The 117,572-nt window shown below is 34.7% G+C and overlaps 17 protein-coding genes across 37 annotated transcripts; 9 read left to right on the forward strand and 8 right to left on the reverse strand.

The window, feature by feature from the left end:
* Nucleotides 1-6,120: 6,120 nt before the first annotated feature.
* LOC102615478 (pentatricopeptide repeat-containing protein At1g77405) lies at nucleotides 6,121-9,548 on the reverse strand. 4 transcript variants are annotated; one of them, XM_052442859.1, is made up of 4 exons: nucleotides 7,888-9,548; nucleotides 7,151-7,313; nucleotides 6,484-6,580; nucleotides 6,121-6,380 (listed from the first exon to the last, which is right to left on the reverse strand). In XM_052442859.1, the coding sequence occupies exon 1, from the start codon at nucleotides 9,324-9,326 to the stop codon at nucleotides 7,971-7,973; it is 1,356 nt and encodes a 451-aa protein (XP_052298819.1). In that variant the 5' UTR covers nucleotides 9,327-9,548; the 3' UTR covers nucleotides 6,121-6,380; nucleotides 6,484-6,580; nucleotides 7,151-7,313; nucleotides 7,888-7,970. The 4 variants fall into 4 exon arrangements, with proteins under 4 accessions (XP_052298819.1, XP_052298818.1, XP_052298817.1 ...); XM_052442858.1 differs by having other exon boundaries at nucleotides 7,894-9,544; XM_052442857.1 differs by having other exon boundaries at nucleotides 7,151-9,547.
* A 575-nt stretch (nucleotides 9,549-10,123) lies between these two features.
* Nucleotides 10,124-11,735, reverse strand: LOC102615996 (uncharacterized). Its single transcript, XM_006472758.4, has one exon. It carries the CDS (start codon nucleotides 11,000-11,002, stop codon nucleotides 10,448-10,450), a length of 555 nt encoding a protein of 184 aa, XP_006472821.1. The 5' UTR covers nucleotides 11,003-11,735; the 3' UTR covers nucleotides 10,124-10,447.
* Nucleotides 11,736-12,161: 426 nt separating this feature from the next.
* LOC102616275 (replication factor C subunit 4) lies at nucleotides 12,162-16,211 on the reverse strand. Of its 3 annotated transcripts, none has more exons than XM_006472759.4 (12): nucleotides 16,045-16,211; nucleotides 15,864-15,942; nucleotides 15,653-15,732; nucleotides 15,168-15,290; nucleotides 15,016-15,085; nucleotides 14,857-14,930; nucleotides 14,176-14,296; nucleotides 14,003-14,065; nucleotides 13,552-13,611; nucleotides 12,957-13,082; nucleotides 12,783-12,866; nucleotides 12,162-12,467 (listed from the first exon to the last, which is right to left on the reverse strand). In XM_006472759.4, exons 1-12 carry the CDS (start codon nucleotides 16,206-16,208, stop codon nucleotides 12,363-12,365), a joined length of 1,149 nt encoding a protein of 382 aa, XP_006472822.2. In that variant the 5' UTR covers nucleotides 16,209-16,211; the 3' UTR covers nucleotides 12,162-12,362. The 3 variants fall into 3 exon arrangements, with proteins under 3 accessions (XP_006472822.2, XP_024952590.2, XP_006472823.4); XM_006472760.4 differs by having other exon boundaries at nucleotides 12,417-12,570; XM_025096822.2 differs by lacking the exon at nucleotides 12,783-12,866.
* Nucleotides 16,212-18,451: 2,240 nt separating this feature from the next.
* LOC102616765 (cyclin-A1-4-like) lies at nucleotides 18,452-23,874 on the forward strand. Of its 2 annotated transcripts, XM_006472762.4 has the most exons (11): nucleotides 18,453-19,042; nucleotides 20,025-20,439; nucleotides 20,617-20,753; nucleotides 21,290-21,391; nucleotides 21,630-21,763; nucleotides 21,889-21,964; nucleotides 22,059-22,135; nucleotides 22,222-22,255; nucleotides 22,507-22,656; nucleotides 22,757-22,891; nucleotides 23,453-23,874. In XM_006472762.4, the coding sequence occupies exons 1-11, from the start codon at nucleotides 18,836-18,838 to the stop codon at nucleotides 23,519-23,521; spliced, it is 1,536 nt and encodes a 511-aa protein (XP_006472825.2). In that variant the 5' UTR covers nucleotides 18,453-18,835; the 3' UTR covers nucleotides 23,522-23,874. The 2 variants fall into 2 exon arrangements, with proteins under 2 accessions (XP_024951519.2, XP_006472825.2); XM_025095751.2 differs by lacking the exons at nucleotides 22,507-22,656; nucleotides 22,757-22,891; nucleotides 23,453-23,874 and adding an exon at nucleotides 22,392-22,503 and having other exon boundaries at nucleotides 18,452-19,042.
* A 608-nt stretch (nucleotides 23,875-24,482) lies between these two features.
* On the forward strand, nucleotides 24,483-28,679 carry LOC102617267 (cyclin-A1-1). The gene is made up of 11 exons (XM_006472763.3): nucleotides 24,483-24,906; nucleotides 25,734-26,133; nucleotides 26,240-26,376; nucleotides 26,674-26,766; nucleotides 26,956-27,089; nucleotides 27,206-27,281; nucleotides 27,391-27,467; nucleotides 27,553-27,586; nucleotides 27,885-28,034; nucleotides 28,163-28,297; nucleotides 28,391-28,679. The coding sequence occupies exons 1-11, from the start codon at nucleotides 24,700-24,702 to the stop codon at nucleotides 28,457-28,459; spliced, it is 1,512 nt and encodes a 503-aa protein (XP_006472826.2). The 5' UTR covers nucleotides 24,483-24,699; the 3' UTR covers nucleotides 28,460-28,679.
* Nucleotides 28,680-29,122: 443 nt separating this feature from the next.
* LOC102617553 (uncharacterized) lies at nucleotides 29,123-31,665 on the reverse strand. The gene has a single exon (XM_006472764.4). The coding sequence runs from the start codon at nucleotides 31,532-31,534 to the stop codon at nucleotides 29,369-29,371; it is 2,166 nt and encodes a 721-aa protein (XP_006472827.2). The 5' UTR covers nucleotides 31,535-31,665; the 3' UTR covers nucleotides 29,123-29,368.
* A 3,947-nt stretch (nucleotides 31,666-35,612) lies between these two features.
* Nucleotides 35,613-39,654, forward strand: LOC102617840 (thylakoidal processing peptidase 1, chloroplastic-like). 2 transcript variants are annotated; one of them, XM_006472765.4, is made up of 6 exons: nucleotides 35,644-36,119; nucleotides 37,873-37,935; nucleotides 38,029-38,097; nucleotides 38,408-38,494; nucleotides 38,840-38,907; nucleotides 39,210-39,654. In XM_006472765.4, the coding sequence occupies exons 1-6, from the start codon at nucleotides 35,892-35,894 to the stop codon at nucleotides 39,277-39,279; spliced, it is 585 nt and encodes a 194-aa protein (XP_006472828.2). In that variant the 5' UTR covers nucleotides 35,644-35,891; the 3' UTR covers nucleotides 39,280-39,654. The 2 variants fall into 2 exon arrangements, with proteins under 2 accessions (XP_052296365.1, XP_006472828.2); XM_052440405.1 differs by lacking the exon at nucleotides 38,840-38,907 and having other exon boundaries at nucleotides 35,613-36,119.
* Nucleotides 39,655-46,938: 7,284 nt separating this feature from the next.
* LOC102625596 (amino acid permease 3) lies at nucleotides 46,939-50,541 on the forward strand. The gene is made up of 7 exons (XM_052442868.1): nucleotides 46,939-47,088; nucleotides 48,264-48,369; nucleotides 48,486-48,719; nucleotides 48,825-48,918; nucleotides 49,049-49,263; nucleotides 49,366-49,505; nucleotides 49,620-50,541. Exons 1-7 carry the CDS (start codon nucleotides 47,083-47,085, stop codon nucleotides 50,271-50,273), a joined length of 1,449 nt encoding a protein of 482 aa, XP_052298828.1. The 5' UTR covers nucleotides 46,939-47,082; the 3' UTR covers nucleotides 50,274-50,541.
* A 3,228-nt stretch (nucleotides 50,542-53,769) lies between these two features.
* Nucleotides 53,770-59,195, reverse strand: LOC102618123 (auxilin-related protein 1). Of its 4 annotated transcripts, none has more exons than XM_006472766.4 (9): nucleotides 58,144-59,195; nucleotides 57,363-57,592; nucleotides 57,008-57,261; nucleotides 56,796-56,931; nucleotides 56,610-56,710; nucleotides 56,102-56,167; nucleotides 55,775-55,864; nucleotides 54,728-54,898; nucleotides 53,770-54,246 (listed from the first exon to the last, which is right to left on the reverse strand). In XM_006472766.4, exons 1-9 carry the CDS (start codon nucleotides 58,719-58,721, stop codon nucleotides 54,208-54,210), a joined length of 1,665 nt encoding a protein of 554 aa, XP_006472829.2. In that variant the 5' UTR covers nucleotides 58,722-59,195; the 3' UTR covers nucleotides 53,770-54,207. The 4 variants fall into 4 exon arrangements, with proteins under 4 accessions (XP_006472829.2, XP_006472830.2, XP_006472831.2 ...); XM_006472767.4 differs by having other exon boundaries at nucleotides 56,610-56,707; nucleotides 58,144-59,194; XM_006472768.4 differs by having other exon boundaries at nucleotides 56,796-56,880; nucleotides 58,144-59,193.
* A 4,041-nt stretch (nucleotides 59,196-63,236) lies between these two features.
* LOC102618983 (probable receptor-like protein kinase At1g11050) lies at nucleotides 63,237-65,407 on the forward strand. The gene has a single exon (XM_006472770.4). It carries the CDS (start codon nucleotides 63,357-63,359, stop codon nucleotides 65,199-65,201), a length of 1,845 nt encoding a protein of 614 aa, XP_006472833.2. The 5' UTR covers nucleotides 63,237-63,356; the 3' UTR covers nucleotides 65,202-65,407.
* Nucleotides 65,408-69,140: 3,733 nt separating this feature from the next.
* On the forward strand, nucleotides 69,141-71,278 carry LOC102619288 (probable receptor-like protein kinase At1g11050). Its single transcript, XM_025095913.2, has 2 exons — nucleotides 69,141-69,261; nucleotides 69,358-71,278. Exons 1-2 carry the CDS (start codon nucleotides 69,258-69,260, stop codon nucleotides 71,106-71,108), a joined length of 1,755 nt encoding a protein of 584 aa, XP_024951681.2. The 5' UTR covers nucleotides 69,141-69,257; the 3' UTR covers nucleotides 71,109-71,278.
* A 324-nt stretch (nucleotides 71,279-71,602) lies between these two features.
* Nucleotides 71,603-75,103, forward strand: LOC102619580 (pentatricopeptide repeat-containing protein At1g77360, mitochondrial). 5 transcript variants are annotated; one of them, XR_008054937.1, is made up of 4 exons: nucleotides 71,648-71,753; nucleotides 71,905-71,957; nucleotides 72,421-73,993; nucleotides 74,665-75,103. XR_008054937.1 is itself a non-coding variant. In XM_025096799.2 (2 exons), exon 2 carries the CDS (start codon nucleotides 72,459-72,461, stop codon nucleotides 73,899-73,901), a length of 1,443 nt encoding a protein of 480 aa, XP_024952567.2. In that variant the 5' UTR covers nucleotides 71,760-71,957; nucleotides 72,421-72,458; the 3' UTR covers nucleotides 73,902-74,259. The 5 variants fall into 5 exon arrangements, 1 of the variants encoding a protein (XP_024952567.2); XR_008054936.1 differs by lacking the exon at nucleotides 71,648-71,753 and adding an exon at nucleotides 74,500-74,562 and having other exon boundaries at nucleotides 71,760-71,957; XR_008054938.1 differs by lacking the exon at nucleotides 71,905-71,957 and having other exon boundaries at nucleotides 71,603-71,753.
* A 4,164-nt stretch (nucleotides 75,104-79,267) lies between these two features.
* LOC102620431 (2-methylpropanoate--CoA ligase CCL4-like) lies at nucleotides 79,268-81,256 on the reverse strand. The gene has a single exon (XM_006472776.3). The coding sequence runs from the start codon at nucleotides 81,096-81,098 to the stop codon at nucleotides 79,443-79,445; it is 1,656 nt and encodes a 551-aa protein (XP_006472839.2). The 5' UTR covers nucleotides 81,099-81,256; the 3' UTR covers nucleotides 79,268-79,442.
* Nucleotides 81,257-82,811: 1,555 nt separating this feature from the next.
* Nucleotides 82,812-86,131, reverse strand: LOC102620704 (uncharacterized). 2 transcript variants are annotated; one of them, XM_006472777.3, is made up of 5 exons: nucleotides 85,967-86,131; nucleotides 84,840-84,998; nucleotides 83,902-83,953; nucleotides 83,589-83,655; nucleotides 82,812-83,105 (listed from the first exon to the last, which is right to left on the reverse strand). In XM_006472777.3, exons 2-5 carry the CDS (start codon nucleotides 84,993-84,995, stop codon nucleotides 83,015-83,017), a joined length of 366 nt encoding a protein of 121 aa, XP_006472840.2. In that variant the 5' UTR covers nucleotides 84,996-84,998; nucleotides 85,967-86,131; the 3' UTR covers nucleotides 82,812-83,014. The 2 variants fall into 2 exon arrangements, with proteins under 2 accessions (XP_006472840.2, XP_024952846.2); XM_025097078.2 differs by lacking the exon at nucleotides 85,967-86,131 and adding an exon at nucleotides 85,781-85,939.
* Nucleotides 86,132-87,711: 1,580 nt separating this feature from the next.
* Nucleotides 87,712-93,710, forward strand: LOC112497749 (uncharacterized). Its single transcript, XM_025097116.2, has 7 exons — nucleotides 87,712-89,402; nucleotides 90,720-90,775; nucleotides 91,487-91,756; nucleotides 91,848-92,084; nucleotides 92,564-92,683; nucleotides 92,864-92,992; nucleotides 93,319-93,710. Exons 1-7 carry the CDS (start codon nucleotides 87,770-87,772, stop codon nucleotides 93,337-93,339), a joined length of 2,466 nt encoding a protein of 821 aa, XP_024952884.2. The 5' UTR covers nucleotides 87,712-87,769; the 3' UTR covers nucleotides 93,340-93,710.
* A 2,791-nt stretch (nucleotides 93,711-96,501) lies between these two features.
* Nucleotides 96,502-112,288, forward strand: LOC102621270 (protein translocase subunit SECA2, chloroplastic). 6 transcript variants are annotated; one of them, XM_006472780.4, is made up of 32 exons: nucleotides 97,514-97,925; nucleotides 98,043-98,177; nucleotides 98,263-98,332; nucleotides 98,424-98,488; nucleotides 98,709-98,829; nucleotides 100,472-100,563; nucleotides 100,757-100,822; nucleotides 101,019-101,083; nucleotides 101,158-101,245; nucleotides 101,417-101,482; nucleotides 101,629-101,744; nucleotides 102,095-102,185; nucleotides 102,717-102,800; nucleotides 102,891-102,983; nucleotides 103,073-103,168; nucleotides 103,276-103,361; nucleotides 104,392-104,470; nucleotides 104,588-104,701; nucleotides 104,902-104,997; nucleotides 105,062-105,125; nucleotides 105,259-105,548; nucleotides 106,272-106,327; nucleotides 107,289-107,406; nucleotides 107,531-107,611; nucleotides 107,899-107,978; nucleotides 108,637-108,691; nucleotides 108,773-108,842; nucleotides 108,916-109,105; nucleotides 109,212-109,335; nucleotides 109,993-110,067; nucleotides 110,150-110,319; nucleotides 112,050-112,288. In XM_006472780.4, the coding sequence occupies exons 1-31, from the start codon at nucleotides 97,737-97,739 to the stop codon at nucleotides 110,312-110,314; spliced, it is 3,180 nt and encodes a 1,059-aa protein (XP_006472843.2). In that variant the 5' UTR covers nucleotides 97,514-97,736; the 3' UTR covers nucleotides 110,315-110,319; nucleotides 112,050-112,288. The 6 variants fall into 6 exon arrangements, 5 of the variants coding, with proteins under 5 accessions (XP_024952883.2, XP_024952882.2, XP_006472843.2 ...); XM_006472781.4 differs by having other exon boundaries at nucleotides 112,053-112,288; XM_006472779.4 differs by lacking the exon at nucleotides 112,050-112,288 and adding an exon at nucleotides 110,527-110,791 and having other exon boundaries at nucleotides 97,515-97,925.
* On the reverse strand, nucleotides 111,457-113,807 carry LOC102620992 (amino-acid permease BAT1 homolog). The gene is made up of 7 exons (XM_025097117.2): nucleotides 113,586-113,807; nucleotides 113,272-113,451; nucleotides 113,000-113,119; nucleotides 112,724-112,915; nucleotides 112,332-112,637; nucleotides 112,042-112,224; nucleotides 111,457-111,948 (listed from the first exon to the last, which is right to left on the reverse strand). The coding sequence occupies exons 1-7, from the start codon at nucleotides 113,739-113,741 to the stop codon at nucleotides 111,457-111,459; spliced, it is 1,629 nt and encodes a 542-aa protein (XP_024952885.2). The 5' UTR covers nucleotides 113,742-113,807.
* Between the last annotated feature and the right edge of the window lie 3,765 nt (nucleotides 113,808-117,572).

A 117,572-nucleotide genomic window follows, 5' to 3' on the forward strand; every position in this document is an offset into this window, starting at 1 on the left:
AAGTTAGCAATTCCTGATGGGGTAATTTTTAAAAACCTCCCCTGAGGTTTGGGCTTGTTGCAAGTAGATGGCGAGAATTAATTTATTTGTAAAAAACCCCCTACCGTCAGTTAAGTTTAACATTGACCGTTAGTTGACCGTGCAAAGACAATATTACCCTTAACAATAGTTTGTAAACGAAAATAACTAAAAAAAACCAAAATTATTGGTGCAAAAAGCACAAATCCTATTTTTTGACAATTTTATCCTTGTCAATTCTAAAAGTTTACAATATCATAGGTAAAGATTATGACTATTTCATTTTTAAATTTTTAATTTTATCTTTCTTGTAGAAATTTTAAGGAAATATCAATAATTTAAAGAGGATTTTTTAATTTTTTTAATTTTAATTTTTTATAAGAACTTTAAGAAAATATCAATAATTTAAAAAGTGTAAAATAGCTAATAATTTTGGTTTTTTTTTAGTTATTTTCGTTTATAAACTATTGTTAAGGGTAATATTGTCTTTGCACGGTCAACTAACGGTCAATGTTAAACTTAACTGACGATAGGGGATTTTTTACAAATAAATCAATTCTCGCCATCTACTTGCAACAAGCCCAAACCTCAGGGGAGGTTTTTAAAAATTACCCTTCCTGATGTTTTATTCCACATTAAGTGGTTATCATCCACGTAATCAAACCACTTCATTCATGCAGCTTGTCTTTGTTAGGTAGAAATTAAAGATAGTGTCCTATTGGTGCATAATTGCCTAAGTGGCTACAGATACTGTATGTGTAAAAGCTTTTCTGTTATATTAAAAAGTTAACTTATGATTCGCAAGATTGTCTAAATTTATATGTAATAAGTAGAGTTTGTTCGTTAAAAATTTGAAGTTTCAAATTTTATTAATTTTATACATATTTTAAATTTATTTGTTTGTTTTCTTATAATTTATGTTTGATTTTTAAACATTTAAATCTAAATAGAAAAAATAAACTTTTATGTGAATTGAAAAATATTTGAATGAAATGTAAATATTATATCTCAAAAATGTATCTATTAAATACATTTATTCCATAAATTATAAAACCTAATCCTTTAATTCATTTTGACTTATAAAGACATAAATGCCAAATAAATATATTTAAAATATTTTTTATTTAGAGCCAGTTTAGTAATATTGTATCTTTTAAAATAATTATTGTTAGTTATATTGTGGAAATAACCAGTTATGAAGAGAATAGTTAAATATTTGATAAAATTTATTAAACATTTGGATATAATAATTGATAAATAGGAGCGGTTGTAATTGCTTTTGGGAGGCTCAAAAGTGGTTTTTAAAAGTTAAAAGCTAATTTTGATATTTGGTTGAATTTTTTACAAATCACTTTTGGCAAAATCATCCCATGTTGCAATTAATTTTGAAAAGCAAAGGAGTAGTTTTTCAAATTTTGATTTTGAAAATTAGTTTTATACATAATATAATTTCATATATATCCTCATATACATTATAGGGAAATTATCCACCGTCTATCTGTTTTTTCACCGTTTTTCAAAAATATACAAATCTTTTTCTTTCCTTCTTTTTTTTTTGCAGCGCTCCACCTAAAGTTAACATTTTTTTCATTGGTCCACTTTCGTTATAACACCGTTAGAACTTTGCTGACATCATAAAGTAAAATTATCATTTCATAACGATACAGTGGTGGACAAGTGTAAAACAATATAACTTTAAGTGGAGTTCATTAAAAAAAAAAAGAATTGTGTATTTTTTACACAATACAAAAAAACAGGTGGTTGGTGGATAATTTATCTTTTACATTTGAAGGTAAAAAAGTCATTTACACAATATTCTGTTAGTTTTCTTAACGGTCTCCAAACAAAAGTGGACAAGTAAAAAAAATATAACTTCAGGTGGATTCAAGCAAAAAAAAAATTGTGTATTTTTGAAAAAGTTGAAAAAAACGGGTGGACAGTGGATATTTTCCCTACATTATAAAAATCCAAACCATCTTTATTAATTACGAAATCAAATCATTCACTTTAAAGAGATAAACATTATTAAACATTGTATTCAATTTAGTTATTTACATTTTTATAACAGTTTTATAGTAAAATTTACCAAACACATACAATTGCTTTTAAAATTTACAACACCTTTAAAACTAAATTTTACGTACAATTGATTATTTTTATAGAACAGCTAATAATAATTATTTTAAAAGTTACAACATTACCAAACTGATCCTAAATAAATATTTTTATATTATCAATTTTATTTTTGATATTGGTATCTCAATATAATTGGCCGTAATAATAATACATTTAAATTTAAAGATTTTATTTCCTAATTAACAAGGATAATTTTAGATTTTGTAATTTATGTGAGGATATATTGGAATAATATTAAATATAAAACTGGTTCTTAAAATTAAATTTTGAAAAGCTACTCGTTCTTTATTTTTTAAAATCTATTGTAAGATGGGATGATTTTACTAAATATGATTTGTAAAAAATTCAACCAAGCACGAATATTAGCTTTTAACTTTTAAAATTCACTTTTGAGTCTCTCAAATGGGCCCTTATTAAAACAAACAAGATATCACTTATATTTAAATATTAAAAAAAATTGTCATTTGGACCTTTATATTCAAACCATTCAGATTTCAGAAAAAAAAAATTACTTTAATTTATTAAGGGTGAGGCTATTTGCACTGAAAAAGATTACTAAAAATACTCATTTTCTCAAAACACCCATTATTCAAATTTTTTAAAAAAATTAATTTTTACTCTAAACACTCTAATATTTCCAATATTACCCTAATTTTAATCACGCATGTCTTTTAATTTAATTAATTATTTACGGGTAAATAAAATGTTTTCAACACCAACTTCAATCAATATTCTTCCTAAGACATGCTTGTTGATGCACTTTAGATTGATCTTTTAATATGTGTAATAGATATAAAATAATGAGTATTCATAACTGCCATTGATGGAAAAACTAAATAAAAAAGTAGTTTTATATTATTAAAAATTAGATTCTTAATTTTTATTATCATCATCTTCATTGTCTGGCAAACCGCACATAAGAAGAAAAATCAAGTCTTCTTCATTTTGTATAATATAGCTTTTAATTAGCAAAAGAAGAGCAATTATATAAAACGCTCTTGCAGTTTACGCAGGAGGTTGATAGAACTTTCACCAAACATTTATTTGGGAGATGTCATTGCTAGCCACATCCCAAGACAACAAGATTAAACGTATGATCTTAAATGTCATAACACATTCAAAAAAAGAAAAGAAAAGGAAATTGTTCCTTTTTTTTTTTAATTATGTCCATTTAAATAATTTCATTATATGTCCAAAGTAAAGTTTATAGTGCAAATAACCACACCCATTTATTAATTATCTTCACTCTTCAACATAACTTTTTATTATATATTAATCATTATTACTCTTCTCTGTATAATTATAAATAAAGTCCTACTTCAAATAGAGAGAAACATAAATAGAAAAAGAAACAGAAAAGATAATAATAACAATAATTGTTTAATTGAGCTAAGATGCGAAATCTTAATTTGACCTCCAAAACCATTATTAGTTGGTGAAGCCAAAAGCCATTGATTTGGAAAGGATGTGATGTGGTGACAATTTTCGAGCACCAATTGATATATTTTACATTTTCATGGATTAAGAAACATGAAAAGTTACGTCAATCGAGTCACGGTGTTCTCCAATGTCCATGCCATGAAAATACTCTAATTATAATAAAAACACCCACTAAAATTTTATTTTATATTAAAAGAAACGTGACAAGATCCATGCCTCTGAGCCTCTCTTAGTATTACCATATATTTTACAGTTGGATGATCCACGCCTTGGCTCTGTCACATTCTATCATTTGTCACCTTTTTTTCCCCCCTCTCTAATCTTTTAAAATCAAGCATCTCAACACTAATCAGCCGTCAAAAACTGTGGACAAATCGTGGGATAACCATCAATCAGTGCATATTATATAGTTCTATATTCCACCCCCCCCCCCCATGTCGTTAGTCCATTTGCTATCAAAATTAATTGCGCAGGGAGTGAAAAATTATAAGAAGCCCCTGAAATTTTTAACGTTTCAAATTTACTCATGGGGAAGAAAGAAAGAAGGGAGGAGCGAAAGGGGAAAAAAAATAAAATATATTATTTCATAATTAATTTGAGAACTATCAACATTTTTCTTATATGTTTTTTTAGGTTATTTTCATATTTTTGTTCACTGTGACATTTGACATATCAGAGCAAAAGTGAACTTTTAATGATCGACAACAGTCGACATGCCGTTTGAATTGGAGAACTAATCAACGGTCTGGGGGTGTAGTGTAGACTTACAATAAACTTGAATGCACGTCGAAATTTGTCAATAAATGAAGGGAATCCAATGAAATTAACCTTCCCCCCCCCCCCCCCCCCCCCTCAATCGTACCTAATTAACCATAAGTCCTTAATCAACAAATTTGACACAAATGCCCTGCATGAATTGGGAGTTTGGCACTTGTCATCATATTGCATTTTTTCTAAACGTTTTCCCTTTACATTATTATAAAAGAAATACCAGAAAATAGATAAAGAAAGAACATTCGAAGTGATTAAATAATAATAAAGGATGATAATGGACCATTAGAGTCAACTTGTCAATTTGAATCCACTGCTTGATTTCATGGAATGCTTGAATCATATTATAATTCATCTTTATTAAACTGAAATGGCAATTTATTGCCTGTCATTGGCCGGCTGTGTTAGCTAATACCCCAGGGAGGTTCTAACTTAGCTGCTACTTTCTATATATAACTGTCATGGAATTACGTATAATAATAAAAATCTTAGTTCAGACATAATTAATTATTCTTATTATTAATTTAGTTTTTTTAGTGTCCTTCAATTTTTGGAATAATTGCATGAATTTTGGCTGTAATGACTGTAAGTATGTAATAAAATATTCAGTGGAATCTCTCAGTTCACATTGTAAAGGCAGCATACAATAATAATATTTTGGGATGGGTTTCGCATCAAAACTTCAATTTTTTTTTTTTGAATACTGATCACGTATTAAATTACTATTTTACACATATATTTATAACTTTTATTACAGCAGATATTACACTCGCGACATATGACCCTCACAGACGATTATTGTATTACACAAATATTTACAACTTCTATTAGTGATATTTACAATCAGATATATAATTAGCACTTAAATTATTACATTAATTTTATGAAGTATATACTCAAACATATGACCCTCACAGACGAGAGATGTCTCTACTCCACTCACATTTCGCAAGAGAGAAAAATTTACAAATTAACTCCATATAATTTTTTGCTTAATTGAGGAAGGTTGAATCTATGTATGGAGATTCGAACCACTATCCTCATAATACTGCTTAACTTTGAGAGTAGTGGTTCACCACTGGACCAAAGCCCAAGTGGCTATCAAAACTTAAATTAATCTCCACCAAGTTGTTGTTTTGATATGTGAAGTCCTTGATCTATCAAAGATTCTCACATTCCTCGGTGCTAATTTAAGAGAAAACCAAGATGCCGATGTATTTTAGTTTCATCGAATGATTCCAATATCTCTGGAGTTTTACCTTGCCAAGGGCATGCGCTGGGCGGGCTGCAATCATGTTGTCAGATTCTGCACAAAAAGTCCACGTTCACTAACTTTCATTTTATAGACAAATGACGTTTCTGAAATCTAAAATATCCAGTGAATCATCGACTGATCATTTCATCACACCACCATAATTTGGATAAGGAATACCAAATAATGATGATAATGATTAATATTTTGTATAAGCTCATAAGTCATGGTTTGACATAAAGAGTGTGAGAGTGACTATAAATTTGAACTGAAATTTAGAAATGATTTTGTTAACAACTATTATGTAACCTGACAATGCCTGCTGAGATTTCGCAATCGCCAAGTCGCTCATTCATTGCATTCCAATCTTTTTGGTCACAATCTTTTGTTCCATGCGCAATTCACACATTCCATAGAGAGTCATAGACGTATCAAAATGCGCAGAAAACAAATGGTGATGATTTGAGATATTCCATCAGCCACTTGGAAATTTGCTTGCCATATGCAGGAAAAGAGTTGACCTCATAGTTATCGGCTATCAGGCCATCCATTAATAATGAATAGTTTAGTCTGGTAACGGAAAATCAGTCAAATCCTCCCTATGATGTACAAGGTCCGATGCCCGATTTGGGTCAAGAGAAACACTAGGACTACGATGAACATATTTCCGACCTTGGGAAGATTGTTGTGAATTAGCCATCCAACAAAGCCTGAGCAGAGATAATATGGTTCCCAGACTCAGAAGCCATCACATAACAGTTATCTGCAGTATTTAATTACCAACATTCAAGTTATTTTCTATCAGCTGTTAACAATAGTCAAAACTCAAATATGGCTTTTGGAGAGACTTGAGTTATATGACTTACATAAATTGAGTTCTCAGGGGATCACATCTTTGTGCTACTGCTGCTGAATTTGAGAAGTGGGATTAAGGCAAATGGGTAGTTCAAATGACAGTATCATCTGCAAGCAATAACTATAAAATATAGCAATTATTGATTAACAGAATCATCTTTTAATCAAAGATCTAGAGATGCATAATGGTATCTATAGATGTTTCGACACACAATTATTAGCTGCAATGACCTTTCTTTCCTAACTCTTCACTTCAGTTCATCCTCACACTTTCTCCATGCAAATACTGTCCCTAGTTTACAAGTAAGCAAGTGACCAGCTCCCAACTCAAAGCACATTGCACAACTTATTACACTGTAACTGCATTGAATTATTTTCCTGCCCTTGAAAGGCCAGAGAAATTCAAATGACAATAAAACTGTTCGTACTATTACACACAAATTTGCTAAAACGGAGCAGGCTCATAGATTTGAAAGGTTGGGCCCTGGTTTCCTTCTAATTGACAAATATATAGAAAATAATTTGTTTCGGGTTGAATTTAAAAAGACTCGGCACTCTTTTACAGCAAACACAACAAGAACTATGTTGTTAGAACTTTGAACCATTGCAAAACTATGACCAGCTTTTACAGCATACAATTAACTTATGTGGTTATCTTATAGCAACCAAAATTGATACCTGAATAGTGGCGAGATGCACTGAACAAAAATGGCCGGTGCATGTCAACAAGCTAGTGTCAGGCAGTAAGCCAGTAACAACAAGATGAGTCTGGAAGTTGGAGTTGGCTAAACTGGGCAAGTTCAAATTAAAAACCATTCTGTAACAGCTACCCAGAAAGAACCTGTCACCAGGAATATCATCCAAGTAAAATTTCATTGAACTGTTTCTTAACTCCTAATTATTATTATTTTTTGGTTGAATCAGGTAAAATGGACCACAATCATTCTAAAGGCACTAAATGATTTTAAATACCACTGGGGCTTCTGACCACAAAGAAAGTAAAAATCTACTTGGGCTGGCATAAATAATTCCTCATCTTTAATAAAACACTTCATAGATAAAAGGCTTCTTTCTTTCTTTTTAACTCTATCGGTTTCATTAACCCCTTTTGCAGATTCATAGTATGTAAATTGATAAAAAAATTCTCCTAAAATGAACAAGCAGCCTTGATATCAACAACCCATTAAATTTTTTTACTGTGACCAAAGGATTCGATCAGAATTACATAATCTTAAGCAACTAAAAACCATTGACTCTAATTAATAATTAGAAATTGAGAATCATTTTTCTTTTTTTTTTTTCTCTCTTAACGAGCAAGTATTAGGCCCTTCTGTTTAAAATAAGTGAAAAAAGTAAAATGGAAGCCCAATCCACAAGAACAGGAAAGTAAAAATAATCATCGCAGTAATAGTTACAATCACCGGCAGAGTGCCCAAATTTCCATCCTTGCAATTCCAGTGGCCTTCGGTTTTCATATGGAAGAACATCACCAGTTTCTCTAGATGTCAATTTCTCCACACTTTAGTAACTCTTTATGCTTCATAATTGGTTTTACCTTCATAACTTGCCTAAACCTATTCTCTATACCATCCCTTATTCTTTTACGCAGTCCATCATCCGGCAAACTAGGTTCCTCTGCCGCATTTAGGGCATCACAAACTAACTTGTATGTGTACTCTCTAGGTACTGAACCCCCATCAACCAACTCCGCCAGAAAATCCCTGGCCTCCAAAACCCTTCCAGCTTCACACAATGCATGTATAATTGGAGTATATGAACTCGAAGTGGGTACACTATGATTCAAATTTTGCATCTTCCTCATCATTTCAATAGCCTTATCAATCTCATTCACAACACTATAATACCTAATAAACGAGTTATAAGTAACCCGATTTGGAACACAACCCTTTTTATTCATATCATCAAAAAGTTCCAAGGCCCTCTCAATCCGATAGGTCTTGCAACAACCATCTATCAAACAGTTATACGCAACAACATCTGGAACAAAACCCTTAAACAACATTAACCGAAACAAGTGATTAGCTTCCCATATCCTCCTTCTAATGGCCTTTCTACACCCGGTTTGCATACCATACTTACAATAAGAACTAATCAATATAGTATAAGTATATACATCCGGGGGACACCTAAACCCCGGTAACTCCATCTGTTCCAACAAAAATCTTGCCTTGTTAAAGTTCCCAACTCGACAAAGAGCATTAATAACAACATTGTAAGCGTAAACATCAGGTCTGCAACGAAACTGCTTCATCCGATAAAATGTAGCCAATGCCTCGTTAACCAGCCCTTCTTCACCTAGGACTTTTATCAAACAGGTAACAGTAGAGGTAGTAACAAGCTCGCCATTTCCTCTCCTTGACATTTCCTTGAGAAAATCCCAAAGACCCTTTACGTTATTTCCTCTGGCGAATACAATACCCATTTCTTTACAAGTCACCTCATTATGAAAAAAGTGGAAAAACCTTTCGACCCAGTGATAAAACTCTGTGGCTTTGTTGATTCCTAGAGTGACCTTTTGAGGGTTTCTATAGGCGGCAGGGCCAAGAACAAGCACATTATTGGCGATATTGTCAGCTTCTTTTTTGAGGATTCGTTGTTTCAAAGGAGTGCGGTGGCGAAAACCGGTTTGGCGGCCGATGGAGCGAGGGGACTGAAAGAAGAATCTTGGGATTGATTTGAGTACGTCAGCGACTGATTCAATGGTGAATGGGTTTTGGGTTTTGGTTGTTGAAGCGGCGAGTTTGGCATCAAATGGGACGTTTTTGAGGATAAGCGGAAGTACTTGCTGCACTAGGCAAGTGTGGTTGGAGTTTAGAGGTTTCGAGACGATCATGTTCGTTGCGGTTGATAATTAATTATCCTCGCAAATGCTTCAGAAATGCCACTGCAAAACTGATTTATACTCGAAGCTAGTTCCGATTTCTCCTCACTGATATTTGCATGAATTTCTGGGCGGCTGTTATTTGTTACGTGAAGTAAAGGCCACTTTACATGTGATGAAGTTCTGCGCGCTTTTTGCCGTCTTTGAACTTTGAAGCGAGAAGAAAAGGCGTGGGCATTTGATGGACCGAGTTTTGGGCTTTCTGGCATTGGACCTACCTAATTCAATCTCCAGCATTCAACATTTTATGGGCCACATTTTCTACTCTTTTAGCTTGAAATTTTCAGCCGAATACAAGCAACGCCTCCCTCCATACTTGCATCTACTGGACTCAAATCTATGCTATAATAATGAGGGAAAAGTCCACTACACTTATCGCCTAGGCTTACTATGTTCTTATACGAAATGGAAGATCAGTGAATAATAAAATTTTAGGAATAGAGTGACAATATAATTGTCATATCAATTATGATACAAACATTAATTATTGTTTTCAATTGAACTCTTAAGGAAATAGTTTTTTTGGTTTGCCTCTTTTCATACAAGTAAGAGGAATCAATGTTCTCTCACATTAAATTTTAATTTAAGTTTGTGCATGGGAATATGGAGAAGTTGGGGTGTGTGAAATCCAAACTAAAAAAAATGCGGATTGAATATATTTTGTAAGTTACCTAAATTTTATTAAATGTAAGATCAAAACTTTGCGAAAAAAAATAAATGGGAGTTTCATATGAAATTGAGCCAGCATAGACATTGAAATCCTTTTTCAATATCATCTCAAACTTCTAAAATTACAATAATATACTTAATATAGATTGGGAAAAAGAAAAATCCTCCCTTACAATAATTATAAGACATCACATCATGAGCTTTGACGATTTTAGACGAGAAGAGCTAATCACGGGCCACCGTCTTGGGCTCGTGATCCAATTCTAAAGAGAACTCTCCTAGAAATTGTCCATTAACAAACCAAATATATATATATATATTACATTTAAAAAACATTTCGGAGGGCGCAAATAAATTTCCCTCCAGAACGAGCAGCAGCGCTTATACTATACAGTGAGATCCGTTTAAAAGAGTCCGAACCCGGCCCACTCCGCATCAACAACCGGTCGGGGCGAAGACTTATACGACGAAAAAGACGACGAAGCAGGTGAGGCAGTGAAGGGCGAAAGGGTCTTCCGGCTAGACACCGACCACCTGGCTAATGTTTCAAGGTCAGAAGAGTATCCGGGTTCGGATTCTGGTCTGGGTAGGAGTACCCTTTTTTTGCTTGCCTTTTGTCTCAGCAGTGGAGCAGGAAAACATCCGGGCGAGACACAATCGGGTCGGAGAGGTTTCTCAAACCGCCAACGCTCGGACCGGGTTCGCGGGGTGGACCGGAACGACTGGCTTCGAGGCTCCACTGGTGGAAAGAAATGAAGCGCGGCTGGTGGGGGTCTAAGCTTTTGCAGTGGAGCAGGTGAGGAACGGGTGTGATTATCAAATTCAACAGCTGGTGACAGCGGTGGCTCCGGCGTAAGTTTCTTCAGAGGTTGCTGTTGTTGGATCTTGGGCACGCCGGGTCGAATCTCCCACTTGAATGGGACGGCACCGGGTTTTCTACAAGAGTCATCGATAGTCATGTTTGTTTATAACTGAAAATAACTAATAAAAGCAGACCCCAAGTGATAGGGGTAAACGTAAAACCAAAACGGGGTTCGCTTGTGTTGCGTTGCTTTGCTTTGCTCTTATATAGTAAGAAATGGGGCGTTCCTGGCGAGATTAAAGGCATGAAGTGGGGCCAATATGGAAAATGAGATAATCTGCATGTTCCTTCTTTGACTTTTGTACTGAGAAAGAAAGAACTTTTTTTCAATCATGCTTTATGCAGTATCAAGAAAGTGGAAAGCAAAACGTTCTTGTGAAAAATTCAAACGTTAATTAGGGAAATAAGGGACTTTGTTTTTCGAATTTTAAATTGTTTGTATCAGAAAATCTAGATGCAGACAGAATTGAACTAACTATCTACGAGCGGATAATGCCACTGACTCAGCCTTTTTTCTAATTAAGCTCATTTTCCGCAAGGCCTTTGGGTCACATTCCTAATTTCTTCTGAAATAAAACTTCGGCAAAGTAAATGATAATCGGGAAACTTCATTTCAAGTTTGTTTCCGAGGAGAAGTTAAAAGTGATTACTAAATTTAACTATTTTGTTTTTTGCCACAGCCACACGGTTGCTCTAGACAATAGTACCGTAGAGAGCCTAAATTTAATAAGCCATAACTCGTATTTTATCCTATGAGTTTGAGTGAGTGTTAGGCAGTAAATTAATAATGATGCCTTTTACTGTGTTACAGCCATGATTATATGTCCTATGATGCTTTGAGTTTGACCAGGCCTGCTACAACGGTAGGATGACCGCTTATAATGGGTAACACTAATAATGTAAAACGTGAAAGAAATTTTAAATTTTCAAATAGATTGTAATCATCATTTTTGGCTATTATTATGGTGACAAAACGAGAACCAGAAACAGTCATTTGTCTGGAACTCCTATTTCAATTCCACCACTATACTATTCGCATCAGCAAGTCAATAAGACAGCAAAGTTCCTATACCTTCTAGTGGTAGCTTTTCTACAGATGAGACCAGAAAATATGAAGACAATTTTCTGAGCCTCATCATGTTCACATGCCTCCTATATCCGGCAGTCAAGAACAATATAAAATCAGAAACTATTAAGAAAAAAGAACAAATCTGGGAAACAAAAAAAAAAAAAAAAAAAAAAAAGGAAATGGACTCTGAGTCGGCTACCCACCGGTAAATCCCAAATAACAGATTAAGATGTGTTTCAGAAGATACAATTACGAGCTCACATTCATCATACCAAGCAAATGGAATCTGCTTTTTGCTAAGAAGAGAGATCTCTGTTACTGGTTAAATTTAAAACTGGAACAATTCTTTTCTACAAGATTCTGCAGTCTGCAATCCCTATCTAGATGCCTAACAATCATATTGAAACTCTTCTGGCATGTTACATACAGCTCGTATCACATTGCTGGCCACATCCAATAGCTGCAAGTACTCATCTGCACCATCAACAAGACACTGCAACCACCAAGCAAAAATATAAGAATTGTGCATAATAGAGCAGAAGATATTACCAGAGAGGAGAGAGAAAGTTGAACATGAAATCATCAATTGTCGCATGCTGGAAAAACAAAAACTTTCCAAGTAAGAAAGATGAATTTCTAAGATTATTCGACGCGTAATTGTTTTTCAGAATTGCTCGAAATAAAACATGCTCTGGAGTCTAGATTGCTCCACAAGAAAATCATCTATCATCATAAACAGCATTTCAATTTCTGTTACTAGTGCTAATCTCAGAAAATAACTTGAAGCAGTATAAAAGCAGTTAGTAACCTTATCTACTTTAGCCAAGCATTTGCATATTCGAGCCTGCTGCTCATCAGATATATCTTCTGTTTCAACAACCACATCAAATAACTGGAACAAATTTTATATCAGTAGTGAATATATTATATATAAACATTGACGAGAGTGCTGAACCATCAATACAAATAGCAAAAGAGTAACCTGAGAAAGAAGCAGAGAGGCTGGATATCCCTCTGCAATGATGTTGTTAACTTCCTTATTTGCTAAATCAAAGTCACCACTTCTGCACACCGCGAAAAGCCCCTCCACTACCTCCGGTGGGATAACCTGGTAATAAGAATATTGAAATTCAGGACGAGTCTGGATATTCCCAGACAAGATAAAACGTCACCAGAAAAAAGGAAGGGAAAACAAAAAGCCGAAACGTTGAAACTTTGTCCAGGAGCTGATTTACAACTTTTTTTCTTTTTTTAAAATATGCCAATTATGCTAACATCATCCAACATCAAGCAACACCAACCATAGGAAGAACAAATACTTGGAGATCTAAGATGCAAACTCCAATCACAACCCTAAAAAAGTGCCACTGCATTTTCTAAAAGTCTTCAGGCTTGAGTTTCAAAGCTCATCTGGACTTAAAGGTTTGGAATATGTTGAACAACCAAAGATCGAGAAGGTTGGTTAAAATTTATTACAGGCCTTAGAACTTATAACAAAAAGGACTTGCAAGACTTTCCAGCAGATACATATAGAAAGTGAACGATGTATCAAAGGATTAACACAAAACACAACTTACACCAGACACACTAATTAGGTCCTTGGAAGTTATTGATGATCCAAATAATCGAGCAGCTCCCTGCAGCATTTCACCAAATGATAGGGCATAAGCTTCATCATTAGACATTGGCTATAAAGCAAGATAGTGAGATGAAGAAAAAGAAAACATAGTGCAGAAAGTTAGAGCACTAAAGCTTCTGAATCCCTCCTATGCCCTATCGACCATGACCAAAATCAATGCAACAGCCTTTCCAAACTTAATTGAAGTAAAGATAAATTTCATAATTTGGTGTTTTATTCAATTTTTCGGTTTAAAATACCAGTATATGAACAGTAACTTTTGTATTTGAACAATAACTTTTGGTTAACTTATACTTTTTGAGAATCGAATTGTCAAAAGCAACTATAACATATACAGTCGTGAAGAAAGAATCATAGTTCATGAGGAAAAATAGCAGACCATTTCTCACCTGCAAGTATGTAATAGCCCTGCGGAGATCACCTTGTGATATAGAACTTAAGGTTGATAAAGCCTACAATGATATATCATGTGCAAGCATGTTAAAAACTAATACGTTTACAAGAATCCAACAACATGCAAACTATTGTTTATAAGACAGGCCATAAGTGAATTGATCCACACCTCTGCATCTAGATTGAGTCCTTCTTCATTACAAATGTGCAATACACGGCTACTCATAACTTCCTCAGAAAGTGGCTTGAACCTGAACTTTGCACATCTTGAAGCAAGAGGCTCTATTATCCTACCAAAAGAAAGAAAGAAGAGAGCATGTAGTTCATTAAACAAGGATTACTCTTAAAATACTTCATTATAAAGATATGATAAACCTATATTTCCTTCTGAAAGTTGATTTTATGAGAACCAACTTTCAATCAACAGATCACAGAACCACCTAGATATGAGAACATGTTGAAGCTCTCACCTAAAATCTAAAATCTTCTATTTGATCAAACCACAGATTTTGTTACGCATAAACTTCAACAAAAGGAAATTGTTACCGAAAAGTGAAAACCAATACAAGCATAAGAGATGGTCATCTAATTGGACAGTTTAAGAAGAAAACATCTAAACATAATTATAAACTAATACAATGTGCTGTAATAAATCATCTAGTTGGACTGCATCTAAATAAATTTACCAACATCTCAGATAGAATATGTAAGAGATAGTCCAAAACCTTCCAAAAATTTTAATGTTGAAGCGTATATGATCCTAATATATTCCTTGTCAAAAGAAATTTGATCCAATAAGGAAAAAAACATAAAAAACAAAAGAAAGCTAAACAGAGCAGAGAAGGTGCACCTGCTTATGTAATTGCATATAAAGAAGAATCTTGTGACTTTGGAGTAAGTTTCCATAGTACGTCTCAGAGCATTCTGTAAGTTATAATAATTATTGGGCATTCACAATAATTCCACAGGAGAAAGCTTAATAAAACCAATAGAACTGAAACAAACATGCCTGAGCATCTTCAGTCATGGAATCTGCTTCATCTAAAATAATAATCTTATATGGGGGACAAGGATAACCCCTGAAGTGTTGAAGAAAAAAAATCAGCTGACACGTAATTAGGAAACGGAACGGAAAAGAATACAAGACAGGAATATATATACCCTCGTCGCTGACCAGAGCCTACAGCCACGGCAGCAAAAGTTTTAATTTTGGTACGAACAACATTAATCCCACGGTCATCACTTGCATTCAGCTCTAGCACTCTGGACTTGTAAAGTTCAGGCCTACAACAGTGTGATTAAATTAGAGAAACAAATAGAAATAATGGCCTAAGCATTCTTTCAAATGAAATCAAATAATGAAGAGTAACACTAAATGTACAGTATCAATTATACCAACTAATTGGCACAATACAATTGGTGATGTAAAATGAAAAATATCAATGTCATTGACGATTATCAATGTCATTGCCGCATCATCTCTTCTTTTATTGATTTTACGATTGCCACATAATCTATTCTAATCTCTTTTTATTAATTTTATGACACATCAGTTTGTATAACTAGTTTGCACCCAAAGCGAAAATAACTGAAAGAGTATTTAGAATAAATAAATAGGTGAATAACAAATATTACAAGAAGAGTACCCGAAAAGCTGGTGGGCGATGGCGAGGGCAGTGGTGGTTTTTCCGGTGCCAGGTGGGCCGTAAAATAACATGTGTGGGCACTTCAGCAGAACAAAAAATTATTAAAAAAATAACATTAACAGCTAGGGTTTTTAAACTTTTTTAATTCAACATATAATCATAAGATCAATAATTAGAATGAGAAACTTGAAATTGAAAGTGGAAGTGTTACATTGGCTGTCTCGAGAGTGTTTGTGAGGACGCGCACGACCTCTTCCTGGTGAGCCACATCTTTGACTTGCTTTGGTCGACTGCAAAATTGATATACAACAGAAAACAAAAACACGAAAATTAACTTTGAAAAATGTTAAGCAGAGGTGACAGTATTGGATCGCAAGAGACTGAGATTGTACTATTTTTCAACCCATGGTTGTGAGCTCTGCAATACTGGCGCCATTTTTCTTTTTACTTCGTCCTCGCTTTTTTCTGGACTGGACTGGGTAGTGGAGAATTTCTGCGTAAAGTTAGGGCTTTTGTTTTTCCCGCTTTTGTGAATTTTTCCGAAATTCGCTCTCATTCGCAATTTTATATTGACGCGCACAGCAACAGTAAATTATTTTAACACGTGTGTGACTCCACGAATCGCAGCGTTTAGTTTAAAAAGTAGTTTTCAAATTGGCTTTCACTCTATATATAATGGATAATAATGTTAATTATTAAATTTTATTTAGATAAAAATAAAAATTAATTAATTATGTAGGAATATTTTAGAAAATATTTTTTAATGATATTATTTAAACTTTTTTAAATTAAATAAAAAATTTTAAAAATAGCCCAATAACATGATGACTTAATGATTGAAAACTTTCATTAAGTTGAAAAAATAAATAAACTTAATAACTTAACTAATTGAAATTAAGTCAATTAAGGCATTAAATCAAAAAAATAAACAGCCCCTTAGTTTGAATACTAAATAAATCTAAATATATGAATATGAAAGATATGTTTATTTTTTATTTTTTGTCTGAATCTCTGATAATTAGTATTAAGTTGTGTTTTTTTTTCAACTAAAAAAATTTGCAAACTAGTATTTTTAAATTTGTGCCCTCGCAAAATTTTAAAGTTAAATAAATAATAAACATTTCAATGAACATAAATAAGACAGTATTTTATCATAGCATATATTATGTTTAGTAAATATAAGCATTTAAAATTCTAAATTAGAACATGTTAATCAATTCATTGTAGTTTATGATGTATTATTGTATGAAAAATATTTATATAAAATTTGTAAAAAATAAATAATGCTAATTTGAAAAATATAAAAAAGCTAAAATAAATATGCTCTACTACTATGTAATCGCAAGTTTTAGAGATGAATAATAATAGTAAGTCTTATTTGGTTAAAGATGAGAATAAATTAATTAGATAGGAATATTTTAGGAAATATCCTTTAATGGTGTCGTGAAGACTTTTTATATTAAGTAAAAAGAAAAAAAAATTGGTTTAATAACTTAATGACTTAACTGAATGAAATTGAGTCGTTAAATCATTGAGGTAAAAAAACAACTTTTCTCTTACAATGTAATGGGTTATTGAATTAATTTATGTTGATTTTCCTTATTTAAAAAAAATCACATTGATAATATAATTTGCATAAACGCTTAGTAGTTATCAATTTATCATATAATTTACATTGGATTATCTTTAGAATTTGAGTATTTTTTTAATAAATAAATTCACGTAAGGCATGTTTGGTGTGGGATATAGGATAGGATAGAATAGAATTAGATAAAATATAATACTATGTTATGTTGATGTAGATTAAGATTGAAATAAATAATAATGTATTTTATTTGGTGTGCTATTTGTTAGTCGCTAATATAATTTATATATTAATTTAATTAAAATTAGTCGCTAATATAATTTATATATTAATTTAATTAAAATTATCTTACTAATATTATATATATATATTAATTTAATGAAAATAAATTTAAAATTATCTAAAATTAATTCTTATAGCACAATTTAGAAAGTAAGTTACTCCCTACAAACTCATATTTTTATAGTTGAGGCTCTAAAATTTTGCATGAGATGTTAAATGTAGCTAAAAATAAAAAATTATAAAGTAATATAACGTATAATCTAAATTAAATCAATTTATCAATAATTTTGAGCATTGGAAAATTTGACAAAACTTTTCCTTAAATTTGTTGTATTAACTTGGTCATATAACTTCTAAATAAGAGATTAAACAATAATATCATGAGCAAACATGATAAGATAATTGGTTCATGAATATAAAAATATATTATTTAATAATATAAAATATGATTTTCTTTTTACATATCTTGTATTAGGATAAATATTTTAGCTGTAGTTTTCTTATCCCAAGGTCCTGTTGGGATAAATATTTTAATTATTCACTTTAGTAATTCGTGGGTCCAGGATTGCTTATCCTAATCCAACTTTTGCCATCAAACATAGACCGGTAATCCTAACCTAACCCAAATCTAATCCCATCACATTTAACCGCCACCAAACACACACACCACGTAATGTATGATTACAGTGGTGTAAGCGGAGCTGCCCACACTGTATAACGCTCAAATGATAAAAAGTGCGAACTTAGCGTGGGCGTTAACTCACTGATCACGAGGAAGCTAACGCAACTGCCTGTCATGCACACTTGATGAACAACATATACCATTCGCCAGAAAGAAAGAAAACAAAATTTGGAATGCCAAGGCTACCCTTTTTCGTGGCGTCCTTCGACTGGTTAAAACATAAAACTTTTAGTAACCGCCTGTAAATTTAGAGAAGCACCAACATGTGGCGCCTCCGGCAATGGTCTTGCGGTTATCATTACGTGTTCAGCAATAGCGGCCCAGATTTATCCGTACAAAACCAACCGTCAGGATCTCTATTCCTTTCAAACTAACACGTTTGCGCGGCTTTTTGGCACTCTAATAAAATTCCCTCTCTCTCTCTCTCTCCTACTCTCTCATGCGCTCTCGAAAATCTAATACCCTCCAAGAATCTTGAATTTCCATAAAAGGAAAAAACCCTACATCTCAAAGTAAGAAGCAATTAACGTTGCATTATCATTTCATTTTCAGTTTTGTTTAATTTTTATACTTTCTGGAATTTTTCCCCCGATTCTTGCCGGGAATCTCGGTTCAGGCTGGGGTTTGGTCCGAAATGTCGACCAGAAATCGTCGCCCCCCGGTTTCGTCGTCATCATCAACGGTCCGGAGGCCGCCATCGGACTCTGAAAGCCACGTCAAGAAAATCGCCATAATGAAGCCGCAATTGGCCAAGAAGCGTCCGGCTCTCTCTGATATGACCAACCAGAGAGATGGGTCTCAAGCCGTTTCCCGGGTTGTCGGCACCCAGTCGAAGCCCATTGTGCGTGTTTTCTTGAATTTGCTTTGAGCACTTCTTGTTAGTTTTATTTTGTGTGTGTTTCTAATTTTGGGTTATTAACCAACGTTAATACTATTTCTTTTTTGATAGTTACTGTTTGCTTGTAATGTAACGGGTGATGTTAATGGCTGTTTCTAATATTTCTACTCTTTCTCAAGAATTGTTTGTAACAGCCTATTTGCTGAATGCGGAAATTTTTTATTTTATTTAATTTTGTCTATAAAATAAATTTTAGTTATCAAGAAACAGAGCCAAGTATGATTATGCATACATAAGTGGTGGTTTTAAATCGTTGAGAACTGTATAAATGTTTTTCCTAAGTATAAAATTAATGGTCATTACTGTTATTTTGTACATTCCATTACTTGTTTTAATATCAATTATGGCTACAGTATTCTCAAAGATCAACTGAACTATTTTCTGCATTACTAACATCTGTGTTTATAAGCCTACCTATTGATGATATGATTTATTTACTGTTAGTGGATATTAAATATTGGAAATTTAGTTTGTAGTCGTTAAATTTGATCAGGGTTAGATATTTCTCTGTTAAACATTTCGTCCGTAACTGCAAAACTTTGCATGTTTTGGCAATTTATTTACGATTTGACTGTTGTCAGGTCACTAGGACTTTGCTGTTTCATGATTGTGTCAATCTTGTATTAAACAACTGAGTTAAGTTTTTGGTGCATGTACCTAGTTTATAGGATTTGATAACAACATACATTCCTGGGATCATTACATTATGTTTGAGTTTTATAGATCGAAATGTGTTTTGGAAATGATGTCCATCCAGTTCTGGGAGGACTAGATTTCAGTCTGATGGCCAGATGCCCCTAAATAATCGTACAAAATTCAATTTGATCATTCACATATTATTGAACCAACCATAATTACTTTCAGATTTGGGTATAACTTATTCTAATCCACGAATCAAAATTGACTGTGTTTTTATATTTTAAAGGTGCCATGTTCAGCTAAAATTGCCAAGAAAAAGGAATCTTCAGCTCACTCTCATGATAAAGGACTTTCTGGGAACACTTTGCCTGCTTCCTTGAGTGTGAAAATAGGTGTTATTGCCAAGGATGCATTTTCTACTAGAAGTGATCATCCTATCATTAGAGCTATTCCTGCTCCAAGCAGCAATATCTCCAGCCTTCCTGCTTCCAGTAGTGCAATTATGGTACCCATATGCAAGAATATTTCTCTGAGCACATCAGTCAGTGGTTCCGTTTCTTTGGATGAGACAATGTCTACCTGCGACTCTCTGAAGAGTCCAGAATTTGTATATATAGATAAAGAGGATTCTTCGGCAGTTAAATCTATTGAGAGGAGGACATGCAGCTCTGTCAACATTTCAGATTGTGCACAAGGAAAAGGTTTCTCATTTTTGAGGGACATATATGCTCAATCTAATTTAATCATTCTTCTATTGTTCAATTCGTATGTCATATGTAGTTTGGCCAGTGTTGGCCATTGTTTTTTACCGTTCCATAAACTGAAGACTGCAGATCAATGAATTTCACTCTCCTGGGTTTCTGCTCCATGGATTTCAGGGAAGACTTGCAAGAGAGACATACTCGTAGAGATGGAAATGGTTGATGATTTTGTTGATATCGATGACAATATCAAGGACCCCCAGTTTTGTGCAACCATTGCCTGTGACATTTACAAGAACTTGCGCGCATCTGAGGTTTGGCATCCTTTTTTCAAATTTATATAGAACATTCCATTTGGCTTTTTCTTTGTTAACTTTCCTGCTATCTCTGATGCATACATTTAATAGAAGTATTACAATCATTGTCATGTCAATTTAACGTTCCTGGTTTGATCAATTCACTGTTTATACACAATGTTAATTAAACTTTGGAATTTCTTTCCAATACTATACCTTATTAACAAAGAATCTTCAGATGTGCGATTTTAAGTATCATATGACTTCAACCATGTGGTCCATGTCTCTATGCACTACAGTATTTCTATAGATCCTTCCATACTTGTGAAGAAGAAAGTGGTTTATTTATATATTTTTATGGCAACTCCAACATAGATAAGTATTTGTGTGGGATATATGGTTTGAGGGGTTCATTCTTTGTTAGTTTTGACTATTGCTTATCCATTGATACAACTAAACCTCCATTCTCAAGTGAGATTTGTGAGATTTATGTTCGGAAGTGTATTCGTGTAAATGTTCCTGCTTTTTCTTCATTTGATATGCCGAATCTTCAGGATTTTCAAGCTAAGAAAAGGCCTTCCTTGGACTTCATGGAGAGGGTCCAGAAAGACATTAATCCAGGCATGCGTGCAATACTCATTGATTGGCTAGTGGAGGTAAATTATGGTTCTTGATGTTATTGCCAGGGCATTTTTGTAATTCTCATCCCTGTCTACCCTACCATTTTAGGGCTGCATTTACCTTATGACAGCCAATTATTATTTGATAACTGGGGCTGTGTTGGATTTTAAAAGTTCATTCTCAATATTATCAAACATTCATCTCATTTTCTAAGAGTTCAGTTGTTGATCTTTCTTTTGGGTGATTGGTGATTTTAACTTCTTGTAACTGTAGGTTTCTGAAGAATACAGGCTTGTCCCTGAAACTCTATTTTTGGCAGTCAACTACATAGATCGTTATCTTTCTGGCAATGTGATAATCAGGCAACAGTTGCAACTGCTTGGTGTGGCTTGCATGATGATTTCAGCGTAAGAAATTTTTTACATTTGCTTCTGTCTTCTGAGCAATCTATGTGCTTTTGTGTATGCATGTGTATGAATGTGCACTAGGATAGGACTATGGATAATAAATGGAAAAGTGATTATGTTGTCAGCAAGTATGAGGAGATATGTCCGCCTCAGGTGGAAGAGCTTTGCTACATTACAGATAACACGTACAATAAAAAGGAGGTTGGGTTCTATTTTCATCTGCAATTTTGAATTCTTATTTAAATTGCTTTATTTTTCCCAAATTTCGAAGCACTGAGCAATTTAGTTTCTGCAGGTTCTCCAAATGGAATCTGCTGTATTGAATTACTTGAAGTTTGAAATGACAGCCCCAACAGCTAAATGTTTTTTGATGTAATGCTTCTCTTCTCATTGAAATACCAAGTACTTTCCTTGCATGCTCCTTTTGGTATTGACTTGCAATTTATTACAAATGTTAGGCGTTTTATTCGTGCTGCTCAAAGAAGTAACAAGGTATGTTTGTGTTGGAATGTATGATTTTTGCATTTTGCTACCTTTTGCTTTTCTTTTCATTTAATTTTGTCATGATAATATACAAAACATCATAATGATATAGTTTCAGTCGTGCTTACTACTGATCATTCCAAAGGTCAATGTTTTCTTTCTTCTGTTTAAGATGTTCAGGCACTGAACTTTGTTGTTCAAACGTTGTTGTTATTAAAACCGTCATAGCATTCAGTGGTAGCACATACTGTCTTTTGTAGGCCCCATCAATGCAGTTCGAGTACTTGGCCAACTACATTTTGGAGTTATCGCTTCTGGACTACAAAATGCTCTGTTATTCCCCATCACTTATAGCTGCTTCTGCTACTTTCTTGGCCAATTTTATACTGTACCCTTTGAAAAAACCTTGGGTATGTGAGAAAATGCCATTTTCCTTGTTGCTGAGATGTTTCCAATTTTTTTCATTATTCTTCAATGACATAGTTTAATTTTGTATTTCTTCTGATACAGAACTCTACCTTGGGGCATTATACATTCTACCAACCCTCTGATTTGTGTGACTGTGTTAAGGCACTACATCGTCTCTTCTGTGATGGCGGTCTCTCTAATTTGTCTGCAATCAGGGAGAAGTACAGTCAGCATAAGGTGAGAAGAACCTCTCTTTCGTCTGGAATAAGATGTACCTGCCCATTAGACATTTCAAAGCAATTTTAGAAGGCACAGACCTTTTGTCAGCACTCGAATACTTTGCTAGTAAATATACACCAATATTTAGAAACACATTGCATAACAAAAACATTTGTTATTATTTTACTTAGCTTTTAATGTCAGGTGATTTTCTTTTAATCATGGCAGTAGTATAAGGTAACTTAAGAAAACTGGGATAGGAAATCTTACTAATGTGCTTCGCTGGACTTGCATTGAATAATAATGTTCTATGACACAGTCCATTTTGAGTAAGTGAAACGGACTTGATTATATTTGCTCCATCTTGTCATCTCAAAATAAATATGGCGTCAGACATCCTGAAACATAGTAGGAAAATTTTATGAACAACTACTTTTATGGACTTGTTTTCAATAAGCATATTGATTTACAAAATTCCATTTGATCTCTGAGTGGAAAATTTTTGAAATTCATGTAAATTTCTGCTTAAGTGCTTATAATTCTATTGATGCCAACTGGTGTGCTTTCTATCTGCAACAGTATAAATATGTGGCAAAAAAACACTGCTCTAGTTCAATACTTCCCGAGATTTTTGAAGACCCGAGTTAGTAGGCGTGTGCATTACCATTTCATCATGCTGTTGCATATGCTCTTGTGGATCGGCTGGAAGTTATATTTCTTCTTCTTCTTCCCCCTTCCCTTCTCTAAATGATGTAGAGCTTAGAACCCCTTTCTCAACTCTCTATATTTTGTGGCAGAGTCATACTTTTATACAGTGAGTTTTGACTTTTGACCTCTGTTCTGTAACTTTTGCCTTAGCTGTTCCTTGTCAGGTGGCTTCTCAGGCCATACCACGATTTGTTAGACAAAATGAACCAAGACAGAGTAATTTTTGTACATTGCATCTTCAAATATATCGTATATAAAAATGCTAAATACACATGCTTTTTCTACATGCTGTTGCACTGGTGCCCATGGATATGAATCTCGGTATCATCTTCGTGGTTTTGTTATTATTTATTAGCAATTGTAATTACTGTTGTATATAATTATATATACAACAGTAAGTGAATATTTAATAATAAAAATAGTAAGTGATGGATGTAGAATCCCTGAATCAGCGATAGAGCTTTCGTTGAGCACTCAATATTTAATAATAATTCGGAATTTAAAATTTGTTCGTATTGCATGCAATATAAAAGAGTCAAAAACAGACCCGGTGACCGTTTGAAATTTGAATTCAAACCATCAAACGTAACCTGACAGCCTGTGACTTTCCAACCAATGACAGACCAATTTAAATTTCTCGGGACCAAACCGAAGCCACAAAATACCTATTACTGGCCCGGTTTAGTGGCACCTTTCATTCGACTTTGAGGGACCCCAAAAACCCGACTCGGAAACCCTTAAATAAATGAAAAGTACAGTGGGCCCCACAAGACGCTCCCTAACGTTTACATTCTCGAGCAGGATCAACGGTCAGGATCTCTCGAGAATTCAAATCACCTCCTTCCCCGCCTCAAAAGCGCCATTAAAATATAAATATTAAATCTCTCTCTCTTTCTCTTTCTATTTTCTCTCACCTGCAAAAATCTTTCAAAATCTTTCAAAAACTCTCAGCAAAAGACTCTCTGTCTCCCGTCTCGTTCTCTTTCTCTTTTTATCAAGTAAAATAATACACATGTTCTTCCACTAATTCACTTTCTTGTTCTTGTTAGAAGAACAAAAGACAGAGGCATTAATTCTTTCCACTAAAAACAGTGAACTGGGTTTGATCGAGAAAGAGAATGTCGACGCAGAACCGGCGTTCATCGTTTTCCTCGTCGACGACGTCGTCGTTGGCAAAGCGGCACGCGTCGTCTTCGGATAATTTCGCCAAGTACACGGCGGTTCCACCGCATTTGGCCAAGAAGCGAGCTCCACTCAGTAACGTCACCAATCAAAAGAATGTGACTCAAAGTGGCTCAAAAAGCTTGCTTTCATCGTCTGTTTTGGTGGGTAATTGTTATTTTCTTCAGTATTTTGTTTAGTTTAAGAGAAAACGAAGGGAAAGACGAGAAAATAAGATGCTTTGTTAACGACTTTTTTTTTTAAATTAATTTTTAGATAAATTATATCTGGAGTTTTTTTACTGTTCCTTTTTTAAAAAAAAATTATAAATAAATTCGTAGCACTTTGATCTGAACGTGTTTGCTTGGTGAGAAAATAGAAAGAAAAGAAAATAAATAAGAACAACGTATTTATGTACCGTGTGAGTAACGCTCAAAATGGAAAAGAAAAGATGTCTTTCCTAAACAATTTAAGCATATGATTACAGAGATCAAATCCGATCTTTTTACGAATAGTTTTGACACAGAATCATAGAGAATCAAGGGATTGTTACTTAATTTTGTAAAAATTATCCTCACCTACAGAGATTAAATCACATGATTATAGGGACAACTAGCAGGCTCATGCATTAGAGAAAAAAAAGAAAGCCTAAAGGAAAAATTTGGGAAACGAGTAATTTTCCAATGCTGCTATTCAATTATCCAAATTAGGATTTCTGGTAATTGAGGATGAAAAAGAATAGCCTGAATTAAACAGACATTCTATTTCCTGTTTTGGTAAGGAGTGCTATTATGTTAGCATTAATTTATCGTCTTTATTTCTCTGGTTGTTTAGCAATTGTTATTGTAATAGGCCTTCTTCTATCTGTTCTTGCTTCTACCATTCTTATCACACAATACATTCACTTGTCAAGAAATTTCATTTGCTGTTGAATTTGAAAGTCATTATGCTTCTCTTTGAGGCCTTCATTAACAAAATTTCATGTCTGAAGGTTCCTTGCTCGACTAAACTTGCCAAGGCCAAGAAGGCACCTGCAGCCAACAATGCTAACACAAGCATTTCTGGGAACTTCTTACCAGCATCCTCAAATGGGAAAACCAGCACAACTGTTCCTGTTCCTTGTAAGGTTACATCTTTGCCTAGAAGTGATGAAAATGTCAAAACAAGCGCCCCCAGCATTGCTGCTGCTGTTTCTGTTTCTTGCAGCATGGATGTTTCTCCTAGTAAATCGGATGCAAATTCAGTTTCTATGGATGAGTCAATGTCTGTTTGTGATTCTTTCAAGAGCCCTGAAGTTGAATATTTGGATAACAATGATGTTCCACCACTTGATTCCATTGATAGGAAAACTTTCAGAAACCTCTACATTTCAGACCATACAGAAAGAACAGGTACTTTACATTGACTCTGGCCATTAAACATTGAGTCCTTTTATCTTAATAATTTAAATTCAGGACTTCAAACATTCAAAATTACAGTTTATTTATTTTCTTGTAGAGAATGTTTGCAGCAGAGATATATTGGCAGATATGGATACAGATGATAGAGTTGTTAATGTTGATGACAACTACATGGATCCGCAGCTTTGTGCAACCTTTGCTTGTGATATCTATAAGCACTTGCGTGCATCCGAGGTTTTCCATCTTCATCCACATTCAGTTGCATACCTTTGATGGGAAATATTTGTATTTTTAACTTTCCTTCTTATTTGAGATGAAGCTACACTCCTTTGAAAAATTAAGAACAAATTATTTGATTATCCCACTATTGCAATGATTTTGTAACATCCCATAACATTGTTGTGGCAAAGTTTAACCTTTTCTTTCCGTCATTTCTTTACTAGTCTCTAAATGGTTAGTCTTTTTTATGAAATTATTGTGTTGTGAATGATTTCAAAGCCTAACTCTTTCTTCTTCTTATCTGTCCTTCAGGTGAAGAAAAGGCCTTCAACAGACTTCATGGAGATAATTCAGAAAGACATAAATGCCAGCATGCGTGCAATACTGATTGATTGGCTTGTGGAGGTAACTTATTTCCTTTTAGTGTTACAAATTTAGAATTTCCTTTGCGGGCTTTGGTAAATAGGAAATTTGACAATTACTTTCTCAGAGCTAGAAGGGAACTTATTTCCTTTTATACAAATTTTTTTTTTTAAGAATCATCATCCTTAATTTTCTAAACTTGTGAAGGCTAATTTCTATATTTCACTGTAGGTGGCTGAAGAGTACAGACTCGTACCTGATACGTTATATTTGACTGTAAACTACATTGATAGATATCTTTCAGGGAATCCCATGAGTAGGCAACGCCTGCAGCTTCTTGGTGTTGCCTGCATGATGATTGCTGCGTAAGAAAACATATGCCCTCCATTTCCTTTCCTTCTTGCTTATGATATCTTAAATTTGTTTATAAAACATTCACCTCAGTGGAAGTAGTATTGACAAGAAAATGATCAACTTACAGAAAGTACGAAGAGATTTGTGCACCTCAAGTGGAGGAATTTTGCTTCATAACCGACAACACATATTTCAAGGAGGAGGTATCGCTTCTGTCTTTCAATTTCTGATCTCTGCATTTTCTTATGGCCTCCCACTATTGTTGCTATTCTGCCTAGCCTGCATTATGATTCAGCATTCGTGATTCTCCAGGTTTTGGAGATGGAATCTTCCATCTTAAATTACTTAAAATTTGAAATGACAGCACCAACTGCTAAATGTTTCTTAAGGTGAAAAAACTGTCATTTATTTGATATTTGTTACTTATTCACTGGGCTCTGTGTTTGAAATTTGATCAAATGAAATGGCATGCAGGCGATTTGTACGTGCTGCTCAAGGGATAAATGAGGTATCTGTCTGAAGCTGATTTCTCATAATGTCGTACAATTTTTTTGATGCATAGTGTTCCCGTTTCTATAAAATTTTCCAACTAAAGTTGTCATGTAATCAATAATTCAATATTAGGATTGATAGGACATAGGAGGATGAAATAAATAGCAGACAAAAATTGGCCATAACATTGTAACTTTAATCAATAATTGTGCCACCATCTCAATTGCATAATGAAATAGGTTTTGTGCATAACTGTTTATCAGAAAGGCTACTCTCCACTTTTAAAGCCTGTTCTAACTATTTGCATTTTGCAGGTTCCATCAATGCAGTTGGAATGCTTAGCAAACTACGTCACCGAATTATCTCTTCTGGACTACAGTATGCTCTGTCATGCTCCATCACTTATAGCTGCTTCTGCAATATTCTTGGCAAAATACATACTTCTTCCTGCAAAGAGACCTTGGGTATGTATCAATCAATAATCACAAACATTAGCCAGCTTTTTTTTTTCAGCTGCTGATTATTATTAAACCATCTTTTCCTAAAATTTCAATAGTAACTTAGCTTGATCATCTAATTGTTTTGGTTACAGAATTCTACATTGCAGCATTACACACTTTACCAGCCTTCAGACTTAATGGAGTGTGTTAAAGATCTGCATCGCCTATACTGTAACAGCCAAAGTTCTACTTTACCTGCCATAAGGGAAAAGTACAGTTTGCATAAGGTAATATATAGTACTCAGTTTCATGGAAATATGTGCTAAATTCTGCTTGATATTGTGATTCGAGTTTTTGATGTTCGATTGTTTGCACCTTAGTACAAATGTGTTGCCAAGAAGTACTGCCCTCCATCAATACCTCCAGAGTTCTTCCTCAACCAGGCGTAGTAGACATATGCTGGCAATGAATGTCACCAATGTCCCGTTGGATGGATTTCAAGTCACCATCCTGCTAGCAGCCGCGATGTCCTGTCCTGTCCCAAGAGATCATAAATTTCCCTCTTTGTAATAATTTTTTCTTTTAATCTAAATGTTAACGTAGAGTATAACGTAGATTAAAAGATTTTGTCCATCATATATTTCTAATGAAAATCTGAGTGTTTTCAAATTTGTTTTCTCCTGTAGTCCGAGTTTCCCTTGATATCTTTATGCTGTGAGTCTGTGACTTTCGTCTTCTTCTTTAGATCTTCACTTTAGGCTCACAGAGTAATCGACAACCCATCCAAATCGGGGTCTTCTTCATGGTGAAAATTAAATTGATGGGATGCCCCCTCTATGTCATTTTAAGTTGCATTATTAATTGCTTGTTTGATTATATATAATAATTAAAGTTTATTTTTTTATCTCCTCCAGTATGGGTAGCCTTAAGAGGCCAACTATAATAGTTATTTATAATTTGATCTCCTCCAGTATGTTTGGGCCAAGTGTCAGTAAGTCAGTTAAAAATCTTTTCACCCTTTTTTATATTAAAAAAACACATGGTTTTCCTATCGATCAATGTCTCCCTCGCGGGTCCATATAGTTCGGGTTGTTTATGAGATATTTTATCTCTCTATTTAATCCACATTATATTAAGATTACAACTTACATATTTTCTAATAATAATAATCTACAGGTAGATCCGTCGATACAGAAAAGGCTAAAAAAATAAAAATAAAGGTCCTTAGATACGTTACATACACATATTTTACAAGCTGATGTCTAAGGCTCTAAGCATTTCATCTCCTTTATTTTTAACCATCTCTCCAGTACACCGACGAGTAACAACAGTCGCCAATGCCTTGCAACGAGTGACTACTACACACCACATTGAACCTTATCGGGCTCCAAGGCTGCACCACGATCTCGTTGGTTCGGCATTTCATTGAGCCAGTGACAATCTTCAAATGCGCATTGCTCATTCTTGACCTCCTCCACGTCTACTGGCCTTATAAACCTGGGTCCCCATGCAGGGGTCCCATCCTCAAATGAATTCTGAGTTAATCTCTTCAAATCCGAGCCGTCCAGTTTGATCTTGAATATCTCTCCATATGGCTGATATTGATGTGGGGTTGATATGGGCTCCGCCGATATGCCTCCATAGTCTGATGTAAACACTATACTCTTCCCATCCGGACTAAAATACGGGTGGTTAGCCCGCCCAGCCGACCCGCTTTGAATCAACTTCCTTAACCCGGTTCCATTCGGGTGGATCAAATACATCTCAAAGCTTCCCGAACCCGGGTTATCCCGATCCGATGCAAACGCAATCCACTCCCCATCCGGTGACCAGTTACACATTGTATCGCTCCATGGACCCTCTGTTAATCGATGCAACCCGTATCCCTCTCCTCCCTCTGCATCCATTATATATAAATTCTTATAACCCGTCCGAGTCGAACGAAATACGATCCATTTACCATCGGGTGAAACCGAAGGAAACGCATTGTTCTTGCCATTGGTGGTCAACCTTCTAACGGCGCTAACTCCGTCAACATCATCAACGTTGATAGAGATTATATCGACCTCCGAGCTTTCACTAGCAAATTCGGGTCCGCCGCTGGTATACACCACCGCTTCACGAACTGGGTCCCATACGGTTGAGAAAGCGTTTTTAAAGTAAACCTGTCTCCGGTTCGAACCGTCCGAGTTCACCACATAAACACCCGGGAACTCGACGAACGCGATTCGGTCACCATTAGGCGAGAAAGACGGAAACGAACCGTCGAATCTAAACAGTGAGATGTCGGGCAGTGGACTTTTGATATTCTCGAGTAACAGTCGGGTGTTTCCATCTTCTCTTGTACTCCCACCTCTACACTTGTGGTACCCAACTCGGGATGAGTCAGGCGAGATGAACGGGTTCAGGTGGTGAGTTTTGGGCGACACGAAACGAGTCAACTCAATAAACTTGTTTTTGACCAGGTCAAATAGCTCAATATGGCGATAACTCGAGGTGGGTCTTCGAGTCGCCACTGCTATGAATTTATTATTACCTGGTGAAGTGGCTGGAGTGAACGCGTGGAGTCCAGGTGGTGTGACTCGTTGAATCGACACTGACTCGGTCGAAACCAGTCCAGTTTTGGGCAGAATCACTTTGTACACACTGATCCAGTCATCTTCTTCGCTTTTTCTGTGGAAAAACAGTGTTGACTCGTCGACCCAACACGGCCATCCGCCGTTTTCAACTATCTTGACCCGCTGAGTCCCATCCCGAGTCAGGAAAATATAAATATCAGTACTCAGCATCTCCACTTCGCCATCCCAGCCTTTATTTCCATATGAAGCCACAGCAGTGTACTTCCCAGAAGGAGAAACCGCAGGGCTGAAATCGGCAACTCCATATGGGGTCAGCCTCCGAGTCAAACCGGTCTTTAACTCGGTCGAGTAAACAGCAGCCCAACTCGTACGTGGCGTACCCGGGTTCTCATGAGTTGACACGTAGATTAAATACTCACCGCTCAGACTCGGCTTGTCTTTCATCGAAATTACACCACCGTTAACCTCGTTTAAATCCAGCAGAGGTACCTGCACACGGGTGGAAACTTCAGCTCCGTGCTGCTCGAGGGCAGTTCTCGATCTGGTGTTTCGCCGAGTATCGTAATAAACAGCATCGTAGTATATGTTGGATGTTCCGTTTCGTTCGGTGACGTAGATGAGCTGCAGAGGAGGTGGGTCCCGTGAGTCCTGAGGTCCCGGAGATTGAATGAGGGTTTGATTGCGCAGAAGAAAGGAGAGGAAGGGGGAAGACGGTGAGGGGAAGTGACCGTTGAAATTCACTGATTCACCATCAGTGATTTTAATCTCGTTTGCGGTCGTCGGCCGGTCCGAAATTGGGAGGGTATAAATGTCGAAGGCATAATCCGATCGGCCAAGTGTTGTGAAGATGATGCTGCTTCTGCTAGAAGAATCTTCGTCCGCCGTAGCACGGAAGACGGCTGAAAGCAAATAAAGAAGCGAACAGAAAATTGTTTGGAGTTTCATCGTTTGGTTTCTTTAGTTCAGTGACTGGAGCTTGTGGCTTGTGTCTCTGAGAGAAATTTGTTGGTTCTATTTTTTATGGGGGCGATTTGTTTAAAATTTGTGTTGTAAGAGATGACGTCGTCGGATGATTTTTTGGGTCATTGCTTAATAAATTTTTATTGGGCCACACGTGGCGACACTGAAATAAGTTCGAGAGTGTTTCGAGATATGCCTGTCAATTTTTATCCAAATCCCACATTGCGTTAACCAGAGGGAGGCTTGTCCTCGTCCTTTGACTTTTAATTTTTTAGTGGTACCATTGATATCCGGATAATTTTTAAAAATCTCCTTGAGATTTGGATTTGTTGCAAGTAGATAGTGAAAATTAATTTATTTGTAAAAAATTCTCTACTATCAGTTAATTTTAACATTGACCGTTAGTTGACCATGCAAAGACAATATTACCCTTAACAATAGTTTGTAAACGAAAATAGCTAAAAAAAAAACCAAAATTATTGGTGCAAAAAGTACAAACCCTATTTTTTGACAATTTTATTCTTGTCAATTTTAAAAATTTACAATATCATAGGTAAAGATTATGACTATTTCATTTTTAAATTTTTAATTTTATCTTTCTTGTAGGAATTTTAAGGAAATATCAATAATTTAAAGAGGGTTTTTTAATTTTTTAATTTTAACTTTTTTATAGGAACTTTAAGAAAATATTAATAATTTAAAAAGGATAAAATAGCTAATAATTTTGGTTTTTTTTTAGTTATTTTTGTTTATAAACTATTGTTAAGGGTAATATTGTCTTTGCACGGTCAACTAACGGTCAATGTTAAACTTAACTGACGGTAGGGGGTTTTTTACAAATAAATCAATTCTCGCAATCTACTTGCAACAAGCCCAAACCTCAAGGGAGGTTTTTAAAAATTACCCATTGATATCCCTCTAAATATCTCTCAACACATCTTTTCTTTATTAACTTCATTAAAATATTTAAAAATATTATAAAATTCTTTTAACACCCTTTTAATGACAAAAATACTCTTAATTTAAATTTATTAGTATAGACCCCATTGTTTAATTTTTGATCCCTTTATTGTGGATAAAATTTAATTTTTGATCCCTTGTTTAATTTATTAGTATAAAATTATCTAATACTATCATTAACTAGCTAGATCAATTGTTTCTTATGTGGTAACTTCAAACACCAAATCCTTAAAAGCACTTATATTAGTTTCATATGGTGTTGCCAAGCCTTCTGCACATGGTTCATAATACTTGATCCAACCATTCGCAATAAGATGAATAGGTGAAGCTGGAAGCATGAACACCTGCAGAAAAAAGCCATAGAAAAATTAGTCCAATAATAAAGATGTTGCAGCATAATTTGAATTTCGAAAGTTTTACATATCTATGTGAAATGACTTCTATTAACAAATCTAATAGTAATGATTTTATGTGAAGAGCGTGATAATGAAACAAATCTAAGAGGAATGAATGATTTTATGTCAATGATAATAGCAATGATTCTATTAACAAATCCAATAGCAATAAGGAATTTTTAAGGGGAAAAATTATTTGATTTTGAGTGGGAGTTTAATTAGAAATTGTCTTATTATATAATTTTAATAAAGATTAAAATTGTAAAATAATTAAAGGGGTGTTAAGAGGTATTTAGAAGGGTGTCAATAGTCCCACTCTTAATTTTTAATTGGCCTCGGGGTCACCTAGACACAGGACTACAGTTTGGTTGGCTAGAACATGAAGGAGCATCCAATGACAAAATTAATATATTAATTGATGATGATAAGAAAAATATGTCATAATTTGACATAGGTGTTATTTGAGATTTGACGGTAACATAGCCAATTTTGGTTTAATATTCGAGTAACAAAAAAGTCATGATCCTGTCCTTCTAGCCTTAAACTTAGCCATCATCCGCCCATCACTTGAGTAAAATATCCTTATGCAACCATCACGGATTCATGATGATATTGTTTGGTTATTAACAAGAATGAGCGAGTAATTGTGTAAAAAGCTTAAATATTATTGATTCATTTGTGCAAATTTATACACATCTAGAGAGCAAATAAAAAGAAATAAGTAAGGTGATCCTAAATTAAAGGAATTTGATAATAGAAAATAGTAAGGCTTGATAGAGAGTTGATTGATGCTATGATGAAGATGATTGCTCTCAATCAATGATTTTAGTAGAAGTGGATGAGATTCTTTCCTAATATGCCCTCGTAAGATGGAGGTTCCACTGGAGATGCCAATCTTGGACCGCAGCATAGAGGCGTTGCTTTCTTTGATAGTGGTTTTATGAGTTCAACAAGTTGATCATAAAGTAGATGCATGGGAAATTCGAAAAGCACCCGCTTGCTATTTTATCTCAAACAAAGTGGTAGTTAAGAGCTGGGTGCTTCGTGTGTGAGTGAAAGACTGGGTTGGCACACAGATAAGTGACACCAAGGTTGTCGCACGCACTTCACCATAAGGGTTGAGGTAAGAGATGCAAAATTCAAACATCGAGTTTAAAATCCAGGCAGTTTCAACAATGGCAAAGGCAATGGCATGATACTTAGCTTCATATACAGACGGACAATGGAGCATTGCTTCCTGGAACACCAAGAGATAGGATTTGAGCCAAGCAGCATGACAAAAGCCAGGATTGAGATAAGGTCGTCTCTATTCCCAGCCCAGTCAGCATATGAGAAAACTGTAAGATAAAAAGACTGACGATATTTCGGAAAGATTTTAATTAACTTTTCTCTTGATTTTTCTCTTAATTAATAATTTAATATTAATAAATTAAACTAATATCTATGGGCTTGATTTTAATTTGCAAGCCCATCTCTTTCAATTTGAATTTAAAAATCTAGAGTGCCGTAATTTAAGTATAACTATGTATTACGGACTTGACTATAAATTAGTGGGGGTTGGAGAAAAATTTATTAGAAATTTTAAACAAACTAAATTAATTATTAATTTTTTTTTTTTTTTTACCAGTGGTGACTTAAATAATTAAGTCCCCACTGTCCTATGGTAAATCCAAATCCGCCCCTTAAGAAGACGGTTGCTCTTAATCAATGATTTGATAGAGGTGGATGAGATTCTTTCATAACAATTATCATTTGGCCACCTTTACCTCAGCTACAACATTATTGACGTCTATAGTGGAAAGATTATTGATCCCCTGATTGTTGATCAATTGATCATCGTTCAGCTTATCCTGTACCATCCGGTCGATCACAATTTCTCTGTGATTAGTGAAAATTTGTTACTATATAAGCACTTCTCTGGCCTAAGGGCATTTTCCGGTGAGTCCAAATCGTCGCCTTGAAACCCATCGGTTTCTGCACCACATGCCTCCACCTCACACTCTCTGTCCAAATTCTTTGCACGTGTGACTATGCGATACATTTGGACCGTGCCATTCTCCTAATTGGGTTCTTGATTATACTTGGATACCCATACAATCTTTCGACCTACATTCAACGTTGGATTTGATCCATCCGAAATTTTTGTCACGCCACCATACCAATTTCAGCCTCCTTTGAACATTTTATTTTTGTTTAACTTGTATCACCGATCCGCTTTCAATTTTTGGGAAACGATTGTAGAAATGAATGAATTAAATGGTAACATCATTGAGTTTGGAACTGCTGACCTCGCAATTAACTATGGAATAATGCTAATAATAACAACAACAAAGTACACTTGGTTTTATTGCACTTAAAATCTTCTTACCTTTCAGAACTATGAGAATTAGAAACCATAATTTAGCATTCAGTGAGCAGAACAATTGAGAAAAATTAAAAATTTCATTAATAGTACATCTCTCGCTTACAATATGAGCATTATTTTTATTCATATTCTGTCACTGGTTATATGGCTGATTAATAAGTACACATCCAGATAAACACACCGCTCCGCGCCGCCCCCTTCCCCCACAAGTCACTAATGACTTAATAACCATTTTCTTTACTACTCGTGTATGTGGAGGGGTTTGAATTTCCATATGCAACGACAGTCTACTCACGTAATTATGGAGATGGTAATTAATAATTTTATCAGCTTATTAATGGAGATGGGTAATTAATAATTTTATCAGCTGATTGCCTCTATAGCATTTTCTTTTTAACATTTGACAGCCAGCGGCAACTTCAAGTGGATGGGTCGTTTGCTGTGACACTAAAAACAGACACTGAATATGGAAACTTAGTGGCCAAGACAAAGACTCGGTCAATGAAAAATATATAGCCATCTGCTTCACTTGTCCCTCGTCCTCTCACTTTCTCAAAAGCAGAAAAAACAACAACACCAAGTTTTCCTAATTGCTGATCATTTCGCTAGTCTGCTTCTTGCGATGAGTTTCTTGAGACCGTCTGCATTGCATCAGTTTCTGATCACATGCCTTTCAGTTAGATGGATGCCATGCGAGAGCTGGGCCTTTCTCCGATGGCCGGGTCTCGATGGCTCCTTGAAAATACTAATTGGGTTGCTTTTGTGGTCAACGTTTTCTGAGATTCGCTTCATACCCTCTTCTTCAATGTACCCAACTCTTCGTATTGGTGATCGAATCATTGTCGAAAAGGTCAGCATTCCTCTGAATCATTTTGTTCTTTAATTCTGTTCTTTAATTATTTTAGGTGGAGTGATTTTCTGACTGTTATCTTTAAAACGCTAGTAATTGACTTCATTTCTGTTTCGGTTGGCGTTTAGTTCGACAATTTTGCTTCAAATACTGCCTAATTGGCATTAGTGTGTCCACTATTTTCTTGCAAACTTGTTATCCGATTCTTGATAACTTATAGTTTGTATGACTTCCCGATCTTTTTTGGAGAAGAAAATGTATTCTCATCCTTATGATTGTCGTGGTCCAGGAATATTTGTCAGTTGGTTTAGTCATTTTTTATCTTCCCTGAACATGTTCACATATAATAAGGATGCTGCATTTTCACTTATTTTTTCTTTTCTTTTACGCTTATAGAGTGGAGACCTCTCGATAGTTCTTCTTATAAACTTTCTGAAATTCAGAAAGGCATGCTACGAATTTTAATTTTTGACTCGCAGCTAAATCTATTCTTCTACACAGTTTGTGGTTTGCCATTCTTTGCGTAGTAGGAGCTTGTTTTGGTTGGCCTTAATAGCTAGTGACTGAGGTTTCAATTCTAGTACTCTTGATTAGAAAGATTCAACTTAGAGATGTTATACTCAGGGGTAGATTTCCTCTATAGTGCTACTTCTTGCAAGTACCCAAAGCTTCCTAGTGGATGGACTTGATAAGTAAGCATTGTTACTCGTTGCTCTCATACATCCTAAGTAGCGGTGCATGTCTGATTTGATTTTCTTTCCTAAGAGGAAATTCCAATCTAATATAGCCAATTCACCTTTTGAATCTTGGAAGTTTCCCTATCCACAAGGGGAAGCAATATCTCTCGTTCATGAGCTGTTGCTAGCAGTTCAGTTCTGCAGATAAAACGAGTCTTCCTATGGACTGCCTTTTTTATTTTATTTCATCATATCCCCAAAGAATACAAAATATATATTTCACTTTTCCATCTCTCTGAGTAGTGAGTTTGCTTTAGATGTCGTAAAATTTAATTCTTGGCACAGTTGTTGCAAGACATGGCAAAAACAGCAGTCACACTCAACTTTAGACTAGCAAAGCAAGAGCATTTTGTGTAAGCTCCTTATAATTTAGAGAGTGTGTACGGTTGTTCTATCATTAAGTGACTGGCCAGGAAGTAGTGGTTTCCCTTGAAGAGAATATAGAAAGTGGTTATGATCTTCGCATTTACATTCCTGGTTAGCGGTTTTTGACAATTAATTATCTGATCCATTGGATGTGTTTTCAAGTTTTGATGAGCATCGTGATTGTATTTCTATGTCAAAATTCGACTGCATCTGTAGGTTGAGTTCTTTCTTTTGTTTGGTGTCATATCTATTGAAACCTTTCCTGAATGCGACGAGCTTTTGTCACACAGCATTATAGTTTTTGTGAGAATAAGGGTTGCCATGGATTTCTTTTGAGGAAACCATTTGTGATTGTTTTGAGTATTCATGTCAAGTGTGCATGTCAGTAACTAAAAACAACTCTGAAGGGCCAACAACATTTGATTATCACTTGCTTCTGTTCTTCTGCAAAATGCTGAAAAGATGATCTGGTTTTATAGATGTTCAACTGCAGAGTCGATGGATTTTATTTTATTTTAGTGTTTGTTTTTTAAACAACACGGGCGTTTTCAATCTAAGATTCTGTCTAGATTTACTGTCATCGTTTCTTTTTCTGTTGGTAAAATCTTCCTTTCTAGTTTTGATTAACACAATGTTTATAACTTCTTCAGGCCTCCTATTACTTCAGAAATCCTTCTATACATGATATCGTAACATTTCGAGCTCCATTTCAGGTTTGCTGATGCAGTATAGAATTTTCCTAAATGTTCATACTTAATGGTTAGTCCGTTTACTAAAGTACTATTATCTTATTTTTCTTTTTATAGTACCCTGGGTTAGGGGAAGAAGACGTTTTCATTAAAAGAATCGTTGCAAAAGCTGGAGACTTGGTTCAGGTTACAACTATTTCTTTCACCCCTTCATTAACTGATATGGGAATAAAATTTTGAATTTCAGACATTCCATTAAGTTGATTCCTGTTTGATCAAATTGAGTTATTTTACTATCACTTAAACTTCAAAATTATTTCCTGGCTATGCACTTCAAATTTGAAAACAAACAAAGCGTGTTCCAATTACTATAGTTAACTTCATTATTATTTCCCGGCTACACACTTCAATTTGAAAACAAATAAAGCCTGTTCCAATTACTATAGTTTTCTGCCCCATCAGGTAGCTACATTCATGCTGAGGCTTTTCATTACAGGTTCGTGATGGATCGCTCTATGTCAATGGAATTGCTCAGAATGAAGATTTCATAGCAGAGCATCCAAAATACACATCTGACTTAACTGTATGTTACCCAATCTGTTATGTTCTTGTGTTTCTATTTCACTGTGCTACTTTTCAGCACTTGGCTATGCCAGCAGACCTTCTCTTGAGCTGCTTAAAGTAACTGCAAAATGGCAATAACTTGAACCTTCTCACTGCATGAGGTTAAAAAACAAAAATAGCATGAAGTAGCCCAGTGGACTCCATGCTGTTGACATCTGTGGGCTTCATGATTCCCAATTGCTAGCATTTGGGTTTATCATGTGCCTCAGATGGTATACCAATTTGCTTGGTCTGCCCATTCTTTATTTTTCTTATCTCAGAGGGCTGTGAACCATGCTTATTCTATCTTCTTTCTGATTTGCAGTATGTGCCTGTAGGCTATGTTTATGTGTTGGGGGACAACCGCAATAACAGCTTTGACTCCCATGTTTGGTAGTATTCTCTAGCTTTCCTCATTTTTTGGATTTACTTTTTACTTTTGTATTTTCTTGAGATCAATCCTTAGGAGTAACATTTTTTAGTTTACCTGTATATCTCTTTTAATTTATCAAAATTTTAAAGTAGTGTCCTTTCCTAAGGGAGTTTCGCAGAATATAACAATGTGCTTCATTTCTTTCTTTTCTCATCTTAGCTTAGAATCCGTAGGTGCTTTATACTTTCAAAATTTTCAATATATTTTCCCTCTTTCATGCCCCCTTTCTTATTTTTCAAATGTTGATTGATAATATTAATAGGGGACCTCTGCCGGTAAAAAATATTGCTGGAAGATACCTTACACGCTGCTACAGACCATCAGACAGCTGACCCCAAAAGGAACAGGATGAGATAGTGACTGATCAAATTCCTTCCCATATTGGTTATATATTCATACAGCAGGTTATCAGGATGGGATGGTGCTGCTAATTCATGGTTCTAACACGCTTCTCTGTAACGATTCATGTGCTCCTTGTTTGCTCCTTGTTTTATATGTTTACATAGAGAATGGTATTACAATTGAATGTGCTGTAAATAGATTTCCACGAACAGCTGAGATATGTCTAGTTTTGCGTCCATTTCCCCAAAAAGGACTCAACCATGAAATTTTTTTTTTCTTTTGTGATATGACAATAAGCAGCCTGTATGACTTTATCTTTAGGCATAATACTTTATGGAAATTGCTTTCAGTTAGACTTAAATTCATTGCACTTGTTCAAATTGTTGAGAGAGATTTTTCTATAAACCCAAGCCCAAAATTTGTGCATACAAGCATGAAGTATCTGCATGAACTGATAAATAGGTGAGTGGAGTGGAGGGGAGTGGAGTTGGCTTGTGGGTTTGGCATTGATTGCTGACAAATGGCAAGCTTGGCAAATGGAAATAACTCATTAAGTGTTCCAATATCTTTGAAGATTCATAGTGGTGTCATCTCAATGAATTTTCAGTTGGGTACAAAAGTTTGGCCTAAACTTTTTAGAAGGTAAGCTTGCAGTTGTATTGGATCCTACTTTTTTCCGGTAAGAAACTCCAATTGGATTTCCATTCACCCAATGGCCAGAAAGCAACCTCTCCACTTTTGGGAAATTATTTATTGAGTCAAGGTTGGCATCCCCGAATATGAAAGGCAGGAGGTGTGTGGAAGGCGCGCTTAAGGACTTAATTATAAATAAATAAAAGAGAGCAATAAACATCCTTATACATGGGTTTGATCATCATTACGCTATTGAAATTGTTTGTAAATTGTGTACGATTGTTAGGTAAGTTTTTTTTTCTGGGAAAATTATCTTAATATCTGTTTATGGTGCATTACTGTTTTAGTGTCATATGTATGGGGTGAAACAGTGTGTATCTTTTACTATCTTCAGGGCCTACCTACCACAACGAAGCATCAAGTTAGCCGGAGGCAGAGGCAGTGTTCCCATTCTTATTATTTACCCACTACAACTGAAGCCCATAGCATGTGCAAGTTCAAATAATGGTTCTTCATCTCCATTTTTTTTTGGGTGGTCGTGTTGTTGACGATGAAGAGTGACACATAAAATTTAAAATAGTTTTTAGAAAACCATTCACTTTTGAATTTCCACAGTTTTCTTCTTTATTAATTCATACTTTTGAAACTCGGTTATACCGAATAACATTCATCATTTGTCCTTTGGCAGCAGATTCAACCTGTTGCGGACTCTCGTGTGTTGTAATGTCATGACACATGTAGTTGACTTTGGAGAATGGAGATAGTAAATCCCGGGCGTGATGGCTCTCGTTAAGTCGATGAATTTGACATGAAAGCTCTCCCTCTCACCCCTCTCCTCCACTTTCATTAACGTCAATGACTCTTCCATGCAGCGAATCGCCGCGTGAACAGCAAGCGCCGTTGCTGTAACTGTAAGGGTAGTCTTGTAAATAGCCAACGTCACACGCCCATCTTGTCAACATTCCCATTCCCTTTCAACGACAGCGCAACCAACCGAATTCAACAAGTTGATATGGTAATGAATCAGTGTGAGTGAGAGGGAGAAAATAAAACTTAAAAAAAAAAAAGCAAAACTAAAATTAAATTTAAAGTTTCAAGTGATGCGGAAACAAGGGTAATAAAATATATTTGTGAAGACGGCCACAGCTGACCGCCGAATCATAAAACCCTCCAAAATTCTACAGTGGGACCTATCACGCAGTGTCGTTGATTGTCCAACAGCCGTCGACTGTGGTGTGTTGGGCTGTGATCAAGTGTGGCTGTGTCGGCTTGCATGTAATTATTGATTGTTGATTTATAAGACAACCAATAAAACGAGAGCATGTGCCGTGCCCCCACTTTCGGTTAAAAACTTCACATTCTTAATTGTGCCTTGAAGGTTTTCTTTTTCTTTTTCTTTTTTAAATTTTACCAAATATATATACACACAATCTAGTTAGGGTAAAATGAGGATGCTTATAAATAAAAAAATATATATAAATTTTAATATACTTATAAACGAAAAAATATATAATTTTCAATGAATTAAAATCTGTGTCGTTTGTTTTTTAATAACAAGATATATATATATATATATATATTGATCTATGTATGTATGTATGTATACCCTCCTTACACTGATAGAGATTAGAATTGATGTAATTCAAGTTATAATCTATGTAGGGTTTCCAAAATTATTACTATAAAATAGGCATTGAAGAATTACAGATGTATGCGCGTGTGTATATATATATATATATATATATGTGTGTGTGTGTGTGTGTGGACGATAACTAGCAACGATTGTATTGTAACCACTCTCATTATCTCATACAAATAATGAAGCTAACTAATTATTAGTTTTCTTTAAGTGACTTGTTTATTACAAATATAATATAAGATTTGGTGCATCGAAGACCTTAAGTTATATATATAGGATTTGAAATTGTTGCGCAAGCAAGCAGGTTTGTATACGGTGAACCGTGAATAATATTTTTTGTTGATTATTTTGTCTGTGTTACAACTTAAAAATTATACAACAGTTTTCTGAAAACCCTATTGTTCTTATCAATATGATGTTTCAATCAAGTCTAAGTTTTCATGATGAGATAACGAAATTTTGAACCATAATGAGATGAAATTCCACATGAACTATAATTAAGTATGAGCTACATATACTTAAATCAATGTACTTTTCAACTCAAATAATAGAGACTAGAGAGTCTCATAAAAAACGAATAAATAAATAAATAAATAACCCTAAAATAATAGAGCCATTGAGTACAATGGACCCTCATCTACAAGTACATTCTCTGTGGTCATCTTCTTATATATCCTCTCTCACTATCATTCAACGTAGACAATAATGCATGACAATTATTCGCCAAATTGTTCATTTTCTTCTTTCGAAAAACTTCGATCATATATCTAACTCATGTAAGTTTTTTGCACATGAAAAAAAATCACTTAATTCCAATTAGTACTGATCAATTATACGACAAATAATCATGAATATATATATGTTAAGAATGTTTTAAGTTCGTCAAAATCTAGCTATTGTAAGAGCATCACGTGGCCAGAGTTTTTGATATATTATTGTACACAATATGTCATACTATGTTTATATTTTTTTTGTATCAAAACAAAGAGAAACCGTAACAATTAATATAATAACTCCATCATCAGACGATAAATAATTATATATCAATTACTTTCCTTGTTAGCTTCAAAGCCTCCGACTTTTCTAGCAGGTTTGTCGGCCAACCATTAGACATATAAAATATATCTTACGATTTGCTCAATTATATAATTTCGAACACTTATTCCTTTCACACTTCCAATGCTACAAAAATCCTTTACCATGCAAATTAAATCAAATGTAGTAGTTCAACCTTGATCATCCTTTATTGCTGGTCACTAAATTAAAAGTCAAAAGAACAACAAATATATATCTTCTTTCTTTCACAAGATTATATAAACATGGTTAGTTAGTTAACTTTTTTAGTTCTCTGGAAGGATAATGACTGACAGACTTCTATGAATAAAGATTTAAGAGTAATGATACAGCCACAAACTCTTGTATAAACTTATTTTGTACAAACTGATGTGGCATGATAAGATTGGTTGAATTAAATATCACTTGGCCCACATGATTTATTTTTATTAATTTATATTTTCATTCAACCAATGAATTAATGCCACGTCAGTTTGTACAAAATAAGTTTGTACAAGAGTTTGTGGCTGTATCATTACTCAAGATTTAAATATTAGCAAATTTCATCATGTGTGATGTCTAAACGTACGCAATTTTAGGCTCATAAATTTCGTGGAGTTGATGCACTGAAATTCAAGAACCAATGAATTTGGTGGATGTGAAGGCAAGTAGCCCAAGTAGTGGATGTGGGCATTATCTTTCTTTAGATAAAGAAGAATATGTAAACATGTATGTAAATATCCTGATTTTTTTTGTGGGGTGGGGTGGGTGGGGGAGAGTCCTGAATTAATCCATGCCTGGAAATCTATGCTCTCTTATAATTTCATTAACAGATCAATAAAGTTGGATATAAATATTTGAATGGGATAAAAACTCTTTTAATCCATACAATTGGAGCAATTCATCCAATCAATCTTCATGTTTTTAAAAAAATACTTCAAAAAAAATTTCAATTCGCTACTTCTATAGTTGTATATTTAACTTTTACAACTACTTTGAGCTGCCTAAATTAATCTTTTCTTAAAATTTAATTATACGTCTATATATATATATGAAAGGTATTTTTAATATCCTAGCTCTCTTAGGCTTGCGAACGGACAAAGAGGAGCTCGACTATATAACACTTTTTACAAGCTTGAAAAATATGAGACATCAAAAAGTTCTTCTATCTATATATAATTATAATTAAAGATGTTGTTGTATACAGAACTGCTTTGAGGTAGCTATCAATATCTAGAACAATTTTTTTTGTAGGTGCTTTTTTGACAAGTGCTTTTAAGCAAGGAGATTGAGACAATCACTTATTAAAATTGTGCTTTTGTATACCCATTCAAACGATTCAGCTGGGCGTGGAATACCTTTTGACAAGTTAATTAATATATATCTTCTGTCAGGTTGGATTAGTTAATGCTTTTAACTTGATTTCCTCCTCGAAAAGAAATATCTTACCAGAATTTCATGAGCCGGCAGCCACCTACTTGTTACAATTATTATTTAATTAAACCAACTAATTAGTTTTAATCTATGGGAGTAATCTTTGTACAACAATAATTAATCATTAATCACTTAATGGACCATAAATTATTGCCATATGATTTTCATTTTATTAATTTATTTTTACGGGGGTGGGCGCCAGGCGAAATAATAAGGTTTGGCATAAAATTTAATTTCGGACCAATACATGGATTATACTTCGATTGAATCATATCCTACATGTATATTGTATACAAGCAATTGCAAAATCTTCAATCATAATACGTACATAAAATGTCTCAGGATTTTACTTATTTTTAAATATCTTAAGAATTTATTGATTTAAGATAAAACGTCACGTCTATCTTTGATCGGTCAAGATAAAACTGAATCACAGATACATCAACTCATTCTTCATGCGGATGTAATCATTTTGTAAAATACAAACTTTTAAGTAGTCAAATGTATTTCTAGAGCAAAATAACGTTATATATATATATATATATATATATAACTTTTATTATTCCATTCTAAAGCAATTTGTGTGTCGCTTTGTAACTTGGCAGGGCTGCATTGTATGCAAGCGATTTCCAAATATCAGCATTTCTTCAATTTGTTTTTAAGATAACGAGATGGAAATTTCAAAGCTAATGAAAAGATCGTTAGCAGAAGCGTGTGGGACAACAAACAAACAGCAAACACAAATTATGTTTTCAAGTTGTAAAATTGATACTACTAAATTTAATTGGCTTTTGGTTTGGATGACCACTGCCTTTTGTATACATGAAGGAAAGAATGGTATCCGATTGGATTATATATATCACCAATCCTGATGAAACGTATCTTGAAAAAATTAATTATAATAATTTTTGTAAGCCAAGGGTTTCTAGGCAATTTGGGATACTTGTTTCTATTGACAGCTTTTTGAATGATCAGACAATTATTGTGAATTATTGGCCCAAAAATAAAAATAAAAATCGCACGTGCTTTTTTGTTTTTAAATGGCTTTATGAAATAAAAGTACTTTTGGTAATATATATCCAATAGAACTAATTCGAAATAAAAAGATGATGCTATACAATACGTAATTGAATTTAATTAGTTGTAGTAGATAAGAGTAGAATTGAACCCCATTTTCTTGATGGCTTTCAATTTGGTACTTCAATCCTTATCACCTTTATCTAATAATTAAATTCCCTCCCATCTCTTAGTGAAATGGCCATAGATATATAGAACAAAAACAGACCAGAATTTTTATAGTGTTTATTTAATTCTTCCACTAATGTCGACTCTCTACAACAATATATATAGATAGCTACAAGGTGCCACTTAATTTTCTAATAGAAAGTTGCATTAAGTTACCAAGTTGAAGTAGGTTACAAATTATAGCTTTTAAGAAAAAAATGATCGAAAATGGGGTTCTCAATAATGACAAACCCCGATGCAAGCAATAACGATGGCCAACGTGTGCGTAGGGTATTTTGCCACGTATGGAGGACAAATTGAATCCACCTCCACTTTGATTAGTTATAATCTTTCTTTAGTGTTTTACAACTACCTTTAAATCCTTGTACATTGATATCTAATTGATTTTTTTAACCCAATTTGGTGAATTAATGAAGTTACTGTTGTTTTTACCAACCAGAAGTCCATGATCACTACCTGACAAATTGGGATAAACTTTAAATGTAAGACAGCAAATCTTGGTGAAGATTTATGTCATGTAAAAGTTCGAAAATAGATATTTTCAGTAATTAAAAGAAAAAAACTATAATAAGGGAAATTACAATTCACGTAGTTTTCTATTCAACATAAAATCTACAATTGTTAACATGTTTCTAAAACACCCATTTCTATTAGGAGTTAATTCTTAATTAATCATTTACCCATATTTTATGGACTAAATGATCTTTTAATTCCCTATGATTTGAGTCAAATCTCCCATTACTATCATTGCTCTTAAATCTAATTTTTCAAGAGTAAAAATGTAAATTAATATTTCTATTTGATATAACTTGAAAATCAAACAAATCTGAAATGCAACATGTAAAAAGTAGAAGATAATTAGGTATATTCTAACGAAAATTAATGAATATACAATAAAGACCTCTCGGTAATATTTTTTAAAATATAAAGACTAACTAAGAAGTTAACTTAAATTATAAGAATTAGAAACCTCATTATAAGGCAGCTTTCAATCATCATAAAAGAAAATAAATCGATATCAAATATTAAATCTATGTATATAATTTATCATAACTGTTGAATTAGCACAAAAAGAGGACCTCTAATAATATTAAGAGCATCAAAACTTGAGTGACGTGACACTTTTTGATACACAAAGAACTTCATCAAGCTGTAAAGAAAACTTTTGCTTTACACAATTTCCACAAGAGGAGAGGTGTCAAAATTTTCAGGACTTAGAAAAAGAAAGTATCGCATTCATGATGGAGAAGAAAACAACGATAAAAAAAACAATAGGGAATTCAAAGATACTGTCTGCTTAGAAGAGCTAAGTGCCTTTGATTAATAACCTTTCTTTCCTCAGTTATTGGGGACCAAAGAAAAGAATTTGATACTGCTTTTCCACTTATCTACTACCAATCAATGGCAGCACATGATCATGCACATGCTTAGTGGCTGCAGCGCCGTATGTATGTGTTATATTTTTAAGCGTACAAATAAGTTAAAAGCATTTTGACTGGTCGTATTACAATTTTAATGAATAATGAATAGGAACATATTCTCTTCAAATAACGATGGATGAGGAGCCATACACGTGAGAATTTTGATTCTGAAGTTTGTTTTATACAAGAGATTAAACATAAAAATAATAGCTTGATACAGCTATCAGTTCTACTATATAAGCAATGGAACTTGATCTAAGATGACACAAAACTCACAAGTTAATAACCCCTTCCTTGTTTCTGGATTGTTTGGGCTTCTGCTTCCTGAAGTTGCAGAGAAGCATTGAGAAAAAAGAAAGGGTGTGGGCATGAAGGTAATTACAAGAGTCTTGAGCTTGCATTTTTGCACTCTTTTTTAGCAGTATTTCATTTTAATTTACAAATCATGAACATTTTTTTTATCTTCACGCTTGGCATTCTATTAATTTTGCGTGGAAAATATATATGTAACTTGGGGTTTGTTTACATTTTAATACTAAGGAAACACTTGAAAATATTTTGTAGGGGAAAAAGCATATATATATATATATATGTATGTATGTATGTATGTATGTATGTATCTATGTATGTTTTAACATTTTTAAAACCAAAAAAAAACAAAAAAAAACCCAACTAATTAGGAAAGCAGCTCTGCTCCTTTGATTACCAAACTCTACCCGACCAACATGGAATATTTTGAAAGCTACATCTATATGTACATATACATGATGGAAAAGTGATTTCAAGTTTCAAATTTGGTTGCCCGTCTTGTACAGCCAAAGTTAATAATTTTACTGCTATATGGTTATTGTATCTTATTAAAAATAAGGCAAGACATATATTGATATATAATGGGTAAAGTAACTTTATTTAGGAAAAAAAAGGGAGAAGAAAAGAAAAAAAAAAGGGGGGGGACTCAAAGACAGTGAAAAGTTGTTTGTAGATTCAGATTGCAGCTAATTGTTTCTGTTGATAATAGTGAAAAGGAAAGAAGTGAGAAAGTGATCACGTGGGGCAGAGCTAAATGGTGGGGGTGAGCCGAGTGATGAGAGAGTGTGAGAGAAGCAGCTCTGAAGATGAGATTTTGAGTCAAGCTGGTTGTTGACATAATACGCGTACACAATGTGTCTTTTTACACCACGTGCCCTTTGGATTTTTTTCACATTGGCACCTACCTATATATATATCCCCTCGACTGCCCCCCTTCTTTGTGTATCCAGAATTCAGTTTCTTTGCATCAAGAAAAGCACTTTGCTTCACTTGGGTTTTTGAGATTCTTGGAAAGTGTGTGAATGAATCTCAGTTGTGTGTTCTGTTTACAGCAGTGACTTTTACTGAGAGCTGAACTTACAATTATAACTCAAAGAAGCAACAACCCGCATCTCTTTGTGTCTTAAAAAAGCTTGTCTTTGTTTGAGCATACTTATATAATTTGGCAATACATATATATTTATAGCTGAACAAATTCTTAAAGGCGTATTTTTGTTGGTCTCTTTCATAACAAACAAAGATGGCTGGAGTTACTGCTGCCAAGAACCAACACCAAGTTTTTGATGTTTCACTTCCTGAAAGTGGCCCCAAGTGCTTTGATGATGATGGTCGCCTCAAGAGAACTGGTAAAATTTTATGCTATCTTAAAGTACTTTTTTTTTTTTTCTTTCTCCCGAGAGCACTTTTGTTCAAGTTAAGTTTGTTACTGATGGTTCTCTTTTTATCTGCTACTATGCTGCAGGGACTTTGTGGACTGCAAGTGCGCACATAATAACAGCTGTTATAGGATCTGGGGTTCTGTCTTTGGCTTGGGCCACAGCTCAGCTTGGATGGATTGCAGGACCATCTGTTATGTTCTTGTTTTCTTTTGTCACTTACTACACTTCTACTCTTCTTGCTGCTTGTTACCGCTCTGGTGACCCTGTTACTGGCAAAAGAAACTACACTTACGTGGATGCTGTCAGATCCAACCTTGGTATAATTTCACTGCTGTAAAAAAATAAAAATAAATAATAACCGAATTTTCAACTGGGATTAACTCAGGTCACTCAATTGTTTCGTTTCCTTCTGATTTTCTCAGGTGGCTTTCAAGTAAAAATATGCGGGCTTGTTCAGTATCTGAACCTTTTCGGAGTTGCCATTGGTTACACTATAGCTTCATCCATAAGCATGATGTGAGTCCTCCCTCCTTCCCCCCCCACCCCCCCCCCCCCCCCCCCCCCCCACAATTTTATTCAATTTTGGTGATCTTTTCCTATTCTTGGTTATTTGAGATAATGAGTTTTGAGTTTTTTGGTCAATCAGGGCTATAGAAAGGTCAAATTGCTTTCACTCTAAAGGAGATAAGAATCCGTGCCATATGAATAGCAATCCATACATGATTGCTTTTGGCATTGTGGAAATTGTTCTCTCTCAAATACCTGACTTTGATCAGCTATGGTGGCTCTCAATTGTTGCCGCTGTCATGTCCTTTACTTACTCTACTATTGGTCTTGGCCTTGGTATTGCTAAAGTTGCAGGTAACTTTCACTAATGAGTTAATAATTAATTTGATTCAAATATGGTGTGAAGTGTGTTTCTAATAAGGCTAACGTGTCCTTTTTTTCTTGCTTAATTTTCAGAAACCGGCAAATTCAGGGGAAGCTTAACTGGTATTAGTATTGGCACTGTTAGTGAAACTCAAAAGATATGGAGAAGCTTCCAAGCACTTGGAGACATAGCATTTGCTTATTCTTACTCCATCATCCTCATTGAAATTCAGGTACATTTCTTAATTTTTCCAACAATTTAAATAACCGAAAGTGTTTCTTATATTGTTTGTTTGATAATTTATTTGCTGAAGTAACCCCGTCAATTAATAATTGTTATGTAACAGGACACGGTTAAATCTCCACCATCAGAATCAAAGACAATGAAGAAGGCTTCACTAATAAGTGTTGGAGTCACAACTCTTTTTTACATGCTCTGTGGCTGCTTTGGCTATGCGGCTTTTGGGGACTTGTCGCCCGGAAATTTGCTCACTGGTTTTGGCTTTTATAACCCATATTGGCTACTTGACATAGCCAATGCAGCCATTGTCATCCACCTTGTTGGTGCATACCAAGTTTTCTGCCAACCCCTCTTTGCATTCATTGAAAAACAAGCTCATCAACGATTCCCGGATAGCGAATTCATCACAAAGGATATTAAAGTCCCAATCCCTGGATTTAAGTGCTACAACCTCAACCTCTTCCGGTTGGTTTGGAGGACAATTTTTGTCATCTTAACAACTGTGATTTCAATGCTTCTCCCATTCTTTAACGACGTTGTTGGTCTCCTCGGAGCTCTAGGATTTTGGCCACTTACAGTATACTTCCCTGTTGAGATGTATATTGCGCAAAAGAAGATACCAAAGTGGAGCACAAAATGGCTTTGTCTCCAAATCCTAAGCGTAGCTTGCCTAATAATCACCATAGCTGCAGCGGCTGGCTCTATTGCAGGAGTTGTTACTGACCTTAAGTCTTATAAGCCCTTCAGCACCAGCTACTAATTCAGTCTGATTACAAATGGAAGTAGCCATTGATGATGTTCGACAAGGAAAAGGATCAATCATTAGACTTTTCAGTTCTTGTTTATGTTAATATGTCAAGTGCCTAAACTGGTCATGTTACTGCTATTTTCATTAGCTCTCCGTTGTCTCTTTGCCCTTCTCATCACAAACAAAAGCAGGACCATGTATCTGTGCATAGGAGTCCTCAAGATTTGAACAATGTAACGTTGTCCATTTTCCAAATGCAAAATAGAAAAATTTAAACCAAGTTGCTGGCTTATATATCTTTTGTTTTTGCAATGTTATATTAACTAGTCATGATTACAACAAGCACTTAATAAAAGTATGGGCCACCGAGCAACAGGCAAATAATTGGGAGGATATTGTTCATCATGCTCCTAACTGTTATTAGAATCAACCGAAGGGCAAGTTGTTATTGTTACCTTCTTAAAAACCATTGAAAGTGCCGATATCTAAGCAATTATGAGGAATATCGATAATCCTATTTGCCTGTAAAGAGTGAAAAGCACGGGCAGTTATATGGGAATATAATAAATTCGAGAAAGAGAGATAGTGGGCAAACTGCTTTAGATTTTTTTTTTCTCAAATTGAAATTGTCAGAAGAACCTAGATAATTTTAATCTGTAAGTTTTTGTATTTGAGCTCTATTTTTGCAATCCTGTTTCATAAAAGTGCTTCTCCACTTTCTTGAACATTAATAATCATAATTATAACATTGGCATTTGACAATTAGAATGATAAAGGTACTTGGCTTGGGGTCTGTGGATCTTTCAGTCACCAAACACATCTTTTGTTCCCGTGAAAATAATAATTAATAATAATAATAGTATTTTGTTAATGATTATGATAAATATGTAAGCCAAGGGTGTATTTTATAGTAACATAATGGTTTTTCTTTTCTTAAAAAAAAATTTATCATATAATTTTATGATATTACAGTTAAAAGTTTGTCGAGACCTGTCTTGACATAGTTCATCTAAATTCAACCAAAAAATCTATCAAATCCTAACTCGAAATTCTACTCCAAAGAAGAATGAAGAGGGCACTCTCGGATGTAGTGAAATAGTATTCCTATAGTTACATGAGGAGATAAAGAACCTTTGATCTCAAGAGTGAAGTAGGAAATCAAAGGTTCTTTAACTGTCCAATAGATGTATACCACCTTAATTGAGATGATAGTGGTTGGGATCTTAATTGAAACTGTGGTCTCACATCACAACAATGAAATAATCAATAAGAAAAACATTAATGAGTAACATGTCATAAAATAAAGCACTTAAATATTGGAGGACAAATGGTATATACTTGAATTGTGGCTTCATTTTTTATTTTTGGGGGAAAAAAAAAAAGAACATGTGAAAATAACGAGAAAAAAGCGTGTTCCACTAATAAAATTTATGACTTTAATTCAAGAAGAGCTTCAAAATTGAGGTTATCAAGTAGCATACTTTCTTTAATGTATAAACCAAATTGTACTTTTTCACATTTTGATAATAAGGGATGATAATGTATATATTAATGGTGATGCCTAGAGAAACGGCAGTAGACAGTAGTGGAGCGGCCACCTTAGTCGCAGTTGCCGGAGATACGTGGACGGCCATGCGTCGCAACCATCATAAGCCACTTAGGACTTTTTCTTTTATGTTCATTTGAAAGGTCTAAACAAGACAACTGGTGGGTTGGTAATCAACTTTTTATTATATAAAAAAAATAAAACGATCACGTTGTTCTCTTCGATCATAATTACTCCGTAAGAAATGGAGAATTATATATAATATAATAGAAGAATCTCCAAGGGTTGAGGGGTTTTAATGATTCTTTCTTTCACTAAAGGCAAAATTCACTTTGCAGTAAATAACATAATGATGGTTCAGTAGAATCCAAATACGACTTAGAATCAGATGTATAAATTCATTGAATGAACGAAAGACTCTACCGGACATTTGATCTCCATTTAGTGATGCAATAGTGACTAGCAACATACACTGTAATTACCAAGTTATAAAGTGATATTAAAGGTTGTTTACAGATCCTCATCGAACTTACTTTTCGAAATTTCAAAAGAATTTACGGGAAACTTCTTCTTGTAGCTTTTCTCAATTCAACAAGGACAGGACATCATGTGTTGAGTGATATTGAAAATTTATGCCTCTGCCCTAAGAAAGTTCACAGGATATTCGATGGGCCAATAAATTTTTCAAATTTTTAACTTTCAAATTTCGCAAGTCAACTGTCAATGGGCCATAACCTATTCGCACGCCCATGCCCTCAATAACTCTCAACAACCTTGAGGGTATGGATTCAAGTCCCAGCTCGCACAGCGTTAGGACTTGACTTCTCTGTATAATTGGGGTTAGTTGTCTCCGTCTCCCTATATTATGATAGAATCGATCTCCTTTTAATATTAATAGTGAGTGTGACATTCGGGTTGTACTATAATATGATTACTCAAGAAAGTTCCGATTTGATTTCTAATTATAAATATCAATAGAACTCTGATTGTAATATATTAGTCTATCAAAAAAAAAAATTAATTTCTGATTGTAAATATCGGTAAAACTCTGATTATAATATATCAATAAAAAAAAAAAATTCACAAGTCAACCGTCGGCTCGCAGACCCAAATGGCCAAATCACTCTAGTCTACAACGTGCTTATGAAATTCATTTTGTTGCACGCCCATCACCCAATTCGCAATTTAGTGCAGTGACTTACATTCTTGCCCGAGATAATTACATGAAGCATAAACATAAATATCCAAACCATCGCCCCTAAAAGTATGCATGCATACGGATGATCAAATTTGAGTGTTTAAACAAGATTCCATTTCAAAGTTTATTGTTTCCATGTCGACTATGATCAACGAATAAGACGTGTTGCCATACCCATAATTTACTTTTAAACCTCTTGAGGATGTTTGGAGCTAACGTGCTCCGGTTTTTGATGTTGCTGTCGTGCGACGAAGCAACTAATTGTCAAATAAAGTCCTTGATAGATAGTGCTATGGTAATCATTCGTTATTTTTATATTAATAATTTAAATATATTTAAAAAAAACTATTTTATCATATGCTCCGAAAATCAGTCAAGTTGGCTCATCCAGGAACCATGAATGAATTGCACACACAGCAACGAACGTGCATCTGATCTAATTATTCGAAAATGTAACCACTCACGGACTAAGGGTGCGTTTGGGATTGAGATTGGGCAACTGTAACTTAAAAGCTACAGCACTAAAGTATTTGGTAAACGATAGCTGTTGTAGCTTTTAAGCTATATTGTTATGATTTTTCACTTGTATAATATAAAATTTATTATATCTTTAATAATTTTATCAAAATTATTATTTAAATTTTATATTTATTATATATTATTAATTTTTGTTTCATAATTACAACTTTTTTTTCACAGCAGCTGTAACTTAAAAACTACAGCACTTCAATCCCAAACGCACCCTAAAACAGTTACAAAATAAATAAAAGAAATATTGAGTAAAATAAAAGAAGAAAAGAAAACAGAAATACTCACCATCCAGAATATTATGGCTACTCAAATTTTCCAGGGGACTTCTAGTGTGGATTGAGAGAATATAAAATATTCCTCTCTTCATCATTTACACCAACATACAAAAATAGAACTCTTTCTTCACCATGCATTTCGTGGAATCTGGATTGAAGTAAAAAGAGAAACAGATAAGAACTTCAAAAGCAAGTGCATATGCAGCTTTCATCCCAAATTTAGTATAACTTTCCGTGAATGATGTGACTTAAATTCATTTGTGGAATCTGGACTGAAGTACAAAAGAGAAACGAGCTTCAAAAGCAAGGGCATATGCAGCTTTCATCCCGAAGGTAGTATAACTTTCCATGAATGATGTGAGTAGATTTTCGGAAGTTTTGTCTAGTCGTAAGTTTTTAACAAGGTTCTTCCTTGCTGAACTTCTCCCAAGCTTCCTGTTTTGACACAAATCAAACGCAACATAAAATCAAACACCACTACACAAGAATTGGGGAGTTCAAACACCAGAATGAGTAGAGTTATGCATTAATCTTTGGGTTACATCATTCGAATTTCATGAAACCTTATGGATCATGAGTCTCTAATGTGTTTAAGTCTTCAAACTGAAAAGAACTAGAATAGTTCAAGCTCTAATTAAATTTTCCCTCTTCCAAAGTTTTTATTTTTTTTCAGCCTATATGGCATATTACTGAGAAAACTCCATGAATATATTTCCTACTAATTTAAACCAAACATTAGCAAAATCTTGGTTGTCAATGGTCTCTATTGTGAAATTTTATTATACATAGTTACAAAAGCATGTATGGTCATTCAATGAAGCTTATCCAAATCCAATAATAAAATCCTATATCTAGGAAAAATTTAGATCTTAGCTACACAAATATGTACACACTACACAGAATATGGGTAACATACTTGGAGAATATTAAAAACCTTCTCTGCAGTATACTTTTGTTGAATGTTAGCTCCTTGGACCTTGTCTGGATGTAGAAGCAACCTTGCCTTTCTGAAAACCTTCTTAACTGAGGATGAAGTAATCAAATCTGTCAGGGGAACTGGCTCCCAGCCACATTCAGGCCAAAGCACCTGCTCACCATTCCGCAAATAGTGGGGATTAGTTGCAATAAAAGTAAAATGCTCATTCCATCAGGCAGTAACGAGAATACAAATCCTAAAACAACTGAAAGTAGTTTCAAAATGTGAAAATAACACTATGTTTTCCCCTCAATGTAGGTAATTTTGGTGTACTCTTACCACCATTTTGCAATCTTATATATAGTTAAGGAAGCATAGAATACATGAAAAACATCATAACTGTGTTTCCTAAAATTGGAATCATAACAAGTGTTATCTTATGCTTTTCTTTCCCTTCTTTTTTGGGGTGGGTGTGGGGGTAAAAGACGTAGAACAAACATGAGTTTTAGCAAGCCATCCATTTCTACAGTTAACAGACCATATAAACAGAATTAGACATAAAAATGAATGTTGCTGGTAGTCATACATTCAACTGCAAAGCGGATACTTGTAACGCTTATCACATTCACTTCTAGCCAAATATTTTCAGTTACGATGAATAAATATATTATATATGATACCTGAATCATAGTAAATGTATATGCATGAAAAGTGCACTTCACATTTCCAATCAGACAAAATATGAACTTCAGTCAACGAGGACTACTCCCTAGGGTCAGAAAATATTAGAAGGTGGCAGAAAGGAAAAAAGAAGCAAAGAGTCAGTCAACAAGAACACTCCCTAGGGTTAGAAAATAATAAGAGGTTGCAAAAACTCCCTTTGTGTAACTTTTCATATACTCCAACCTCAAATTTTTTTCTGGGTGGACTACAATCCAATAACAAAGATGAAAACCAGCAACTAATCCAGAAATTAAATGTATTGCTGATTTTCTTCCCCTTCAAAATCCAAGAAGTATAATGCTGAAAACTAATTAAAGAACTCACATATTGCAACGAGGATAGTAATGCACGCATATTGCCTTCTTTTCCTGCAACCCAACGCTTTATCTCGACATTCAAAGAATCAGCAATCCTCTGCAAATTATGATAAAAAAAGTAATTGGATCAGTCTAGTTTAAGCAGCAATGATGAAAAGAGAAGAGGCACAACTGTGGCCACTTTGTCCCCAATTTCCAACCAAGGGAAAATAGTGAAGAAATAAAATACGTGTAAATTTAATCCCAATTTATCTGATATTTAACTTGCAGAATCAGCATAAAATAATCCTCATAAATGCATTAGAAACTCATATGGAATACAACAGCTACTTACACGCCTCTCTTCTTGTTCTTGCTGAGTTTGAAACTCCTGCTGGTTAAAATCAGCAACTGCTTTCACCTACAATACAACATCTAAACTTTAAAATTCCCATATGAAGATAGATAAAAATATTTAATTCAACAAAAGTTTAACCCCCAACTATCCACAAGGAATATAAGCCATGTACTGTAAATCTAAAACCAAAATGATGCAACTAAGGCCCAATGGCCAAGGGAATTGATCTAAGTTTTTTTCATGTATAGCTGATGCTTTGACAAGAAGATTAAGATAAAGAGGCCAAAAGCATTCAGATACAAAAGAAGAAAGGATTGCCTTTGGACTGCTGCTTGAATGGAATATTTCTATTCACTTTTTCCTCTTTCTATAATTTCCATGTTCCTATATCATTTCCTTGGAAAATTTCTTTCCACCTAATACCAATGAGCCTTCCTTTCAGAATTCATAATAGGTATAAAAAGGAAAATGCAATTTCATCTTAGAAAATCAAGAAAACACACACCATTCGGTCATGAGTCTTTTGCTGACGTTTCAATCTAGCTCGTCGTCTTTCTTCACTTTCCCCTTCATACTCCTCAAATTCTCCAACTGCTGAGGTTGCTGCTGGAAGCAAAAGCATCAGCTTGAGATTTTCCACAACAAATGATTATAGCGCTGTAAACGAAAGTGAATTTCTGAAACAAACTACCTCCCAAAACAGAAAAAAAGTCATCTTCTAAATTAGTGGTAGAGGAAGCCTTCTTTATGTGGGATGAGCCACCAGAAGTTTTTTCCTGCACCATATCAGGCCCTTTCCTGTTAATTTTTGCATCAAAGATAGGATCCTGGATAGCATACAAGAAGCAAATATTTTAATCTTCGGTGTTGCAAATGGTGTAATTTTATATCAATAACCCTTACTGAAGAGGTAGCCCTTGATTTTGGTACACTGCTTGATCGAGTACCCACGCTCGAATAGGACTCTAGATCATCTTCACTCTTTTTTGGGGTTCTTTTAGCTGCATCTTTGGCTTCTTTATACTTACTAGCTTTGGGACTATGCCACTCCCTCATTTCCTTAGGAGTACATACTGAGCTTCTATCAGGACTATCTCGCACCCTACACCTTGCAAAATCTTCAAGTTCATCTATTGAAGATACAACTGGATTTTGAACTGCAACATAAAGAATGTTAGTACTACAAAGGTTATCAGGGAATGGAGGAAAGAAAAGCTCTACCAGACCAAATCTTCACAGTAAAAGGAAGAAAAGTGACCTTCATCGACCTTCAAAACTTGAGATGGTTTAGGAGGGGGTTTCAATGTCCTAGAAGCTGTTGATGGACCATCAGGCTTTGTAGCCCCAGATTGAGTGAGCTTGCCAAGTTCATCCAGTGCGTCCGTGAATGAATCTGAGGAACCATATGCTGGGTTTGAAGCAGCTTCTAACACTATAAATGGGTCTTTTGCCGACAAGTACGTTGATTCAGTTGCCTTGGCATTTGTTCTGCACAAAAGGAATGAAACAGAAATAGATGTCAATTATCTCAACTTATCAAATTGAATTTTACATTATCCACACAAATTCTATCACACTAAATATGCATCTTCATAATAAAAGCAATGGAAGACTCTGCTAAGTAAACTCTCCGAAGGTCTTTGAAACATAATAAGATTGTGTGCACATGATGATTTGCACCTAAAAGCTTGGAAAAAACTATTGGCTAAAAAGCTTAAATTTCCGCCATACATCGTGAAAGTAAACATTGAGATCTCTGAGAAACAGAATCATCAAACTAGCACTTACAGCCATTTACTACCCAAAATTTGCTTCAAATATGATTTAATCCTATTCTGTAAAATAATAAAAAAAGTCATAATACACAATGTACCGCATTCTTTATCAAACAAATAAAACAGAGCTTCTCTAATCATTTTGGTTTGACTAATAAACAAGGAAAAAACTTGGGAATCATTCGATTGAATAAAGCATTGAAAATCATTTAATATACAAGACAAGTTAGAAAGTGAAGTAAATTTATTAAGCTAAAAAAATACCCATCGTTTGAAGAAGTGCTTGCACCAAAGCCAGGTATCAAATCATCAGAACCAGCTTCGTTTTGCTTCAGACGCTCCGAATTCGAATCAGCTCCAACACCAAAACCACCCAACAAATCATCAACTGAATCACCCTTCTCCGGTGGCGAAACAAACGACCCAGATAGGTCGTCGTTTATGTTCTTCTTCAACCCAAAAATATCATCATCGTCGTCGTCGTCATATGTATAAGCATTAGAACCCGAAATCCCCGATCCCATGAACGCAGAACCGTAATCCAAAGACGAGCCATTACTGGAATTGATCGTGGAAGTTCGAAATTGACCAAAATGGTCATCGTATCGGCCTTGAGATTCCTTGTTACCAGTGTTCGATTGAAAGAGAATATCATCGGGAAAGCCCCCACTATAAGAATTTTGATTTTGACTATGCGATGAGGGTTTTGAGTTTGAGCCGGAATTCGAAGAGAAACTACGGGCTGCGCCATTGGAGGCGGGTCGTTTTGATGCGGCCATTGGAGCTGATTTCCCTTGCTGCTTCAAACCAAAACGCTCCGTTAAGGCACTGAACTCGTCCATGATCGCAATTTGATGAATCTATTATTAACTCCAAATTGATCTAAAAAGATAAAGTTCTATGAAATCGGTATGATTGTTATGAGAAAACGAGATTAAAGATATAGCGTCAAACAAGTTACTTTTCTCTATTTTTTCAGTTACGTAATTTAATTGAGTGGAAAAAAAAGGGGATATGAAACAGGGGCGCTAGTGAAATTTTTTCCTTTTTCTGTTTTTTTTTTTTTTTGGGGGGGGGGGAAATGGAGAGAGAGAGAGAGATTGGGTTTAGATGGTGGAGACAAATTGGCGGGAAGTGGGCGATGATGAAAAAATGAGTGGCATCAAAATTCTTCCGGGAGAATTTGAAAGGAGAGAATTTTTGTGAATCAAGAAAGCACTCTCTACTGGCGCCCCTCTACCAAGCTCGGCGGTGGGTGAAAAATGGTGCCGTCCGGCACAAGCTACACTTTTTATTAATTTTTTTTTATAGAAATAAAATATCACGCAAGCAAGAGGAAGATTCAATTAATTAGTGTGGGCCAGTATTCTACTTACCATACGGCTTTTGCTTTCCAAATGTCGAATAATTTCTTTCCACCGACAATTCATTTCCATCTTTATGTAAATGATCCCCCTAAGTTACAATTTTCGTAACTTACAGCCTGTGATTTGACTAACTAACCAATAAAAATCTACCACATGGATAAAAAAGAAAGAAAGCATAACTGATTGAAACGGTTGCAGACCGGGTTGACTGAAAAAGTCAAGCCAAATGATCGACCGTTGCAGCCGGTTGCAATCGATTAAACGACTTCGTTTCACAATTGAATCCCTCACCTCTTAAAATAAAAAAAAAACATTGACGAAGAGAAGCTGAAGCTGCATCTCCTCCAACCAGCATCCTACTGAAAGTCCACCACCAAGAGAAGCCGAAGCTGCATCTCCTCCAACGACCATCCTACTCAAAATCCACCATCGAATTTTCTACAAACTAGGCTTCAATTAATGCAAATGGACTTGCAAATCAAAGTGGCGCAAGCTGTTCACTTCTTGAATGACAAGACCGAATCATGTAACCGGGTGGCAGCAAATTAGTGGCTCATTTAGTTTCGACAAACCAACGCTGCTTGGGAGGTCGCAACCTCTATCCTCTCCTCCGATCTCCAGTTGTTGCTAGCCAATTTCAAAGTCGAGTTCTTGGCTACTCAGATTCTTAAGAGAAACATAAATTTCTTGGGTTTTAATTCTAGTTTTATGATAAATTGCTCAGTATAATTTGATTTTCTTGCATTTGTTAATCAATCAATTACCGATACATGTAATTTACTGGAAATTTGCAATTCTCTGCAGGCAGCTGATCAACAACAGTAATGGCCTCTTTAATTTCTATATTCATTCTTCCTTAATTTACTCATGGTTTGGAGATCTATAGAATTGGTTAATTAGATCAAATCCCATCTCTTATTTTGTCAAACATTTACCAAATTTATATTCTCCTCCGCAATCCCTAAATCATTCCCTCTCTCCCTTTCTTAGTGATTTTTGCCTTCTCAAACGATGATGAAAGGTGAAACATTTTGGTCGGTTGCCCATCAGTTATTTCTAACCAATTCAGCCGGTTTCCCTTTTGTTATTACTGCTGCATAAATTAAACGTCAACCGTTGGATTGAAATTGAAGATATTTAATTGTTGATATTAATCAGACATTAAACGCAACTTAGGGGTTACCTTATGTAAATAAGAAATTGTCCATTAAATATTAAACCTAGTTGCGTATAATTTTTTTTTAAAATTTTCTTATCAAATAAATTGATTTTTGATATTTGTAGTGATATTTAATATATTAAATATTTAATCCAAATCCCTTCAAATGATTTTATTTTGTTTTTATTAAATACTTAATATATCACTACAAAAATCAATTTTTTTACTCGTAAATTTTTTTATAAAATAAGATATCACGCAGGTAAGAAGATTTTTTAATAATAAATCGTATATTAAATATCACTACAAAAATCAATTTTTTTTCTTTTCTATTTCAAGTTGGTGGATTTTTTGCAACAATCGTAAAACTACAACAATCTCTTACTTTGTTACTGTTTATTATTACGATTAATAATAATAATAACAATAAAAACAGGCGAGGCCCAGGCTTGTGGAGCCATGTGTTTGCCCAGCGAATGCCCACCTTTTGGGCGGATAAGTGATTACAGATCCAAATCCAATACGCCTAATTTTCATGAGATTTGATGATGGCATCATGGCAACGACTCCAGTCGTCTTGTGGTAAACACGTCAGTTTTATTTTTTTTTCTTTTTAACATTATATTAGAGCACTTATTTAGTATCTCTAGAGTAAATAGAAGAAAAAATAAGTTTTCTCTCAAAAAATTATTTAAATAGAAAAATTTATATAGTTTTAATTAAATTTTTTTCCTACTAAATTTAAGCATCTTTTTTTTAATAATATAGTAAGGATACTTTGCTCTCTTCAATAATGATAATAAATAGTATAATATTATTTGAAGCAAGTTATTATTCAATATCCAAGAGAAAGAAGAACAATTTTTTTTTTTTTTTAAGATTCCTTCGAAACCCTTTTTATTATTTGGTGATGCTCTTAGTACAAATTGTACACTATAAAAGCATGAAGAAACTCTATAAAAAAATTTACACCAAAGAAAAGAAGAAAATATACTCTCACAAATTATTGACTTTAAAGATGAGGAGATGAGGAGATAAGGAGATGACGTATCCACCACTTGACTTTCTTTTTTGAGGTTTTGATTTTCATATATATTTTTTATTTTAAATCTTGTTTTATGAAATTCTTCCTATAAAACGCTTTTTATGCTAATTTTATTGCACTTCTTCTTTTTACCCAAAAAGAGAGAGAGAGAGAGAGAGAAGGCGTTTCCCTCCTATTCTATATTCAATAAAATTTCTTTCTAGTTTCTACCTACCGTCTGAACTTAATAAAAAACTATTGACTAGTAAAGGGAAAATTATAAAAAGCCTCCACTGTTTTCGCTTTCACTTCTTCATGCAGCTGAGAGCCATTAATAACTAATTAAATCTTATAGAACTTGTTAAATTGCTATACTTTGCTGGCCGTTTTGTTCATATTTGATTATCAAAACTCTCGCGCCTCAACTCATTGTACTTTGTTTTCTAGACAGCCTGAAAATAAAGGCATTTATTAATTATTATACTAACTGTTATGACAGCCCATCCCACTTGTGACCTGCTTCAATGACTTTTTGCAAAAAAGTTATTTTTATATAAAAAGAATAAATAAAATTGGGAACACGTTAACAGAAGTGGCATATTTTAAAATACTCGAAAATGCCACTAATAATACAATATTGGCCCTCACATAATAGAGGAGTGAAGAGATGGGAAATGATGTACATTAATAATAGTACTGATAATAGAGACAAATCTTAACAGACTACTTGGAAAAAAGTTAAAATACTCCACCTTATGTTAATTAAAGAGTTTTATATACACATGGAGTTCATCGAAATTTCGTCGAAGTTCGGAAAGGGAATCTTTTGTTAATCAAAGGAGTAAACAAAAACAGCTAGTTGGGATTTTCATATTGCCTTAAGAATAAGGACATTATCAGATTTCCTCCTCCTACTTTCACAAAGCATCACTTAAAGAGAGAGAATCGTGAAATAGGTACATAGACCCCGTTAACTGTTTAAGTGTTAACAGCAGCCCCGTGAATACACTGCAATTACTTTTGTACCCTTTGAAGTCAAACTAAGTGAGTGAGAGAGAGAGAGAGAGAGAGTAATTATATGTTGACGAGGATAATCAAATGTCAAAACCGAAATCAAGAATTAATACTAAATATAAACTTACAGATGAATTTTAAGAAGAAAATGAGTTTTTTATTTTTATATGATAAATAGTCGAAGTTTACAAAGATGTTAAAAGACGCTAAAATGTGTCATGGATTGTTTATTGGACTGCGACACAAACAAGGTTGATTTTGGATTTACTAATGAACAATTCTTTGATTGTTGTTTTGGGATTATGAAATTTGACAAGCATATGTTTTTTTGAAATGTCGTCTAAGGAATTAACATTCTAAAAATACAATTGTTTATTGTTTATTACATTAGTCTTGACTAGTTATGATTTGTTCCTGAGCTGTTTGATTAAATTGTCCAAGACAAATATGTTTCATTGTTGAATCATAGTGATTTTAAGGCATTACATTCATAAAGAGATTGGACCTGTATTACTCACAGCATTAGTAGACAAGACATAATCCACATAAGCAGAAAAAGCATTTCATTGGTGGGAGTTGGGGGTACCATGTTAGTATTTTACAATGCTCTCCGTTTTACCGATAAATCACCAAACCTCACGGAAGGTATCTGAGAATACGCCTTTTAGATAATTACTTACCCACCCTCGTCTTATCTGCATCCGAAGCACACATATGACACATGTAATATAATATTAATAATCCTTATCCTAGTCTTAAACCAAAAACGTGCACGTTGACCAGCCCACCAGCAGCCGGCCAATGTTGATAATCACTGCTCAAACTTTCATAAAACAACTCTTAGTTAACGTCTCTCAAGGCTGGCTTCGGGCTTTTAGGGAGTTAGCCAATTAAACACGGAAAAGAGGTGAACATGGCCAAGTCCCTTTTGTTCTCTTTCCATCTTCTCCTCTTCTTCTCCACCGTTTCCTTCATTGATTCAGCAACCAATTCTTCATGTCCTTTAGATCTTAGCTACGTCCAGACTTACCCTTGGGACAGGTCTCAGTGCCTGGATCCTGATGGAAAACTATGCTGCCAGACTCTCACTAGCCTTGTTGGCATCGGACTTGCTCTATACCTTAGAGAGACCTCAATGTTTCAATTACCAAACGAAACTGCTTCCTCTTCTTGCTTATCTGATTTTCAACACAATCTTGCCGCCTTGTCGATAAATCCATCTTTAGTCGCCGCTTGCTTTCCCGACAAATACCAATTTGTCACAAGACCTTCAAGTTGTGCTGGAATTGTAACAACTAAAGACTGGAGAAAATTGGTTGGTCCGACAAGCGCGCTAGACTCCGATTGCAAGAACATGACTGGATTTACCCAGTGCAGTTCATGTGTTGAAGCTGGTTACAAAGTGAATTCTCAGCTGGTAAGCATACAACAAAATTCAACAAAATGCTTTTACTTTGCTATATTATACGCTGCTGGTATCCTCAATGATCCTAAGGATGAAGCCACGGCTGCTTGCATACTAGGCTTGCCTCTTTCTACCTCAGGGTCGAAGAACTCGTCCAGTAATGATAGAGTGATCAAAATAGTAGTCGCATTACTGGGTGCTCTTTTGGGTGTTCTGCTTGCTGGTGGATTGATCATTATGTACAGAAAGTGGTATAAGAAAAGGAAACGGAATGCTTTACACGAGGAATTTGTGAGAAGTTTTAAGGACAGTGTGTTACCAAACTCGGGTGCTAAATGGTTTCGTGAATCTGAGCTTGATCAAGCTACCGGTGGATTCTCTCAGAAAAATCTCATAGGCCAAGGCGCATCGGGGATTGTGTACAAAGGAACTCTTGAGGATGGAACCTTGGTTGCAGTAAAGCAAATTACTGATTTAGACACAAAAGGGGACGAAGAATTTATTAATGAAGTTGAGATCATAAGTAAAATAAGGCACAGAAATCTTCTATCTCTTAGAGGCTGCTGCGTTTCAAGCGATGACGAGAAGGGCAAAAGAAGATTTCTTGTTTGTGATTTCATGCCCAATGGCAGTCTCGGTGACCATATATCAAACGCTCTCACAAGAAAGCAATTGGCATGGCCTCAGCGGAAGAAAATAATCCTGGATGTTGCCAAAGGACTTGCATACTTGCACTACGGACTCAAACCCGCCATTTATCATCGAGACATAAAGTCCACAAACATACTGTTAGACTCAGAGATGAAAGCCAAAGTTGCAGATTTCGGATTAGCAAAGCAAAGTTTAGAAGGCCAGTCCCATCTCACAACAAGAGTGGCAGGCACATACGGTTACTTAGCTCCTGAGTACGCTCTCTACGGACAGTTAACGGAGAAGAGCGATGTTTACAGCTTTGGCATTGTGATTCTTGAACTCATGAGTGGAAGGAAAGTGCTTGAAACATCAAATTCATCGTTTCTACTGATCACGGACTGGGCTTGGATGCTAGCAAATTCTGGGAAGGTGGATGAAATCTTTGATGAGTTTATTAGAGAAGAAGGGTCAAGAGCCGTGATGGAGAGGTTTGTGCGTGTGGGAATATTGTGTGCTCATGTTATGGTGGCTCTTAGACCCACCATTGCTGATGCTCTGAAAATGCTTGAAGGTGATATTGATATACCAACATTGCCAGAGAGGCCATTGCCGCTAACCCATGAATCTTTTAAAGCTTCTCCGTCAAGGTATAGTTTTTTGATGACTAATGAAAGATCAATTGCTACCTCTGGCATGACGAGTACGATATCAAGTGTATAGCTTTAGCACCATGGAGTTTAAATTTGCTAGAATCAGATAGTTTGTGATACCAGCTAACTTAGTTCTTCAGAAGTGGCTGTGTGTGTATGCTATATATTTTTGAATTATGATAAATTTTACTGTGTAAATACATACAGGTAATGTAGTTCAACAGAGGAGTTTGATTCTCTGTTTTTAAGGAGAAAATTTGTCTGTTTATTTTTTTATTTACTAGTTTGTTACAATGTCAAACAATATTTAAACTGATCCTATGATAGGTCTGTATCAGGGATTAATCATATTCAAAATCAAATTAATCTGCTTGGAGAAATATTATTTGTAATCATATATACTTATAAAATATTATTTAAGAGGAAAGGGTACGCAATTAATGTTTAATGAAATCAATTATATCTGTCGATTGTAGACAATTAACAATGAGATTTTAGTCTAATAACCACACTTAGGTGGTGTTTGGTTGGAAGGAGAGAAAGGGGGAAAGGAAAGTAATTTAAATTTCTTTCTTATTTCCTTTGTTTGAATTACCATAATTTATAAAAATTTAATTTTCATTAGAATTTAATATACATTATAATGTGGAGTTTAGATTTCACACAAAAAAGTGATGAATTTGAATTCCTCCTCTATTGGAAGCCAAAACATCCAAAATTACCCCTTCAGTTTTTTATTAATTTGTTTGATATTATCAAATAATTATTATTAACAATTTTATTTTATCAATTTAATAATGCAGATAATTAATTTTTTATTAGTAAAAGTTAAAGTAATGATTTAAACAATTTAATAAAATCACTTTATTTATTTATTTATTTATTTATTTATTTTTTAAAAATAGAAATAAAAATTTAACGGTCGCTAGACCACCATCTCTGCCATCGCTATACGGCTCCTCTGCCACCGACAACTGCACGTGAGACGTCACCACCTGTACCGTTGGAGTTGCCGGCCGACGAGCAACATCGTTTTACTGTCACACAATTGAAAAAATAAATTTATCTTCCTCAAATTCGATCAATAGAAATTTGAAAACTTTCTAACTATTTCAAATCTAGACAAACATTAAGTATTTGGGTCAAATAAGTTGTTTCAATCTATAGATCGTCAAGTTATGATAATTTACATATAATTCTCAAGTTGAAATGACATGGTACAGTGGTGGCCTACAGCGAGACGCAACGACTTCGATGGTGGCGGCGGCAACTCTATTTTTTTATTCAAATAAAATTTTTAAATTATAATATATTAATTAAGAAATTATTTGTATTATGTCATCATTTATTTAGAAATAAATTAAATTAAACTAATTTTAAAATAAAATTATGTTAATAAACTTTTTGAACATAGTTTAATTATAAATATAATTATATTACTTAAAATAATTTTTATTATTTATTTATATAGTATATTAAATAAATTTATTGTTTAATTTTTGAATTATATTAATGATAAATATTGAAAGTTTAACACTAAAGAGTGAAATTGTCCAAATAAAAGTTAAGACATTTCCTTTCTTTGTATAATTTTGTAGCAAATCAAACATTAGAAAAGAATTTCAATATACTCTCCCCTCCTTTCTTTATTTAATTAATTTTCTTACTTTTCTTCAAACCAAACTAATATTTATGTAGCAACAACTTATTTCGTAATGTACTCTTTAAAATTCTAGAATGTAACCCCATAAACTACCCCTATTTATTTAACATTTACCAAATAAATCAACAAGCCAACAAAGGAAAGAAAACCGCCAAGGGCGAAGGCCTTTACCTACTCTTCCAGGCCAACCAATCTCGAAGGTTTCAACGAAATTGCCTTGAATCCTCAAGCCTATAAAATGTTACAATATTGACTTCCAATGGGTTCATATACTTTTACAAGATACGTTTATCCATATGTTTAAAATAAGTATATTAACCCATTGGAAGTCAATATTTGTAAGTACTAAGATGGTATCAATATTTGAAAGTTTATACTGTTAAAAGTATATTAACCCATTGGAAGTCGACACGTTTGTTATTTACACATAAGTTTGGAGAACTACTCTGTTTTCAACTTTGAAAGGTCAAAGCATGCGGTTGCTTTTCTCTGGGGCAAAAAGAAGCAAGAAGAAGCCACTTCTTGGACCTTTGCTTCCGCTGACTCCATCTACAGTCCATTCAAACAAAAAAGAAAAAAAAAACATCCGTCAACTTTCAAATGCTTGGCCTTAACCACTATATTACTTTTATGTTCACCAAATTGAAAATATTCAATCTTAACATGCAAACAATTTAAGGTGTTGTTTGGTATTAAGATATTATAACTTTTTAGTTGTAGTTTATGTGAAAACAACAGACGTAATTATGAAATAAAAATTAATAATATATAATAAAAATGACTTATAAATAATAATTTTGACACAAATAATGAGAATATTATAAAATTTTCATCATAAAAATAATTGATCAAATTAATGTAGTTTCTAAAATATAACAAGTAGTCTTTATCAAACACTTTAATACCATACCTTTTAAACTATAGTTAACCAATCTGAATACAAGGGATGACAAAATTATATGTTAAAATCCACCTATAAAGACCCGCCTACTTTAAGTAATTTTGCCGGTTACGGGTGGATTTAGTATTTCAAATTTAAGCCCACTGCTAGTTGCGGGTGAGTTAATGATATCAGTCTCCATTGATCGACATACTTTTTTTTAAAAAAAAATATTTATTTTTTGAATTTTAATCATAAAATTTACATAAAAAATGTAATCATAAAAATATATAAGCTAAAGTTATCATTAGTAACTCAATCTGCTTAAGTCATGAACCTAACTTAACTCACCAACCACTATATATATATATATATATATATATATAAAGTTCAATAATACTAATATTTTAATTTAATTTCATTTGTGTTGCTTTAGTGAATTGAACCTAATGATTACTTACTAAAGTCGGGTTCTTATTTGTTTACTTAATTGTTAACAGTAGTTTTCTACTACTTACTTATTAATATTGTTAAAATACTTATATATTGATTAAAAGATAAAGCAAGGCGTTGATCTTAGTGATGATGATCCTACAATAAAAATATTTTATGATAAATTGATATATTGATTTGTTTATTTATTTTAAAGTTGAAACTTTAATTTCTTATTTACAGTGATAAAATCTAAAATTGAGTGTTTCATGCAGATTTTTAAATTATTATTATAAATTTATAGTTTAAATTAGATAATTAAAATTTGTATGTATTATTAAAAGTATTTTATCAATATTTATAAGTTTAAGAGTAATGATACAGCCACAAACTCTTGTACAAACTTATTTTGTACAAATTGATGTGGCATGATAAGATTGGTTGAATTAAATATCACTTGGCTCATATAATTTGTTTTTATTAATTTATATTTTCATTCAACCAATAAATTAATGCCACGTCAGTTTGTACAAGAATTTATGGCTGTATCATTACTCTAACTTTAAATATGGGAGCCCGCAAAAAAAATTGTTGTAGGTTATAGATGGATTTGTAATTGTTATAACATGCGCGCGGATTTTTTAGAAAAATAAAAGCCCGGCGCTTTTTACGGGCGTGGATTTAACAATTTAAACTTTTTACGGGCGTGGGTTTAACAATCACAAAAATCCATAACTAATACTCAATACCAAACACGGCCTACAATTGGTTATACATCTCTTAGATTCAACGGAAAGTATTTGTTAATTATAAAGAAGATAAAACATACAGCTAAGCATGCACGCATGGCAGCGTTATTATATTGATTGATTTACTTGCCCTCTTGCATTAAAAAAAAGGTAGTACACGCACCTGCCATCATTTTCCGTGTCTTAAAACTTAAATCTTAAAGTGCACTGACTTTGACCAGCTAACAATACAAGACCAAATCCATATTATAATGACAATCCGTATAAAATTCCTAGAAATTGAGTACTTTGACCGGTGGCCGTCAATAATTTAACAGTGTTCCATTATACTTCATAAGACTAATGTAAATTAAGATCATGAATGCTTTTATGGTTTATGCAACCATACAGAGACTCTGAAACATGGGTAAGTCTGTTTTCTCCATTTCCATTTTCCTCTTCCTCTTCCTCTTCATCATCGTTTTCTCAATTGATTCAGTCAATTCTTCATCATGTCCTGTAGATCTCAGTTATGTCCAAACTTACCCTTGGGACAGGTCGTCATGCCTGGATCCTAATGGAAAATTCTGCTGTGCAACTCTCCTTAGCCTTATTGGCATGGGACTTGCTGCGCACCTCAGAGAAACATCATTATTTCAGTTCCCAAATGAAACCGCCTCAGCATTTTGCTTGTCTGAACTGCAGGGCAGACTCGCCACCTTGTCCATAAATCCATCTGTAGTCCCCACTTGCTTTCCCAACGCGACCCAATTTGCCAGTAATACTTCATTTTGTGCTGGGATTGTTACTATTGAAGATTGGAAAAAGCTGGTCGGCCCGACAAGTGCATTAGATCCAGCTTGCAAGAATTTTTCTGGATTTTCTCAGTGCAGTTCATGCGTTGAAGCCGGTTACAGTGTGAATGCTAAGCTGTTAAGCATTCAACCAAATTCAACCAAATGCTTTTATTTTGCTGTGTTATATGCTACTGGTATTCTTAATGATCCTAAGGATGAAGCCGCTGTTGCTTGCATATTACGCTTGCCGATTTCTAGCTCAAAGACAAAGAATCAATCCAGCAATAACAGAACAATCAAATTAGTTATCGGGTTATTGGGTGCTTTATTGGGTTTTTTGCTTGCTTCTGGGCTGATCATTCTGTACAGAAAGTGGAATAAGAAAAGGAAACAAAGTGCTTTACATGAACAATTTGTGAGCAATTTGCAGGCCAGTGTGTTACCAAATTCGGGGGCCAAATGGTTTCATGTATCTGAGCTTGAACAAGCTACAAATGGATTTTCTCAGAATAATCTCATAGGCCAAGGCGCATCAGGGATCGTGTACAAAGGAACACTACGGCATGGCAATTTGGTTGCAGTGAAACAAATTCTCGATTTGGACACAAAAGGTGACGAAGACTTCACCAACGAAGTTGAGATCATTAGCAAAATAAGGCATAGGAATCTTCTATCTCTTAGAGGCTGCTGCGTTACAAGCGATGACTCGAGCGGTAAAAGAAGATTCCTTGTCTATGATTACATGCCTAACGGCACTCTCAGCGACCACTTATCAATCAGTCACAAAAGAAAGCAATTAACATGGCCCCAGCGAAAGAAAATAATTGTGGATGTCGCCAAAGGAATCGCATACTTGCACTACGGACTCAAACCCGGCATTTATCATCGAGACATAAAGTCTACAAACATACTGTTGGACTCAGAACTGAATGCCAAAGTTGCTGATTTCGGATTAGCAAAGCAAAGCTTGGAAGGCCATTCTCATTTGACAACAAGAGTGGCAGGCACATTCGGGTACTTAGCTCCTGAATACGCTCTCTACGGACAGTTAACAGAGAAGAGCGATGTCTACAGCTTTGGGATTGTGATTCTTGAACTCATGAGTGGAAGGAAAGTACTGGACACGTCAACTTCACCGTTTCAGTTGATCACTGACTGGGCTTGGGTGCTGGCAAAATCTGGGAAGGTGGATGATATCTTTGATGAGTTTATAAGAGCGGAAGGGGCAAGAGCAGTGATGGAGAGGTTTGTGCTAGTGGGAATATTGTGTGCTCATGTCATGGTGGCTCTTAGACCCACCATTACTGATGCTTTGAAGATGCTTGAAGGTGATATTGATATACCAAAATTGCCAGACAGGCCATTGCCGCTTAGCCATGAATGTTTAAGATCTTCTCCGTCGCGATATAGTTTCTCTACAAGTACTGATAGATCAGCTACTAGCTCTAGCATGACGAGCACAATTTCATTTGTATAGTTTTTAGCTCCATGGTCCATGGAAATTAAGTTGTTATAGTTTTGTAATATTTATGCCAGTTAAATTTTGAGCATTTAATTCTGTGTAATTACATTCAACATACTGAACATTTAGTAGCTTAAAAGAGAAGTTTGATACTCACGATAATTGGCCAACAAAATTGTTAATTCTTTTCTATGTCCATGAACAGGAGTTGAACTTGCTATCTATACCAGTGAAGTGACTGTTGATACTTGGTAATAAATTCATCAGCAAAGTAACCTGAACATAAATATGTAGTCAGATGCCGAATTACAACTTGCAAGCAGCTGAAGAGCCTCTTTTACTGGTTGTATTGTAAAGACCATGAAGCATAGCTCATTTCATTTAGTCATTGAAACCAATTTCAGTGGGCGAAGTTGGTTTCAACTAGTTAATGGGCTTGACTAACAAAAGCCTTTTTCTTAATCACCCAATTGAAGGTTTAAGAGTTCTTCTGACACCCACATTCCATTCCAAAAACATCCCTGATTTACCTAAAAACTCAATTCTTCATTTAAAAAAAAAAAAAAAAAAAAAAGAGACACTGACATTTTGGTGATAGAGGACGACTCAACTCAACTGCTAAAAATAATACAAGTTCTTACTGCTCTCTGAAGCAGGAAGGTAAGGAAAAGTTTACTTCTTGTCTTTATGGCATCGGGTTTTAACTTGGTCTCTTATTGTACTTTGCAATTGCTATAAACTTTGTTGTGGGTTTATTTGGGTTTTGCCTGAATAAAAACGGCGACTGAAAAGAGAGAGTCTGCTCTTGCAGAACCGACGTCGTTTCCCAAAATTAACCATTTCTGCAGCTTGGACCGACTTACGGTGATTCTCAATCTGATTTTCATTTCAAATTTTGTTGTTAAGTGGCTGATTTAACGTTTATTTTTAAATTACAAGTGATAACTTGCTAACTGCTCCGTATCGTGCTGATTTTAGTTTTATTGCTCTATAAAAATCAGCATTTAGAACTTGATTAAAATTTATGTGCTTAGGTCTTTTATTATTTTCGTCAAAATGAACTACCCCCTTAAGCATTTTAGTGTTACCGTTGTAGAGATTCAGTGAAACTTTGTAATTATGCTTCCATGATTTTGTTAATTCAGTACGACATGTTTATGTTAGTGGTTGCTTTGCATATATGAGACATCTGTTCCTTGATATTGAAATGGCTTGGAGCCCATTGGATTGAGCAATATGAACCACCATATTGAATTATTTTTTGGGGTGATTTGATGATTTAGTTTCATCATGTTAGTTGATTTGTCTTATTTTGTTTGTGTTTCAGATAAATTTCGACACCCACATCCAGTTTGATTCAACAATATGATTAAAGTATATCACAGCCGTAACAAAATGATTTCTGGATGTATCTCGTTTTTGAGGAGGTACAATTCAAGTGAACCATCAACAGAGGCTTTAGATGCAGCAAAAAGTATAAGTAAAATTATGTTGTCTTCCCCAAAGGTGGTGCTTGATACTGCTCTTGACCAAAGTGGGATTAGGGTATCTCCAGAAATAGTTGAGGATGTCCTTGAGAAATTCAGGAATGCTGGTACATTGGCATTCTGTTTCTTCAAATGGGCCGAAAAGCAACAAAATTATGAGCACAGTGTCCGGGCTTACCATAGCATGATTGAATCTCTGGCCAAGATAAGGCAGTACCAGATTATGTGGGACCTTGTGAATGCCATGAGGACAAAGAGGATGCTAAATGTCGAGACCTTTTGCATTATTATGAGAAAGTATGCCCGGGTTCAAAAGGTGGAGGAGGCAGTTTACACATTTAATGTCATGCAGAAATATGGCGTCACCCAAAATTTAGCAGCATTCAATGGGCTACTGAGTGCTTTATGCAAGTCCAAGAATGTGAGGAAGGCTCAGGAGATATTTGACTGTATGAATGATCGGTTCATTCCTGACTCAAAAACTTATAGTATACTACTTGAGGGGTGGGGAAAGGATCCAAATTTGCCCAGGGCAAGAGAAATTTTCAGAGAAATGGTTGATACAGGCTGCAACCCTGATATAGTAACCTATGGTATAATGGTTGACGTTCTCTGTAAGGCAGGGCGGGTTGATGAAGCTCTTGGGATAGTCAAGTCGATGGATTCTACGGTTTGTCAGCCAACTTCTTTCATCTATAGCGTTTTAGTTCATACATACGGGGTAGAGAACCGGATTGAGGATGCTGTTGATACATTCTTAGAGATGGAGAAGAATGGAATTCAGGCTGATGTTGCAATGTATAATGCCTTGATTGGTGCCTTCTGTAAAGCTAATAAATTCAAAAATGTGTACAGGGTTTTAAAAGATATGAATAGCAAGGGTGTAGCACCTAACTCAAGGACTTGTAATATCATTCTAAATGGCTTAATTGGCCGTGGAGAGACAGATGAGGCTTATAGGGTATTCCGCAGGATGATAAAGTTGTGTGAGGCAGATGCAGACACATACACAATGATGATAAAAATGTTTTGTCAGGGGGGAGAACTCGAGAAGGCTTTTAAAGTCTGGAAATACATGAAGTTGAAGCGGTTTATCCCAAGTATGCACACCTTTTCAGTCCTAATAAATGGATTATGTGACAAGGGCATTGTGTCTGACTCTTGTGTCTTGTTGGAAGATATGATAGAGAAGGGAATTCGGCCTTCTGGTGAGACTTTTGGGAAGTTAAGAAAATTACTTATAAAAGAAGGTAGAGAAGATGTACTTAAATTTCTTCAGGAAAAGATGAACCTCCTAGTGAATGAGCCTTTATGTGATTGAGGAACCCTGTCTGTTGAACCAAAAGCTTCTGCTGATGTTGATTCAGAGATCCGGAGTCAAAAGACTCTGGTTTTTGTTTATAGCATCAAAGGGTAAAAGATCAATATTTGCGGGTTACTTTTCTTTCTTTTTGCTCTGGTGGCTATATTTTAGTTTGTTATTTGGAAAAGATTGCTTGCTATTTACCCCCTTAAACTTCTTGTGAATTCTCACTCCCTTTTTGAAATTACCAGTTTTAGTCTGTATCTTGTGTGGAGATACTGACGACTGCAGTGTTATATTATTCGGTGATGAAAAGTAGACAATTTTTAGTCAATGAGCATACCTGAAGAAAGGAACCAAAAAAATTTATTGATAATTGGCATATTTTTGTATTTCGTGCAAGTTTGAGAAGAAGCAAAATGAGAATTAATAGAGTGTTGTGTGATTCTCAAATTGTTTAGGTATTTTGATTGTTTGTCCGCAAGGGATTGTGCTTTCTACTTGCAGAAATTTTAATATTGTCTCAAGAGCTAAGTAGTTAGATTTGATTCATGTTCTCTTGAGCTTTGATATGTACTGGGAATTAATTGTTTAGATTGATGTGTCTCTGTTATAGGATGAAAGGTTTGTATTCAGGCTGTTGGGGTACTAAGTTCCTTTGAGGCCTTATCTTATTGATGTAACTCACAAAGCGCAAGTAACTTTTTTTTTTTTTTCTTGAAGGTGAAATTCTTTGGTTGCTTATTAGTTGTTTTCTTCAACTGTTGGCATGTTTTTGCAGGACTAGCAACTGCAATCCAGAGTAAATCAAGGAGAATGGGATCAGAAACTGTTCTATTTTCTAAACTTTTTGTCCAGTCCGAGAAAGTCCGAGCCATGTGGCCGTTGGCATCAATCACTATGATGGACAATTATAGAGCAGGCAAGGCATTATTGCTCAATCCTTGGCTGCCGGCTACTGACTCACTGATGGGAAAGGAGGAAGCGGCAATTTGACAAAAATCTTTTTACTTTGGATAATAACCAGTTGAAAGGATCCACTCCTACAGCTTCCTTAACTCGCTGTCATCTAATCATTCTTCCTTTATTTCCATTTGGACGGAATTCTGGTCGTTTTTTCTTTTAATCAAAAATTAAATAAATAAACAAATTCTGTAATACTAATGTATATAATAATAATGTGTCCCAACAAATAAGTTGTGGATAAAACCTTTTCAAGAGCCGTCATTTTCCATACAAAACATTCTTACATAATTAAAGGTACTGAGATTTAATCAAGTATGCATCACTTACGGTGCATTAATCACAAACCTAATTTCAATCACCAATATGCGTTTCTTGGCAGTTCAAATTTAAGAAGCATTTGAAACTGTAAAAGGAATGTCAGTCAATTTCTAGTGTAAGAATTCCAACATTAAAATGAGATAAAGTTGAGTATTTTTTTTTTTTTTAAAAAGGGAAAGAATATCACTTAAAATACAAAATGAGGATTAGAGATAAAGTACATTAATATAATGTTCTCGTGAGGTCTCATAAATAGGGCACTTTAAGAGTTCTTATCTAATAAAAGTATTCTTATTTTAATAAAGTAAAAATATTATCAAAATTATATATATATATATATATATACACACACATACACACACAGAGACACATTAGGACTGTGTTTATTTGTTTGCACTTTTTTGTCTATTAGTGTTGTTGTAAGAAGAAAAGTCAAATAATATAAGCATGGGACCATGAAAGCACATGAGCGTGAGACCATGAAAGTATGCAATCTCAATAGGAAGTTTAAAATGTCAATTGAGCTCAATTACATGAGAGCATAAGAGCACCTGAGCATAAGACCACACGAGTGTGGGACCATAAGAGCATGTAAGCTAAGTAGGAAGTTCAATAAATCAATTAAGCTCAGCTACTTCAGAGCATAAGAGATCAAAAGCATGTGAGTACGTGAGCACGTGAGCTTGAGACCATAAGAAGACGTGAGTATGAGACCATGAGAGCATGAGAGCACGTGAGCATGAGAACATGAGAGCACAGGATCATGGGAGCATAAGAGCGTGTAAGCTCGGTAAGAATCTTAAAATGTCAATTGAGCTTAACCAAGTGAGAGCATGTGAGTAGGCAAGTGTGAGAGCAGGCAAACAAAGGGATGTTTAAAACGTCAATTGAACTTAGCCACAGGGGAGCATGTGACCATTGAGCACGCGAGTATCAGAGAATAAGAGCATGCAAGCTTAGTAAGAAAAAGTCAATTAAGCTCAACTACACGAGAGCATGAGAGCATAAGTTAAACAAGCACAACTGCTAGAGAGTATTATGACAGCACTTGATAAGTCAAATAAATATAATTACAGGAGAGTGCAACCTAGGAGGATGACAACATGTGGGGACAATTGTGGGAGATGAGTTTAATTAAAAGAAAGACATGTTGCTGAATCCAATATCTAAGATGTGATAGTTTGAAGTGTTATTTAAGCCAAATAGTAGAATTAATATTAAAGATAAGCATTAATGTAAGATAAAACCTAAAGCCAATTAAAGAAGGAGATAATGTTGAAAATAAGTATTAATATAAGATAAAGATCAATTTTAGAAGGAGATGAATTTTAACATCAGATGAAACTCTAAATTAAGTGATAACAGCCGACCAAAGCAAGAAATCATGACCTAGACTGTAGTATAAAGAAAGAACATTTGATGCATAGAAGGACATGAGCAAATAGCTAAACAAAAAAAAAAGGTTCATTATAATTCTGATTCAATAGTGAAAAAATTGCTCTTTCTATACCCATAGACGTAGGCCAAGTGTTGAACTATGTAAATTCTCAGTGTCTCGTTTTTTATATCATCCATTTTATTTAATTTTCTAAGTTGACCAAAAAGTTAGCGTCAACAAGTGTCATCCTTACTTTATTAAAATAAAGATATCTCCATTAAAAAAAAATCCATTTATATATAGGACTTTTGGTCTACCTAATTTTTTTTTGTTGATTTACAATTGCAATATAAAAATAATAATAGTATCTTATTAAGTTGGAAGCAAGAAAAAGAAAAATAAATCTATGGTCTTGTATGTTATAAATTTATCACATAAAGGACATGTCTTAATTACATGTATATATTATGTCTATGACATATTGCTTGTGTATTCAAAACATAAGTGACATATCGTATATTGGAAGAGTATGATCTGTTGTATACTTTTATTTTTTTAGTATATTAAACTATCTAATATCCGAAGACCACATTAGGCCCTGACTAATCCAGATTATAACTGGGTAGAACTACTAGAGTGGTAAAGCTCTATTTAACGCAGCTGCATTTCTAAGTCTCGAACCAAGGACCTTAATTAAGATAGAACACTTCTATGCCAACTAATCTACATGCTTGTTGGTGATCTGTTGTATACCTTTAGCGTGTAAATAATATGTTGTGAAATTTTTACTTTGAGAACAACATTGTATGACCTATCGCTTATAATTTTATCATATAGATGACATGATAAAAATATTTATAGTACACATATAGATATCTTACTTTATCAAAAAGTTACATAGGTCATACAATGTCAGTGTCATTGTATGACCTATTAACAAAAAATTGTTAGGTCATACAATTTTATCAAAAAGTTAGCGTCAACAAGTGCATCCTTACTTTATTAAAATAAAAATATGCCCATTAGCAAAAATTCTATTTATATATAGGACTTTTCCGTCTACTTGATTTGTTTTTGTCGATTTACAATTGCAATATAAAAAAAATCATAGTATCTTATTAAGTTGGAAGCAAGAAAAAGAAAAAAAAAGAAAATAAATATGTGGTCTTATATGTTATAAATTTATCACATAAAGGACATGTTTTAATTACATGTATATATTATGTCTATCACATATTGCTTGTGTATTCAAAACATAGGTGACATATCGTATATTGGAAGTGTATGGTATGTTGTATACTTTTATTTTTTTGGTATATTAAACTATCTAGTATTCGAAGACCACATTGGACCCCGACTAATCCAGATTATTACCGGGTAGAACCACTAGAGTGACTAATCCAGTTTATAGCCGGGTAGAACCACTAGAGCGGCAAAACTCTATTTAACGCAACTGCATTCCTAAATTTCAAACCAAGGACCTTAATTAATATGAACACTTCTATGCCAACTGATCTACGTGCTTGTTGGTGATCTGTTGTATACCTTTAGAGTGTAAATAATATGTTGTAAAATTTTTACTTTGGGAACAACACTATATGACCTATCACTTATAATTTTATCATATAGATGACATGTTAAAAATATTTATAGTACACATATAACTTATTATTTATATTCTCAATATGATTCCAACCTTAGAATCCTCCGAGAATTTGTCAATTTACAACCTCAACTTAAAAAAAAAACTATTAATAATAACTATTTCTAAAAAATTAGTATTCTAAAATCGGTTTTCTAAATAATGAGAAATTATAAAATATATCAGAGGTAATACAATCGATTAATGCATGTATGACATATATATTTAAATTTTATATAACCATTAATTCATGTTAATTCTTCAAAATAAACATATATATATCACAACATCATTTGTTTGTTATACGACTGGAATGGCACTTGAGAGATATCTATAATTTCTCCCACGTAACGGCTTAATGTTAAAATATCAATTTACACAACGATAACGCGTGGACATAAATGGAAACTGACGAGATTCAAAACTTAGAATAATGTTAACGCAGCCGCGTAACCTATAAGAAAACGAATAGTTAGCTTCCATTATCAGTACACACGAAATCTCTTGATATAATATGGTAGTCGGGTGAGTAATCAACTCAAATGAAAAATGTACAAGATAAGATGACAGAGAATAGATACACAAATAGTATATTTATGTGTGTTTTATTGAAACTAGGAGGAAAGAGAGAAAAAATCTCTATCATCTGAACTTAATTGAAACAGTCATTGACATTTCAAATTTATATTGAACTTTCATGTATGCATAAGATCAATTATTCAAGTCCTACTTAAATGAGACAAGTTCAAAATTCATACGAATCGAGAAACTTTATGCAACAACCTACAAATTAAAGAGGATAAAGGAATCCTTATTATTGATTTATTACTTCTCAAATAATCAAGAAATCCATTTCAGTCTGTTATATTAATGAAATATACTTGTGTAAGAATTTAAAGAGGGTGGATGTACGAAAGCATTGTATTTTCGAATCTCAGTCTATTAAAATGGTAAGTATTAAAGTTTAATATTACTTTATATTAAAATTAATAATTATTTGCGTGCGACTGTCGAGCAACAACAATCCAGGTCCAGCCAGCACATTGAAAATTGATACAAACTCATGAACAGATGAAATCAAAAACTTGGTAATATATGTGTTTAGTTTTTTCTTTTTTTGCAATTTATTCGTTTAACAAAACATACATGCATGAACAAGACGACTTTATTATACGAAATTACATATTTGATCAGTTTAATTAATTTAATTAAAAAATTAAAAAACTTTAATTTCTTCAATGAATTGAATCATCGATCAACTCATAGACTTGGCGATTTCTCTAAGCAGATACTTCTGAATTTTCCCCGTTGAAGTCTTCGGAAGCTCTTCCGAGAAAACAACTTTTCGAGGCACCATGTACCTCGGCAGCCGAGCCCTGCAATACTCTATTATCTCCTTCTCCGTAGGCTTCTCGGTCAACCCTTGATCCCTCTTCAAACTCACAAATGCACACGGCGTCTCCCCCCAGAACTTGTCCGGCCGAGCCACCACCGCGGCCTCGTTGACCGCCGTGTTCGAATACAACACTGACTCCACCTCAGCACTGCATATATTTTCTCCTCCGCTTATTATCACGTCCTTTGAGCGATCTTTTATCTCCACATAACCATCCGCATGCATCACCGCTATATCTCCCGTGTAAAACCATCCGTTGTCGCTTATGCATCTTCTCGTGGATTCTTTGTCTTTAAAGTAGCCAACCGTCACACACCCACCTCTCAAAACGACTTCGCCAAGACTGACGCCGTCGCGTTTTACGCTCTCTCCCGTCTCAGGATTCACCACGCCAACTTCCGTTAACCCTACGGTCTTCACTCCTTGCCTTGCCTTCAGTCTTGCTCTCTCTTCAAGAGGTAGCTTATCCCATTCAGGTTTCCATGCACATGACACCACCAGTCCGGCCGTTTCCGTTAACCCGTACCCGTGACTCACTACAAAACCCATTGACTCGGTTCGGGAGAGAACCGGTGCTGGCGGTGGGGCCCCGGCCGTTAGGATTTGAACCGGGGTTTTCAGCGGTTCGAAATCCGGAGAGTTTGATATCATGTTGAGCACAACAGGGGCTCCGCACATGTGAGTCACGTTGTGTTTTTGGATCAGATCACTAATCGTTGATGCATCAAATCTACGTAGACAAATGTTGGTGGCACCAACAGCAGCCATGCCCCAAGTGTAGCCCCACCCGTTTGCATGGAACATAGGCAGGGTCCACAAATAAACCGGCTGCTTCGGAACAGCCCAATCGATCAAAGCGTTAGCGGTGAGGATGAAGATCCCTCTATGGCTGTGGACAACTCCTTTTGGAGATGATGTTGTGCCTGACGTGTAGTTCAGCACCATAGGGTCCCATTCACTTCTGGGCTGGACCCACTTGTACTTTGGATCTCCTTCTTCGACAAAACCCTCGTAAGTATCGATAAAGTCAACCGTAACCGTGGGTGATGTCGTAGTAGTACTTGACGCAGCTGCATCGTCATCAACGAGGACGAGGTGTGGCCTTTTGGTGTCACGTGGAAACAAAGAAAGAGCTTCAAGGACAAGAGAGCTATGGAGATGATCGACGAAAACGAGCTTTGATTCGCTGTGTTGCAGGAGTACGGAAAGATTGTGAGCGTCCAAGCGTGTGTTGATGTTGTTAAGAATTGCACCTGACATGGGAACTCCAAACTGAAGCTCGTACATGGAAGGAACGTTGGGGGCCACGACGGAGACGACGTGGCCCCGCTGGATGCCTACGGACGACAGAGATGAAGCCACCTGGAGGCATCGGCGGTGGGTCTCAGACCAAGTGTAGGTAGTGTTGTTGTAGAGAATGGAAGGGCAGTCAGAGTAGGCAGTAGCAGCTCTTTCCAAGAAGCCTAATGTGGTGAGAGGCGTTGAATTTGCATGATTTGGCAACAATAATTCCATTGAGCCAAAATGACACAATCGGGTTAATTTGTTGTGAATGTATAGTGTGTCCCTGTGTCCCTCCTATGCCTATATGATTTTACTTTGTAATTGTATACAGATGTTTTGTACGTATTATTTCTTGTGGACTCCTCTTGGCGTTTGTGAACGTGTTTGATAATAACGAGAAATTATATAATATATTAGAGCTATTATATCAGTCATACAATAAATATTATTATATTATAATACCTAGACACGTATATATTTATTTTAAAAAATTATCATCAGAGTTATTACTAAATTCAATTTAATTACACATATTATATATATATATATATATATGTTATATATGTATTAATTAATTATATTACATGTATACTAAAATTTCTCGATAAAAACAATGATACAAACACGTGTTTTGTACTTGTTGGACAAAATGATTGGTGAGCGGTACATGTTTGCGGTAACAAGGATTGGAAGCTAAGTAATGCAATTACACGTGTTTTGTATTTGTTTATACGAAGCTAAGTAATGTGCCCGGCTATATAGTATGGCGTCCTCATTTTCATAAAAAATTGATGACTTGCAGAACGCTATGACGACTAGTTAATGCTGATAAATAATAATAATAATAATAATCTCTAACAACTAGTATTTTGTTAAAATTAAGGCACCCTATCACAGAATCACTTGTGAATTATTATATTAATAAAATGAACACTGAGCTAAAACTTAAGCAACCGTGCTCTAGTTTTTTGACACATTAAAAGTACAGTTACAAGTCAAAATTTTGTAGCGCTTTTTTTGGGTTAAAAGTAGTTGTTGTAGGTTAAAATATGAATATGGACCATATAATATTTTTTTGTTGACAATTAATTTACACGGTTTATTTTTTGTCAATTTTGTCCTCATTATATTTTTCATCACTAAACATCGATTGTCCATATGGTAATGCCCTGAATGTGACTAGCGGACGGAAGTGTGGCGCAGTCATGTACTATTCCAAGTCAAATATTTTGTCCTCGTAAGCTTTTATACCATTCAGTGGCTCATACTATTTTCAAATCGTAAATTTCATAGATATGAAATTTGAATGACAGATCTTTCCTTTATTCGATATTTCTTTAGACTCTCCAAAAATTCATTGATATTTCTGCTTCAATCCTAGTTTATATCACTTATGAATAGGCTGGTTTTTATTATTCTTAATAAAGACAAATGATTATAACCATCTAATACAAATATCAATTCAGATTCGTTAACCATTAAATAAAGACGTAGACAATTCAGGTGAGAAGGCCATCACGTCATCATCATTACCAACAGACGTTAATTTTACTTCTATTTTACTCGGAGCGAAATAGCGGACTAAACGGTGTATGCTTCATTAGTGATCCTATCAGGACCTTCATTTATTACATTTCTTGTATGCGACAGGAAATAGAAGATAAAATAATTGTCAAAGCCATCGACGATGCATTGTAGAAAAATCCCAATCCGGCCTCGATCAGTCATTTTTCCTCTCTCTTGCTATCATTTAACGCTTTTTTTTTTTTCCTAATGTGATAAGTAGAAAAAAAAACAATGGATAATCTTGAAAGCTGAAAGGAATGAGAGGAGATGCATTGTAAATAACCTCAAAACTAGACTCGTTAAATTATTTCTTCCCCCACATCCGCTTGTGTGAGGGTGTGGGTGTCCATCTGACCTCATACCAAAGCTCACCTCCAATTTCAAGAACAAAAAGGACTATCTTGACGATAAAAGGCATTGTAAATATGTTGGACACAAAAATGTATCAAACAGACAATCACTGTCAGACAAACTATAAAGTATCAGTAATTTTTCGTTTTTGATAGTTATCCGCTACACTAAAAAATGATTATGGATACAAAGATAAGATGATAAAACCTCTTGTAATTTATCCGGCATCATCAATGCCTTTTTGTTTTGGATTCACTTCTGGCAATCATCATCCCTGAAAGCTTGTTGACCTCGTACAGCAGTCCAGCTGAGAACAAGAAACTGCATTGAAATTTTTAAAACATTTGTATTGTTAGATTCAGTTTATTATAAGAGTTTAACTATGAAGTACTGAATCCTGAACTCAAAAATTATCAAGAATCTACCACCAAGTTCTCTTTTCAAGTTCCTATATTTATATTCTTGTGTACCCAGAAGGTGAATCACTTACACCAACACTATTACTCAAAACAATTAGAATGACAATTTTCCTAATTGTAAAGAGACTGCTTATTTCTAACATCAAAATTTGATGAGCTATTCTTTCATTACAAGTTCACCACAAGGATAAAGTTAAACACCGATCACTAAATTTCAAGATCTGGCTGCTTGCCAATCACAGATAACCAATATATGTTCTTGGAATTTTATGTTACAAATTCAAACTTACAAATATGTACTGTTAAACAATTGGAAAACTATTCTCCGAAGCACGCATTGATAAATCTCAATTTAAAATACATAATTAATATATCTAATGAGTACCATGTTGTAATGCAGACTCGATGAACAGTGCTAGCAGCAATCAGAGCAATCAGTTCCGCCACTATAACTGCAAAATGAAAATCACGAAAACAATTGTTTAAGTTATTTCTGAAACAACAAAGATTGCAACTAAGGAGCCTGAGCACTCTGATATGAGCTAGTCTACACCTGCACTGGAAGATAAATCTAGATTCTAAATGCAGTAATACTTGAAAGATTTCCTCTTTGTTCATTTTCTGGGTTGTTACCAATATTATCTCATTACTCCAGGGAAACAAACTGTGAACAGAATACATAAACTAAGTGTGCTCACCAGCACCCCATCCAGTCTTCATACCACTTGTTTCCTGAAAATTTCCAATGAACTGCAAAAACAGTAACCAAGCTAATACATATTACAAGTTATGATTGAGTAATATGAGCCACGTGATAAGAATAACAACTTGAAGTTGTAGAATACAAGAATTTCCATCAATCATGTTCTAGAATGAAGATAATTGACCATAAAAAGCGAAGAATATAAATTTGATCAATTCACAGCAGAAATCACCATCAATTCATGGCAACACATATTAATAACTAAATCCAAGTCAAATGCTAGGAGGCTGGAAATTGACATATTCAAACAAAGAGAATTATACATACTGCACCAATTTAGCAATTGAACAAATATGTGGGTTTCAGTGAAATAAAGTTATTTCCTTTGTACACAATATTAGTAGAAGAAAGGGTAAAAATGTAGGAGAGAGAAGGAAATCATCAACCGAAAAGATCATCCAAAACAAAATCTTACTTTTGAACATGCAGATTCTTTCCAAGAAATTACCATTCAGGGAATTTTGAGTTGTCTAACATGCTGATTGTATTCTTTATTAAAAGTCCAAATAGACATCTACATTCAAAGACTCACTTCGTATAAGTCCTGTGTACTTCAATTACTACCTTTTCCCTTTGAATAAAGTTCTTATTCATCATAAAAGAAAATTCAAGTTTCAAACCCCAAAATGCCTCTTGCCATAGAAAGTGTATCTTTGATAAGTTATCATAAACATAATGCTCCCATCACATGCTGTTGAGACAAATAAATCAATATAATACTTGATTCAGTCATAAGCAACCAAGGGTAACATATATCTATCACTCAATGAACTGGAATTGCAGCAATTAGGTCATTTAAGCCTACATATCTTTTTCCCTTCTTTGAGGGTAAGAAGAATAACCAAAACCTACTGATTGAAGAAATCTTATTACCGTCAGTGACACAAGGAATATGAGTGAGCTGATGAAGCCTCCAAGAATCGTAAACAACTCCGTTGATGCCAGCTTCCCTCTATACATTTGTTGAAGAGAGAGGATGACAATAAACATAAGAAATGAATAGAGCATCGAACTCCCAGACCCAGCCATGGCCTTCAAATTGCAGAAACAATATCCAAAACATCAGATAAATAGTTTCCTACTTCAACAAAAAACAAAAAAAGACCAAGTGTGTTTACATCATGTTTTAGTTGGCAAATTTTTAATGTAAGATAATTTAAAATTGAGCCATTAATCCTTCAAGTACAAAGCCATGGTCAATAAGACTTGATGCCTTGCCTGTCATCAACTCTAGTTCAAATAATAAGAAGCAACAAAAATCCAATAATTTAAAATTGTGGCATGTGAATATTCTCCAGTGGTTTAGATGCTTTCAGCACACATAATAACAATAATGAAGCAGAGTTTTGCATGCAAAAAAATGATTTTTATGATTAAAAAAAAGCACGTAAATGAAGCATTGTTAATTCATGAATCATTTGTACAGAAATATGTTTTCAATGATTTTTCAGCCGAACCTAACTCGCACGCACAAAAAAGAAAAAAAATAAATAAATACATCAGTACAATAATGAGCCCCTCAATATAAACTAGAAATCTTTCAACCTTTGCATTAGCTGCTCCAAATGAAAAAATCACAAACATTAAGGTGCTGTTTATTTTTACCACTTAATGCATAATATCACTTATTTTCGGTAATTTAGATATTAATTGAGAACAACATAATGATCTCAATTCTCATAACAAAATGCACAATAACCATGAAAAAGAAACATCGAATTTTCACAAAAATTTTATAAGAAGATACTAACTAATCTATTCACAGAGAAATTCAGTGCGAAATGGTCTTAATTGGATCACATGCAAATAATCACCTGATCGAAAATGTCGAACCTAGTTCAGTTGGAATTCTAACGAAAAATTAAAATTTTGGAATGCAATATTTAGCAGTGCTTGAGTTGACAGCGAGTTCAAGTAATAAAAAAGGCTGAAATTTTCAATTTTCGCTTCTTGACTACATTTTCTCAGAACCAAACAGAAATGACGGTACAGAAGCATACCTTTGAAAAACCCTAGCCCCTCCGATCCGATCTCGTTAGTTGATACGTCTCTCCTTCGCTGATGCGTCACGTATGTGAATGAATCTCAAGCGAAAATAAATCAACAATGACTCTAGTGGCGGGTAGACTCGGTAATATGTCTCAACTATAGGGGCAATATTCGTCTCAACGAAATTATTAAACGCTGTCGTTTTATGCAATGACCACTAAACCCTCGTTTCTATGACAACAGTAAATAGTATCTAGCGCCCTACGTTAGTACTTTTTATCACATAAGAACATAGTTTTCTCCTTTTCATTGTCATCAAAAGGTCACTAAGAGCTACTCGAAACCATCAACGAAATGCTTTATTTTAAAAGGTAGATTGCAAGAGAATTTTTATAAACTAAGTTAGCTTCTAATTCAGTTGGATTAATTATACATTGTTCTCTACTTATTTCTAATTCATATTCGTTAATTTAAAAAAGAAAGTGATATAGATACAAATTATTCAGAATAATAGTTAATTTAGTATTTTTACAAGTGTTTATTATTAAGCTTATGGTTGCGTTTGGGGCAACTGCGCTGCCATAGTGCAGCTGCACCTCACCCTATATTTTAAGAGAATATCTCCTTTAATAAAACATAGGGAGCAGCTGCCTCAAACGGAAGCTATGTCATTGATTGACCACCCAATAATTATTATAAATCAAATCGAGCATCACGATGTATTGACAAATTGACAAATAGAAAAGTAGGTGAATTGAGGAAGTTAGCCAAGTGGTGCAAGCCTATTCAACAATAGCCCATCAACTAAACCGAACTTGGATTCTAGAATTGAGGTTGAAAGTTATAGTATTAAAATGTTTAACAAATATTAACTGTTATAATTTAGTAGTTAAGTTGATACAATATATAAAAAAATTTATTATATTTTTATTAATTTTGTCAAAATTATTGTTTAAAAAATATTTTTACTACATGCTATTAATTTTTATTTTATACTTACAATTTTTTTCACAGCAACTATAATTTACAATACCTCAATATTAAACAGAGCCTTAGCCTCTCAGATAGCTCAATTTAACAACTCAAACAAAACTAAACTTACCCCAATCCTCATGTAGCAATTTCTCACATGATTAAGACTAATTAGCCAAGACGTCTCACGTGATCAAGGCCGATCAGCCAAGAGTCTCATCTAAGGATCTGAAGTTTGAAGTCTAAACTGCCACATTCTTTCTTATCAGCTTCCACACAAACTAACAGCAGCACTATAGAACGGAGCATCTCAGCAACTAGAAGCAAGACAAGAGAGAAACCAATAAAGAAGCCAAAAGAAGAAGAAGCCTAAGATCAAGTTAGAGGAAGCTATTAGATAAAGAAGTCAATAACTCAAGCAAATAAGCAAAGGTCCTAGGTCACAAGCTTCAACGGCAACGTCTTTATAGTCAAGCTTAAGCAAGAATAGTATAGGAGTCTATCTTTTGTTGCATAAGCAAACTATACAATTTACTGTCACAACTACTTTTTCAAAGAATTATTATTGTATCTTTGTAGAATTAATGAATTATGCCCTTACATTGGTATTTTCGGTAAATTATATTGTGTCGAGCATCTTTGCACTGTATTTCAGTCATTTACTCATTTAATTTAGAGTCGTGGACTTACTTGATAGAACTTAACAAACTATATTATTTTCTGAAAAATATAAACAAATAAGGATCCAGATTTTATTATCCTTTTGAATTGAACTCTGGCGTTCCGGTTCAGCTTGTATTGACTTGTGCGACTAAGACGGTCGTGTCTCGCGCCCGCGTGCCATGGAACCGCCCGAGTGTCCGGTTTGTCTACAATCCTACGACGGGGAGTGCACTATTCCGCGGGTGCTCACCTGCGGCCACACGGCCTGCGAGTCCTGCCTTTTGAACCTACCTCAAAAGTTCCCGCTCACAATTCGCTGCCCCGCGTGTACTGTACTCGTCAAGTATCCACCGCAGGGCCCCACCTTTCTCCCCAAAAACATCGACCTTCTCCGTCTCATCGACCCCGCTTCTCCAAAACCCCTTAAAAATCCGAAGAATTTCGAAAATGTCCTAGAATTTGATTTCATTCCTCGTACTTGGTCGAATGAGTTTTACACGTTTTGGAAGCAGTACGTTCTCCCAAAGGACTCCGTTTTGTTTGAAGCGAAGGCTGAAGAAGATTGTGGTTTTCGTTTTGGTTGTTTAAGGGAAAATCAAAGTCAAAGGGTGAGTGTTGTTAAGCTAGGTTCTTTGTGTGATGATGATGATTCTGTGTTTAAGTATAGTTATTTAATGAGAGTTATGAATTGTTTGAGTGGAATGATAGTGGAAGTGAGAGATCAGTTGGATTTGATTTTGAGAACTGCTTCGAGACAGATTAAATGTTGTAGAGTTTTGGGCTTGTGGGGTGATATGGAAGATGGGTTTTTGTGTTTAGTGTGTGAGAGACTGAATGAGATAGAAAGGCTGGATTTTTTAAGAAATGGAGATGGTTTGTGTAATGATGGATTGTCTAGTTTTGCGATGATGGGGATGGAACTATGTGAAGCATTGATCAGTTTGAATAAGCAAGGGTTCACTGCTGGTTGCTTAGGTTTTTCTTGCTTTAGTTTTGATAATTTTGGGAATTTGTATGTTGATTTGAATGACATTTTAGTGATGGGAAGGAGGGTAACTAAAAGTGTTGCCAAAGTTGGTTGTGTTGGAAGCAGGATTTGTGATAAAGAAGTGGGACTTTTCTTGAGTGATTTTTTGGAAAGCAATGTGTTTTTCAGTCCAGAGGTGTTGTATGAGTTGTTCAAGAAAGAGGGAATTTGGGTGGAATGTGAGGAGTCTGAATTTTCAGTTGGGTATGGCTCAGATGTTTGGCCAGTAGCTTGTATCTTGCTTTCACTTCTTATTGGTGAACAGTTTACTAAAGAGCTGATTGACTATATACGCTGTGTTAGCACAAAAGCAAGTGATGATAATATAGCTTGTTTGGGGATGTACATGGCTTGGATGGAGAAAGTAACTTATTTGTTGGAAAATAAATTTGGTTCGGAGTTTGTGTCTTTGCAGCTGATGTTCTGTCAATGTTTAAACTTTGATCCAGGCTGTCGTCCACTTTTGACCAATGTGTGGAAGTGCATTAGGGAGCTGATTATTAAACCTGAATTTGATAAAATGATCCGATTTGCTGGGCCGGTTAATTTGGAGAATGAAAATCATTGTTTGGTTCTTGGAGAATTGAGTTGTTTGCCCAAGGAAAGATTAGAAACTGAGGACAAAGATGAGTTGTTAGGAGCAGAAAACAGTGATGGAGCTGATATTGATCAAGCTAGGGCAGCAGGGGGTGTCAAAGATTTAGTTAACGGTCTCTCAAAGGGAAATGTCAAGTTTAAGGACTTGCAGGGTCACCGTGATTGTGTTACTGGATTAGCCGTTGGAGGTATGGATTTCAAACAATGACCTTATTTGCAAAGACAGTGCTATTATAATTCATGTTCTTCCCATGCTATTCAACGCTCATTTTGGTCTCTGCAACTTATTTTAAATGCCCTCAGAGTGACAAAACTTTAGGATCAAGTGATATCTTTGGGGATGATTGTCTTTTGTATTGTCAAGGATTGGGGGATGCCTAGTTCCTTTTCATGCTGAAACCAAAATTGTGGTGTAGAACGTCATTTTCAGTATGACATTAATTTCAGGGGAATCTTCCCAGCCAGATGACAGAATCCTTCTTCATAGTCCATACCATGGATTCCTGTTTTCTGGAACTTGGCAAACCTACGCTTGTAAATCTAAGGTTACTCTCCCTTTGATTATATTTGTATTCAGAAACTTTGAGATAGTTACTAAGGTCAGTTATAAGATTGCTTATTATTAATCGTCAAAACAGCAATAGTACTGCATATGTTAATAACACGCAGCAGTAAAATACACACACACACACACACACACAGAGGACTTCTTAGGTGCGGATGTTAAAATACGGATTTCGTATAGGTAGAGGTAAAAGACAGGAAAACATGGACTCCAATGCCTTTCTTTTTCTTCTAGTGTTTGGGACTCCGTGTTTATTTATTTATTTATTTTTGTCTTTTAGCTCTGCCTGCACAAAATCCACATTTTACTGTCCACTCGTAAGAAGCTCTGTACATATATATGCGTGTGCTGTGATCATGCTCACCTTGGCTGAGTATCATCCCTTCAATCCATGTGCTTAGTTTTTAATAGTAGTATAGTCACTTGTGTAAAATCTTTGTTCTCTCCTGGTTCGCTGTTGCTCACACCAAGTTGCTCAGCAAAAATTCTTGAAGTTCAGGTTGCCAAACCATTTGCTTGTGCTTAAATCCCTCGGTTTTCCTTTGTTATCACCTTTCTATCATTCTTTATGTAATCTTAGGGGCTGTTTGGTATTCTTTGTGGCCAATCATTTTCTGTTCTGCCAAAACAATGAAATGGAAAACATGTTTGGTAGGACACTTTTTGCTCTCCATTTTTCATTTGATAGAAGTGGATGGTATCCATTTTCTACTCTCTGTTAATAAAAGTAGAGAATGATAAATTGCTGTTTCTGATTTTACTGCATTATATTCACCAAAAACTAATCATTTCTTTATTACAAAACAAATATAAAATCACCATTTGAAAAACAATACCAAATGCACCCGTATATTCCTAGAATAAGGGTCAATAAGGAGATTATGAAGCTTAGTTTCTTTGGCAACTTTATTCTGAATGTATATTTTCTTCTCTCTTGCAGGAGGCTTCTTGTTTAGCTCCTCATTTGATAAATCAATCCATGTATGGTCATTGAAGGTACACACTCTGAAGGAAACTATAATTTAAGGGTCCCTATTGCTGTAACTGATATGGAACTATATTTGGTGCCTGTAACCTTTTTGTGTGAGTAATCATAATTTTTTGAGATTATTTTTCGAAGAAAAAGAAGTTTTTGAACTTGTGTAGTTCCTATCTACATTTTTAATTGGATAAATTCTATTAAAGTTACATATTTGTGCAGTTTAGCACATTCATGTAAGACCTGTTAGCTATGGAAAATGGTATAATTTTTCTTCAATAAATGGAACACTTTGGCTGTGGACTCTTTGTCAGAGTCCTAGAGTCCTAATGAATGATAAAACTTGGAAGTATTTATTTATTCGCCAAAAAAGATCAAACTGTTGCTTTTTTGTTATTTCTCATAGTTTAACTGGAACTTTCAGAGAGTTATATTGATATACTCAAAGTGTATTTGGAAAGGGTTCTGATGTTAACTGAGTGCATTGAGACTTAAAGAACAGTTGCTCATGTGATAACACCATTATATATTGCCAGTTGTTGTGACATTTAGGCCCACTAATTTTTCTGCAACTACTACACATCTGCAATATCGTTGATACTAATATGACAGGAAAGAAAATATCCTCTTTTTCGTTTCTTTTTCTCTTTTCCTTTTTTCGTATTGTATTGTAGCCTTATTTCTTATTAAACATTTGCAGTGAGTATCTTCTGTGTGTTTGTATGCAGGACTTTTCTCATGTACATACATTTAAAGGTCATGATCATAAAGTCATGGCTGTGGTTTATGTGGATGAAGACCAACCATTATGCATAAGTGGGGATAGTGGAGGTGGTATATTTGTATGGAGCTTTAGTTTCCCACTTGGACATGAACCATTGAAGAAATGGAATGAAGAGAAGGATTGGCGATATAGTGGTATCCATGCTTTGACCACTTCAGGAAGATATCTCTATACAGGCAGTGGAGATAGGACAATTAAGGCATGGTCACTGCTGGTAATAAATTTGTTTATCAAATGATCTGCTCCAAGTACATCTTCATCTTTTCAAATATTATACGTAACCTGGAATTTATTCTCTTTTCCAGGATGGTACGCTATCATGCACAATGAGTGGTCATAAATCAGCAGTTTCGACCCTAGCAGTATGTAATGGGGTGCTTTATAGTGGGAGTCGGGATGGAACCATACGATTGTGGAGTCTAAGTGACCATAGTCTTTTGACGGTATTGGAGGAAGATAGCTCAGGAGCTGTGTCCTCTGTCTTGTCCCTTACTGCAGTCCAGCATACTCTAGTTGTATCTCATGAAAGTGGATCTATAAAGGTTTTACATTCTTTGAAACTTGCTTGAGCTGGAGTAGATCTTTTCATGTTTTATGGACATATGGGCAATTGACAACATGTTGAATAAAATATCTTAAACTCTCAAGGTGGTACTGGGATAGTGCTGCGCATTGGCTGTAGACTTATATAGGGATATCAGCTTGATTATAAAGCATTGAGAATATAACCATCCTTATGGGGTGGTGGGAAACCATATCAGCGAGGAGGAAGATTTAGTTTTATTTTTTCAGTTTATGAATTTTTCAGGATCGTCCATATAGAGTAATCACAAAAATGGTCATGAAAAAATGATTTTATTGTTGACATCAAAGATTCCTCTGTATTGGTTCGAGGAAAGTCTGAATTCAATGCAATGTAATACACATCCACTGTAGTATGTCACATTTTTCGAATGCTGTGATTTAAATACTTATTAATTTGGTCAAAGAAACTAATTTCTTTTATTATCACTTCCTTCAGGTCTGGAGGAATGATAAGTTTATGAAGTCCATGCAAACACACAAGGGTTCTGTCTTTGCTGTTTTCTTGGAGGGCAAATGGCTGTTTACAGGAGGTTGGGACAAAACCGTCAGTGTGCAGGTATAGACTTGTTTTTATCTAGTTATATTCATGAAGTCATTCTTATCAAGCCAATCTTATTAACACATATTTGCATCTTGAATTTTCTTCAAACTTGATTTAACCTTTAATAATATTCTTTTTTGGCCAAACTTAGTAACCTCCTCTGAATACTCATCAATAATAGTTGACGATTTGTAGGAACTAGCAGGAGATGAGTTTGAAGAAGATGTAATACCTACTGGTGCAATCCCTTGTGGTTCTGTCATTACAGCTTTATTATATTGGCAAGGAAAGCTTTTTGTCGGATGTGCTGACAGGACTGTTAAGGTAAGCCATCATTTTTCCCACTATATGTTTTTGTCTTTGTTACAGTTGTATGTGTTATCTGAGACCTTATCCTAATGACAGCAGAACTGTGAATTTATGAATTATGTATTACAGATCATTAAAATCTTCCTATTTCTTTCAATCAAATTCACTGGTTTAACAAAAAATGACCGCACTGTTCAATTGATTATCTTGCTCATTAGAATACTGAACTGAAGTTCGTTCCATATTGAAAAGCATTAGAGCAGTCCAAAATGCATCCGCTGTTTTCAGTTTTTAATGTTGCTGAATTGTTGAATCAGTTAATCTTTGTTTGGTTATGCCAGGTATATTATTATGGGAAGTGATCAAATCTCACCAGTTACAGAGTTACTTGCTGTATGGTCCAACTGCTTAAGCTTTATTGATTGAAATCATAGTTGAATGTTGTATAGATAGCGTTGTGCAACCGTCAAATCCCAGAGATTTTCTCCTTGTTGCTGCACATAAATCTTTGAAGAACAAAGCACGTGGTCATATGTATCAGAAAGAACAAGAGAGGAACCAGAAATGTTTCAAAATGCTAATTTCTGCTGTATGGAACATTGTCCCAACAATGCCGATGTATATATACATTTTTTTGTGTAAGTAACACTCTATATAATTATGCTGTTAATATAAAATGAGGGGCTGTGAATTATTCTTTGAAAAAATACAATCAACCTCTTGGTCTGAACAATATCATTTTTCATAAGGCTATTAAAGAAAACTACATTTTTGTTAAGAAGGAATTTGTCCCCGCTTTACCCTAAAAATATCGTATTTATTTAAATACATCCCTCATGTTTCAAATTTTTTCACCTATACATTTTTTCGTGTACAATTACCGAATTACCCTAATTTAATACCTAATGCTTTAAAATCATTCACGACCAAGTCGTGCACACGACTACAGCCAGGTAACTTTATAATTATATAACTATAGTCGATTATCTTCATAAATGCACACACCTTTCACTATATCTTTGATGTATCTTCTTGTGTTTTATTGATCACTTGACTCTTGTAAATCATTAAGCATCACTTAAATATCAATTGTTCCTGTCATAATAAATGGTTGTAGAGTAAAATTATATATGCATGACAACAATCAGATAACTTCATAAATACAAGACTATAGTGGAGTACATGAACATAAAACAAAAATTACCTAAAATACTCATTAGAATGATAACATAATCAACATAAGTTGTAACGTATCAAACATTAATTTATCAAACAATAAAATTTTTTTTACATCAAACAACATAGGTCGATTACATGTCCAAATCATAAATAAGTCTAAATCATAAATAAAATTTAAAATAGCATAAGTTGCTTCTCAATCATCAAAACTATTAATTTACTCCAATCACTAAGCCCATCTATTATAAACCCCTAGTCGCCTCCCTTTAGAAACAACATAAACCAAATAAACATGTTTTTCCACCTGTGAAATAAGAAAATATAAATTTTTTAGCTAACTAATACATATATGAAAGAAATTAAGACAATAAAATGGATTAGTATGTAATGTTGAGTATATTACATGTGCTTCTATTTCATTCAATCCTACTATAGGCTCATTGTTAGACAGTGAAATTGGCGTGTTATAAGTTAGTCGATTATGTTCTCGAGAACTGCATTTATCACTCTTACAACGTAACTTTTCTTTGCCTTGTGATACTATCCTAATTTCTCATGGCCAACCTTTATTCATCCAGGCTCAATGTCAGACAATGCAATATTTTTCACACTTGCACGACTTTAATCGTGTAAATTCATACATATATGATAACAGTCCTGTAACTTACAAAAATTCACAACTACAATCCAATAAATAGTTAAATGACATATTTCTTCTCTAAAAAATATTTTTTTAGCACTAATAGAACGTAAGGTCTCATAATAGCCGGAATATTTTACACACTTTTACAATTATAGTTGTGTAAGTTCATACATACACTACAATAGTTGTATAACTTACTAAAATATACGATTATAGTCCAGTAAATAGTCAGAGGACACATCTAGTGAAAAAAATATATTTTTCTTTTTACTAATGAAATGCGGAGATGTCATAACAACTGCAACATTTTTCACATTTGCATGACTATAGTCATGTAAATTCATTTGTCGTGTAACTTGCAAAAATACACGATTATAGTCTAATTAATAGTCATATTACATCTTTCTTCTCTAAATTATTTTTCTCACTACTAAAACGCTAGGGTTTCATAACAAATGGAACATTTTACACGCTTGCACGTTTGTAGTCATGTAATTTCATATATACACGACATCAATTGTATAACTTACTAAAATACATGGCTACAGTCTAGTAATAGTAAGAGAACATATTTAGAGAAAAAAATATATTTTTTGCACAAATAAAATGCTAGGGTATCATAAAAACTAGAATATTTTGCATACTTGCATCACTATATGTCATGACCCAACCCAGACATGGTAAGATATTATCCGTTTTGGGTCTCGCACGATTTTATTCTTGGGGCGCCCATACACCCCAAAACGCGTTTTGCCAATTAAGACGTGGATCATCCCTTATAAATCCAATATCTCTCATATACTTTACCGATGTGAGATTTACCTAGGGGGTAACACTATAGTCGTGTAAAACGGGTGCAGAACAAAATTTTAAGAACAACATGAGATTTCAACAAATATAGTTAGAAAATCCATCACATAGCATTGATATGATGCAAATGTAATGAAAATGTGAGTTGTTTTGTTATTTATCACAAACCAAACAAAATCATAAAATAATATAATGTCAAGAAGATGAATAAATAACACAAAGTCAGTATAAAGTTTAAAATACTTTATTCATTGGACAAACAATGCATCTAGTTGTAATCTAAAATCTCAACACATTAATTATTCATAAATGATTTTGAGAGTGTAGAGTGAATTTTTGTTGTGTTGAGTGAAGTGGTATGGGAATAAAAAAAATTGTGTTTTAGAGGTGATTTATGTGTGCTTTATATTTTTCTTATCAAGCATATATTTTTTGCGTATATTTAAATAAAAACCCCTTTGTTACGTTATAAAATGTGAAAATCATAAAATAAATTTTTTTTTTTTATTTCAACAAAATCGCATTAAAACTTAAAGGAAATATTTCCGAAATCAATGTGCAATGCATCCTTGTTATAGCTTTGTACGTCTAAATTTAATCTTAAATTTTAAAACATTAACCATGATAAAATTTTAGTGTGAGCGGTAATATATATACTTATCAAGGACTTAGCTACTATACAACCGTGATACCATACCACTCTTTTTGTCTTTATCTCATGTAACCATTGGATTTAAAAGCAAGTGATCTAATGCACAAGAGATGACCACGTTTGTCTCAAAACAAACCGGAGAAATCGGTTAAGAAAAAGTTTGGTAATCAATGAACAGCAATCCAACTTCAGAACCCAAATTGTCCTCACCGTCCCAATGACATCCAAAGCTTGATCACTAATCAAACTACACCTCCCTAAATCCAACTTGGTCAAACCTTGAGCTAATTTATTAACAATCGAAATAAACCCAACATTCCCAGTACTCTTTCTCCTTCTTCTCAATGAAACTTTACATAACTTTGAACACCCATTTACAATAGCACAAATACCATCATCACCAACATCATCAAAATCTTGACGTTTTTATTTGAGATTAACATAAAAAATCTGCATTTTAGGTCATGTTTTGACTACAAATTGGAGATGGGCATTGCTGAGAAATCTCGTTGATTCAAATGAGCATAAATTTGGGAATTTGGGTAGAAAACTTTGGAAAGAATCGAGTTCAATGACCCGAATAGACAAACGGGTTTCACCCTAACTCTTAGCCATCGCTTGCAAACAAGAGAGAACGAGTTTCTGTTGTTTGAATCGTTGATCCAATGAAAGATTAGACTTAATTCGTCATCACCTAGCGTTAACATAGCCATTGTTTTTCCTTTTTTTGCTATAATCTTTGTGTATTGAAGCTGTTTGTTAAAATGATTAAGAGGGAAAGCGGAATAGAGAAACCAGGGGACTCTTGTCATTGGATGTGTGATGTGGGAAATAATTCGGTTTGAAGAAATGCTTGCCTTGTGAGTGTGTTTGTACTTAGCTTTCTTCTACTTCGCACTCAAAAGCCAGTTGTGGGAATAAATTAATTGCTTGCAACAAATCTGATTCAGATGATGGTAAGAAGAAATCTGATAGCAATGAGGGTGAGACCAGGTCAGAGGAGAGGTCTGGAGAAAAAGTTGATGGTCAGGGAGAGGAGAATGAAGATCAAGAGTTGGAGAAAGGTTCTGATGATAACTGGCTTCAACGGTTGACAGTTCATGCCTCAATAATCTATTAAGCGATTTTGATCGTTGGATTCAATCGTTTTGCATCTAACGACACTTTACAATAAGGACAAAAAACGTGATACGGTATCACAGTTGTACCGTAGCTGAATCCACTTATCAAATAGATTTGCTGAAGAAGTGAAAAGAAAATTATTTGAGTGAATAACTTGCAACTTAAGGGGGAAAAAATAAAAATCATATATAAATAAAAATCAAAAGGTGTAGGTTCGTTGAAAAAGAATTTTCGCGGGAGTTCTTCTTCCGGCTTTGGCACATCGCCGTAAAATAGCCAAAACCTACCTAATTGTGTGAAATTTTGAAGTCTTGGACATGCAATCGAGCTTAGTAACATACAGAAGCTGAACGATGGCCACGGTACCAACTCTTCTCTGCGCAAACCCTTCATTCTTTTTCTCCATAAAACCATCAGCTTCTCGACGTACAACACTCCTCTGCACTAAACCACCCCTCTCCGTTCTCCACTTCACTTCATCTCCGTGTTTCCATCAGCGGCGCCGTTTTACTCGCAGCACTGTGGTTAATGCATCTGTTAAGGTGGTCTTTTCTTTTGCTTCATTTTGTCTACTCTTGTTTGCCCACCCCGTGTTTGATGAAATGCTTGTCCGTTGATGTATCTTTAATTTCATTTTTTGGTCCTGGTATCTTTTTTAGGAGAATTTGAGTCGTGTTAGGAAGACTTTGGTTGATTTTACGAGCCTGAATTACTGGGTTGTGAGGGACTATTATCGTCTCGTTGAAGCTGTTAATGCGATTGAGCCACAGATTAAGAGTCTCTCGGATGAGCAGGTTTGTGTTTCACATTGGTTTTCAGATGATTTTAGTATTTTTATCTGAATTAGGAGAATAACGCATTGTGTTCTGTTCTATGTAGTTGACTGCAAAAACTGCTGAGTTTAAGCAAAGGTTGAGACAAGGGGAGACGCTAGCAGATATTCAGGCTGGTTAGAAGCCATAAATTTTAGTGTTTCAATATTATTGGATTTTTTTGTAGAGTTATATTATCGTATTGTTCTTATATTAACTTGTTTGCAGAAGCTTTTGCTGTTGTTCGAGAAGCTGCTAGAAGGAAGCTTGGTATGCGCCATTTTGACGTGCAGGTCCGTCTTTCTCTGTCTATCTGTGCAGATATTTGTGAATGCAACTATTCTTGTCTGCAGATTTTTTTTTTTTTACATCTGCAAGCGTGCATTGATGCTCATACCAAAATGTGGTTGAATTTATGCATATATGTTTATTTATGTCTTAATTTATTTGTGGAAATGTGCTATTTGTTTAGACGTGGGTCTTTGTGTTTCCTAATGTTGCAATTAATGTCAGATTATTGGGGGTGCTGTGCTTCATGATGGGTCCATTGCCGAGATGAAAACGGGTGAGGGAAAAACATTGGTTTCTACGTTAGCTGCATATCTTAATGCGTTGACTGGTGAGGGTGTCCATGGTATGTTGTCTATTCTGAAATTTCTAGAAGTGGTTGCTTTTCAGCAAACAGCTGTGGTTGTTAATTTTCTTAGAGAACTTGTTTATCTCTGCGAAGGGGTTTTAAAGCATATTTCTGAAGTTATCAGTACATAATTGAGATAGTTTAATTGTTTGCATTGTTATGTTTGGAAATTCCAAACTTGAATTGTGAATGCTTTGTTGTTTGGTTTACTTGTTTAGTTGCTAACAAAAAAAATTACATTGTGAATTTTTTTCCATTCCTTAAAAACTAATTTGTTTCTTCTTAAACCAGACTGATTGAATCAGTTTGCTGGATGCCAAGTGGAATTTTTTCACATTCTTTGATAGTTGTTTACTTGGATATGCAGTATCATGTATATCAGTGTCATGTGCAATGTAGATTACAATATGTTTTTTTCTTTATGATTGATGGTTTTTTCTAAAAGTATCGTCCTTTCTTTTCACTGAAAATACCTGTTTCTCCAAATTGTAGAAAGGTTAAGATTTAATTTAATTTTTTTGTTATTTAAAATTACATTTTTGCCTTAAAAGTTTGTGGATACAAGTTGTGAATTTGATTCACCATTCTGAGTTTGGAAGCACTTGCACTATTTTGAATTCTGTTATTGATGCAGCTTATGTATTTTTTTTTTCCTTCAATGAAATCAGTTCTTTGGTCATGGAAACTTAAAAAAATTAACTAAGGTGAAAACATTTATTCTCTAAAAGTTAAGGTAGGCTACTGCCGAAACCCAAAACAAAAAAAAAATGAAAAGAGATTTTACATTACTTTGGAGCTTAAGCTTTCAGGAAATGTAAAATTTCAAAGTCAATAAGCTTTAGTGCTTTACATGAAAAATGATACTATTGGAAGCTGACCCCCAGATGGCCATTCTTTATGGGTTTCTAATTTGGAGAAAAGAAGAGTCGTGAAATTCTTGAAGGAATGTGATAGACCCTCGATTTTGTTGTAGAGGAAGTAGATAATTTGACAGGAAAGGGATATGTGTTTTATTGAAATTAAAAGGAACAAGCTAGCAGCCACGTAGTTCGAGAGACCTGGTTCTCTCCCAGAGCCAAGGCTCAATACAAATAATTCTCGATATCCATACACTTTCCCTTGTGCCCCTTTTATTGACTACATATTATCATAAATAATTCCTACCCATAAATACCCAGATTCCATGGCTATTATGACAGATATTGGTTACCATATTCATACCCGAACAATGTTCCCAAACTGCCCGTAAATCAAGGTAATTAGCAGCTAGGTACTTCCTCTCTTGCGTCGCGCATATGTGTACCTAATTGGTGGCCTATCAGAATGCTTATATTGGCGGTAAGGAATGTGGAAATTCTTGAAGTACTGGCATGAGAAATTAATGAACAGTTTTATAGAATATGATGGATATAATAATCAAAAGAATGTTAAACAAAGGGGGACATAATTACGTGAGTGGTGCTTTTACACATTTTTTATTCTGGTGACCAATCGCATGCAAGTAATTTGATTTTTTCCCCCAAAGCCCAGCAGTGGTCTTCTTACAGTATATTGCAATTTGATGGAACCTGTAGTTCAAGCAATGCTACACTGCATCCTTTTTGCATGACACTGATGATGTTGCATTTTTTGTTGACAGTGGTGACTGTTAATGATTACCTGGCTCAACGAGATGCTGAGTGGATGGGGCGTGTTCATCGCTTCTTAGGTCTTTCAGTTGGTCTTATTCAGGTATATATTCACTACAGAGTAAGAAATACTAAAAATTGAATTCCAAGAATAATATGCTGGAGGCTTGAGCGACTGAAGCTGATTCCTGGAAAGCCTCTTTGTTTTGCAAGAAACATTGTTTTGAATCACTTAAAATTCTAAAACTTTTCCTGCAAATAACTGTAATTTTATCTGCTAATGCTTTCATATTTAGAGAGGGATGACTCCTGAAGAGAGAAGATCCAATTACAGATGTGATATAACATACACCAACAATTCTGTAAGTCATTCCTAACTCGTGGTGATTTAGTACATTTTCCTGTTAGTTGGTAAGTGCATGTTGTTTCATTTTGGACTTAATGGCGGTTACTTGGGTGCATTGTTGACGTGTCTAACTGCACTTGAATGGCATTTCGGTGCCTTCCACCCAAATGTTTCTTGTTTCTGACGCAAAATATCATTCTGAATGCCCTCAGGAACTTGGTTTTGATTACTTGCGGGATAATCTTGCTGCAAATAGTGAACAACTTGTGATGAGATGGTATGTTTTAGGACTGTTTTCAGATTTCTTCTTATTTATTTTAATGGACCAATATTGAATAACTCAAAAAACAGGCCGAAGCCATTTCATTTTGCGATAGTTGATGAAGTTGACTCTGTTCTCATTGATGAGGGGAGAAATCCATTGTTAATAAGTGGTGAGGTAATTTAGGGCTGCTTCTTTGGTGGCCGCTCTCGATCAATTATATGGAAGCTATTGTAGAATCTCTTATCAATTATTGGTATTCAAATAGGTTACAAACTTTTTGAGTTGAACTAAAAATTGCAAAGTAGCTTCACAATAGATGTTTCCTCTTCTCCCTTTGCATATCAGGCTAGTAAAGATGTTGCACGATATCCAGTAGCTGCAAAAGTTGCTGAGCTGCTGGTGCAGGGTCTTGTAAGTCCAATTCCTTGCCTTCGTGTTTATTACAACTTCAAGTACCTCAGCTGCTCTTCAGCTGACAAGTATATTAGAACTTTATATTATACATAAAGCACTGATATAAATAAAGTAACTTCTTTCTGCCTCAATGTGGTTGACAGCATTACACTGTGGAACTTAAGAATAATTCAGTCGAATTGACTGAGGAAGGAATAGCTCTTGCTGAGATGGCTCTTGAAACTAATGATCTATGGGATGAAAATGATCCTTGGGCAAGGTGAATATGAAAGTCCTGTTTCTATCTGTAAATCCATTACTGCGATTGACTAAACATGGGAACTTCAAAATAAATCCTTTATTTGCTTTTTTATAAATTTTATTCTTTACTGGACTCTTGTTAAAGCTTTCTTGTAAATATTTAGAACATTTGTACTCCCGATAATATATATATATATATATTATTTTATTTTATTTCTACATTGAACATGTTGTGAAATATTGTGATTTGGAATCAATCTGGATAAAAAGAAAAAGGTCTGGTCAGTTCTAAAATACCAAATCCTGACCAGAGTTGCACTGGCTAATATTTCAATTTTCATCCTCGTGGTTATCATTGATAATTTGCAGATTTGTGATGAATGCTCTGAAAGCTAAAGAGTTTTATCGACGGGATGTCCAGTACATTGTTAGGAATGGGAAGGCTCTTATAATTAATGAGGTATTAGAATAACATCTATCTGGTGGCTTGATTTTAATGCCTATTGTCACTTTTTCACCCTTTTTTGCATTTCAACATGTAATGAATTTCGTATTAGCAAATATATACATGTTTGCTTTTGTGTGTGGGTGTGATATTGTCTGTTGTGTGCACGTCTGTCTTTACCTATGATTGTTATCCCAAAGATAATAATTGTTTGTTTCATTATTAGTTGCTTGCTCAGACACCAAAAAGCCTGGCTATGTTTAATATTTTAATTAGATGAGTGAATACACATGGAATTGCAAAAGAGGTATGCTTCTGCAGCCTCTTAAGCAGCATCTCTGTGATTGATTTATTAGGTTTTGATTATTGCAATCTGTTCCAAAAAAATGTCATGGATTGAATTTAACAAACCAACTTTCAGTATATCTATCATGAAATCATGAACTTGGACAAAAATGATACATATGATGATGTAACCAATGCTACCACATTTTGAGGTGCTTTGTTTCATACTCATTAGATGAATGATTTATGAAACTTCTGCAGCTGACTGGCAGAGTTGAAGAGAAACGGAGGTGGTCAGAAGGAATTCACCAAGCTGTAGAGGCTAAAGAGGGCTTAAAGATTCAGGTACATGTTAATATTATTGAACATATTCCTGGATTATTTTCAACAACAATTACATTAGTTATGGTTGTGTTTCTCTAATTCAATGTTAAGGCCGATTCAGTTGTTGTGGCTCAAATCACATACCAGTCACTGTTTAAGCTCTACCCAAAGCTCTCAGGGATGACTGGGACTGCAAAAACTGAAGTAAGGATGATCATACGAAGTCTATCATTCTATTCAAGCAATAATTATTTTCAGTTTTCATGCAACATTTTTGCTTTGTGTCATTTCAGGAAAAGGAATTCTTGAAAATGTTCGAGATGCCGGTTATTGAAGTGCCCACAAATTTGCCAAATATTCGTGTCGATTTACCCATACAATCTTTTGCTGTAGGTCATTGTATATTTGTTGTCCATTTTTTGAGATGAAACTAGCATTAAAAGATCTAACTTTTGTTTTCAAAATGAGTTATACTTTGAATTCTGCATTTTCTCAGACTGCTAGGGGGAAATGGGAATATGCTCGTCAAGAAGTTGAATCCATGTTCAGACTTGGCCGCCCTGTTTTAGTTGGCACCACTAGGTAAATTCTGGTTGATGGTATTAGAATAGTGAATGACGAATAGTGCGGATTCAATATTTTATATGGCAAAATTATCGTATCCTTACATCTGTAGCCTAGTAAAAAAATTTTGCTAGGTGTTATAATGTTTAAAATGTGTATCCAATTCAAAGTAGCTTGCATTGCAATCTGCATATTGAGCAAATTTTTCCTGGCATACGTAATTGGAATTTCTATCTTATACATAAGTTTTATGATCTGGAAATTTCCTATTTAAGAGCTGCCTTTGTACCTTTGTCCATCTTACAATTGGTTGGAGGCAGTAGACTTGCAAGTTGGCATGCATTGAAAAATAATGAAACTGGCTCCTATTTCTACCATTTTTGAGTTGGTAAATCTTGTCAGTGCTGCTGCTCTTTTATATTTTATTTTGGGCTTTCAAGGGTTCTGCTGTACTCTTGAATGGTTTATAACTGCTCACACTGGGAGGTCAGGAATCCTACAAGGATGATTAGCTATTGGATTAGCCCTTCTTGTATGAAGAGAAAGTTTGGATCTGCTTTGCATGGATGTGATTTGTTCACTAAAGAGAGGACCTTTATTTTTTCAATACAGCTGGTTTGCTGACTTGTAATCAGATTTAAATTTAAGTCAAACACTATTGGGGATGAGAGTGTCTGTATCCAATGAGAATATGTCTACCATGTTAAGTAGGCTATGATTGAAACTTTTTCAGAAAGGAATATTGTCTGGCTATTGCAGTGTTGCTATTATTCCCTGATGGGAGAACATATAAGTGTTATGTGCTGTCATTTCATTAGATTAATTCTTGTCCTCTTACCATTTAGGTGCACATTTTATCCTTTGTTGCCATCAAATGCTAATTATTTAGCTTTAAGTACCAATCATGAAATTTCTGCTTTCCATTAACTTATTTTTATCTTTATCTTTATTTTTATTTATTTATTTTTTTTTTGTGAGGAAAGTTACGCTATTGGTTAGATGTATTTGTTAAATATTCAAATTGCTGTTTCTTATCTTTTTGATGCAGTGTTGAGAATTCTGAATACTTGTCAGATCTGCTGAAGCAACAGGGAATTCCTCACAATGTACTGAATGCAAGGCCCAAGGTTTGTTAATTTTGTACTAAATGCTATGTGGATAAAAATTGTTGATATAGGATTTTTGTTTTATAACCTATCATTACGTAACTTTTACCAGTCTGTAATTTGCCATTATTTCCTCAGTATGCTGCAAGGGAAGCTGAAACTGTTGCACAGGCAGGGCGAAAATATGCTATTACCATTTCTACAAATATGGCCGGCAGGGGAACTGATATAATTTTGGGAGGAAATCCAAAAGTAAGTCTGCTTGCTTGATGATTTATTTTATACTTTGTAAATTGTAGACATAATTGCACTTTAGCATTGTTTCTGAGTATTGACAGTAATAAAATGTGTACTTGCATATTCTCATGCATTTTTATTTGTTATATCTTTGTTAGGAGCTTCTTTTGATATTAAGGGAATTGACTTCTTACTCGGTGTTGTAATATATACAGATGCTTGCAAAGAAAATTATAGAGGACAGATTGCTTCCGCTTCTGACACGAGAGGCCCTTAATGTTGAAGTTGATGACAAAACTAGCTCGCCGAAGGTGGTTACTTGGGTTACTATTAGCTGTCACACAAATTTAGATTTTAACTATTCTTTTGATGTAGGTACTGTCCGAGATAAAGCTTGGATCATCATCATTAGCTTTGCTAGCTAAGGCAGCCCTATTGGGTTTGTGACTGCACTTTTTTTTTTCCAAAAAAAAAATATTCCGGGTTATCTTGTATAAATACTTTTACAGTAATCACAATGTTATTTATTCTTATTGTGATGGCATTTTTTCCATTTCACATGTGAATCACAGCTAAATATGTTGGCAAAGCTGAGGGTAAGAGCTGGACATATCAAGAGGCAAAATCATTTTTCTCTGAATCTGTGGAAATGAGTCAGTCGATGAATCTGAAAGAGTTACAGAAGCTCATTGACAAACAATCTGCGATGTACCCTCTTGGCCCTACTGTAGCTCTGACTTATCTCTCAGTTTTAAAGGACTGTGAAGTTCACTGTTCCAATGAAGGGTCTGAAGTGAAAAGACTTGGGGGGCTTCATGTGATTGGGACATCTTTGCATGAGTCTCGGAGAATAGATAACCAGGTGAGCAATTGAATGTAGCGAAAATATAGTTGAAGCAATTTCGTATCAAACAGTCCATTTAATTAGTTTTCAGAAGGTATATTTATTCTTTATATGCTACATTTGCTTAAACAATTGGCAGTCAAAATCAAGAAAACTGCTTCTTCTTTTTTAATCAACTAAACAGTGTCTAAGCTTGTGCCTTTTGTTGTGTCCTACCCCCCCACTCTCTCAATCAGATATGATATAAGTCAGTTGTTCAACAGGCTATGTAAATTATCCATCCTTGTTTAATTGGGCTTAGTTCAGCTAGTTTAAATTTGGTAACTAAAATTTGTTCATCACTGCTTTTGTATATATGTTGCTAAAATTGACTATTCGTCCATGTCTTCTCTGGTGATATTATTAGTTTGTAGTTGTTAAGAGAGCATGATGAATATAGTTAAGGGGAAATGAGAAAGAGATGGTGGAGAAAAGAGTAAAGCATGGGATACTGAAGCAACTTGAAAGCTGATGGTATAGGTATAGCTGAAAGACATGATGAAAGAATATATAATATCCATGTTTCATTTCATTGCTTTCTTTTCAACAGCTTTTCTTCATGGCTGTCATGCAACGAATAAAGTTAAACTTGATGATCTGAAGCTTCTCTATGTTGCAAATTAGTAATTTATTTGTTGTTACAGTACTTTGTCATCCAACTCAGAGATAGTTCTAATTTTTTTATGACAATGATTTTTCTAGCTTCGTGGCAGAGCAGGACGGCAAGGGGATCCTGGATCAACACGGTTTATGGTGAGGTACTGTGCCTCTTGCGATTTGTTTTCCTCTTGAATAAAATTATAAACTCATAGCCGTACAAGTATTAATTGTTTCTGTTAACTGTATGCTCTTTTCACACTTAAATTATAAGAAACTCTAATAATCAATGATTTCAAAACTGTAAAAATCAATAAGAAAAATTTTTCATCCTAAAAAGATAGAGAGAGAAATGGACACTATAAGTTTATTTTTGGAGCTGCAAAAATTTAACCCTCTCCTGATAAGTTAACCCTCTTGTTTGAAAGCTTAATGCATCTTCTTGGGACAGAAATGCTCTTTTCATTAAAACAATTATTGGGCCTTTTGAAACTCTTGATTTGATCAACTTTGATCTATTGACTGCAAATCAATGGATGCCCGCCTTATCTTTTTCTATATCTTACATGCTTCTGAGCAGACAAGACACATTTCTGTGTAGCTTTTCCCATTCTTTTTAATAACTAAAATGAGTCACTTGCTCAAACTCCAATGCTTACGGAGAGCGGATGAGTGATGAAATGAAGCGGTCTGCCCAAATTTTCTGACACTAAAAAACCAGATTGACAGTTTCAAGCGATGAATAGATGGACTGAAAGTAAGATCGATGGGTGACCTTTAAAGTCCTTTTGTCATGCACTTATCAGAATAAAAAATAATGGGGGAAAAATATGAAGTTTTATTTTTTAAGATTCCATATGTATAGACAAAGATAAATGCAACTTGCTACTTGGTTTTTGCCATGGTTGTTTGGCCTGAAGATGCTTGAAGAGAAATTTTAGCACACGACTTTGATGCTTTATTTCTTGTGTCTGATTAATGATGTGAATTATTTTGTATAAAACACAGTTCTAATGGTTCTAAAAAAATATAAAATTTGATTGACTGCTCCAAGAATACCATAACACTTTTCTTCCACATTGTTGTGGTAGTCAATTGTTGTAGTGTCTACTTGTGTAACAGCTTGCAAGACGAGATGTTTCAAAAGTTTAGTTTTGACACTTCATGGGCTGTAGATCTTATATCACGAATTACCAATGATGAGGATATGCCAATTGAAGGTGATGCGATTGTAAGACAGGTGATGGTCTACCTCATGTTCTTGATGGCATTTGCAATTTGTTTTTTCATGTATATCGTCTTTCTTTATTCAAATTTAAATGTACCATCATCTCATGACTGATCTGGACCATCACGAATTTTAGCTTTTAGGCTTGCAAATTAGTGCAGAGAAGTACTACTTTGGCATAAGGAAGAGCTTGGTTGAGTTTGATGAAGTATTAGAGGTATGTGTAAAAATATTTCATAATGTTTCATTTGTGTACCCTGCCGAAGTCGTTGGTAAATCATGGATTTGATTGGGTCTTAATGAACTTAAGAATCATGAAGGAGACTGCCCCGAAATTGTTAGGCAAGAAAGATAAATTCATCATAAAGTCCCAAACTTTTTCTTTTGCACTTTTTCCTGTTAAACTTAAACTGGTTCGGTATTGTAAACACATACACAGATATCCTTTGATACTACAATCATTAGTTATGATTGCGCTAATTTTGTTCATTCTTCTTCTATCAGGTTCAAAGGAAGCATGTGTATGACCTTAGGCAATCAATCCTAACGGGTGCTAATGAAAGTTGTTCTCAGCAGATATTCCAGTAAGGGCCTCTATGAAGTTGTGTACAGTATACACACATATTCATTACCTATTGTAGCTGACTTCCTGATTTCAATACGAATTATATTACAAATCCCTTAGCAGTACCCCTTCACAAGTCTATTGCTTTTAACAAAACGGCTGAGCAAATGTTGAAAAGAATTTTAAAAAAATGGAGGATAGAAATGACAGTATTGTTGGTTGATTAACAAAGTCACCTTCACTGTCTTTTCTTAGTGAAATTTTTACCAAACTCTGCGGCATTGATAATTGACTTAGTAGGATGGATAGCCATAATGTAACCTGAGTTGCATGCTGTTTACAGTAGAGAGTTTAATATCACTTATCACCTGTATCATTGTTAAGAGTGAAATTGTGAAGTGTGGTGAATTCATGTTACTAGAACTTTCGGTTTAGAGTGTAGAAAAATGGGTGAGAGAATATTAGAATCCATTACTGCTTGCTATCTTTCTCTCATTTTGCTCGTTTATGAACACATAGAGGTTTCTTTGATTTGGATTCCAAGGATTATTTTCCCACTTCATTATGTTGGCATATGAGACTTGAATGCTTCTTTTCATTTTGTATCAGATGGATGACTGTATAATTCTTAAGTTTAGCTATAAATATTTATTGTTATTGAAGAGAGCTGCTTATAGGTACATGCAAGCAGTGGTAGATGAAATCATCTTTGGAAATGTTGATCCACTAAAGGTAGGTTGGTTTACCTTTAAAATGTCGTATACTGCTTCCCACCAATTCTTACTAAATTTCCTTAATTAATTCACTTGCTAGCATCCCAGATACTGGAGTTTGGATAAGTTATTGAAGGAGTTTATTGCAATTGCAGGGAAGATATTGGACGGTAAGCTTATTTATAATCACCGGTTGGATAATTAATTCTCAACATAAATGCTTATGAAATGGAATTTTCCCAGACTTATTTGCAGGGATATCTGGGGATACTTTGCTCAAATCCATTGAGGAGCTGCCTGAATTGAATTCCATAGACATTAACAACTTTTACTTCCCAGACTTGCCAAAGCCTCCAAATTTGTTTAGAGGAATCCGCAGGAAGAGTTCTTCGTTAAAACGCTGGCTTGCTATTTGCTCTGATGATTTGACCAAGTGAGCACAATCTTGATAAAGATGTATAATTGGCAATTGCTATTGTATCTTGGACGTATTTCTACAATTTTTTGTATTCTATGATCCACTGATATGTCTGCTGCAGGAATGGAAGGTATCGGGCAACCACTAATCTCCTCCGCAAGTACCTTGGAGACATTCTTATTGCCTCATATTTGAATGTTGTACAAGAATCTCGATATGATGATGTGTACATGAAAGAGGTTGAGGTGAAGTTTTTGCTTCAAGTGCTATTTTCTTCTGTGGACTGGAAACTTTGTTTGAGTGACCCAATTGAAACAAAAACAAGTTGATAATTTTATTTGTTCATATATTAAGGGCTTCCTGGTGCATTTATTCATAATTTTGCCTCGGTACTTTTAGTTGACATCAGTAAATTATGCCAAACTTTGGCCTTGGAGATTACGACTTTCCACGTTCCGTGACAACATGTTGCATCATAGGAGCAATAATCCAAAAACTCAAATCCATCAAATGAAAATTTCAACTTTAAGCAATGTCTTCTATAAACTGCTTTAGTGGGTGTAAGTTCTAGTTAATTCAATTTCATTCATTCACCGGTTTTTTCAGCCTTTTATTTGAGTGATGAAATCAAGTCATTTCCTGGACATGCTATTTCTATTATGCTTTGCTTTTTGTAGCATAGAAAATGTGTAAAATTTTGTTTGATGAATATGTTTGCTGTTACTAGAAATGATGCAATTCTGTGGAAAAATAGTGTAAAGGAAGTTTTACTTGTCTTCTAGAATTTTTTTACCCCTGAAGGATCATATCCAGATTCTAGAATTCTGGACTGTTGTTTTACTGGTTGTTCAGAAATTTTACTGTTGTTTTACTGGTTGATGACTTTCTCCTTTGGAATACAGAGGGCAGTTCTTGTCAAGACTCTAGATTGTTTCTGGCGAGATCATCTCATAAACATGAATCGACTTAGTTCAGCGGTATATCATAATATATACTTTTCTCAGATTTAACTAAATTTGGGTATCCTATAAGCATGTTCTAACAAGGAAAATCTGTTAGGTAAATGTAAGAAGCTTTGGTCACAGGAATCCTCTTGAAGAATATAAGATTGATGGGTGTCGATTTTTCATCTCGATGCTCAGTGCAACCAGGAGGCTAACCGTAGAATCACTTGTCCAGTATTGGTCATCACCGATGGAGTCCCAAGAACTGTTTCTATCATAATAAAGGTATGCATTGCTTCTGCTCAAGTTTCTACTCCTTATCATGTTCAATTTTTTCAAAAACGTGTATATTTATGTTACGGTCTAGATGTTTATTATCATTCTTTTTTTTGGTTTGTTTTTGTGGTGGTGGGGGGGGGGGGGGGGGGGGGTGGTGGTGGTGTCTTGTAAAGAAGAGAAAATTCTTCATGTTAACTGTTTTCCGGTTGGCAGGATTTTGGTAGTGCATTCATACTCTGGAATTGTAACTTTGCATTGAGTGGATGCTGCCACTTCTAATCATAGTTGTACTTTTGTCCGGTAAACTAGAGTTCAAGCCAATCCAACAATATACTAGAGAAATTTCTCAGCTGCAGAGTAGCGGAGGTATTATAATTTAGCTAATATTCTGTTTGTCTCACTTAAATGATTCGGGAAACAAGGTTAAATTAAATGATTCTCATTGAACGGCATAATAAAAAGGTGACATGCAATATTAGTAAGATTCTATTTGCTATGGAGCATCCAAGCATGCCTAGACCTCTTGCAGCCTAACCAAGATTCTCTCTTAGAGATGAGCAGGATTGGTGAAATATCGAGTTTATTCTGCTGCAATTGAAGAAATAACTAGGTAGAGTTGCCGGGAGCCTTTTTGTTGACTTTGTTCGGTCTTGAAGAGGTTTTGTTATTAATAAGCTTTTAATATGGCATTTACAAAAGCTCTGTGGTTGTTTGATCACTTAGTTAACACAAGATTTATGACGTGGTGCAAAAGGGATACTAAATATTGTTCTAATACACATTCTTGAAACTTAAAATAGAAGGGCTTTGACAAGAGAGGAAAAAAAATCTCAAGAAAACAAGCAGAATATTATTGATAAGGCTATTAAAAAGAAATAAGCATGGTAAATTTATCTATATTAGTTGTAATTGATCCTAATTTAAATAAATTTATAATTCATTAAGAAGAAAATATAGAGCAAATCTTAAATTAACTAAAAGAGGAAAATTAAATTTATATTCCTACTGTGACTTTATTGTCGTATTTTAAATACGCATGTAATACAGAAGACATCCAAGTTTTAAGATTAACAATGGAGGGCGTTATATAGCGAATATTCTCATACAAATTCATTTTATCATTTTCTGTGTATAAAATGCACTTCAACAAATGCCATTTTGCGTATCAATATTCCTTACTGGTCCCTTGAACCATTTCCTTCCATCCAAGTACCACCAAAGCATTATCAGTGTGAAAACCAAACCAAGGGCAACTGGTGCATAGTTGAAAGTATTCCAAGTGATGGGATACAGAGTAGGCAACAGGAATACTGAACAAGTATACAATACCCACAAGAATGCTATGAGGCATATTGGCCTTCTTGCTTTGCCCAAATAGAACGGCCCTGGTTTGAAGTTTTTCTCCGCCATCACCAGCCTTGCATATATTGGAATAGCGTAGGCACCAATCCATCCTATTGCGCTGATTGATATGAGTGCAGTGAATATGATATCAAGTTTCAAGATGGGCAGTCCTAGAATCATGCTTATGGCTGTACAGAGCCACACTGCATTTCTCGGAACCTTGTATTTCGGGTGAAGCTTTCGCCAGATTGGTGAAAATGGGATCCCATTATCTCTTGATAATGCATAAACCTGTAAATGATGGTGAAAATTAATTGGATTAGATGTAGCCATTGCCCTTCAGGATTATGGATTGATACAATAATGTTTGCTGTTTTTTCTTACTACTCTAGCAGCAGCTGCAGTAACTGAAAGTCCACAAAAGAAATAAGATCCCCAGACGATACAAAGGAAAACTATAGCTCCGGCAGAATTATGAAACCTTCCATGGAATGCATCATAGAATATCTGTGCTGGCACGAGTTTACCACGTGTTTCATTGTTCTCATCGTATAGATACTCGAAATTCTGTAATAAAACACGATGTCAAATAAAATATTCTAGTAATTTAGTGTAGTCGTTTGGCTTTTTCCATCCTGAGTGTATACTTGCAAAATAAGAAGTTTGGAACTCACCTGGATGCTGAAAGTGAGAGACAAGATATAAGCCCATCCAAAAACTGATATGAGGGCAATGGAGGCAAGAATGGCAACGGGGCCAGTTCTATCAGCACCTTTAGTTTCTTCAGTTAGATGAGCTGCAGCGTCATAGCCGCCAAGGCAAAAGTTGCTGAGAAGTACCGACAGGATTACTGCATACGGTATGCTGCTTACGCCTGTCGATCCAGGAGATGTTTCGAAGTGGGTGAACACGTATGAAGCTGGTTGCGTAGTCCTTGCTACCAGAGGAAGCATTACTATCACCACCCCACCGCCAATCACCTACAAATTGTGTCCAGTACTAGCACTAAAGCAAGTGAAGAGGATTTCAATTTGAAGGGGCGTATGTATGCGTTCGCAATATATACCTGCCACCAAAAGGAAATTATATCCAGAAATGCAATGACTTGTAATGAGAAGCTGTTGAGTATTGCCCATATAATAGCTAGGCTCATGTACGCTGCCACAAACACGCCCCTTGGAACAAAATATCCTCCATTTTTGTGTGTTCCAGTGGCCAGCAGAATGATCATTTGCAGTGCCTGTGCTCCTGAATATGCCTATTCCCCATTCCCCAAGAGGAGTAAATAAAAAGACACACTTAATGATGTGAACAAAGACCAAAAGAAAACGAAAAAAAAAACCTGTGTGCCAATTCCAGAAATGCTGCCAACGGTCTCAAGCCAAGCGCAGCACCAGGATGCCAATGGCCCCCATTTAGGTCCAGCCAAATGTGCCGCCCAAAAGTAGAGTGATCCTGTGGTCTGTCGATGGATAAACATACAAATCTCTTGTTTTAGTCAAGAAAAAGAACGAAACCAGCTACAGTTCGAATTTACTTTTCAGGAAACTGAGACGGAAACGAGAAGCTAAAACGAAGAATACATTATGGAGAGAGGAAAGAAGCATTTTGTACTGGGAAAGAGGAGCAAATCTCAGCCAAGGCAACTCCGACAAAGAAGGTGAAGAATGTGACTACAACCCATCCCCATATCAAGGTTGCGGGTCCTGCATAACGCAAGCTTTGCCCGTAGAGTGGCGTTCCCACGAAAAGTGCCACGATTGAAAATGTTATTGCAAGTGTCTTGAATAAACTCTGCCAATAACCAAGGAACAAAAAGTGAATTTCTCATCCATAATCTATACTTGCATATGTATATAGGAATAACAGTACAACGTTTTACATGATATATCTAAAGAAAAGAAAAAAAAAATGAAGGGAAAGATAACCATTTCTCGTTTAAGTTCTTGCTTGTATCCAAGCTCATTGAGTCGTTTTTCCCCGGAATCTATTTTCACAGCATCGGGGGGTATTCCAACTCTCCCCATTTTCAAAATTTGCAGAGCACTAACGCAAGGTTGTGTCGAATTGCTAGAAAGGCTCATAAAGAACCCTTTATCATATTTTATATTCAAAGTTGTTTGGATGACTAGAAAAATTTGATTATGGTTTGCACAAAACTCTATTAAATAAGAAAGCGGCCGTTAATATTTTTGTATTAAATATACTTGCAACAACAATATTCTTACTAGATATGGTGACATTTTATGCAATTATAGCTACAAAAGTCTTCCCTCTAGTTGCTTACGATGCATCTTTTAAGGATGTATTTTTTATAATTTTATCACAAATTAGTTTAAAAACAAAATGAATGCGTCAGAAAGTGAGCAATTTGAATATGCTCCCTTAGTCTAGGCTATTAAGGATTATCTCAAATTGGATTGGCATATTTCAATCCCTCATATCTACTGAGAAGCAAATTTTGCTACAAATTATATGGCGAACCTCCCTTTTTTTATTTTTTTGATCTTACTATGTACCATATTCTCGTTGGATGTTAGGTTCATTTTGTTTCGTGACTCTTACGGAGTTGTCCACCCCCGTTTTATTGTTCACTAACTCTTTTTAGAACCCGAGTTAATTAAAAAAGAAAGAGCAATTTGCAAGCAATATGCTCATGACTGCTGACTTTTTAAATTTGAAATCGACAAGAAGAAATAATTTAGATTTTCTCCCCATTACTCTTGATTGTAATATAATATTAAAAAACAAAAAAAAAAATCTGACTTTTTCCTCCATAACAAGAAAGCCCAATAAAACTCTTATAAAGTTCACATTGTCTTCCACAACTATAGGACTATTTGTTCGATAAATAGTTTCCGCTGTGGTTTGATAGTTAAATTAATGAATTATTATATATTTTACTAATCAACTAAAGTTCCTGTTTTAGCAAATGTCATGAGATCCTTTGTCAATCCATATTTCAACAACAGATGGGCATGAAAAAACATTGGGAAAAAACAAAACAAGAAAAAATCAATGGTAACATAGAAATGTCGAACAAACAAAAACTTCTAGATTTCATGCAACCAGTTCAAGCAATGAATTAAGTCACCTTTCACGTATATTATATACTGTGATGATATTTAACAAATTATTTTATAATAGATAATAATAAGTGTCAGTTTCTAAACATAAATCAGGACCCAACACAAAACATTATTAATCTTTCATATACATATTCTTTGAATTATTCAGAACGATGAAAGTGAAAATGTCGCATCAAACAGAAGCAGCTTAACTACTGAGGATGTTATGAGCAATGAATATTGTGGAAGTTTGCTTTTGTCCCCTTATATAACACCTATTGACTTCTTTTTTTCTTCTTCTTTTTTCCATTTTTCATTTTAAGATTTTATAATGTAAACATATTTTGCAAACACTTTTTTTTTATTATATGAGACTGTTGCTTTGAATACAACATATTCCATAATACTATAATTGATATTTACAATCAAATAATTACTGAGATTAGTTTACATCAACTCTTAAATAGCACAGCCCAGATTCTAACCCTCTCTAATATTTGAGGGACTTCAACTTCCACTCAAGAGATGAGTAAGGAACTTTAAATTAAACTCCCAAAATGCTCTATAATGCTTCTGTGAGGATTCAAACCACTTTCCTTACATTTATGAGGAAATGGCTCTAGCCACTAAGCTAAGGCCCAATGGTTATTTGCAAACACTTCTTTAAGTTTATAATTTTCTTTCTTAATTCATCGGTCAATAAAGGAAAATATATTTCTTCTTATATTAAGTACAAGCGGCTCTTCAAAAAAAAAAAAAAAAGCACAAGAGGTGGTTCAATAGAGCTGCATTTGAGCAAAATATCACTAAATCTAAAAGAACAATATTATAGCAAATCATTGTTATTCTCATATGTTAGGAAATTAGTGGGTGAAGCAGACATGTAGCTAAAGTGAAATTGTAAAAAAATAAAGAACAAGCACAAAAAGAACACCAAAAAATTACGTGGTTCGATTTTTTAGCCTACGTCCACGGGCGAAGACAGAAGGAAATATTTTACTAGTAAAAAGAAGTTACAAGTATTATAGTATTTTAGCTCACTTCCCAAAATCTCAATACACACAAACTTTCAAATCACTATAACAAGAGGTTATAATTTCAAGCTCTCTAAACTCTCTCTCAAAAATACTAAATTGCTCTTTCACTTAAAATGGAATACTTCAGCTCTTCATCTGCATTTCTATTTATAGCAAATAGTGGCCAAGAAAATCAACGATTTTAGCCCACCAATTATAGCTTCAATTTTGTCAATCCGCGTGGCTTCAATTTGTCAATCTAGCTTTCAAAGTTTGTGGGCTATGTCTTCCATTTTCTTTGATTTGCTGGCACCAAAGTCAAGTACCAAATTTGGTGCGGACTTTTAGGTGCTTGCTTTGACATCATACAAATTCATTTTATCCTTTTTTTTTTGTGTAAAGAAGCACTTTAACAAGTATGCCAGTTTGCATACCAATAGTCCTTGCTGACCCGTTGAGCCATTTCCTAGCATCCAAGAACCACCAAAGCATATAAGTGTGAAAACTAAGCCAAAGTCAACTGGTGCATAGTTGAAAGTATTCCAAGTGATAGGGTAAAGTGTAGGCAACAAGAATACTGAACAAGTAAACAACACCTTCAAGAATGCTATGAGGCATATTGGCTTTCTTGCTTTGCCCAGATAGGATGGTCCTGGTTTTAAGTTTTTCTCCACCATCACCAGCCTTGCATATATTGGGATAGCATAACTACCCACCCATCCTGTTGTGTTAACGGATACGATAGCGGTGAATATGACATCAAGTTTTCAAATTTGGCAGTCCTAGAATCATGCTTACCGCCGCTCAGAGCCACACTGCATGCATTTCTCGGAACCTTGTATTTTTGGTGAAGTTTTCTCCAAATTAGAGAGAATGGGATTCCATTGTCTCTTGATAATGTATAAACCTGTAAATGATGGTGAAGAGTACTGTGTTAGATATTGCCATTAGGTTTTTGTTATGTCTATGCGATCTGAAAGTCGGATTTCAAAAATTTAAAGCTGATGTTGTGAGAATGTTAGCATTTTTTCTTATGACTCTGGCAGCGGAAGCAGTAACTGAAAGTCCACAAAAGTAAAAAGATTCCCGAATGATACATAGGAAAACTACAGCTCCAGCAGAATCATGAAACCTTCCATAGAATGCCTCATAGAATATCTGTGCAGGTACAAGTGCACCAGCTGTCTCATTGTTCTCATCATATCGATAGCCAAAATCCTGTAATGTTACTCATTCATGTCAAATGAAATACTTTAATCAAGTTTAGGGGTTTTGCTATTTTATATAAACTTGTTACTAGTACAACGTTTCCCAATAAATTAACAAGTTACAACATTTACGTTTCAGTTTTAACAAATCCCTTGAAATGTGAAGCAAAGATTAAGATGCTTGCAGAATAGCCGGATGCCGAAAGTAAGTACCAAGGGTGGAAAGAATGGAGATCGGGCCAGTTCTATCGGCACCTTGTGTTTCTTCAGTTAGATGAGCTGCAGTGTCATAGCCATAAAGGTTGTAGTTGCTTAGAAGCACTGACAGGATTACTGCATAAGGTTCGCTGCTCACTCCGGTGGAGTCAGGAGACATTTCGAAATGAGAGAACGCGTATGAAGCTGTTTCTGCAGGCCTTGCCACCAGAGGAAGCATTATTATCACCACTAAACCCCAATCACCTGCAAATTTTGTGCCGCTGTCGAGCTGAGAATTTCAAGTTTTAGAATATATATTCATCAAATGATAATATCTCATTTTTATTTTCGTCCATCACTAAAGTTAAGGGAGAGAGGGAAAAAAATAAGAAAAAAGAAAAAAGAAAAAAATACACACACCCCCA

The sequence above is a fragment of the Citrus sinensis genome, chromosome 5, assembly GCF_022201045.2.
Source record: "Citrus sinensis cultivar Valencia sweet orange chromosome 5, DVS_A1.0, whole genome shotgun sequence".
In the NCBI taxonomy this organism is placed as follows: domain Eukaryota; kingdom Viridiplantae; phylum Streptophyta; class Magnoliopsida; order Sapindales; family Rutaceae; genus Citrus; species Citrus sinensis.

Excerpts from the sequence above, each read along its gene's own strand:
- LOC102615478 (XM_052442859.1), bottom strand. The coding sequence starts at position 9,326 with ATGATCGTCTCGAAACCTCTAAACTCCAACCACACTTGCCTAGTGCAG.
- LOC102615996 (XM_006472758.4), bottom strand. The coding sequence starts at position 11,002 with ATGACTATCGATGACTCTTGTAGAAAACCCGGTGCCGTCCCATTCAAG.
- LOC102616275 (XM_006472759.4), bottom strand. The coding sequence starts at position 16,208 with ATGAGAGCGAATTTCGGAAAAATTCACAAAAGCGGGAAAAACAAAAGC. Across the intron at positions 14,931-15,015 it reads CCATGACTGAAGATGCTCAG|AATGCTCTGAGACGTACTAT; the intron begins GCATGTTTGTTT and ends TATAACTTACAG. Across the intron at positions 13,083-13,551 it reads ACCTAATTAGTGTGTCTGGT|GTTATCCCACCGGAGGTAGT; the intron begins GTAAGTTGTGTT and ends TCTTATTACCAG.
- LOC102616765 (XM_006472762.4), top strand. The coding sequence starts at position 18,836 with ATGTCGACCAGAAATCGTCGCCCCCCGGTTTCGTCGTCATCATCAACG. Across the intron at positions 20,440-20,616 it reads AGATTGTGCACAAGGAAAAG|GGAAGACTTGCAAGAGAGAC; the intron begins GTTTCTCATTTT and ends CATGGATTTCAG. Across the intron at positions 22,136-22,221 it reads ACAGCTAAATGTTTTTTGAT|GCGTTTTATTCGTGCTGCTC; the intron begins GTAATGCTTCTC and ends TACAAATGTTAG.
- LOC102617267 (XM_006472763.3), top strand. The coding sequence starts at position 24,700 with ATGTCGACGCAGAACCGGCGTTCATCGTTTTCCTCGTCGACGACGTCG. Across the intron at positions 26,134-26,239 it reads AGACCATACAGAAAGAACAG|AGAATGTTTGCAGCAGAGAT; the intron begins GTACTTTACATT and ends ATTTTCTTGTAG. Across the intron at positions 27,090-27,205 it reads GCCTGCATGATGATTGCTGC|AAAGTACGAAGAGATTTGTG; the intron begins GTAAGAAAACAT and ends ATCAACTTACAG.
- LOC102617553 (XM_006472764.4), bottom strand. The coding sequence starts at position 31,534 with ATGAAACTCCAAACAATTTTCTGTTCGCTTCTTTATTTGCTTTCAGCC.
- LOC102617840 (XM_006472765.4), top strand. The coding sequence starts at position 35,892 with ATGAGTTTCTTGAGACCGTCTGCATTGCATCAGTTTCTGATCACATGC. Across the intron at positions 38,495-38,839 it reads AATACACATCTGACTTAACT|TATGTGCCTGTAGGCTATGT; the intron begins GTATGTTACCCA and ends TCTGATTTGCAG. Across the intron at positions 38,908-39,209 it reads AGCTTTGACTCCCATGTTTG|GGGACCTCTGCCGGTAAAAA; the intron begins GTAGTATTCTCT and ends TAATATTAATAG.
- LOC102625596 (XM_052442868.1), top strand. Across the intron at positions 48,370-48,485 it reads TGGTCGCCTCAAGAGAACTG|GGACTTTGTGGACTGCAAGT; the intron begins GTAAAATTTTAT and ends ACTATGCTGCAG. Across the intron at positions 48,919-49,048 it reads GCTTCATCCATAAGCATGAT|GGCTATAGAAAGGTCAAATT; the intron begins GTGAGTCCTCCC and ends TTGGTCAATCAG.
- LOC102618123 (XM_006472766.4), bottom strand. The coding sequence starts at position 58,721 with ATGGACGAGTTCAGTGCCTTAACGGAGCGTTTTGGTTTGAAGCAGCAA. Across the intron at positions 56,711-56,795 it reads CTTTTTTTCTGTTTTGGGAG|CAGCAACCTCAGCAGTTGGA; the intron begins GTAGTTTGTTTC and ends TTTTGCTTCCAG. Across the intron at positions 54,247-54,727 it reads AGGTTTTTAATATTCTCCAA|GAAGCTTGGGAGAAGTTCAG; the intron begins GTATGTTACCCA and ends GTGTCAAAACAG.
- LOC102618983 (XM_006472770.4), top strand. The coding sequence starts at position 63,357 with ATGGCCAAGTCCCTTTTGTTCTCTTTCCATCTTCTCCTCTTCTTCTCC.
- LOC102619580 (XM_025096799.2), top strand. The coding sequence starts at position 72,459 with ATGATTAAAGTATATCACAGCCGTAACAAAATGATTTCTGGATGTATC.
- LOC102620431 (XM_006472776.3), bottom strand. The coding sequence starts at position 81,098 with ATGGAATTATTGTTGCCAAATCATGCAAATTCAACGCCTCTCACCACA.
- LOC102620704 (XM_006472777.3), bottom strand. The coding sequence starts at position 84,995 with ATGGCTGGGTCTGGGAGTTCGATGCTCTATTCATTTCTTATGTTTATT. Across the intron at positions 83,656-83,901 it reads GAAGACTGGATGGGGTGCTG|TTATAGTGGCGGAACTGATT; the intron begins GTGAGCACACTT and ends TTCATTTTGCAG. Across the intron at positions 83,106-83,588 it reads CGAGTCTGCATTACAACATG|TTTCTTGTTCTCAGCTGGAC; the intron begins GTACTCATTAGA and ends ATTTCAATGCAG.
- LOC112497749 (XM_025097116.2), top strand. The coding sequence starts at position 87,770 with ATGGAACCGCCCGAGTGTCCGGTTTGTCTACAATCCTACGACGGGGAG. Across the intron at positions 90,776-91,486 it reads TCCATGTATGGTCATTGAAG|GACTTTTCTCATGTACATAC; the intron begins GTACACACTCTG and ends GTTTGTATGCAG. Across the intron at positions 92,993-93,318 it reads GTGCTGACAGGACTGTTAAG|GTATATTATTATGGGAAGTG; the intron begins GTAAGCCATCAT and ends TGGTTATGCCAG.
- LOC102621270 (XM_006472780.4), top strand. The coding sequence starts at position 97,737 with ATGGCCACGGTACCAACTCTTCTCTGCGCAAACCCTTCATTCTTTTTC. Across the intron at positions 103,169-103,275 it reads TACCCATACAATCTTTTGCT|ACTGCTAGGGGGAAATGGGA; the intron begins GTAGGTCATTGT and ends GCATTTTCTCAG. Across the intron at positions 105,126-105,258 it reads AGCTAAGGCAGCCCTATTGG|CTAAATATGTTGGCAAAGCT; the intron begins GTTTGTGACTGC and ends TGTGAATCACAG.
- LOC102620992 (XM_025097117.2), bottom strand. The coding sequence starts at position 113,741 with ATGAGCCTTTCTAGCAATTCGACACAACCTTGCGTTAGTGCTCTGCAA. Across the intron at positions 112,916-112,999 it reads TTTCTGGAATTGGCACACAG|GCATATTCAGGAGCACAGGC; the intron begins GTTTTTTTTTTC and ends AATGGGGAATAG. Across the intron at positions 111,949-112,041 it reads CTGCAGCTGCTGCTAGAGTA|GTTTATGCATTATCAAGAGA; the intron begins GTAAGAAAAAAC and ends CATCATTTACAG.